The 144,179-nt window shown below is 45.2% G+C and overlaps 1 protein-coding gene across 2 annotated transcripts; it reads right to left on the minus strand.

The window, feature by feature from the left end:
- Window positions 1-34,439: 34,439 nt before the first annotated feature.
- On the minus strand, window positions 34,440-94,061 carry LOC139280160 (transmembrane 7 superfamily member 3-like). Of its 2 annotated transcripts, none has more exons than XM_070899706.1 (12): window positions 93,930-94,061; window positions 87,789-87,943; window positions 85,167-85,314; window positions 76,219-76,339; window positions 73,949-74,120; window positions 48,672-48,849; window positions 46,041-46,133; window positions 45,145-45,225; window positions 43,208-43,360; window positions 39,877-39,974; window positions 38,641-38,803; window positions 34,440-38,247 (listed from the first exon to the last, which is right to left on the minus strand). In XM_070899706.1, exons 1-12 carry the CDS (start codon window positions 94,048-94,050, stop codon window positions 38,066-38,068), a joined length of 1,665 nt encoding a protein of 554 aa, XP_070755807.1. In that variant the 5' UTR covers window positions 94,051-94,061; the 3' UTR covers window positions 34,440-38,065. The 2 variants fall into 2 exon arrangements, with proteins under 2 accessions (XP_070755807.1, XP_070755808.1); XM_070899707.1 differs by lacking the exon at window positions 93,930-94,061 and adding an exon at window positions 91,615-91,829.
- Between the last annotated feature and the right edge of the window lie 50,118 nt (window positions 94,062-144,179).

Genomic DNA, 144,179 nt, shown 5'->3' on the forward strand with positions numbered 1-144,179 from the left:
TCTATAAATATGCAGGACTTTTCCGTCGCCTGCAGAGGCAAAACAAAATTACCTGGCACAATCGATTGTTGGAGTAGTTTGCACGGGAAAGTGGCGGGCGGCGTGTTCAGCACCTTGGACAGTAACAGCGCGCAACTGAAGTGCGCTGCAACAAGCGGCTGTCGGTTAGATCGTCAATTTTCACTGGGATTTGACCGGATTTCAACAAATCCCTCACTGTCACCAGGCTCTTTCTTGGGTTGTGGGTGCTATGGAAACGACATCAGAGATTCGATCATCTCGCCACAGGTTTTCCGGCTGTATCGCTGCCTCACGGAGCTTGGAGTTTATTAAAAATTGACAAGTTTTCTTTCAATTCCCATGTGCTCTCCCCCCTGCTGACGTAAGTCTCACCCCTGGCATTCATTCCTAGCCTTGAATGGATCTGGGTCCCAGGTTCCTCTTGTACTAAAGCTGTTGATTTATTGCATAGACACGAAGACTACAGCACACGTTCCTGGCCTCTTTATCCTTATATATATAACAAAAATCAGTAGTATCACATATTTTGCAAAGGGATGACTATCCTTACACAATGCAGCACGTTATACACAGTTCCTTAATTGAAATATTCGTTTTCAGATATTCAAAATTATCCCATTGAGACCAAAATACTGATTTGAATATGACATTTAAAACAACAATTTCTAAGAACTTAAGATTTAAGCCCCCTTTTTAATTGCAAAAATATGACTTTGCATTCGAATGATTTTTTTAAGCAAAAATCGAAGACTTTAAATGCTATCATAAGATCAAACATGTTGCCGCACTAATTAACAGGGTGATATCGGTTGATTGAAGGCTAACTCTTTATGGTCCACGTCTCCGCCTGGTGGTCCACACTGACACTGCTCAGACTTAAGAAGACTGGGAAGAAATGCTATGATGGAATTAAATCGGAGCTGCCTTTTCTATCAGATTTTTAAGCAGATTTCGATATAATTCCACTTTTGACATATGAAAGAAAGGATTACATGATGCTTTTCATAAACACATTTTAACTCTAAAAACTGAAATTACAAACACAGTTATTGCATATTTGTATATTGATTCTTCTTCCGCAGATAAATAGTGTTACAACTGTTGTCATAATATTCTTTATTTTAATCCCAGAAATAGTGTGAACTCCGTACAGTAATGTGTGTAACATTCCAAGTTATATACCTGCAATACGCATAGTCATGAAGAACGTTATTTGACTTGGCTACAGTCAGTTCTATATTTCACCACATGTCTAAGTAAAAATGAAATATTTACTTCTACATCGATTCTGACAGTTTGTCAATGTTGTTTAAGCAAAACATTTTTTGAAATAATTCTTAACCTTTTCGAACACCAGGGCTGAGCATGTAAACCGAAAGTATTGATTGAATCTCTACTGCAGCAAAAGTTTGAAGAAGTTTTGAAGTCCAAAAACATTCTAATAATTACAGCCCTTTATGAATGATACATCTTTGGCAAGTCCTGTCAATAGGTAAGGTTGTTTGAAAATACACCATCCCATGTCCTTCTCCTCCTCCTTTCAAGAACTAGAGGCCATAGTCTCAGAATAAGGGGTCGGCCATTTAGGACTGAGATGAGGAGAAACATCAGAGGGTGGTGAATCTCTGGAATTCTCTACCCCAGAGGGCTGTGGAGGCTCATGGCTAGACTTTCCATTATTGTGCAGATCACCCAAAAATGGGCGTTATTTCCAGCGTTAGCGTTTATTATGGATTTTGAGATTGCCGGATTATCACCCATTTTCAAACCCGCTAGTTTCCATTTTATAATTTGTGCGTTAGCAGGAGCAATGTGAAATGGGCGTTAGTGGGTTTTTTGTTTTGTCGTAAAATGTCGGTGTCCATAGCAACACCATAGCAATTGTCTTTTCCTGCATTTCAGGAGGTCAGGGGTCATCAACAGCAGAAGAGGAGAGAGAGAGAGAGAGCAGAGAGGAAGAGAAAGCTTGTGTGGGTTTTGTGACTATTGCTGTCTAGGTGTGTTTGGTTTGTTTGGTGACTATTGTAGGATTTCTTTGAAGAATACTCATTACTGTTGCTAGTGAGTCCAGTGAGAGAGAATTTATTGAGACAGATATATAGAAATAGAATTTAAGACATATCTGTCAGAAAAATTGAAAAAAATGGAGGGCATGGAGGAGGTGAGAGGTGGAGGAGGCTGGTGAGGACAATGATTTGGGTGAGGTTGGAGAGGAAGTGGAGATGGGAGGTAAGAAAAGAGCCAGGCAGTTCTCGGATGAGGCAAATGCTGCCCTCCTACAGGAGGTCGAGTTACGTTGGGCCCAATTGACCTTGGGTGGGCGTGGGAAGCCAACCCCGAAGGTATACCAGAAGATCTGGGCCGAAATTGCTGAGGTGGTGTCGTTGGTGACACATGAGGTCCGTGAGGGCAACCAGTGCCGCAAGCACTGGAACGACCGTGTCAGTTCTGGCAGAGTAAGTATTACATGTACTTATATATTTATATAATTGGAATTGTAAGTGTAATGAGGCAATAAATTCAGATCTGATGTATTGCAGTTAGACCGGTAACGTTTTACTCAAATCCTACGTTTCCGGTGTACGTGTTTAGCTTAATAATGATAATGATAATAATAATCGTAATAATAATATTAGTAATATTAAATTATAACATAGTAATGTGCTATATGTGTTATATCAGTATCTGTGACAGTACCTAGCAATGATCTTACACAATGATCTTATGCCATATCGTACTGTTGTCACCTTTTGCAGAAGAAGCTTTCGAAGAATAGGGCTGAGCAGCGGCGATGGGTGGCGACCCACCAGTGATATGTGAGCTTACAGACATCGAGGAGCGGGCGCTAGCAGTAGGGGCATCCACAACCGGTCGGCCATTCGTGCAGCAGCAGAACCTGTTGTTATGCCACGTGAGTAAAGTATAAACCATTGTGTGATGTAAAGTCAATAGATGCCACACCCACTCATATCCGTATAATATATGATTGATGATTGATGAACGTGTTATGTAATTAATGATGAGTTCATGAAAATCATTGTAATGCAGATTTTGATTATGTTCATTAAATGTGATGTCTTTGATTATTTTTACAGCGGTAGTGCTGCTCTCGTGCATATGCTGTGTGTAGTGTTTGAATTCCCCTGTGACCCCAGCACCCTCTTCTCCTCTAATTACCTCATTTATGTTTTCTAGCTCAGCCAAGAGCGCAGTACCGAGGCAAGGTGCGGATCCGTTGGCAGCAGTGGATCGTGCTTCTGGTGTTGAGAAGCCCCGCATATTGCCCATTGAGCTGCAGGTTATCCTGTCCACTGAGGACAGTGAGTAGCTGGAGGAGGAGCCTGCAGCAGCAACAGCAAGAGCAACCACACCACTTATTGCAGTGTTACTGCGGCCATGTTTTCCTTGCCGTGGAGGTAGCGGGCCCAAGCACTTTGCCACAGGGCATCCCAAATGTCTCCATGCCGGCGCCGACCCCACAGAGGATGGTTCGGCGCAGTAGGACTGCTCCACGATTGGTAGATCTCAGCGGGGACAAGGTAAATTTGTCCAGGAGGATTATTGAGATTGGTCATCAGCTCCTCCAGGCAATGGGGGGGTCTATCCGAACAGATGGCCACACTATCCGCAAATATGAACGAGAAAATTACGCGGATAGCGGTAGCCCTGGAGGTGACAGCCAAGAACACTAGTGCCGCACCCCCATTGCCAATGACACATGCGAGCCAGGAGGAAGCTGTTGCTTCTAGCTTGGAGGATGTTTCCTCTATGGGAACGTCCTCTCCATTATCCGGTCAAACAGTGGATCTGCCGTCATCCATCCCAATGAAGCAGTGCTTGAGGAGCACTGCGGCAAAGCGGCTTGGAGTCAGGAGGGGAAGGGGAAGGGGTGAAAAAGAAACTGAGGTGCATGGTTGCAGGTATGGATGGAGTTGGAGTTCTTACACTATCTTGGACAAAACTTGTTTGTTGTTGCTGCTAGTTTTTCAATGTTGGGAGGGTTTGGGAAAGGGGGAGGGGGAGGGGTGCCTTATTGTATTTGTTGCATTTGTATTTGCATTTGTGTTATTGGAAATGTTATAAATTTGTTGTGGGGTGGGGGTACTGTTGTGTTTTTTTGAGTAACAATAAATAATTAGAAATGTTACTGTTATATATGTGGACTTGTATTTACTCTGTACAGCCATCAGAGGGAGACCCAAGGGATCCGATAATCACTTGGGAGCACAGGTATTTAAGGAGGCTTCACAGGTTGGAGAGGCACTCTGGAGACCTGCAATAAAAGACTAGGGCCACACTTTACTTTGAGCTCACAGGGTTCAGTCTGACTCTTTCTCCATACACAACAACTGGCGACGAGATACAGATAGCGAACCCAAAGATGCAGAGAACAGTGGGCATTCTGGAGAAATTCTCGGAGGGAGATGATTGGGAAACTTTTGTGGAGCGACTCGACCAATACTTCGTGGCCAACGAGCTAGATGGGGAAGAGAGTGTTGCCAAATGAAGGGAGATCCTCCTCAGCGTCTGTGGGGCACCAACATATGGCCTCATGAAGAATCTGCTCTTTCCAGTGAAACCCACGGAGAAATCATACGACGATTTGTGCACAGTGGTCCGAGAACATTTGAACCCGAAGGAAAGCGTTCTGATGGCAAGGTATCAGTTCTACACCTACAAAAGGTCTGAAGGCCAGGAAGTGGTGAGTTATGTCGCCGAGCTAAAAAGCCTTGCAGGACATTGCGAATTTGAAGGACATTTGGAGCACATGCTCAGAGACTTTTTTGTACATGGCATTGGCCACGAAACCATACTTCGCAAACTTTTGACTGTAGAGAACCCAACCTTGAGTAAGGCCATAGCAAAAGCCCAGGTGTTCATTGCCATGAGTAACAATACGAAGCAAATCTCTCAGCACACAAGTGCTGCTACAAGTACTGTGAACAAAGTGATGTTGTTTTCGAATCGTAACGTACAGGGCAGGTCACACATACTTGCAGCTGCACGTCCACAGATGACTCAGAGTCCACCATCAAGGGTGATGAATGCTGGGCCATTAACACCTTGTTGGCGCTGCGGGGTGATCATCATTTCCATTCATGCCGATTCAAAGAGTATGTTTGCAAGGACTGTGGAACAATGGGACACCTCCAACGAATGTGCAGGCAAGCTGCAAAGCCTGTTAAACCTGCAAACCACTATGTTGCAGAGGAGGACAGATCCATGGAGGATCACAATGAACCAGAGCCTCAGACCGAGGAGGCAGAGGTATATGGGGTGCACACATTCACCACGAATTGTCCCCCGATAATGCTGAATGTTGAACTAAATGGACTCCCGGTGTCAATGGAGCTGGACACAGGCAAGAGCCAGTCCATCATGGGCAAAAAGATTTTCGAAAGGTTGTGGTGCAACAAGGCCTCAAGGCCAGTCTTAACTCCAGTTCACATGAAACTAAGAATTTACACGAAAGAACTGATTCCTGTAATCGGCAGTGCTACCATAAAGATCACCTACAATGGAGCGGTGCACAAGCTACCACTTTGGGTGGTACCGGGCGATGGTTCCACACTGCTCGGCAGGAGCTGGCTGGGAAAGATACGCTGGAACTGGGACAACGTCCGACGCTATCACCCACTGATGACACTTCGTGTGCCCAGGTCTTAAACAAATTTCCTTCACTGTTCGAACCAGGCATCGGGAAATTCTAAGGAGCAAAAGTGCAGATCCACCTAATTCCGAGGGGGTGACCCATCCATAACAAGGCGAGAGCAGTACCGTAAATGATGAGAGAAAGGGTAGAGATCGAGCTAGACCAGCTGCAACGAGGGGGCATCATTTCACCGATAGAGTTCAACGAGTGGGCCAGTCCTATTGTCCCAGTCCTCAAGGGAGACAGCACCGTTAGAGTCTGTGGCGATTACAAAGTAACTATCAATCGTTTCTCCCTGCCAGACCAATACCCACTACCAAAGGCTGACGACCTCTTTGCAATGCTGGCGGGTGGAAAGACATTCATGAAGCTGGATCTGACTTCAGCCTACATGATGCAGGAACTGAAGGAATCATCGAAGGCCCTCACCTGCATCAACACGCACATAGGTCTTTTTGTTTATAACAGATGCCTATTTGCAATCGGATCAGCGGCGGCGATATTCCAGAGAAACATGGAAAATTTACTGATGTCGGTCCTGCATACCGTGGTCTTCCAGCATGATATCTTGGTCACAGTTCGGAACACAGTCGAGCACCTGCAGAACCTGGAGGAGGTTGTTAGTCTACTCAACCGCTTGGGGCTCAGGTTAAAATGCTTGAAGTGCGTTTTCCTGGCGCCTGAAGTGTAGTTCTTGGGAAGGAGGATTGCAGCGGACGGCATCAGGCCCACCAACGCGAAGACGGAGGCAATCGAGAACGCACCGAGGCCACAGAACGTGATGGAGCTGCGGTCATTCCTAGGACTCTTGAACTACTTTGGTAACTTCTTACCGGGTCTCAGCACCCTGCTAGAACCACTACATGACTTATTATGAAAAGGGGGCGAATGGTTTTGGGGCAAAAGCCAAGAAAATGCCTTTGTAAAAGCGAGAAAATTGTTACGCTCAAACAAATTGCTTGTGTTGTATAATCCATGTAAGCGTTTGGTACTAGCATGTGATGCGTCGTCATATGGCATCGGGTGTGTATTGCAACAAGCTTATGATTTTGGCAAACTGCAACCGGTTGTTTATGCATCCAGGAGTCTGTCTAAGGCTGAGAGAGCCTACAGCATGATTGAAAAAGAAGCATTAGCGTGTGTCTATGGGGTAAACAGAATGCATCAATACTGTTTGGGCTAAAATTCGATTTGGAAACTGACCATAAGCCACTTATATCCCTGTTTTCCGAGAGTAAAGGGATAAATACCAATGCATCAGCCCGCATCCAGAGATGGGCGCTCATGTTGTCCGCATAAAACTATGCCATCCGCCACAGGCCAGGCACAGAAAACTGTGCCGATGCTCTCAGTAGGCTGCCATTGCCTAGCACGGGGGTGGAAATGGAGCAGCCCACAGATCTAGCCATAGTTATGGAAGCATTTGAGAATGAGCAATCACCCGTCACTGCCCGGCAGATCAAAACCTGGACAAGCCAAGGCCCCTTATTATCGCTAGTCAAAAGCTGCATGCTTCACGGGAGCTGGTCCAGTATCCCAGTGGAAATGCAGGAAGAGATAAAGCCATCCAGCGGCGCAAAGATGAAATGTCTATACAGACAGACTGCCTTCTGTGGGGCAATCGAGTAGTGATCCCCAAGAAGGGCAGCAACACCTTCATCAATTACCTCCACAGTACCCACCCAGGCATCGTAATGATGAAAGCGATAGCCAGATCCCACGTGTGGTGGCCCAGTATTGATGCGAACTTAGAGTCCTGCGTTCACAGATGTAATACATGCTCGCAGTTAAGCAATGTACCCAGGGAGGCGCCGCTAAGTTTATGGTCTTGGCCCTCCAATCCGTGGTCTAGGGTACACGTCGACTATGTAGGCCCGTTCTTGGGTAAAATGTTCCTTGTGGTTGTCGACGTGTACTCCAAGTGGATTGAATGTGAGATAGCACGACTGCTGCCACTACTGAAAGCCCGCGGGCCATGTTTGCCACACACGGCTTACCCGATGTCCTGGTGAGTGACAACGGGCCATGTTTTACCAGTGCTGAGTTCAAAGAATTCATGACCCGTAACGGGATCAAACATGTCACATCTGCCCTGTTTAAACCAGCGTCCAATGGTCAGGCAGAGAGAGCAGTGCAAACCATCAAGCAAGGCTTGAAGAGGATAACTGAAGGCTCATTGCAGACTCGCCTATCCCGAGTCCTGCTTAGCTACCGCATGAGACCCCACTTACTCACTGGGATCCCACCTGCTGAACTGTTCATGAAAAGAGCACTTAAGACAAGGCTCTCCTTAGTTCACCCCAATCTACATGAACAGGTAAAGAGCAGGCGGCTTCAACAAAGTGCATACCATGATAGCGCAAATGAGTCACGCGAGATTGAAATCAATGATCCTGTATTTGTATTAAATTATGGACAAGGTCCCAAATGGCATCCCGGCACTGTCATGGACAAGGAGGGGAGCAGGGTGTTTCGGGTCAAACTTTCAAATGGACTCATTCATCGGAAACACTTGGACCAAATCAAACTCAGATTCACAGACTCAGATTATCCTGAGCAACCCACCTTGGACCCTACCTTTTTTGATCCCCCAACGTACACACCAGTGGCAACCGGCACCACGGTTGACCACGAAGCAGAACTCATCATCCACAGCAGTCCAGCAGGGCCCAACACACCAGGCAGCCCAGCAAGGCCAGCTGCACAGCAGCCCAGCGAGGGCCCAACAAATGATTCAACAACACCAGCTTTCACACCGAGACGATCAACCAGGGCAAGAAGGGCCCCAGATTGACTCACATTGTAAATAGTTACACTATTGACTTTGGAGGGGGCAGTGTTGTTATATATGTGGACTTGTATTTACTCTGTACAGCCACCAGAGGGCTCATCCCCTGGAGTCCCAAGGGATCCCATAATCCCTTGGGAGCACAGATATTTAAGGAGGCTTCACAGGTTGGAGAGGCACTCTGGAGACCTGCAATAAAAGACTAAGATCGCACTTTATTTTGAGCTCACAGTGTTCAGTCTGACTCTTTCTCCATACACAACAGTTACCATTATTTTTTTTAAATTTAACATAACATTGTTGTGCATTTTCTCAGATAACTGTAACATTAAACAGTGGCAATTCCTTACCATGAAAGGGGATAATTAAACATAACTTAAATCAACTTTAACTGTCACCAAGGTAATGCACACCATTCATGTATGAGCTGCAGACACAGCAGTCTTGCAGCTGTGAAAATACCAGCAATGTTACTTCCAGCAAAGTGTTCATTTATGAGTTGCTGACGTAACAGTCTTGCAGCTATGTAGCCACCACGGGCCCTTTCCTGCAGTCTAAGGGAGGGGCGGGGGCATGGCTTCATTGTCAGCCTGATTGTCTGCCCCGAGGGTCATCATCTACCTTCTCCTCTTCCTCTCCTAAGGTGAACCAGCAGTCCCTTCTGGCAATTCCTACCCCCTCCTGATAGCCAAGTTATACAGCAAGCAGCACACCACCATGAATTGAGCTACCTGCTCAGGGTGATATTGCAACTCGCCTCCTGAGTGGTCCAGGCATCTAAAGCGCTGCTTAAGCACTCCAATTGTATTTTTGATGATATTGCGTGTGGCTATGTGGCTTTTGTTGTATCGCTTCTCAGCTTCTGTCTGGATCTTACGCAGGGGGGTCATCAGCCAGGTGGCGAGTTCATATCCTTTGTCACCAAGCTTCCAGCATTGACCTTGTGGCTGACTGGTAAACATGTCAGATACAGCGCTCTCACACAGGATGTGAGCATCATGGATGTTGCCTGGAAATTTGGCATTTACTGCCATTATTATTTGTTTGTGGTCGACAAGGAGTTGCACACTCAGGGAGTGGAATCCCTTTTTGTTCTGAAAAACCTCTGCATCCTAAAAAGGTGCTTGCATGGCGATGTGTGTACAGTCTATTGCTCCCTGCACCTTGGGGAAGTTTGCTATTCTCGAGAATCCTAGAGCCCTCTCAGTCTGTGCCTCCCTTGTCATAGGGAAACTTATAAAATCCATCCTGCGTGCGTAAAGGGCTTTAGTCACCTGTCGAATGCAGCAATGTGTGACGTGCTGAGAGATAACGCAAATGTCACCAGCTGAGGCCTGAAAGGAGCCCAATGCATAGAAGGAAAGTGCCACAGTTACCTTGACCTCAACAGACAGTGCGGTCCTGATGGTGCTATTAAGCTGTAGATCTCCCCTAATGAGCTGGCATATCTCACTGATGATCTCCTTCCGGAAGCGCAGTCTCCAAGCCACGTGTTCTCGGACAAGATCAGTTAAGACCGCTTCTTCCTGTAAGTGCGTGGGTGTAAGTTCTCCTCCCACTCCTCAGTCTGCCACCTCTTTGATTGGGCACATAATGCTCATCAATATACCTTGTCCCATCTCTAGTCTGCAGCATGTGAGTAGTCATCAATACAGGCTGAGAAATTACAGACCCCATTACAATAACAATCAGTATTATACCTATTCTTCATAAACAATAAATTTACCTACTCAAACTCATAAAATAAATTCAATTTGTCCACAGTAAGATAAGATCTTTGTTCAAATTTTCAAATCACCTTAAAATAATTCCAGATTACATCAAAACTCCCCAGAACTTGAAGCAGCCTTTTATATGAAAGGTCCTCTGATTTACACAATGGCGTCCATACCACTGGGTTAAGGTCAGGTGAGTGCAGCTTTTTTTCAGCATTTTTTTTCGGTGAGTGGTATTTTCGGTGATATATGGGCGATATGCCGAAAGTAACGCTCACCGATATTATGGCGTTAGTCGTGTTTATTCTGAGCCTTTACAGCAAAAAAAAAATGGGCCGGCGGTTTTATTAATTCTCAGCATTAACTAGATGCCGAAAGTAACGCTGGGCAATAAGTGAGTGCTAAATGGGTGTTACTTTCCATTTTTTTGTGAAATGGGTGATAAATGGGCGTTATACTTCATCTCAGCATTAAAATGGATGGTAAGTGGGCGGTAGTGATGCAAAGCTGATGGAAAGTCTAGCCCTATGTCTTTGAATATATTCAAGACAGAAATCAATAGATTTTTGGATATTAGGGCAATCAAGGGATATGGGGATAGTGTGGGAAAGTGGAGTTGAGGTAAAAAAATCAGCCATGATCTCATTGAATGGCGGAGCAGGCTCGAAGGGCTGAATGGCCTACTCCTGCTCCTATTTCTTATGTTCTTACGTTTTCCCTTTATTTGAAATCAAGACTCATTATAATAGTCTCCTAACCATTCTTTCCCAGGAAACCAAAAACAGTGGAACTCCATACATTCCTTAGTCTTTCCCTCCTTCTACAATGTACAGACTATTAAAAACTAGGCTCAGCATCACCTTATCATTAACAAAGTGACCAGAGCAAAATTGGGTTCATTGGCATTTGATGTCCAAAAGGAACTTTTAAGGATCACTTCTGACTGACAGTGCTCTTAGCTGCTGCAATTTCTTGCTGGACTTTGTCAACAGAACCAGGAATCAGAAGTGGTATCAGTTGTTTCATTTTGCCAAAAATCTTTTTGCAGTCCTCAACACTGGATGAATCAACAGAAGCAACTGTACAACCCAACTTTAACAAAGGAGACTACAAAGGTATGAAGGCAGAGTTGGCGAAAGTGTACTGGGAAAATAAATTAAGGTGTGGGACAATTGATGAGCAGTGGCAGACATTTGAGGAGATATTTCATAACTCTCAACAAAAATATATTCCAATGAGAAGGAAAGACAGTAAGAGAAGGAATAACCATCTGTGGCTAACTAAGGAAATAAGGGATGGTATCAAATTAAAAACAAGGGCATACAAAGTGGCCAAGACTAGTGGGAGGCCGCAGGATTGGGAACATTTTAAAAGCCAGCAAAGAATGACTAAAGAAATAATAAAGAGAGGGAAGATAGATTATGAATGCAAACTAGCACGAAAAATTAAAAAAATAGTAAGTTTCTACAGGTACATAAAAAGAAAAGAGTGACTAAAATAAATGTTGGTCCCTCAGAGGATGAGACTGGGTAATTAATAATGGGGAACAGGGTAATGGCAGAGACTTTGAACAAATATTTTGGATCAGTCTTCATAGTAGAAGACACTAAAAACACTCCTATAGTGGATAATCAAGGGGCTATAGGGAGGGAGGAACTTAATACAATCACTATTACTAAATAAGTAGTACTCAGTAAAATAATGGGACTAAAGGCAGACAAGTCTCCTGGACCTGATGGTATGCATCTTAGCGTCTTAAAAGAAGTGGCTGCAGAGATAGAAGATGCATTCGTTGTAATCTACCAAAATTCCCTGAAGTCTGGGGAGGTCCCAGCGGATTGGAAAACTCCAAATGTAATGCCCGTATTTAAAAAAAGGAGGCAGACAGAAAGCAGGAAGCTATAGACCAGGTAGCCTAACATCTGTCGTTGGGAAAATGCTGGAGTCCATTATTAAGGAAGCAGTAGCAGGACATTTGGAAAAGCATGATTCAATCAAGCAGAGTCAACATGGTTTTATGAAAGGGAAATCATGTTTGACAAATTTACTGGAGTTCTTTGAGGATGTAACAAGCAGGGTGGATATAGAAACATAGAAACGTAGAAAATAGGAGCAGTAGTAGGCCATTCGGCCCTTCGAGTCTGCACCGCCATTCAATATGCATGGCTGATCCTCTATCTCAACACCATATTCCCGCTTTTTCCCCATACCCCTTGATGCCTTTTGTTTCTAGAAATCTAACCATCTCCCTCTTAAATATATTCAGTGACTTGGCCTCCACAGCCTTCTATGGTAGAGAATTCCACAGATTCAACACTTTCTGAGTGAAAACATTTCTCCTCATCTCAGTCCTAAATTTCCTACCCCATATCCTGAGACTGTGACCCCTTGTTCTAGACTTCCCAGCCAGGGGAAACATCCTCCCTGCATCCAGTCTATCCAACCCAGTCAGAATTGTATATGTTTCAATGAGATGTCGTCTCATTCTTCTAAACTCTAGTGAATACAGGCTTAGTCGACCCAATCTCTCCTCGTATGACAGTCCTGCCATCCCAGGAATCAGTCTGGTGAACTTTCGTTGCACTCCTTCTATGACAAGTATATCCTTTCTTAGGTAAGGAGACCAAAACTGCACACAATACTCCAGGTGTGGCCTCACCAAGGCCCTGTATAACTGTAGTAAGACATCCATGCCCCTGTACTCAAATCGTCTTGCAATGAAGGCCAACATGCCATTTGCCTTCCTAACTGCTTGCTGCACCTGCATGTTTGCTTTCAATGACTGGTGTTCAAGGACACCTCTGTACATCGACACTTCCCAAGCCATCACCATTTAAATAATATTTTGTCCTTATGTTTTTCCTACAAAAGTGGATAACTTCTCATTTATCCATGTTATACGGCATCTGCCATGTGTTTGCCCACTCACTCAACCTATCTAAATCACCTTGCAGCGTCTTTGCATCCTCCTCACAACTTACAATCCCACTTAGTTTTGTGTCATCAGCAAACTTGGAAATATTACATTTGGTTCCCTCATCTAAATCATTTATATATATATTGTGAATAGCTGGGGCCCAAGCACTGATTGGTCCCTGTGGTACCCCATTAGTCACTGCCTGCCACCCTGAAAAAGACCCATTTATTCCTACTTTCTGATTCTTGTCAGTTAACCAATTTTCAATCCATGCCAATAAGGGATGTGGTGTATTTGAATTTCCAGAAGGCATTCGATAAGGTGCCACATAAAAGGTTACTGCACAGAATAAACTTCCCGGGGTTGGGAGTAATATATTAGCATGGATAGAGAACTAACAGAAAACAGAGAGTTGGGATAAATGGGTCATTTTCCGTTTGGCAAACGATAACAAGTGGGGTGCCACAGGGATCGGTGCTGGGGCCTCAACTATTTACAATCTATATTAATGACTTAGAAGAAGGGACCGAATGTAATGTAGCCAAGTTTGCTGATGATACAAAAATGGTGGGAGAGTAAATTGTGAGGAGATCACAAGATATCTACAAAGGAATATAGATAGGCTAAGTGAGTGGGCAAAAATTTGGTAGATGGAGTATAATATGTGAAAATGTACGGTTATCCACTTTGGCAGAAAAAATAGAAAAGCAAATTATAATTTAAATGGAGAAAAATTGCAGAGTGCTGCAGTACAGAGGAACCTGGGGGTCTTTGTGCATGAAACACAAAAAGGTAGTATGCAAGTACAGCAAGTAATCAGGAAGGCAAATGGAATGGTGGCCTTTATTGCAAGGGGGGGTGGAGTATAAAAGTAGAGAAGTCCTGCTACAACTGTGCAGGGTATTGGTGAGGCCGCACCTAAAGTACTGCATACAGTTTTAGTTTCTGTATTTAAGGAAGGATATACTTGCATTGGAGGCTGTTCAGATAAGGTTCACTAGGTTGATTCCGGAGATGAGGGGCTTGACTTATGAAGATAGGTTGAGTCGGTTAGGTCGATACTCATTGGAGTTCAGAAAAATGAGAGGTGATCTTATCGAAACATATAAGATAATGAGGGGGCTCGACAAGGTGGATGCAGAGAGGATATTTCCACTCATAGGGGAAACTAAAACTAAGGGGTCTACGCTCAGAATAAGCGGCCACCCATTTAAAACTGAGATGAGGAGGAATTTCTTCTCTCAGAGGGTTGTAAATCTGTGGAAGTCTCTGCCCCAGAGAGCTGCGGAGGCTGGTTCATTCAATATACTTAAGGCGGAATTAGGCAGATTTTTAACGATAAGGTAGTAAAGGGTTATGGGGAGCGGGCAGGGAAGGGGAGCTGAGTCCATGATCAGATCAGCCATGATCTTATTGAATGGCGGTTCAGGCTCTAGGGACTGAATGGCCTACTCCTGCTCTTATGTTCTTATGTTCTTATGTTTGCTTGCCCAAGGATTTTTGAGTAAATTAGAACATAGAAGACTAGCTCCAACACATAAAGTCGTGTTATCCTCTGGATTTATAGATGACCATATAACACAGAAATCACAGTTGTGGGCAGTTGACCTTTTAGATCTTATTAAGGATTTGGTTCAAGTAGACTATAGAAGATAAAAATTAGAACATTGATACAAAATTGTTTATAATGTCTTTCAAATGCATATGGCTCTAAATTAAATGTATCAAGTTTCAATCTTTTCTAAAAAAACTATAATTTTGTTTTGGAACACCTCTGCCGATATTTATTTTTTGTTGTATTTTTCCCCTTATCTTCCCTCCACTTAGAAGGCACAATCTTGTTGGGTTCAGTTCCATGAATGCTGGCAGTCCTCAAGGCATCTTATTAAAATAGCCTAGACAGTGCGTGTCAGACTCAGTCACAAAGGGAATCACAGCCAAACCAGATCTTGTCAAAACAGATGTACTTTCAAGCAAGAGTAAGTAGAGAGCAAGCAGCAGTGGGAAGCTTGGCTGACTTCCTAACCCAATGGTGTTGAAGCCAATTTTAATGCTCTAATTACTGTACCTGCTGAGATCAATTAGCTCAGGCAAGACCAGGAGTGAAATCTGTGACCTGCTAATCTGCATGGCTTAGTACTATGCATAGTGCTGCCTTTGCACACTGGAACCTTAGATGGCTAGTAGTAACATTCTTGAGGTTGGCTCCCCAATGAATGCCAGCAAGCCCATTGGATTACAGCAGACCATAATAAACCATGATAACAATGGGGGTAAAATTAATTTTGGATTATTCATTCAGTTTTCAGGTGAAACTGATCTTATTGCACACAAGCACACGGTAATCTACATATTGATTGGGCTAACCAAACTGGTAGAAATATTGAGGAGGAGGATTTCCTGGAGTGTATAAGGGATGGTTTTCTAGACCAATATGTCGAAGAACCAACTAGAGAGCAGGCCATCCTAGACTGGGTCTTGTGTAACGAGAGAGGATTAATTAGCAATCTGGTCATGCGGGGCCCCTTGGGGAAGTGACCATAATATGGTAAAATTCTTCATTAAGATGGAGAGTGACACAATTAATTCAGAGACTAGGGTCCTGAACTTAAAGAAAGGAAACTTCAATGGTATGAGACATGAATTGGCTAGGATAGACTGGAGAATGATACTTAAAAGGTTGACGGTGCATAGGTAATGGCAGACATTTAAATATCACATGGATGAATACAACAATTGTACATCCCTGTCTGGCATAAGAATAAAAAAGGGAAGGTGGCTCAACTGTGGCTAACAAGGGAAATTAGGGAAAGTGTTAAATCCAAATAAGAGGTATATAAATTGGCCAGAAAAAGCAGCAAACCTGAGGACTGGGAGAAATTTAGAATTCAGCAGAGGAGGACTAAGGGTTTCATTAGGAGGGGGAAAATAGAGTATGAGAGTAAGCTTGCAGGGAACATAAAATCTGACTGCAAAAGCTTCTATAAAATATGTGAAGAGAAAAAGATTAGTGAAGACTAATGTAGGTCCCTTGCAGTCAGAATCAGGTGAATTCATAATGGGGAACAAGGAAATGGCAGACCAATTGAAACATAGAAACGTAGAAACATAGAAAATACGTGCAGGAATAGGCCAATCGGCCCCTCGAGCTTGCACCATCATTCAATAAGATCATGGCTGATCATCACCTCAGTACCCCTTTCCTGCTTTCTCTCCATACCCCTTGAGACCCTTAGCCATAAGGACCATATCTAACTCCCTAATTGAACAAATACTTTGGTTCTCTCTTCACTAAAGATGACACAAATAACCTCCCAAAAATACTAGGGGACTGAGGGTCTAGCGAGTAGGGGGAACTGAGGGAAATCCTTATTAGTCAAGAAATGGTGTTAGGGAAATTGAAGGAACTAAAGGCCGATAAATCCCAAGGGCTGATAGTCTGCATCCCAGAGTACTGAAGGAAGTGGCCTTAGAAATAGTAGATGCATTGGTGGTCATTTTCCAACATTCCATGGACTCTGGTTCAGTTCCTATGGATTGGAGGATAGCTTATGTAACCCAACTTTTAAAAAAAGGAGGGAGAGCAAAAACAGGGAATTATATGCTGGAATCAATTATTAAAGATGTAATAGCGGCGCATTTGGAAAGTAGTGACAGGATCGGTCCAAGTCAGCAGGGATTTATGAAAGGGAAATCTTGCTTGACAAATCTTCTGGAATTTTTTGAGGATGTAACTGGTAGAGTGGACAAGGGAGAACCAGTGGATGTGATGTATTTGGACTTTCAAAAGGCTTTTGACAAGGTCCCACACAAGAGATTAGTGTGCAAAATTAAGGCACATAGTACTGGGGGTAATGTATTGATGTGGATAGAGAACTGGTTGGCAGACAGGAAACAAAGAGTGGGAATAAACGGGTCCTTTTCTGAATGGCAGACAGTGACTAGTGGGGTGCCACAGGGTTCAGTGCTGGGACCCCGGCTATTTACAATATACAGTAATGATTTAAATGAAGGAATTGAATGTAATATCTCGAAGTTCGCAGATGACACTAAGCTGGGTGGCAGTGCGAGCTGCGAGGAGGATGCTAGGAGGCTGCAGGTGGGCTTGAACAGGTTAGGTAAATGGGCAAATGCATGGCGGATGCAGTATAATGTGGATAAGTGTGAGGTTATCCACTTTGGTGGCAAATACAGGAAGGCAGATTATTATCTGAATGGTGACAGATTAGTAAAAGGGGAGGTGCAACGAGACCTGGGTGTCATGATACATCAATCATTGAAGGTAGGCATGCAGGTACAGCAGGCAGTAAAGAAAGCAAGTGGTATGCTGGCCTTCATAGCGAGGGGATTTGAGTATAGGAGCAAGGAGGCCTTACTGCAGTTGTACCGGGCCTTAGTGAGACCACACCTTGAGTACTGTGTGCAGTTTTGTACTCCTAATCTGAGGAAGGATGTTCTTGCTATTGAGGGAGTGCAGTGAAGGTTCACCAGACTGATTCCCGGGATGGCAGAACTGACATATGAAGAAAGACTGGATCGACTAGGCTTATATTCACTAGAATTTAGAAGAATGAGAGGAGATCTATTAGAAACATATAAAATTCTGATGGGATTGGACAGGTTAGATGCAGGAAGAATGTTCCCGATGTTGGGGAAGTCCAGAAGCAGAGGTCACAGTCTAACGATAAGGGGTAAGCCATTTAGGACCGAGATGAGGAGAAACTTTTTCATTCAGAGAATTGTGAACCTATGGAATTCTCTACCATAGAAAGTTGTTAAGGCCAGTTCTTTAGATACATTCAAAAGGGAGTTAGATGTGGCCCTTATGGCTAAAGTGATCAAGGTGTATGGAGAGAAAGCAGGATTGGGGTACTGAAGTTGCATGAGCAGCCATGACATTCTGGAAATACTAGGGGACCGAGGTTCTAGCGAGAAGGAGGAATTGAAGGAAATCCTTATTAGTCAGCAAATTGTGTTCGGGAAATTGATGGGATTGAAGGCCGATAAATCCCTGGGGCCCGATAGTTTGCATCCCAGAGTAATTAAGGAAGTGGTCCTAGAAATAGTGGATGCATTGGTGATCATTTTCCAACAGTCTATTGACTCTGGATCAGTTCCTATGGACTGGAGGGTAACTAATGTAACACCACTTTTTAAAAAAAGAGGCAGAAAGAAAACAGGGAATTATAGACCATTTAGCCTGACATCAGTAGTGGGGAAAATGTTGGAATCAATTATTAAGGATGAAATAGCAGCGCATTTGGAAAGCAATGACAGGATCGGTCCAAGTCAGCATAGATTTATGAAAGGGAAATCATGCTTGACAAATCTTCTAGAATTTTTTGAGGATGTGACTAGTAGAGTGGACAAGGGAAAACCAGTGGATGTGGTGTATTTGGACTTTCAAAAGGTTTTTGACAAGGTCCCAAACAAGAGATTGGTTTGCAAAATTAAAGCACATTGTATTGGAGGTAATGTACTGAAGTGGATAGAGAACTGGTTGGCAGACAGGAAGCAGAGAGTCAGAATGGCAGGCAGTGACTAGTGGGGTGCCGCAGGTTTCAGTGTTGGGACCCCAGCTATTTACAATATACATCAATGATTTAGATGATGGAATTGAGAGTAATATCTCCAAGTTTGCAGATGACACTAAACTGGGTGGCGGTGTGAGCTGTGAGGAGAATGCTAAGAGGCTGCAGGATGACTTGGACAGGTTAGGTGAGTGGGCAAATGCATGGCAGATGTAGTATAATGTGGATAAATGTGAGGTTAACCACTTTGGTGGCAAAAACACGGAGGCAGAATATAATCTGAATGGCAGCAGATTAGGAAACTTAGGCAACGAGAACCGGGTGTCATGGTACACAGTCATTGAAGGTTGGCATGCAGGTGCAGCAGGCGGTGAAGAAGGTAAATGGCATGTTGGCCTTCATAGCTAGGGAATTTGAGTATAGGAGCAGGGAGGTCTTGCTGCAGCTGTACAGGGCTTTGGTTCGGCCTCACCTGGAATATTGTGTTCAGTTTTGGTTTCCTAATCTGAGGAAGGACGTTCTTGCTATTGAGGAAGTGCAGCGAAGGTTCACCAGATTAATTCCCGGGATGGCAGGACTGACATATGAGGAGAGACTGGATCGACTTGGCCTGTATTTACTGGAGTTTAGAAGAATGAGAGGGGATCTCATGGAAACATATAAAATTCTGATGGGACTGGACAGGTTAGATGCAGGAAGAATGTTCCCAATGTTGGAGGAGTCCAGAACCAGGGGTCACAGTCTAAGGATAAGGGGTAAGCCATTTAGGACCGAGATGAGGAAAAACTTCTTCACTCAGGGTTGTTAACCTGTGGAATTCTCTTCTGCAGAGATTTGTTGATGCCAGTTTGTTAGATATATTCAAGAGGGAGTTGGATATGGCCCTTACGGCTAAAGGGATCAAGGGGTATGGAGAGAAAGCAGGAAAGGGGTACTGAGATGAATAATCAGCCATGGTCTTATTGAATGGTGGTGCAGGCTCGAAGGGCTGAATGTTCTATTCCTGCACCTATTTTCTATGTTTCTATGTTTCAAGCATCTAAACATGACATGGAGGCAGGCTAGCAGACTTGTAGAGAAATGGGTGATGGGTTCTGCAATATTGGGGAGAAGATGTGTTATTAGAAGGTGGACAACATTGCAGAGGAGGAAGAATGATCTTGGTAATGAAAGCATGTGGTGGAAGAAGTACGGCTCAATGTTGATTGTTGCCTACCTCTTTGCATGGCACCCAGAAAAATTAATGTGGTTAAGGCCTGAAGAATGGAGGCATTGGCAAGATATGAAGATGATGGCATCTGTTTTGTTGATAATAAACTGGATGAATTTTTGGCTTATCAAGTCCTAAAGTTAGGCATGGAGAGCAAAGTACAAGAACAGCCAATGGACATGTGGAGGAGCTGAAGAATTCAAGCTGAGTGCCATTAGCAAATATCTGGAAACTTACCCATTGCTTCCAAATGATGTCACCAAGGAGCAGTATAGGAGTAAATAAAGTGATCAATGCTCGGTGGAAAAAATTGTGCAGTTGAATGAAAATAAACCATTTCAGTGTATTCTTTATGATTGGTTTGAGTGGAACCAGAAGAGGGGAGTGTCATGGAGGTAGATTGCAGAGAGAAAGGTTGGCGATGGAAGGGATGCTGGATGGTATCAAAAACAGAAAGTTCAAGGACAATGGGAGACAGTAAATCACACAAGTTGATGTACAGCATGTCAGTTGTGGCTTTGACCAAAGCCATGGATGGTGTGAAAGCAACATTAGAGTTCTCTCAAACAAGGAGTGATGGGAAAGATTGCATATAGCGCTGAAATTACATCAATATTGAAAATCTGAATATCACGACGACTAATTGTTTAAAAATTGTTCAACCTATCCTGTAATGCTGAATAAATTAGTTTACAATTACAGTAATGGACATCAAAACATAACTTTCACTAAAAGTGTTCCAGGCGCGCAAGATTCAATTTAAGCATTGCTCACAAAACTAGACATGATTGTGATTTATGCACATACAAGTATGTTTTGCTTTTTATGTGGGATTCTAGTTTTTGGCACATTTTCTGAGTACTGATTACAAATTTATGATGATTTATTGCCAGAGTTGGTACATGTACAGTTTTGGATTAGGGAGTCTAGTTTTTTGATCAGGTTGGTCAGAATATTCTAAAATGTAAACTTTGCACCAAAATGTTCTCTTTTTAAGTAATTTATTTCTCCCATTTAATTCTATGTTGCAACAGTTATTTACTGTGGGCTCAAAATTGGCCAGGAGTTGCTCCATTTTCTTTGGAGTAACTTGATTTTTCTGCAGTGTCTTAAAAATCCACATTTTACACATTCAATTTGCGCCAGTGTAAGTGAGTTCGTTAAGATTTTTTTTCAAGTTTTTTTTTCAAAAGGGGGCGTTACCAGCCACTTACGACCATTTTGGCCATTTAAGCCACTTTGGCTAGCTAATAGTTACTCCAAACTAACTTAGGCTAGTGTATGTGGCCACTTGTGGCCGCTTGTGAAAATCCTTGTGGAGAGTTAAGAAATCACCGTAGGTAGTGGGTACATTGGAGGCCAGCAGAACTTAATGACTTGACTAAAGAATGTGAATAGGATCAAAGAGCTATACAGGACATCATATGACAAACTTCGCAAAGTTAATTTACTATACAACAGAAGCATTCATGGAAGCTTAAACTACAAAAATAAAAGTAGTAAAGAGACAAAACATATTTACGTGATTTTTTCAAAATATCCAAATAAAAAATAGAAGTAAGTCCTACCCTACCTTCATCTGTAGCCCGGGAACATTACAGATTAATATAAACACTGACAGCAGCCAGTGACAATCAATCAAACCAAGTGAAGATCCAGAATGGGGATTGCTTCTGAATGAATCCTCCCAGCGACGCAGCAAGTCCAGATTCCAGTCCCAGGGATCATCACTTTGGGATCAGCCTCAGGCTTGGGCTGATGAGTTTGAGGATGATTCTCCTTTTTCAGCAATGTTTGCTGGGCTGTAACCAGATTTCTTCTCTCCTCCTCTCTTCTTCCACCTAACGGTACCGATGACCAGAGCAATCAGGGCGACGGCAGCAATCACAATTCCAACAGTCAAAATGAGATTTGTTCCCTTTGGAGATCCGGGAGTCACTCGGAACGTCCCGTCCCAGTCTTGGTTCTTCACTCCTATGTTGTCACTCTGCTCATACTGACAGGAATAGGTGGCTCCATCCTCGGACTCGATCTCAGCCCATCTTGTCAGCTGGTAGATTCCATCGTGGTTGGGCAGGATGCCATTGGATTCCGTGTCCGTGATCGGCTCGTGATTTCTCAGGAGGGTGACTTTGGTATCACGAGGGTAAAAGCCCGTGACGAGGCAGGAGAGTTAGGTCGGTTTATGGCCACTCGGCCTGGGATAGGGACGGGACACACACAGAGATGCTGGGGGCGAGGAACTATTGCGCATGCGCGCACACTCCAACGCGCATGTGCAGACATCCTGGCACTGTTTTCAGCGCGGGACACTGACTCCGCCCCCGACTCAACTGGCCACGCTGCGCGAAGACCCGAGAGAGGCCAGACAGCGGCCAAAATCGGGACGTCTTTTTTTAGGCACGTTTGGAAACGTAGAAAAGTTGTGCAAATCGGGTGAGTGCGCCAAAAATCAGCATGGGCCAATTTTGAGCCCAAAGTAACCATTGCACTTCAAAATCATGCTGTTACACAAAATGATATTTGAAAATGTGCATCATACACATATTTTGTATATCGTTAGAACAAGAGTGAGACAGGTAGGCAAGATGAAGAATGCCACACTGGAGAATGGAAAAAAAAATTGGACACCCCATGTCAGAATAAAACACTCTGACTTAAAATAGAGCACAGAACAGAGCCAGATTAAAGGGTTCTCTAATCTGCCCTATGTGCCTGAATTACAACCATAGAGAAGCACATCTATTCCACCATTTCTATTTTCAACAATTCTTATGCGTTGTAAGACATATTGCCAATTTAGTACTACATTATCATTCATATTGAGATCAATAGATTTTTGGGCACTAAGGGAATCAGACGGTGTGAGATTGGGAAATGTTGATATTCAGAGGGACCTGGGTGTCCGTGTGCACAAATCACTGAAAGTTAACATGCAGGTACAGCAAGCAATTAGGAAAGCAAATGGTATGTTAGCCTTTATTACAAAACGATTGGAATTTAAGAGGATAGAAGTCTCACTGCAGATATATAGAGCCTTGGAGAATTGTGTAGTTTTGGTCTCCTTACCTAAGGAAGGAGATACTTGCCTTAGAGTGAGTGCTTTCCTCCCTCAGCCTCTGCACTGAATGACTTCTCATCCTTGGAGATTTCAACCCCCATCTCAATTCATCATGCTTTCTCTCCTCTGATTTCAATGCCTTCTAATCCTCCCTTAATCTTTCCCTCCATATATAAACTCCCCGACCCATATTCATGGCCATCCCTTGTCCTTGCAATCTCACATGGCCTCGCTACTCCCATCGTGTCAATCACAGGTAAGGCCATCTATGATCATTTTGCTGTATCGCTCTCCACCCACTTCCCCATCCCAACCCAATTTCTTTCTGTCCACCCCTGGAAAAAATTCTCTCCAAATTCACTAGCAACGACACTTTCAAAATCGTAATTGTCCAGCCTTTGGCCCTCCATTCATAATGTTTCTGCAGCTATTAATCTACTCAACCACACCCTCATTCCACATTTGATGCCCTAGACTCTATTAAAACCATTACTTTCTCTCACCCTGGCCGTTTATTTTCCCAGTATGGCCCTCATCTCCGCTCCCTAAGTCCAAGGGACGCAGACTTGAATGGATATGGCGAACAACTGGTTTAGCCATTCACCGCCAGATCTGGCTGGACCACATAAAGCTGTCATCAACCCACGCCTAAAAAAAACCCAACTCTTGACCAATGTTCCCTCTAATTTTGGGGGGGCTGCGCAGGCCATTCAAAATACTGTACATGCAAAGTTTTTGTATTGAAAAGCTTGCTGGGTGGGAATCCCTGGAACATCACGCAGTTTACGGGGAACATTGCCCTTGACCCCTCCATCCTTGCAAACTACTATCTCAACTCCCTTTCCTCTCTGAAGTCCTTGAACATGCAGTCGCCTCCCAAATCCATGCCCCTCTTTCCCGGAAGTCCATGTTTTGAATCCCTCCAATCAGGTTTCCGCCTTGCCACCGTAAAAAAACTGCTCTTACTAAAGTCACAAATGACATCCAAAGTGATGTGACAAAGGTAAACATTCCCTCTTCATCCTTCTTGACCAGTCTGCAGCCTTTGACACAGTTGACCACTCCACCCTCCTCCAATACCTCTTCACCATCATCCAGCTGGGTGGGACTGCACTCGCCTGATTCCATTCATATCTATCCAGTTGTAGCCAGAGAATCACCTGAATTGATTTCCCTTCCTGCTCCTGCACCATTACCTCTGATGTCCCCCAAGGATCTATCATTTCCCCCCCCCCCCACTATTTCTCATCTACATGCTGCCCCTCGGTGACATCATCCAAAAAGACAGCATCAGTTACGAACATAAGAAATAGTAGGAGTAGGCCATTAGGCCCCTTGAGCCTGCTCCACTATTCAATAAGATCATGGCTGATCTTCTACCTCAACTCTACTTGCCTGCACTATCCCTATATCCTTTGATTGCCTTAATATCCAAAATGGAATCGATCTCTGTCTTAAATGTACTCAATGACTGAGCCTCTACAGCCCTCTGGGGTTGAGAATTCGAAAGATTCACCACCCTCCAAGTGAAGAAATTTCTCCTCATCTCAGTCCGAAATGGCCAACCCCTTACTCTGAGACTGTGACCCCTGGTTCTAGACTCCCCAGCCAGGGGAAACATCCTCCCTACATCTACCCTGTCAAGCCCTGTAAGAATGTTGTATGTTTCAAGGAGATCACCTCTCATTCTTCTAAACGCCAGAGAATATAGGTCTAGATTATTCAATGTTTCCACATTGTTGATGTTGAGGAGACCCAGCTCTACCTCAGACCCAGCTCTCTCAACCCCTCCACTGCCTCTAAATTGTCAGACTGCTTGTTCGACATTCAGCACTGAATGGGCAGAAATTTTCAGCTAAATATTGGGAAGATCGAAACCATTGTCTTTAGTCCCCACCACAAACTCTGTTCCGTAGCCACCAACTCCATCCCTTTCCCTGGCAACTCTCTGAGGCTGAACCAGATTGTTCACAACCTTAGTGTCATAGTTGACCCAGAGATAAGCTTCTGATCACATATCCAAACCATGACTGAAACCACCTATTTTCACCTCCATAACATTGCCTGACACCACCTGTGCCTCAGCACATCTACTGCTGAAACCCTCATCCATGCCTTTGTTTCCTCTAGGCTTGACTATTCCAATGCACTCCTTGTCAGCCACCCACGTTCTACCCTCTGTAAACTTAAGGTCATCCAAAACTCTAATGCCCGTGTCCTAACTTACACCAAGTCCCATTCACCTATCATTCCTGTGCTCGCTGACCTACACTGGCTCCCAGTTAAGCAACACCTTAATTTAAAAATTCTCAACCTTGTTTTCAAAATTCCTCCATGGCATTGCCCCTCCCTATCTCTGTAATCTCCTCCAGCCCTACAACCCTCCTAGATATCTGCTCTTTTCTGATTCTGGCCTCTTGGGTATCCCAATTTTAAGCGCTCCACCATTTATGGCCGTGCCTTCAGTTGCTTGGCCCTAAGGTCTGGAATTTCCTCCTAAATCCTTTCCTCTTTAAAGACGATCCTGCCGTAATATATTGTTATGTGGCTCAGTGTCAAATTTTAATTAATAACGGCCCTGTGAAATGCCTTGTTACATTTTATTACATTAAAGGCGCTATATAAAGTCAAGCTATTGTGGTTGAGTGGATTTTAACTTATGATGGACATGTGAAAGGGTCTTGTACCAATTTTGTACCACTCTCCCACTCCCCAAGTTGAATCTTCGATCACTAAAATATCACGGACAAGTAAAAAAATAGTCAAAAATGCTAATGTTAGCTTTTATATCTAGAGAATGAGAAAAAAGGGACTATAAATTATGATACAGCCAAACAACCCTTGGTTAGACCACACCTGGAGTACTGTGAGCAGCTCCGGGCACCACATCCCTGGAAGGATATATTGGCCTTGGAGGGAGTGCAGTGTAGGTTTCCCAAAATGATACCTGGACTCCAAGGGTTAAATTACGAGGAGAGTGTCCACAAACTAAGGTTGTATTCCTTAGAATTTACAAGGTTAAGGGGTGATCTGATCAAAATTTTAAAGATATTAAAGGGAACCGATAGGTTAGATAAAAACTATTTCCGCTAGTTGGAGCTTCTAGGACTAGGGGTATAGTCTAAAAATTAGAGTCAGGCCTTTCAGCAGTGAAGTTAGGAAATACATCTACACACAAAGGGTGGTAGAAGTTTAGAACTCTCTTATGCAAACACAATTGATGCTAGGTCAATTGTTAATTTTAAATTGGAGATTGATAGATTTTTGTTAACTAAAGGTATCAAGGGATATGGAGCAAAGGCAGGTATATGGAGTTAGGTTGCAGATCAGCCATGATCTAATTGAATGGTGGGACAGGCTGGAGGGGCTGAATTGCCTACTTCTGTTTCTATGTTGCTATCTTCTAACCACAATAATTCAATTTCACTCTCTCTGCAGCCCTCAGAAGTCAGACAGGCCATATAACACAATCTATTCTTTGGTTTCCTTAACGCCCTCATTGATTGTAGCATCAGTCTATTTTTTCTGTTGCTGTCCACATTGCAGACCCTCTGTGTTTGAAACAAGCAACTATAGATGACCCCCACCTGTGGCGCAACCCATTCCCAGAGGATAGCATTCATTCAGAATGCGTCAGCTTCATATTATGCATCTAGCAAAAATCCCCTCATTTATGACCATGGGCAACTAAGTTATTATTTTCCCCAAACAATCATGGAACGGAAGTTTCTTTATTTCTTCTATGAAAAATGAAATATATTACTGCTACACAGAACAGAAATACCGTCAAGCCATCATTTGCAGTAGTCATTGCATGAAGCAGAAGCAATAGTATTGTTCAATGGAGAGGACACAAATTGGATCTGTCTAGCACAGCAGGGTGCACATTCAGAAAATGCGAGTTAGAGTATTTAGTACATTTAAAACAAATGCAGCAGAGTTCCTTTAAATCCTTTGCTAAAATTAAAAAGTAAATAATGTACTATAACTGATGAAGGTATTGAAGTTGATGAATGAAAGACTAGTTGATATATTTTCAAAATGTCATTAATAAAGTGCAGCACAAAGTCCTCTAAGCAAGGCTGCAATATGCAGAATTGGTGGGCGGTTATTAGGCTGGATAAAATATTGATTGTATTTATGCAGCCTGATGGTAGCAGCTTTGCATGGGGATCAGTTACAAGTGGAATTTCACAAGCATCAGTGTTACTAATTTAGACAAGGGCATTGGAGGAGCAATTTTTAAGCTTGCAGATAACACAAAGATAGGTGTAAGGACTTCAGATGAAAAAATATGTTGCAGGTGGCATAGCACCAATGTCTCAAATATGTCATAATATGGACTAGTGTGGCATAATGTATATAGGCAGGGGCAATTCATAGCACATATATACCATGTGTGTATGGACACTAAAGGCTGATGAGCAGCAGCCAAAATTGGAATTATTGTGCATGAATCATTGCATGTCCATGACAGGTTTGAGAGCTTAAGAAAATATGATTGAAGTCTTTAAAGTAATGAAAGGATTAGTTTCTTTCCACATGGACAGGTTACTTGGTAGGCAGGACACAAATCGGGGACAGCAGTTCAAATTCCAAAAGCATTGTTAGTTTAGATGCTACAAAGTACTTCCGGGGTCAGAGGATCTAGTAAGGAGGAGAAACTGAGGGAAATCTTTATTAGTCGGGAAATTGTGTTGGGGAAATTGATGGGATTGAAGGCCGATAAATCCCCAGGGCCTGATGAACTGCATCCCAGAGTACTTAAGGAGGTGGCCTTGCAAATAGCGGATGCATTGACAGTCATTTTCCAACATTTCCAACATTCCATTGACTCTGAATCAGTTCCTATCGAGTGGAGGGTAGCCAATGTAACCCCACTTTTTAAAAAAGGAGGGAGAGAGAAAACAGGGAATTATAGATCGGTCAGCCTGACATCGGTAGTGGGTAAAATGATGGAATCAATTATTAAGGATGTCATAGCAGCGCATTTGGAAAGAGGTGACATGATAGGTCCAAGTCAGCATGGATTTGTGAAAGGGAAATCATGCTTGACAAATCTTCTGGAATTTTTTGAGGATGTTTCCAGTAGAGTGGACAAGGGAGAACCAGTTGATGTGGTATATTTGGACTTTCAGAAGGCTTTCGACAAGGTCCCACACAAGAGATTAATGTGCAAAGTTAAAGCACATGGGATTGGGGGTAGTGTGCTGACATGGATTGAGAACTGGTTGTCAGACAGGAAGCAAAGAGTAGGAGTAAATGGGTACTTTTCAGAATGGCAGGCAGTGACTAGTGGGGTACCACAAGGTTCTGTGCTGGGGCCCCAGCTGTTTACACTGTACATTAATGATTTAGACGTGGGAATTAAATGTAGTATCTCCAAATTTGCGGATGACACTAAGTTGGGTGGCAGTGTGAGCTGCGAGGAGGATGCTATGAGGCTGCAGAGCGACTTGGATAGGTTAGGTGAGTGGGCAAATGCATGGCAAATGAAGTATAATGTGGATAAATGTGAAGTTATCCACTTTGGTGGTAAAAACAGAGAGACAGACTATTATCTGAATGGTGACAGATTAGGAAAAGGGGAGGTGCAACGAGACCTGGGTGTCATGGTACATCAGTCATTTAAGGTTGGCATGCAGGTACAGCAGGCGGTTAAGAAAGCAAATGGCATGTTGGCCTTCATAGCGAGGGGATTTGAGTACAGGGGCAGGGAGGTGTTGCTACAGTTGTACAGGGCCTTGGTGAGGCCACACCTGGAGTTTTTGTGTACAGTTTTGGTCTCCTAACCTGAGGAAGGACACTCTTGCTATTGAGGGAGTGCAGGGAAGGTTCACCAGACTGATTCCCGGGATGGCGGGACTGACCCATCAAGAAAGACTGGATCAACTGGGCTTGTATTCACTGGAGTTCAGAAGAATGAGAGGAGACCTCATAGAAACGTTTAAAATTCTGATGGGTTTAGACAGGTTAGATGCAGGAAGAATGTTCCCAATGTTGGGGAAGTCCAGAACCAGGGGTCACAGTCTAAGGATAAGGGGTAAGCCATTTAGGACTGAGATGAGGAGAAACTTCTTCACCCAGAGAGTGGTGAACCTGTGGAATTCTCTACCACAGAAAGTTGTTGAGTCCAATTCACTAAATATATTCAAAAAGGAGTTAGATGAAGTCCTTACTACTAGGGAGATCAAGGGGTATGGCGAGAAAGCAGGAATGGGGTACTGAAGTTGCATGTTCAGCCAGGAACTCATTGAATGGCGGTGCAGGCTAGAAGGGCCGAATGGCCCACTCCTGCACCTATTTTCTATGTTTCTATGTTTTGCAGAGAATCCTCTACTTTTACATAGGATTACATAGAATATACAGCACAGAACTGACTATTCGGCCCAACCAGTCCATGCCGGTGTTTATCTCCCATCTTTCCTCATCGAACTCCATCAGCATAACCCTCTATTCCCTTCTCCCTCATATGCTTATCTAGCCTCTGTATAATGCATCTATAATATTTGCCTCAACCACTCCCTGTGAGCGCGAATTCCACATTCTCACCATTCTCTGGGCAAAGAAGTTTCTTCTGAGTTCCCTATTTGATTTCTTGGTGACTATCTTATATTGATGGTCTCTAATTATGCTCTTTCCCACAAGTGAAAACACTTTCTGTATCTAATCTATCAAAACCTTTAATCATTTTAAAGATTTCTAATTGGTCACCCCTCAGCCTTTTTTCAAGTGAAAAGAGACCCAGCCTATTTGTCCTTTCCTTATAGGTATATCGTCGCATTTCTGGTATCATCCTTATAAATATTCTCTGCTCCCTCTGCAGTGCCTCTATATCCTTTTTATAATATGGCAACCAGAACTTAACGCAGTACTCCAAGTGTGGTGGTCTAACCAAGGATCGATACAAGTTTAGCATAACTTCATTACTTTTCAATTCTCTCCCTCGAGGAAAGAGCCCTAGTGCTTGGTTTGCTTTTTTTAGGGCCTTGTTAACCAGTGTCGCTATTTAAAAAAAAAAAGAGATTTGTGTATTTGTACTCGGAGACTCCTTTGCTCCTCTACCCCACCCAGACTCTCACTCTCATCTTTTCCTACAAAAATGTAATACCTCACATTTATTTGCATTGAATTTTATTTGCAATTATATGCCCATTCTGCAAGATTATTAATATTTTCCTTTAATTTGTTGCAATCCTCCTCAGTATTTATTACCCCCCCCCAACCACCAATTTGCTATCATTTTCAAATTTAAAAATTATGTTTTTGATTCCAAAGTCTAAATCGTTAATATAAATTGTGAACATTGGTCCCAGCACTGATCCTTGTGGAACACCACTGCCCACCTTCTGCCACTGTGTGAGTAGCTACCCTTTATTCCTACTCTCGGCTTCCCGTCTTGATGCCAGCTAGCTATCCATTCTGCTGCTTGTCCCAACTCCGCATTCTCTGACCTTATTCATTTGTTTATTATGTGCTATCTTATCGATGGCCTTTTGAAAATCTAAATAAATTACATTTACTGCATTACTCTTGTCTATTTGATCTGTTCCCTCTTCAAAATATTCAATGAGGGTGGTCAAGCAAGATTTCCCTTTTGAAATCCATGTTGACTATTCATTATTATAATTTTTATTTCCAGATGTTCTTCTATTTTCTCCTTTAGTAGGAACTCCATTATTTTTCCTACCACCGATGTTAAGCTGACTGGTCTATAGTTCCCTGGACATGTTTTACCTCCCTTCTTAAATATAGGAATTACGTTAGCTATCCACCAGTCCTCTGACACTACACCTTTTTCCAATGAATTATTAAATATTTCTAGTAATGCCTCTATCATCACTTCCCTTGATTATTTTAAAGTGTGTGGATGTAATCCAGGGTTTTTTTCCCCTTGAGTTTGATTAGTTTTTTTATTGGCCCAGAAATTCCGATGTCCCGGGCCTGAATGAAGTTTCTACGGACCCGGGAAGGCATCGGAAGTGCCATTTTTCAGCGCGCAATGCGCATGCACTGAAAACCGGCTTTTCCGATCTGTCAAGCTTGACAGATCGTAGACATCTCGGGAGCGAGGACATTTATACGGGCAAGATTGTGGTATTTACCCATATCTTGCCCAGAAAATGTCCCTCAAAACTCTTGCGCCTGATAGAAGCAGGCGCATAGCCGACTTTTACAGGCATGAGTTTAAAAACCTAACATGATTAAAATAAAAATTTTTAAAACCTGTTTGTTAAAAACCTGCCCACTCAGGTAATGTTATTTTATACCCTAACCCTAACTTAAAAAAAAAAATCAGCACATTTTTTTTCTTTAAAAAACATGTATAACAACTTTAATTTCTCTTCGTGTATTGTGTGAGGTGTTTTTTTTTAAAAAAAATGTTTTATGTAGTGTTTGTGCGTTTTGGGGTTTTTCTCATTCTTAGTAATGGGAGATTCTTACAAATCTCCTATTACTATGAATGAGAAAATACTTACCTATGATTGGGTGTCCACGCCCACGTGACTCCTGCAGACGTCCCAACGTGAACGCGCTGCGATGCGCAGTCACGAGTGGCCTCCGGACCAGGATCTCCAGGAGACCTCGCAGCTTGAGGTAAGTGCGCGTTTTATTTCTATTCCACAGTGCTTTGCCCGCGGGAAGACGTCGAGAGAAATTATTTCATTACTAATCTCATGTTCCAATGTCATGTCCACCTGTTCTATCTCCAAAGACATCAAGTTAAAGGTGGGAGGGCTAACAAGAGATCGTGATAAGTCCCAATGGGCTGCTGGAGCTTTTTCCGATTGGCTACAGGGGTCAGAAATTTGCTAGAGGCGTTTGTCTAACTTGGCCTAGGACTTTTTCTCTCAGAAGTTATTGCTGAACTGACTTATTGGGAGGAAGATAAGAGGAAATAGATGGGATTTGTGGTAGATGCAGAGTGCACCATGTCCAGACAGGGTAGACATGGACCAGCTTGTTTTTTCCCCATCCTTTTCCATGTTTGAGTGACAGCATTAGACTTCATTCAAAATCTGAATTCTTCTCAGTCTTGATATAATGGGCCAGCACTTGCTGGATCAGGGCATCTCATGGTGTACTCTGTTAGACTTCTTCCTGCACCCTTCAGCTAAAGAAATATGTTTGTGTCCTAATCTGCTAGGAGTTTGAGCTGATAACGGCATGACAGGACGATCAGTGTATTTTCTTAACCCATGAGATTTAACGATTGATAAACAGAGGAATGACTGAGAAGGTGGTGAAAGAGAATCAAATCAGATACAGAAAGAGAAAGAGAGAAAGTTTGGATTAAGAGAGGGGAACAAGGGAGGCAGAAAGGAAAAGAAAAACATTTAAAATTTGACGTTTTAAAAATCTCAATAATTCATTACCTAAAGCATTGAAAATGTTCACTTTCTGGGCCCCAAGACATTGATAGGCAGTCAGTCATTAAAAGGGTAGTTGCGCTATTAATTACTAAACTTGACTTGACTTTGTGGTGAGTTTAATGGGCAATTAATGTGCAAATCCGGTAAGTTCTTAAACATAATGGGGCGTCCAATGCTGTTTGTGCCAAGTAAATGGTGGAGCAGTGTAAATCAACCAGAAAGTTCTGGAGATATGCAACTCATGGCACATCTCCAACTCCTAAACTTGCTGGACGATTTGCACATGAATAATGATGTGCGTTGTTAACACGCTGTTATTTTTTCAGCAAGTTCTGGTTCGATACAAGAACATAATAGGAACAGGAGTAGGCCATATGGCCCCTCGAGCCTGTTCCTCCATTCAATAAGATCATGGCTGATCTGATCATGGATTCAGCTCCACTTCCCTGCCCGCTCCCCATAACCCCTAATCGTTTAAGAAACTGTCTATTTCTGTCTTAAATTTATTTAATGTCTCAACTTCCACAGCTCTCTGAGGCAGCGAATTCCACAGATTCACAACCCTCAGAGGAAATTTCTCCTCATCTCAGTTCTAAATGGGCGGCCCCTTATTCTAAGAGCATGGCCTCTAGATCTAGTCTCCTCTATCAGTGGAAACATCCTCTCTGCATCCACCTTGTCAAGCCCCCTCATGATCTTATACATTTCGATAAGATCACCTTTCATTCTTCTGAATTCCAATGAGTAGAGGCATAACCTACTCAACCTTTCCTCATAAGACAACTCACTCATCCCCAGAATCAATCTAGTGAATCTTTTCTGAACTGCCTCCAAAGCAAGCATATCCTTTCGTAAATATGGAAACCAAAACTGCACGCAGTATTCCAGGTGTGGCCTCACCAATACCCTGTACAGCTGCAACAAGACTGCCCTGCTTTTATACTCTATCCTCTTTGCAATGAAGGCAAAGATACCATTGGCCTTCCTGATCACTTGCTGTACCTGCATACTATCCTTTTGTGTTTCATGCACAAGTACCCTCAGGTCCCGCTGTACTGCAGCACTTTGCAATCTTTCTCCATTTAAATAATAACTTGCTCTTTGATTTTTTCTGCCAAAGTGCATGACCTCACACTTTCCAACATTATACTCCATCTGCCAATTTTTTGTCCACTCACTTAGCCTGTCTTATGTCCTTTTGCAGCTTTTTTATGTCCTCCTCACACATTGCTTTTCCTCCCATCTTTGTATCATCAGCAAACTTGGCTACGCTACACTCTGTCCCTTCTTCCAAGTCGTTAATATAGATTATAAGTATTGGGGTCCCAGCACTGATCACTGCTGCACCCCACTCATTACTAATGGTCAACCAGAGAATGAACCATTTATCCCGACGCTCTGTTTTCTGTTAGCCAATCTTCTATCCATACTAAAATATTACCCCCAACCCCGTGAACTTTTATCTTGTGCAGTAACCTTTTGTGTGGCACCTTGTCAAATGCCTTCTGGAAGTCCAAATACACCACATCCACTGGTTCCCCTTTATCCACCCTGTTCATTGCATCCTCAAAGAATTCCAGCAAATTTGTCAAACATGACTTTCCTTTCATAAATCCATGCCGACTCTGCCTGACCAAATTTTGCTTTTCCAAATGTCCTGTTACTGCTTCTTTAATAATGGACTCCAACATTTTACCAACCACAGATATTAGGCTAACTGGTCTATAATTTCCTGCTTTTTGTCTGCCTCCTTTTTTTGAATAGGGGCGTTACATTTGCAGTTTTCCAATCTGCTGGGACCTCCCCAGAATCCAGGGAATTTGGGTAAATTACAACCAATGCATCCACAATCCCTGCCGCTACTTCTCTTAAGACCCTAGGATGCAAGCCATCCGGTCCAGGGGATTTATCTGCCTTTAGTCCCATTATCTTACTGAGTACCACGTCCTTAGTGATTGTGATTGTGTTAAGTTCCTCCCCCCCTATAGCCCCTTGACTATCCACTGTTGGGATATTGTTAGTGTCCTCTACCATATGACAGCAACACTAATTTGCTTTAACTAACTGGTCTCGTTAGTCAATTTTTGAATGGAATAATTATAGATGAAAACACTAGCATTTAGTATGAATGGAAACTTTAATTTGAAAAATTAAAAGTACATACCATTTACAGGTTAACAATATTCTTACGGTGCTTTAGAATAAGAAACTAAATACATTTCTTTACATAATCTATTGGTCATTTGGCAAGATAGATAGTATAAAAACAGACTTGCACAAACATACATGAATATGTGCACCTGTTTAACTATCATATTTGAAATTTTATGTTGGCTTCTTCAGCATGGTCAAGGCTGCTCAAAGAATGCTATATTCATAAAGATCCCTTTAAATGTACAAAAGCCATTATAAAGGTTATTAAAAAGTATAAATTGTGCAATACCATATGTATCAAGTAAAGTCCCACTTTATCCCATTTACATAGATGTCGTTCTCGGTTTACCTCCACATTGTCCATTTCTAACAATGTTATACCGGAATGGGTGTGCTTTTAATTGGCATCCGACTTCCACAAATCTGAACAAAAAAAGGAAAACAGAAAATGCAGGAAACAGACAGAACTTATAAAGAGAAGATAGCTTAACTTTTCAGATGTAGAACCTCAAAAGCATTCATCTGCCTTTTCTCACTTTCGATGCCAATTGATTCATGTATTTCCAACAATTTCTGATTTGATTTCTAGAGATCTAACTTTTGTACTGTTTTCCCCCCACCCCATTTTACAGAATTAGGCTAACTGACAACTCACAGTGCGAGAGAGAGAGAAATCTGATGGAATCATGCATATCACTCAGTAGAGAGACCATGACCATGGTAAATGCAAGTGGTGAGGCAGCACTTCTACGGTGGAGTCAAGATAAATCACTTGAGCTTAGTGATTTTAATCAATATCCTAAAGCCACATGGTGGAATCAGTCCATTACATGTATTTCTTGGCCAGGACATAATTATCACTCAATAATAGTAATGGTAAACCTTCAAAATAGCTAATGCTCAGCACGGTTAACACTAGAGCATTCTTCCAGTCTATATCCACTACTAGAAACAAAAAAACACATAATTTCCATGAACTCTCCAGAAAGATTGTTAAAAAAAGCACATGGGAGTGATTGCAAGGATAGAAATCTCAAGTGACAGTCAGAAGCTTGTAAATTGATTCACTATTACTTTCAGCATAGGGTGTTAACTGAACTTTGACTGACTTATAAATCACTGATAATGCTGGGGATACGTTATCTCGTATTATGTAGGCATTATTCAGTAATTTACAGCAATTCATTATTTTGTTTAAGTTGGGATGCAACTATTACTGCGGAGAGAGAGAGAATGAACAAATGGTCTTGCATTTCTACAGAACCTATGGCTTATAACCCTTCCTTGAAGCAACAACTGTTGTGAAAAGTCAGTAATCAGAATTGTGGAGTAATGCAAAATGATATAATAGCAGTCAAGAACATCAGATGTGATTTAAGAGCATCACAAGAAGATTGCATTTTTCTGTAGATTACATACAGGAACATGTTACAAAGAGAAACAGTGCACAGATGATGAATTACACAAGATCCACTTCTTTGAACCTTGAGAAATATTACTGCTGGAAAATGTATCAATCTGTACAATATATTACAGAAGTACCTACAAATCTGCTGAAAATCTACAGGTAATCTGTTAGGGAAGACTATTGAGGGATATGGAACAAAGATGGGTATATGGTGTGAGTTACAGATCAGCCATGATCTAATTGAATGGTGAAACAGGCTTGAGGGGCTGAATGACCTCCTTCTGTTCCTTGGTGCAGAATATTTGCAGTTTGCTATTTCAGTTCTCTACCAATTTTTGTTAATGGCACAAATTATTCACAAAGGTTCAGAAAACAGGAATTATCATCTTTAAAGTAAAGGAATTCATTTGCACAATTTCCAAGCTTCTATAAAAACTCAGCCATGCTCAAAATGGCATTTAGAGCATCCCATGCAGACGAAATAAGTGAAACAGTGCAAATTAGCGGTCTTGTCTCTGCAAGAGGTCATTGATACCAGTCCTAGATTTCAGATTCTTTTCCTCAGTGCTGACAGCAAGCCTCAGCTCAATTATTAAAACGCTAAACATATTTGTCTTGGGATATGGGGGAAAGGGAAGGGAAGAAACAATCAATTTGCCTCATCTGCTGAAGGCTATGACTTGAATTCTGTCTCCTCTCCTCTACTTCTCTCTTCCCCCTCCACAAAAGGTATTTCGCATTCACATGAACAAAAATTTCAGCTCCATATCTATCACTGTGATAAGACTCCCGAATAGCTCAAAAATAATTCCTTCTATCAAGATATATTAAAAACAAACAATGGGGAACTGGGTGACACAGCGGGTTAAACACTGACCGTGCACTTTTGGGACCGACTATATATCCAGACTAGACAGATTGATAAGGTGAAAGTGATTGGTGCCTGCCTGCTGTAAAAGTTGTATGCAAAAGTTGTATGCACGTATTGGCCCCTTCAACAACAGGTTGCTCGATAGCGAGCTCAGGGGAAAGCATGAGCAATATTCCTGGCCGTCATCCAACGGCACTGAACCAATTATACCTTCATCATCCCAATCGAGATCCAGTAACTCAGCACAAGTCAGAGATTGGACCTGCATTTAGCGACTGCCTGGATAACCATTCTAAGTCATCTGAGAATGCAGAACTAAAAGTGATAGTAAATACTGGTGTTCGTCACTTTTATCAGCGATTTAAAAAACATGATTCTTGCAGTAGGTTAGAACTTTGAACAGCCAGAAAAAGTTACACCCAATCCAGTGTAAGTATTTCACAGCAATTATTTGACATAATTACATAAAAGACCACAAAATAGTGCAAAGCTATACAATTCAGGTGTAAGCTGCAAAAATGTTGCAATCCTATTCTGTACAATTACTATTAAGTTAAATTTTAGGCTAGCAATGTAAAAAGGGGTGTGGTACACACACATTTATAATATTTTGTCAAAAGCTGTGCTAACATTAGTAAAAGAATATTGAAGAATTGGTATCCCTTTTCCTTTAAATGAAATGCTAAACAGTTTAAAACACAGCTAGGAAACATTGCATCTCATTTGATTCAATTTTATCTCCTTTATAATCCTACGTATACACAAGGAAACACAGATACGTAGTACCTCTTAATTTTTAATTCAATAAATATAACTCATGGCTTCAGAATTATGGAAATATCACAATTGTCATTTTCATATCCAGCAGAAAAAAAAAACGATGGGAATTTTTCTCGCCCACTTGTAAGGAGGGAAAAATCTCAAATTTGGCACTCAGATGTCACACAGATTGCCATTCAGGTGTCATTCAGTTTTGATCTGCTGAATGCCACACCCAGGCTCCTTGGCTGCATATTTCACATGGGCCAGATTAGGCCGGGGATTAACCCGAGTAAACAGATATGTAAAAGCCTACTGCAAAGTTAACTGTCATTTTGATACAAGTCATTTACCTGCACCATTGACAATTTTTGTAGCGTACAAGTGACACGGGACTATTCAATCCAAATGGGAGTTCTAAACTTGTTCCCTTTCATAGACTCCCCCAAAACAGATTCCATAGGATTAAAACTTGAAAGATCGAAGGGCAACAGGATTCCCCATTTTGAAGAGTAGTCAGTGCAAAACTCTGCATTGTCAATGTGGGATAAATACTATAGAAATGAAGGGTAAATGCACACATAAAAGCAAAACTCAAAAGCTTCAGATGGTCATAATCGCAGGTGGCTGCAACAGAGGTGTCCGTTCTCCACATGCTGGATTTCTCCTGCTTTTCCATTGGATGTACGGGCAAGGTGGAAAATATGATCTATTTCGCACCAAACGAAACTGCAGTGCTATACCGATAACAAACAAAAATGCCCATATAGATGTCAGAACGTAATCTGGAGAAGAATTAAAAAATTGCCATCAGTTTAACAAAAATCAGTGGGTTTTATAATATGGACAAAATGATAAGTGCCAATATCGAGTTAGTGTACTTGCTTATGCTGAACTTAATTAAAAATAACATTACCATATCCTATTCTAGTTCTGTAATCACTGCAGTTAACTGTCTTTATTAAACAGTGCAGATTACCAACAGTCCCAGAATTTAAACTACTAGAAATCACTGACACCAATTCTTCATTTATGAAAGTAAGCGGGATTTGACAGATAGAACCGTGCTTCAGTAACAGTGATCTCATTCCCAATTCCCAGTTAACGAGCTAACAAACAGAACTGCACTCATGTCCTTCAATCTCAGGAGAAAGATTTTACTGAACTGAAACACCTACCTGTACGTTGGAAAGGAGCATCGCTGTACACCTTTGCAAAATCTGGGTGTACTGCTCTCTTGATGACATTTAGAATGATGTAAGTCAGGCTGGTGTAGACATATACTCCAACTGCAGTAATTACAGCATAAGAGCCAACCAGTGCACACGTGATGATGTTCAGCTATTAAAACAAAATACACAAACACACACACTATTAGAAGCAGTACATTTAACACTTATTCTACAAAATCCAGCCTTGCTTCCCTTTAAAATTTCTGAAATCAATGATTACTTACTACATATGAAGGGCCGGGGGGGAGGAGGGGGGGTGGGGGAGAAGACTCCAACTAGATTTCAGACAAGGAAAAAATCTCATTATGTGCTGTTTGGTGATTGCACGTATTAGATCCACTGAAACTCAAACCAACCACAACATCAGTACCCAGTACCTCACAACAGTGGCAAAAAGAAAAATGCAAGAGGAATTACTTGCATTTATAAAACATCTTTGACATCCTCAAAGCACTTCGCAGGCAATGTTGAAACGTGGTCACTGTTTTGTAGGCAACGTGACTGCTATCTTTGAGCCTGTTGTGTGCAAATTAGCTATGAGATAAATGACCATTTAATGGCCCAGAAGTTTCTGGAACGGGGCATTTCGCGCCGTGCCCTGTCAGATAGATTTTTCCCCTCACCCTTCAGCTCAAAAGGTTTTTGCAGACCAAATGATCTAGCAACTTGTAGCAATTCAAGGGCAGTCTCTTTCTCGCCACAAGTTGCTGGCCGATTTACACATTAATAACGGCTAGTGCCATTAAATTTGTCATTACTTTGGCAGCAAACTTTGGGCCAATCTGTTTTTGACTGATGTTGGCCATGAGACCTGCAGAACTCCTCCGTTCTTGCTATGGGATGTTTTACATCTTCCCGAACAGGCAGACGGGGCTCACTTTAATGTCTCATCAGAATGACAGGCTTGATAGGGCACTATAAAAATATATGCCTTTCCATTTCAGTGTACATACTGGAGAAAGGGGCAGAATTATATTTAATATTGCCGATCCTCACAAAATGGCAGAAGATAGATCCATGTTAGGCTGGGTGAGGAGGAATAAGAGAAAAAAATTTTTTTTCCCTAAAATCAGTACTAGAATATATTGTCATGCTGCTTACTTTTCAAAGCAGTTTTTGCACTACTGTTGCAGAAAATTTACTCTGACCTGGGAAACACAAAATATTAAATACGGTACTTACTGTCCTTGCAAATGGAATCAGAACCGTAGGCACCACCAGCGTCACACAGGCAAACACAATCCAGAAATTGAAGTCATTGCGGAATAAAGTAAAATTTGCTGTTTCGGAAGAACATGCAAATGTAATTAGACATCAAGGACAAATTCAACATTGCACTAACATTTGGTGCAAATAAATGACACCATTTTGTCACCACTTGCCCAGCGAGAAAGCTTTTTTGGCCATATTCCCAAATGAGCTAAGTTACACAAAAAACCCCAGAAAATGCTGTAAACACAGATGGTGTCTGACCTGCAGTATAAAGAGAAATGACTGCTTTTGAATTGATGCAGGGCAACCACCCAAAATACAACGGCCCGGATTTTGGGATAGGAATAATGGAGAGGCTATCGGCGCTCACTGTTAGAGTAATTCGAACTTCCAGAGTCCGCACATGCAGTTAAAGGCAGAAATCCAGAAGCTGGCGTCCGATTATTCCTGCTCCTCCACAAGCTTCCTCACCAACAGATTCAGCATTCAAATACATGAAGTGGGTCACCAGTTACCCGCTAAACATGCCAGAAAAAAAAAAATCAGGTTTGGTGTATTCCTGTGTACGTGAATTTTTAATGCCAGGTTAAGTCTTAATTACTGCCAAACACTCTCTCTGGCACTGAAAATTTAATTTTACAAGTGTGGAGTCTCATTCCTTCAGAATTAAATTGTTGGTGATTTAAAGAAAATAAAAATTACAACTCTTTAAAAAAAAAAAATTATTTTGGTCTCTTTGATCTTTCTCTCTCTTACTCCCATCTTTCGTTCCCTCTCAACTTCACTTTCTGTACATGATTTTACATTGAATTAAATATTCTAATTGATACATCCTAGTTTAGACTGTGTCTCAGTGAGTAGTCTTCATTCTGCTGAATGCAGTTACTTGTTCGCACATGCCACAGATCTCCTTTAGAGGGCGCCACGCTGAAAGGATCTCAATACTGCAAGCTGCTGATCAAAAGTCTAAGAAATGTCTGTGGGCAGCTATAAGCATAATGAAGAGTGAGCGGATTCCCTTTGCCACTGACCGCAAAATCTGAGTCCATAACTTGTCTTTTCTTTTTGCAAATGCTGTATGACTAATGCAGATTTCCAGCACTCACTGTTTTTATTTCTCATTTCCAGCAATTGTAGTTTTAACTATTTATTGACCCATAATTTGCAGCCCCTATGGGCACGTACGAGGTCCGTACTCACCCGTAAGGGCCACGCAAGTTCCAGGTTTTCACCTGTACAATAAGGCAAGAATTCCCGACAGATCCAATGCATCCCCAGGAAGAGAGCCTCCGCAGGCGGAGAGATGGGCCATTTGCCCAACAAATGCCCGCGATATTCTTACACCTGGTAAGGCCTGCTTTTACCAGCGCAAGAGTTTTTTTTTAAATTAGACTTTTTTTTGATAATTTATACATTAAAAAACCTGTACAAGGCGGCAAATTTATTTTTAGCCCTTTAAAACATTTAAATTTATTTTTCAAAAAATTTAATTTTTGTTTTAAATATTTAATTAAGTGGCATTTTAATTGTAAATATGTAATGGTTTTTATTTATTTGAAATATAGATGTATTTTTGGGGTATTCCCATTCATGCTTATGGGGAATCACTTCTTTTGGGCCAGCCCACGTGATCCCAGGGGGAACTCACGATCCGCATGCCTCAGATATGTGGGCCTCTACCCACGGGTACCCGGAGAGCTCCAGAACTGCAAATCTCCATGCCTTCCAGACCACCAGGTACACGGGCATTTTACTTGCAGATCGGAGGCATTTCCCCGTGGAAAGACTCAGACTACAAAGTTGACTTGCACTTTGTATTCAATTTTCATCCAGTGCAGACAATCTGGCGACATAACTCCATTGTCCAGAAGGCAAATACCTCATTTAGAAGCCACAGTACTGCTACTTTCCATAGAAATAGGAAAAATCCCTGTTTCTCATGCATATGCATTAGTGACGTGATGGTACCACTTTCTCTTCAATTTAAAAAATATATAAATTTTAGTAATTGGTACATTTTATCCATTTCGCCTCCTGTATTGAGATTTACAAATTAATTAAATAGAATGAGATATTGGTAATTTGGACTAATCCAAAACAGTTACTCTGTTCCAATTGGTTTAAAGCAGTCACAATTTGCATAGTGAATCACACTCTCCATAACTAGGCAGCTAAAATGGTAAATAAACTTGTAAAATCTAAACATCTAACCACAGTATTTGTACATTATAGTCAATGGGGTGTATAAAATCCACTGTGGACTGGTGATGCGTAGAACATGAAGCTGATGGGCCACCAGAATTCACTTCCACCTTTGTAGGTCCCCATTCATAGTCAGCACCATTCTCATTTTATTCTACTTCCCTCCCCCCTCTGCCCCACCAGTCCGAGATGCGAACTGTGGAGTGCACATTAATATAAAAAGGATCCCACTGAGGACTTTCAAAACTAGCAGTACAGGAAGGTAGAACTTTTCACCAAAAAAAAGTGTTAAAGCACCTTACATGAACCAGAAGCCAGTCATGGTCATGAGGGAACTTTAAAAAAAAAATCAATCCCCAAGTAGAAACTGGCAGAACCAAGATGGCAACAAATCACTACAGGCCCACAAAAGCCCTTTGAAACCAGCCAAATCTCCTGGTCTTAAATCCTCTTAGCCAAGAGCAGGCACAGTAAAGCAGCAGAACCACAGCTAACTGGATGGGGGAGGTGGGAAGGGTGGGGGAAAAAGAAAGACACATACTTGGGCAATACACAAGTATTGAGTCAGTTGAGTGCTTTGTTCCTCTCGTGGATGAAAAGGGATACAATTATTTCTATCATACAGGTAAAATGCCTGAAATCCAGAGTTCTTAAAACCGTAATTGTCTGAAAACCGGACATTGGGCAGATGACAGGAGTCAGTGTTCGGAATCCGGAAAGCTGTTCGAAAATCAGATATTTTTATTTTTTTTTAAATGGTGCATGGAAGGCAAAGAGACGTCCGGAATCTGAAAATTGAACATTTTTTTTTAAATAAACGGCACAAATATAGGGTATGTAGACCTGCTCCTGAGCCTTTCGGAATGCCCCACGACTCCGACCCACGTGAGACCCGAGCCGACGCCCACCTGACCCACGTATTCCTCTCGGACTTCTCCGAAATCCGGAAATACCCGGAGACTTGACCCAGGGGTTTCCGGGACGTCGGATTTCATCTTCGAAATCTGGAAAAACCTGAATGGCCTCGGTTCTGAGGTTTTCGGTTTTGGGATGTTCTAACTGTACTAACAAAGTTAATTGATTTCCTCCTTTGACTTACCAAGTGGAGTAAAGAAAATCATTGCTGCCACCAAAAATCCCAGCACCAATCCCACAAACGCTACACAGGGTACAGGAATACCAAACCTCCATCTCACCAGGGTCACTACCTTACCACCGAGCAGTCCGACTGCTATGGAAATGGCAAACCGGCCTGCAAAAAAAAAATATATAGCAAATCTTAAGGATATCATATATTTTCATAAAACTGGCAAAATAGAAAGCTCTTTAGAGGTGCACAATGAGTCTTTAGGACAACATATTGGTGCATTACCAACAGATATCAAAACAGTGCATATGTTTTGTATAATGCTCTCATGTCCCCAAAATCGCTTTCAAAACAATTGGACTAGTTCTGATAAGATTCTTAATGCTGTTCTCTATGAAGTTTCCAACCTAGTCAACCAATCCACCAAAGTTAAATTCAGGTAATTAAGTTGGGACATAAAGGTCACAGCTAGCTACTACTGCATGTGCTTTAGCCATATCTGTAGTGGGAGTTATTCTAACCTGCTCATTGTGAGGAACCAACCTCTTCGGTGGGTAGGCCCAGCAAGCACTGAACTGGGGCCCCTGGAAGTGCAAGGCTAATCATGTTCCTCGTGGTTTCCCAGGCTGCTGTCCAGAATGGCTGAACACAGGGGCATGACCAGAATGCATTTTATTTAATGTATGTCGGTTTAATTTTTCCACCTCCAAAACATGGCCCCTGCCTCAGCTCATCTGCTGATGAAACACTCATCCATGCCTGTGTTACCTTTAGGCTTGACTACTCCAACACACTCCTGGTCGGCCTCCCACATTCTACCCTTCGTAAACTTGGTCATCCAAAACTCTGCTGCCCATGTCCTAACTCGCACCAAGTACCATTCAGCCATCACCCCTGTTCTCGCTGAACCTACCTTGGTTCCCAGTTAAGCAACACCTCAATTTTAAAATTCCCATCCTGATTTTCAAACCTCACCACTCCCTATCTTTGTAATCTCCTCCAGCTCCACTGCCCTCAGAGATATCGGCGCTCCTCTAACTCTGGCCTCTTGAGCATCCCCGATTTTAATCGCTCCACCATTTTCAGCCGTGCCTTCAGCTGCCAAGGCACTAAGCTGTGGAATTCCCTCACTAAACCTCTCCGCCATTCTTTCCCCCTTAAAGATGCTCCTTAAAACCTACACCTTGACCAAGCTTTTGATCACCTGCCCCAATATCTCCTTATGTGGCTCAGTGTCAAATTTTGTTTGGCAATGCTCCTGTGAAGCGCTTTGGGACATTTTACTACATTAAAAGTGCTACATAAATACAAGTTGTTGTTGTTAATTGAAAAAAAATGGCGCCGGTAGTCCTTGCGCAATGACACAGGACAAATCCCCGTGGTGGTGTTTGCTTCAAAGTCGGAGGTGCTCATATTATGCAGACTTGGATGGATATGTACATTCTGCAGTATGGTTATGGAAGCATGAAGATTTACTCATGGAAAGGGTGGGGTGGATGGACGGAGGGGGCTCATTTTCTTTCTTGTTAACTGTATTGTAAAAAGCTTTCCATTAGCAACTAAGGAGTGGCACAAATTTGTAACACAATGCAATGGAAACCCTGCCAGGAAAATATCCATTCACAAAATAAAACATGCGCATGGCACCCCATTTAAAATATATTCACCATCATCAGCTTCAGTTCACTGACATTTTTATTACACTTTTCAAAGCATATTTAGCATTTCCTTGCCCAATCAGATCAAATTTGTTGCAATTCCCCCGCAAGTGTGCAGTGCAATTTAAATTTCAGTTGAGAGAAGCATTGAGATTGTGAGTGCTCACCTTGAAGATAGCAAAGAAGAAAAATTACATAACATTGAAGAGGCACAAGTATTGTCAAGTGTTTGCTTCGACAAATTGGAAACTAAGGAATATTCTGTAATTGGGTTTCTTATTCCTCACTTACTGATGAAGTCGAGTGCAAAGAATCGTGTTACCATCACAAAGCATAGGAATCCGAAGATCAAGAATCCAAAGAAGAGAAATTCTACAGAGAGTTGAAAAAAAAAGTTAGTCTGGTTTAGAAATCCAATCTGGCAGAAGAGATATCAATTTATTATCCGTTGAAGATAACCATAATATCAAAGCATTGTAATGAGGTGGTGCAATGTGCACAATACTAAACGCAGTACGCAATATCATCAGAGCTAGGTAATATGAGTTCCTGAACATGTACTCAACTGACTCCACTTAATAGCAGGTGCATTAAAAGCAATACAAGAGAAATGCTGGAAATACACAGCAGCTGTCATTGAGCAGGCCAGCATTTTGGATGGGGACCTTTAGTTTTGCAACCTAAAGCATGGATTTTTCTTCATTTCAGCTGCTTACAGACCAATGCGCATTTCCAGTGTTTGTCTTTTATTTCGGATTCTCAGCAGCTGCAGTTTTACTTTATATCTCAACTAACAGAATCCAACAGAAAATTGATCCAGATACAAATTGCTTTCCTTTTACACTGGTGGCACTAAATTTCTGCAGAGATTCTGAGCAGACTAACTTGCTTATTAACAAAAACTGTTCTTATTCTTATGCATCTTTAAAAAATTGAGGGGGAGAGGGGTGTTTGGATATGCATAACCTATTACTACTTGCTCTGGGAATATAATTTTTTTTAGACCGAGGGAAACATTTCCTGAAACCAACTCCACAATTTACAATCTACAGGATTTTCATGTAGGGAGGGGGGAGAGGAAGGAGGGAGACTAGAGGAAGAAGGCAGCAGAAGAGAGGATCTTCATGCTATAAACAATATCCCAATATGAAAACAATATTTTAAGACAATATTATTCAACATTTTACCTGCTTCAAAGATTCTATGCCCAACCAAGCAGAGTGATAAGCCATAGACGCCAATTATTGTGCAGAGAACCTGTATGCAGATGAAAGTTCTATCTGTAAAATGGAAAAAAAAAAATTCATTTGTTTTGGATAATGAAAAGAAAAGTTTTCAGTGATGCTACTTATCAGATTTTTTTTTTTTAAAGTTACATTTTCTTCAAAAGAAAGGTGTTGCTATGGGAACCCGCATGGGTCCTAGCTCTGCCTACCTTTTCGTGGGATATGTGGAACATTCTTTGTTCCAGTCCTACTCGGGTCCCCTCCCTCACCTCTTTTTCCGGTACATTGATGACTATCGGTGCAGTTTCCTGCTCTTGCCCTGAACTAGAAAATTTCATTCACTTTGCATCCAATTTTCCACCCTTCCCTCACCTTCACATGGTCCATCTCCGACTCTTCCCTTCCTAGACTTCTCTGCGTCCATTTCTGGGGACATTCACTACAAGCCCACTGATTCCCACAGCGAATTGGATGACACTTCCTCCCACCCCGCATCCTGCAAGAACTCCATTCCATTCCCCCAGTTTCTCCGTCGCAACTGCTCTGATGACGCCACCTTCTACACTAGTGCCTCTGATGTATCTTCCGGTTTCCTCAACCGAGGATTCCCCTCCGCCGTGGTTAAAATGGCTCTCGACCATGTCCGTTCTATTTCCCACACATCTGCTCTCACCCCTTCCCCTCCCTCTCAGAACCAAAACGGTTCCCCTTGTCCTCACCTTTCACCCCACCAATCACATCTTCCCCTCCCCCATCTCCCTCCGCGACAACCTGGTCCATTCCAGTCACCCCCAGCACCCCCTCCCCTTCCCATGCAAGTGTAGGAGATGCAACACCTGCCCTTTTATCTCCTCCCTTCCCACTGTCCAGGGCCCCAAATACTCCTTCCAGGTGAAACAGCAATTTACTTGTACTTCTTTCAATTAGGTTACTATATTCGCTGCTCACGATGTGGTCTCCTCCACACTGGGGAGACCAAATGCAGATTGGGTGACCGCTTTGCGGAACATCTTCATTCAGTCCGTAAGCATGACAACGAGCTTCCGGTCGCCTGTCACTTTAATTCTCCGCTCCACTCCCACTCTCATATCTCTGTCCTCAAACTCCTGTACTGTTCCAATGAAGCTCAAGGAACAGCACCTCATCTTTCTTTTAGGCACTTTACAGCCTTCTGGACTTAAGAGTTCAACAATTTCAGACTTCAACCACTGCCCACAATTTGCTCGGATGTATTTTTTCTCTCTTTGTTCCCCATGGCAGCTGGTCATTATTCCACCATTCACACCCTATCTAAACTAATCCTTTTCTAACTTCGGCTATTACCATCTCAAGTCAGCCCATCATCCCTTTTGTCTTTCTAATCTCTCCTGTCTTCCACCCGATCACAGACCTTCCCTTTTGTTCTTTCTTCCTCTCCCCCTTTCAGTGCTCCTTAAGAATGTTCATTTTGAACATTCGCCAGCTCTGACGAAGGGTCATCGACCTGAAAAGTTAGCGCTGCTTTTCTCCACAGATGCAGCCTGACCCGCTGAGATTTCCTGCTTTTTCTGTTTTTATTTCAGATTCCAGCATCCGCAGTATTTTGCTTTTGTACCAGATTTTTGTCAGATTCTGGTGAAATCTCAACAACCTGTGTTTCGCCTTGTAGAGGTGACCACATTTCAATTACAACTTTTCCAGAAACTGATTAGGTTCAATAACCCCCAAAAAAGTCAGCTGCATCAGAAAACCATATCTGGACTTGGATGTTAAACATAAAGCTTGATGATAAATTAGAACATTACAAAATGAAGAACTTTAACATGGTCTTGGATTGTATGTGAAAGAGCTGGAATCTTAATATCAAAAGGCACAATGTGTAATTCTACTTTATATTAGAATTAAAAGAAAAAAACACCTTTGATAAATAATTCATTAATATTGCATTACAAACAAGCACTTTAGTGAAACAAACTCAGTGCCCAACTCTTCACCGTGCATCACAATTTAACATTTACTAGAATATTAAATATGCATGTTTTCCAGGTTTACTATTTCAATTGTAATCTGCTTGTAAAGTTTTTTTTTTAATTAAATGCGGAAGAAAAATTTGATCAGGAAATTTTACTTCCTGTATTTTAAAAAACACTTTCTGCGGATAGCTGCCTACAAGGTGGTCATGTATTAGTTGGGACGCCTGATCTGAGCTGGTCAATTTGTACTGAAATTCAAAATCTTGGGTGAAGAGGGGTGAGGGGGGGGGGGGTGGAATTGAAATCCATCTCTGATCTGGCCGTTTTAAAAAAATGTACTAAAGGTTATAGGTGACGCAGAGCAACAAGAGCATCTTCTGACCAAGTTGCCTTTAACATTTTCAAAAAAAAAATTATACAATTGCCTGAATCGTGCAGGTATCGAAATTAAAACTATTCTTTAATTCCTCTCATTTCCTCAGGTCACACATCTGCTGAGCTGGGTGATCAAGCAACCAACTTCTCCCCAGCTGTCCACCAATCCAGACTCTCACCTATTCTCCTTTTCATCTGCGAGTCTGGACACAACTCAAATATATTTTATAAAATTTCATATACCTGGGAGTTATATTTTCCTTACTTGATTCCTTACATGCGTATCCTTCCGAGGACAAACTGCAGGCGTATGTGGACACAGGGGCATAAGACGCAGAGGTCTTCAAATGAGGGTCCCTGACAACAACATTGTATATCACTCCAGTGCCAACGTACGAGTTTCCATAGACTATACTCTTCTCATGTGAACTTATTGACGTGATCTATGGTTGTAAGAGAACGTACATTTAGTCTTCAAGTATACCAATTAACTAAACTAAAATACAGTAAGACATTCGTGGATCTTGACCCGAATGTAAATGTTAGTTCTTTTACTCCTATTCAGGATGGTAGGATGCTGCCAACAGCAGGTAGCGGTAAGTATCACAAGAAGCAGTGCCCACCAAAGTTACATTGGGTTCAAATTTCCCCAAAGTCCGCCAGTGCCCGATTCCCACCCAAAAAACCACTAAGGCTGGGAAGATTATCGTCGGCAAAAACTTGCGGAAATTTTTTTTTTAAATCCGCCCAACGAAAAATATGGGCCGTGCACCCCCAGTCTGGGTGGAAAAGTGCAATTTTGGCTAGATTGGATGGTGCCTAAAGAAAATGGGCGATAAATTTTAAAAATCTATAAAAATTTACCCTGAAGCCGTGGGTTGGGCCTAACACAAGAAAAATAAAATTAATTTTGCAAAACACCTAGCTTAAAAAAAAATCAAAAAAACATTCCCAACACACTTAAATTAAATCCCCAACAGATTTTGAAAATAAATAGTACAAAACCAATCACTTACCTTTGTCTTGCAGACCTACATACCTACCGTCCAGCTCTATTGATCCTCGTGGGCCGTTTAAAAATGTTTTTTTTCCATAGTTACCTATGGGTCCCCGCTCAGTGGACGGTGCACGCCGGCGGTCCGCTCCTCAGCGGGACTTCGAAACCGCCGGCGTACCTCAGGTAAGAAATTACCGCTCACCTCATTACCGCCCACAATGGCCAATATCGCCCAGAAACCAGGCGGTAAGCCATAGGAAATACCAGCCCATTAAATTTACAACATGGAAACAGGCCATTCGGCTCAACTGGTCTATGCTCCTTCCACCCTTCTGTTTCTGCAGTGATAGTCCAGTACTATAACCACTGGACTACTGTATTCTACACAACATAAACACAAAGGTCTGTCTGCAGTGTTTGCATGGCTTGTAATTTTCATCCAGTCGTGATCTGGTAGAGATCAAGCCAAATCCCCACATGTTACCACAGCATTGAGGTGTCATCCTGCTGCACTCTACTGGTGTTATAAGCATTGGAATTAAGAGTCTAGGCATACAGAAGCATTGTGGTTATGTTACTGGACTAATAATTCCGAGAACCAGAGTTCAAATTGATGGTGTTTAACCACACCTGTAAGAATAAAAGTGTTTATTAATGAGATTGATTCTGTGTATGTATAAATATTGAAGGAGAGATTATACGAAAGGACAGTTTTGAAAGACAAAATGGATGCTCTCAGGCTTCCAGCATGTTGTGTGTGTATATTGTCTTCTGGCTGAACAGAGCTTAAAGATGTGTATTGGAAAGCCATTGACCTAATCAAGGAATGCACCGGTCCTCCAGACAGACACGTGTGAAGAGAGCCAATAAGGAACTGCCCTGGAACCAAGATCCAATCCTGGGGCTTTGAGAAACAATGGCTTTGAGAGCTATAAGAACTCAAGCCAAAGACTTCGCTCTCTCTTATTTCCTGAGCACACCGCAAACCGTCTGCTCAACAGCCGAAACAGCAGGCCATGTGTTCAGCCAGCCAGCCAGCCAGCGGAAAGTTTCGTGGCATTCAGCGCATTTTATTGTGCCTGCAGAGATGAGGAATTAATGAGGCAGGAGGCCAAAATGATACAAGATTTAAAAGAATTGCAAGTAAAAGAGATTCAAAGAAAAGAAAGAGATTGAATGTATTAAAAACAAAAGCCGCCCTTCAACTTGTGATGCAGTTAAAAGATGGAAAAATACAGCATTTAAGACAAGAAATTGGTCAATTAAACCACAGTATTAGGCAATTAGAAAGAGGGGCCAAACAGGCAGCTTCATTGCTACAACAACAAAACCTCTCAAATTTAAATGCCACAGCAGCCATTGTTGAAGCAAATGAAAACAAATTAGAGTTAAAAAAATATAAATGGGAAAACTTGAGGCTCCAGCAAGAGATAGAAGATGCTAATGGGGAAAAATTAAGGAAAGTAATTAAGAAGCCACATAGGGAGGCAGATCACTTCCAGTGCCAACTAGAAATAGCGAGGCTAAAAAGTAAAAGTAAGTTAGGGGAGCAGTCAGTATAATCCCCAGGAGAGTGCCGTAGGATGGGATACCTTGGAGACACAAGAGCCAATCGTAGCCGTAGTAACCACTTCTTCATGACATAATACACACGGTCATATCACCAGTAAACATACCAACACACGGCCCATATCTGGTGCTGGGGCCCATAATGATGTATAGCCACGAGTTGGGGCCCATTAATGATGGGGAAGACTCATTGGAAGTTAACAGGAGATGGACAAATTTCAGGAGGGGTCACCCAGAGTTGGAAAAGAGACTTAACACGAGTTCTCCTCTTAGCCTATTGCACTTCCCTAAAAGATAATCTGCCAGACGCAGTCCTCCAGCCTGCCTCAGCGGCCGATGCACTCATGGCTGAGATCCTAAACCATTTAGAGATCTGAAACTTGAACTTAGTGGCTCTGCTTAATCAGACCAAGCAGTGCCCAGAAGAGACCCCGAGAGCCTTCAGTAATCGCCTGTACGATATCTATCAACATACTCAGAACCAGGCACCCGCAAATGCTACAGCAGGAAAGAACCAGGAACAATTTAAATCGATGTTCCTGACCCAACTCCATTCTTTAGTTAAAACCACCCTGGACATAGCCATGAGGCCCAACAATCAGTGGACCGATAGGAGAGCAGTGCTCAAACAGCCTGGGAGATGGTAAAAGACCAGTTAAAAGTGAAGTCACCACACACTGCAAATAAATCAGGGTCAACGGTGGAGGGATCTCAAAACTACCCCTTTAAGGGACAATGCTTTAATTGTAAGGAGGTAGGCCACCTAGCAAAAGACTGCAGCAGACCCAGACCAGCACAGAACCATGATGCAACGCATAGATACCTCCCGAGGGACGAATCCAAGCCCTCTGGGACAGATCAACGATTGGACCAGTTGATAACGCTCATACAAACCCAAATTGCCACGGGGAGGATATAAAATCATTTACCGGTGCACTCATTAGAGAGACCCATTCCAGGATCGACCCTGTGACAGGGTTCGGCCCCCAGAGATTGGTCTGAAGTGGGGTTCCGACGGTAGCGGGAGACCAGTAGTCCTTGTTGTCTTAAAAAGGGGGCAGGCAGCAGATTATGCTCATCGATACTGGCTCAGCCGTTACCATCATCCACACCCCATACCCTGAATGCCTTGCAGCGGCGGGCAAAGGTTGTATGACTCTTAAAGGGTTTGACGGTGATACAGCCACCGCATATACAGGGAAGGCCACTGAACTTCAGTTAGGAGACCTCACCTGTAAGGTCCCAGCGCCGATGTTGATGACCACCCCCGACGGAAGGGGAATTGTAGGGGCTGATGTATTGGATCAGTATGGCGCGGTGATAGATTATAATCAGGACTGTGTTTGGATGGGATTGAGAGATAAAGCAGGAGTGATAGAAATTTCAGATGCTCACTCAGTTATTGCTATTAAAAAGCCCTCTGAGTATGACCCTCCGGGGAGCGAAAATGAAGCCGTGGGAAAACGAATTCAGGAACACCTAGTGGTGTTTGCCACATGCAAGCATGACTGTGGAAAAATGGCAGGTGAGGAATCGATTGAGGGATCCCCCCCCCCACTCATTCACTAAACAGTACCCCATTCCAAGGGACAGTCACCCTTATATCTGAGACACCATAAAATCCCTAGTCGAGCAGGGTGTTCTTAGGACAGGCACTTTCACGACCAATTTACCCAAATGGTCGGTTAAAAAGCCCGATAGCAGCTGGCACTAACTATTGATTACAGAAAGTTAAATTCTGTAACACCAGCCTGCTCACCGGTAGTAAGAAAAACTCCTACCATATTATCTCAAATTCCTGCTGTATTTCTCGACCCTCGACATCGCCAATGGATTCTGGAGCATTCCTGTTAAGAGGGAAGACCAGTACAAATTTGCGTTCACATTTGAAGAGCAGAGCTACACCTGGACATGCCTGCCTCACTGGTTCCACAACGTCCCCTCGATATTCCATAAAAGAATGGCTGCAATTTTAAAAGACTTTTCCCACCCTACCTGCTTGCTGCAGTACATAGACGACCTACTGCTGGCAGCCGACAGCATGGAGGAACATCTGTCCCTTTTGCATGAACTTTTGACATTGTTGGCTCAGGCGGGACTAAAGGTGAATCCCCGTAAGGCTCAATTGGTAAAAGAATGGGTCACCTTTCTAGGACTGTCCATTTCTCCAGAGGGATCATGCCCCGACTCTCAAGGTGAAGATAATACAGCGACTGCCATTAACTACTTCCAAAACAGCCCTACGATCATTCTTGGGTTAGGTGAGGTACCCAGGCTTTGCAGAGTGTGCAAAGCCCCTGTTTGATTTAGAAGAACTGCAGGGTGATGACATACACCCGGCATAGACTGACACCCACACCCAGTCCATGGCTAAAATTAAAAACTGCAGTGATACGGGCCGCATGTTTGATCCCACGCAGCCCTTCCATTTGGAGGTCGGGGCCACAGAGCAAAGCCTCACTGCAGTTCTGTGCCAAATGCGAGCTGATCGATTACAGCCCATTGCATATGCGTCTCGAATTCCTGAAGGGGGCAGAAGACATATACCGCATGCGAGCGCCACCTACTGGCCGTCTTCTGGTTAGTACATCACTTTACCTTTATTACTGGGTTAGACGACAATCCTGCACAGCGGGCATACATCTCTGAAACTACTGATGAAACCTGGAGATTCACTAGTTTCCTCGCAGCATCTCAGCAAATGGACATTGGAATTTACGGAAAGAGACAGTGATACCATCTCCAAACCCACCACATTGCTGCCACAATTTCTGATCTATGAGCCGGACCTATAAGAATGTCCTTTACCCCTGATTAACTTTGAGACCCATCCTATGCAGAAAGAGCCCATACAGGGTGCCCCAGATGTCTATATCGATGGGTACTCAATACACATTGAAGGAGCCCCTCACACCAGGTATGCTGTGGTATTGCCAGAACGAACCATCCAACGAAGATGCAACAGACAGTCTTCACAATATGCAGAAATCGCCGCACTTTTAATTGCCGTGAAGGAAACCTCAGATAGACCCGCGAATATTTGGTCCGATAGTTCCTATGCAATAAACACCATGCTCTCCTTGCCCTTATACTACAAAAATAACTATTGTACAATAGACGGTAAGGCCCTGGTCACACCTGCTCTGGTCAGATCTTAAACCGCGATCCCAGCCCTGCTTCTTGGAAAGGTAGCAGCCCATAGAAAAGGGGGTCCACATAGTGAGGGAAATTCCAGAGAAGACAGAGCAGCCAAGGACACGGAGATTGATGGGGAGATAGAGAATATAGTGATTTTGTTAGCAAGGCCTCCCCAACAGATCACCTAGATTTAAAATCCCTGCAGTAGCAATACTGGTAATATGCTGTTATAAGCACCTGGCACGAGGAAGGCAGACCCCTTCCTCAACCACCAGCCTGGGCTCCTAATACCACTGCTAGCCACTGCCCCTGACTCAGATGAGCAATTGCTGATGTTCAAAAGAAAGCCAAATGTCTGCCCGGTGGTGTGTGTTCCACCAGAGGTGGGTCAGGAACTGCTCTCCCTCTTTCACTCCCATCCACAGCAGGTCACTATTCAGCTCTGGTAACCTTCTATAAAGGTAACATCCACAGCTTGGTGGCCTTCCATGAGGGAAACAATCAACCAATATGTGGCACGATGCCTACCGTACCTGCAACACAATCCTCCCGCATGCACAAACCGAGCCTTGCTTCAAAGCGCACCCCACCTCAAAGGCCATGGACTCACCTCCAGATAGACTTCATTGGGCCACTTCCACAGGCGCAAGGCAATTTTCAGCATGCCCTAGTGGTGATGGATCAATTCACTAAATAGATTGAAGCATTCCCCTGCTGCTCCAACACTGCAATCACAGCAGCCAAAACACTATTGAGTCATGTGTTTTGTAGGTGGGGAGTACCAGTACAAGTGGATAGTGATCAAGGTTCACACTTTACCGGTAAAATTTTTACCCACCTGCAGGAAATGTTGGGGATAAAACACAAATTACATATTGCTCACCACCCCCAGTCATCCGGAGGGGTCGAAAGGGGGAACAGGACCCTCAAGTTAAAGTTTTAAAAAAATTGTGCACGGACCACTCCATTCAATGGGCGAACATGCTGCCAATGTGCTTAATGGCAATGAGGTCCACACCTCAGAACAACAGGGGTCTCCCCATATCAGGCCATGAGGGGGAGGCTCAAGAGAACACCAGGCCAGCTAACACTAACAGGAATGAGCCCATGACAACAAAAACATGTAGTTCCAAGTGGCTGGAACAAGTGGTAGATCACACCGATCAGATCAATCGATTTGTGGCCACCAAATTGGGGAAGTCAAGAAGACAAATTAAAAGATACTTTGACAAGAAAGTGCGTCCCTTTGAATACGAGGTAGGAGACTCAGTAATGATTCCAAATTATGGGAAAAAGCAGCTGTCTTTGAGCCCAGGTGGTGGGGAGCACATAAGATTATAGACCGATTGAACCCTGCAGTTTATTTGATTCAGTTACTGGGGAAGAAGGGTGTTAAGTACAAGAAGTGGTTTCACATTAATCAATCAAAAACTGCCAAAGAGTATATACTGCACTGATCTTGTTTCCCACAGACCATGTTACGGATCCTCACGATTGTCAGGACGACACTGGTCACGACCGAAGCCGAGTGAAGATAGAAACATAGAAACATAGAAAATAGGTGCAGGAGCAGACCATTCAGCCCTTCTAGCCTGCACCGCCATTCAATGAGTTCATGGCTGAACATGAAACTTCAGTACCCCCTTCCTGCTTTCTCGCCATACCCCTTGATCCCCCGAGTAGTAAGGACTTCATCTAATTCCCTTTTGAATATATTTAGTGAATTGGCCTCAACTACTTTCTGTGGTAGAGAATTCCACAGGTTCACCACTCTCTGGGTGAAGAAGTTTCTCCTCATCTCAGTCCTAAATGGCTTACCCCTTATCCTTAGACTGTGACCCCTGGTTCTGGACTTTCCCAACATTGGGAACATTCTTCCTGCATCCAACCTGTCCAAACCCGTCAGAATTTTAAACGTTTCTATGAGGTCCAGTCTCACTCTTCTGAACTCCAATGAATACAAGCCCAGTTGATCCAGTCTTTCTTGATAGGTCAGTCCCACCATCCAGGGAATCAGTCTGGTGAATCTTCGCTGCACTCCCTCAATAGCAAGAACGTCCTTCCTCAAGTTAGGAGACCAAAACTGTACACAATACTCCAGGTGTGGCCTCACCAAGGCCCTATACAACTGTAGCAACACCTCCCTGCCCCTGTACTCAAATCCCCTCGCTATGAAGGCCAACATGCCATTTGCTTTCTTAACCGCCTGCTGTACCTGCATGCCAACCTTCAATGACTGATGTACCATGACACCCAGGTCTCACTGCACCTTCCCCCTTCCTAATCTGTCACCATTCAGATAATAGTCTGTCTCTCTGTTTTTACCACCAAAGTGGATAACCTCACATTTATCCACATTATACTTCATCTGCCACGCATTTGCCCACTCACCTAACCTATCCAAGTCACTCTGCAGCCTCATAGCATCCTCCTCGCAGCTCACACTGCCACCCAACTTAGTGTCATCCGCAAATTTGGAGATACTACATTTAATCCCCTCGTCTAAATCATTAATGTACAATGTAAACAGCTGGGGCCCCAGCACAGAACCTTGCGGTACCCCACTAGTCACTGCCTGCCATTCTGAAAAGTACCCATTTACTCCTACTCTTTGCTTCCTGTCTGACAACCAGTTCTCAATCCACTACCCCCAATCCCATGTGCTTTAACTTTGCACATTAATCTCCTGTGTGGGACCTTGTCGAAAGCCTTCTGAAAGTCCAAATATACCATATCAACTGGTTCTCCTTTGTCCACTTTACTGGAAACATCCTCAAAAAATTCCAGAAGATTTGTCAAGCATGATCTCCCTTTCACAAATCCATGCTGACTTGGACCTATCATGTCACCATTTTCCAAATGCGCTGCTATGACATCCTTAATAATTGATTCCATCATTTTACCCACTACTGAGGTCAGGCTGACCGATCTATAATTCCCTGCTTTCTCTCTCCCTCCTTTTTTTAAAAAGTGGGGTTACATTGGCTACCCTCCACTCGATAGGAACTGATCCAGAGTCAATGGAATGTTGGAAAATGACTGTCAATGCATCCGCTATTTCCAAGGCCACCTCCTTAAGTACTCTGGGATGCAGTCCATCAGGCCCTGGGGATTTATCGGCCTTCAATCCCATCAATTTCCCCAACACAATTTCCCGACTAATAAAAATTTCCCTCAGTTCCTCCTCCTTACTAGACCCTCTGACCCCTTTTATATCCGGAAGGTTGTTTGTGTCCTCCTTAGTGAATACTGAACCAAAGTACTTGTTCAATTGGTCTGCCATTTCTTTGTTCCCCGTTATGACTTCCCCTGATTCTGACTGCAGGGGACCTATGTTTGTCTTTACTAACATTTTTCTCTTTACATACCTATAGAAACTTTTGCAATCCGCCTTAATGTTCCCTGCAAGCTTCTTCTCGTACTCCATTTTCCCTGCCCTAATCAAACCCTTTGTCCTCCTCTGCTGAGTTCAAAATTTCTCCCAGTCCCCAGGTTCGCTGCTATTTCTGGCCAATTTGTATGCCACTTCCTTGGCTTTAATACTATCCCTGATTTCCCTAGATAGCCACGGTTGAGCCACCTTCCCTTTTTTATTTTTACGCCAGACAGGAATGTACAATTGTTGTAATTCATCCATGCGGTCTCTCAATGTCTGCCATTGCCCATCCACAGTCAACCCCTTAAGTATCATTCGCCAATCTATCCTAGCCAATTCACGCCTCATACCTTCAAAGTTACCCTTCTTTAAGTTCTGGACCATGGTCTCTGAATTAACTGTTTCATTCTCCATCCTAATGCAGGATTCCACCATATTATGGTCACTCTTCCCCAAGGGGCCTCGCACAATGAGAAGTGGGAGCTGCAGCATGGCTCACGAACAGCATCAATCATCAATGTGCTTTGAGAAGCAATAGTGCACTGAAGATACGGGAAGGGGAGAGTCTCCACTAGAGATGTTATTGTACTATAGTAAATCCCCCAAGTGTGGCCTACACCTTTGTGTCAAAAGGCTACTCCGACTGAGACTCTGGGGGCCGGCATCCAACCGGCCAAAGGGACTCTGGGGGCCGGCGCTGACTTACATCTTAGGCGCTTAATCAACTTTTAAACTTTTTAAACAACCCGAGTTACTTTTTATACAATTTGGAAATACTTTTAAACATTTAAGAAACTTTTAAATAACCTTGGAAACTCGAAGAAACTTCGTAAAACATCCCCCAGTGGACAGCTGACCTTCCTAATGCCTGCCCCCCAATCAAGCCACGGGCCACCTACCATCAATGGCGCGACTCGGCGCCGAGCTTGCGGCCAACACCCCTCCGTAGCCAATCAGGCTCATACAGCAGTGCCTGGTCTCCAGTCGTCTTGGACCCTATTGCCACTGGACCATGACCTAGCTCCGTCAAGCCCGTGTGGTTGCTGGTGTGCAGCAGCCCCCCCATGTTAAAAGAACTCATGCACAGGCATCTTCAACTTCGTTAATATGAAGTTCGGGACCTGGAAAGTCAGGACCCTCATGGACAATTCCAACAGCAACAGGCCGGAACGCCGCACCGCCATAGTTGCCCGGGAACGCAAGACATTTTGACATCGACATCGCCGCCCTAAGCGAGACCCGGCCGGCAGGGGAAGGCCAGCTCAAGGAACAAGGTGGAGGTTACACCTTTTTCTGGAAAGGAAAACCAGAGGAAGAACGCCGCCTTCACGGAGTCAGCTTCGCCGTCAAAAATGAGCTGGTCGACTGCCTCAAAGACTCCGCCTACGGGGTTAATGAACGCCTCATGACTCTTCATCTCATCCTATCCCGGAACCAAGGCGCCACAGTCATCAGTGCGTACGCCCCAACACTCGATGCAATGGATGAGGCCAAAGAGGATTTTTATTCCAACCTCGAGACATCCCTGTCCCACGTCCCCACGGGCGACAAACTGATCCTCCTTGGTGACTTTAATGCCAGGGTCGGCAAAGACTCCCTCTGGGGAGGCGTGATTGGCAGAGAGGGGATAGAGAAAGCCAACTCCAGTGGTACCCTACTCCTGACAAAATGTCCAGAGCATAAACTCATTACCAAAACTCTGTTCCGCCAGAGGGACAAATATAAGGCATCGTGGCAACATCCTCACTCCAAACACTGGCACCTGCTCGACTCGTCCGAGCTAGGGATCACAAGGATGTGTGCATCACCCGCGCCATGACAGGAGCGGACGACTGCTGGATGGACCACCACCTAATCCGATCCATCATCGATATTAAATTAGCCCCAAAGCAGAGGCGACAGCAGAAGCAGTGCCGTAAAAAAGTCAATGCCAGGGCACGTAAGGACCCAGCTCAGAGAGCCCTATACAGCCAGCACCCCACAGCTAATCTGGCATACCTTGATGACCCAGAGATGCTGAATGCCCACAGCGCTTGGTCTGTCCTCTAGGCTTCTATAACCAGTGCCTGTGAAGAGACACTTGGTTACTCAACCAGAAAACATCAGGACTGGTTTGATGAAAATGATCAGGAGATCCAAGAACTAATAGATCGCAAGTGCAGAGCATTTCTGAGCCTCAAGCAACAACCCAACTCGGGAGCTACAAAACAACGTTGCAGACGGCTCAAGGCTGAGGTCCAACAAAAAACCCGAGACCTGAAGAACAAGTGGTGGATGGAGAAAGCACAGGAGATACAACAACTGGCCGACAGCCATGATATGCGAGGATTCTTCACTGCAGTCAAGGCCACCTACGGTCTAAACTCCTAAGGCCCCACCCCACTCCTGGCCAAGAATGGGGAAACATGCATGAAGGACACCGAGACGGTCAGGGCCCGCTGAAAGGAGCACTTCGAAGATCTCCTCAAATCGAGACTCTGCCTTTGACTCAAGTGTTCTCTACTCCATCCCGCAGCACCTGACCGCCACCATCTCAGTGAAACCTCAACGTTGCATGAGGCAGGCAAAGCCATAAAACAGCTCAAGAATAACAAGGCTACGGCAGCAGATGGAATCCCTGCTGAGGCGCTAAAGTATGGCGGAGAGGCGCTGTTGGCGCGGATACATGACCTCATCTCTCTCATCTGGAGGGAGGAGAGCATGCCGGGAGATCTCAGAGATGCAATGATTGTGACCATCTTTAAAAAAGGGGACAAGTCCAACTGCAGCAACTACAGGGGAATCTCCCTGCCATCAGCCACTGGGAAAGTTGTAGCTAGAGTTCTCCTTAATGTTCTTCTCCCTGTGGCCGAGGAGTTCCTCCCGGAATCAGTACGGATTTCATCCCCTACGGGGCACAACGGACATGATCTTTGCAGCACGACAGCAGCAGCAGTCCTTATACATGGCCTTTTTCGATCTTACAAAGGCATTTGACACGGTCAACCGTGAGCGCCTATGGAGCGTCCTCCTCCGTTTCGGATGCCCCCAAAAGTTTGTCAACATCCTTCGCTTGCACCATGACGACATACAGGCTAAGATCCTTACCAATGGATCCATTACAGACTCAATCCCACGTCCGGACCAAGGTCAAACAGGGCTGTGTCATTGCACCAACCCTCTTAATTTTCCTCGCTGCCATGCTCCACGTCACAGTCAACAAGTTCCCCGCTGGAGTGGAACTAAACTACAGAACCAGTGGGAAGCTGGTTAACCTACGCCACCTCCAGGCCAGGTCCAAGATCACCTCAACCTCTGTCGTTGAGCTACAGTACGAGGACGACACCTGCTTCTGCACACATTGAAGCTGACTCCAGGATATATTCGATGTATTCACCGAGGCATATGAAAGCATGGGCCTTACGCTCAACATCCGTAAGACAAAGGTCCTCCACCAGCCTGGCCTCACCGCACACCTCTGTCCCCCAGTCATCAAGATTCACGGCGTGGCCCTTGACAACGTGGACCATTTCCCATACCTCGGGAGCCTCTTAACAAGAGCAGACATTGATGCGGAGATTCAACACCGTCTCCAGTGCAGCCTTCGGCTGTCTGACGAAAAGAGTGTTCGAAGAACAGGCCGTCAAATCTACCACCAAGCTCATGGTCTACAGGGCTATAGTAATACCCGCCCTCCTGTATGGCTCAAAGGCATGGACCATGTACAGTGGACACCTCAAGTCGCTGGAGATATATCACCAATGATGTCTCCGCAAGATCCTACAAATCCCCTGGGAGGACAGGCGCATCAACATCGGCGTCCCCAGCATTGAAGCACTGAGCACACATGATCAGCTCCGCTGGGCAGGCCACATAATTCGCATGCCAGACATGAGACTCCCAAAGCAAGTGCTCCTTCACGGCAAACGAGCCAAAGGTGGGCAGCGGAAACATTACAAGGACACCCTCAAAGCCTCCCTGATAAAGTGCGACATCACCACTGACATCTGGGAGTCCTTGGCCGAAGACCGACCTAGGTGGAGAAAGTGCATCCGGGAGGGCGTTGAGCTCTTCTAATCTCAACACTGAGAGCGTGAAGAGGTCAAGCGCAGGCAGCGGAAGGAGCGTGCGGCAAACCAGTCCCACACACCCGTTCCCTCGGCGAATATCTGTCCCGCCTGTGACAGAGTCTGTGGCTCTCGTATTGGATTGTTCAGCCACCAAAGAACTCACTTCAGGAGTGGAAGCAAGTCTTCCTCGATTCCGAGGGACTGCCTATGATGATGATACCTTACGAGGTGGGGACCAAGTCAGGCCATTCACTTTTCTCTTTCTCTCAAAGTTTAAAACCCATTATCCAGCGGTCATCCAGCTCACAGAAACATAAACAGCAGAGCTATCAGAACCCTCTCAATGTTTATGATATGTGAGCCCCGAGGAGATAAACCAAATGAGGAGTCAATAAGGATATTTCCCCCTCAAGGTGGAGAGTTTGTAAGAATAAAAGTGTTTATTAATGATAAGATTGATTCTGTATGTATAAATGTTGAAGGTGAGATTATACCAGCCGAAACAGCAAGCCATGGGTTCAGCCAGCCAGAGGAGTGATGTTTACCTTTTTATAAATCATTATTGAAACTTTGTATCTGTTGTAACTAAGTCGATCCGTAGGATAGCCGACGACTGCTGATAAATGTGCATGTGTGTGTTTAATAAACTATTCCGAATTGTTTTAAAAGAATCAGTCTCACTGTCAATTTAATGCCAGAGATTGAGATCTTACACACCTCAGACAGCAAGACTGCCTCAGCCGACAATACAAATGCCAAGTAGTGTGCAGTCGGTCACAAGTAAAGGAGGGTAAAGATAACGCCAATCTGGAGCCCAAGGCTATCACGGCACAGACCGGTGAAGTAGTTCAGCCATCATTGTCCTGTACAGACCTCACTCAGCCACAGGAAATATATTAGCATCAGAAAGACTGATCTGGTGATGTTTCATCTTGTCATTTATCTTATTGCTGTTTGTGACAGCTTGCTGTGCACAAATTGGCTGCCATCATTCCTATATTACAATAGTGACTACACCTCCAAAGTACAAAGTGCAAAGAACTTTGGTACATTCGGACGTCGTGAAAGATGCCATTATAAGACAATTTCAAAACTTAAAACTTGAAAACAACTGCACATATGCAAACTTACACAGGGGCAACTGCTTTAAAGTGCATCTTGCTATGGAAAAACTGCTCAGCATAATAAAAACCGAGTGGCTTAAACAGTACCAGAACTGGGAACCAGTATTGGAGAGTTACTTCAATTCACTATGCAGTTCTTCAATATATAACATTAAATGGTGACAAACAGAACTCATTAATATGAAATTCATCTGGTCAGGGAGAATAAATCTACTGGTCCTGCATCCAATTTTGCAATCTATGCCCAAAGATATTTTGCCATTAAAACTTAACTTGTGATCTAACAAGGGGAAAAAATGCAATAAACAGATGTAGATTTCAGAGTTCAGCAAACCGGTTGCAAAATTACGTTGCCATACAAAGAACAAAACTGACACAATGGGGGGGGGGGGGGGGGGGGAGGGGAGAATTTTAACCTTAAAAAAAAACAGGTGGGTTAGGAGCAGGGGTTAGTTAAATTGTTAAAAAAAAGTCAGAAACCCGAACTGAACCCGCCTTCCAGAGGCAGGAAAGGAGCAGGAACGGAGGTGGACAGCCAAACTGTTGCCAGGAGGCAGAACGTCAAATTAAATACTATAATGAGACTGGAAGCCTCTTCTTTAACCTCCATTTTGTGTTTAACCGCAGCTGGTCGGGTTTTACACTTGTAAAACCAGGCAGTTACAGCAAGGCAGGAGCTGTGCATCCAGGAGGCAAGTGCCTTTTTCCTACCTCCTGGATCCAGGGTCCCTGCCTAATCCAACCCCCTCCACGAGGCCTCCGATCGCTTTCCCAGAGCCCTGCACCAATGATCCCGAGGCCGGCCCCGATCTTTCCACCACCCCTTCTCCTCTGGAGAAAGTCCCGGTGCTTCCCTTTCTCCAACACCCCGCCTCTTCCCCAACCATCCTCTGGAGGATAGCTCTGATTTCCTCGCCCCCTCCCACCGGAGATCCTCTCTTCCACCACCCCCACTGTCCACAATCCTCTCATACACTCCCTCACTTTCCCTCCCCCCCACCTCTCCCCAACAATCCCCTGGAGGCTGAGCCCGGCCCCCACTAAATCCCTCCCCTGCATGGCCTAGTGCCGCAGGCCTATCTGCCGCAGCCAGCCAGCCTCTCCGCTGCAGCCAGCCAGCCTGTCCATCTGGCTGGCTGCGGGCGGGAAAACAAGGGCCTCGCATGAAAATCAGGCCCCGCCATTAAAGTTGATAGGGCCTGTGGGAAACCTTTTCTCCCAGGTTTCCCGGCCATCTCCAACCCACCTTCCCCATTAAAATCCAATCCAAGAACTCTAAAGGACTATTTAAAGAGTGCAACTGAAGATAGAAGTGTGAGAATATCTTAGCAGGCTTAAGAGGCAAGCGAACGCATCAGTAAAATGGCATTTAAGTTTATCAAATATTTGTTGGAACTTTGCAGAGTGTTTCATGATGAATTCCAGCATGGCATCAATTCCAGTTGCATTAAAAGCACCGAGAGCCAAGATCTTAGAAAACTCATAGGAGTAAAAGAACATTGAACAGAGACTACGGTGTATAATATAGACCCGTACGGTGGCAGTGGTTGATGAAAATAAGGCAAGCTTAATGTGCTGTACAGCTATAGATACAATAAACTGCCTAATGATTGCTGTGTAGGATACCTGCCAAATAGTTTCAGATTTAGTACATTTTTTCTGTTTTCCAACAGAATGTGCTCAAAAAATCTATCCATATGATTTTATGTCCCACTTTAACAGGGCCCTCCTTGCCTATACTCAATTACAGATTTCTACCAATGAACTAGGAGTGTCAGCCATGGCTCAGTTGATAGCACTCTCTCCTCGGAGCCAGTTGGTTGTGGGTTCAAGTCCCACTCCAGAGATTTGAGCTTAAAAATCCAGGTTGACACTCCAGTACTGAGGGAGTGCTGCACTGTCGGATGTGCCGCTTTTAAGATGATATGTTAAACCGGGGCCCAATCTGCTCTCAGATGGGCGTGAAAATCCCATTGCACTATTTTGAAAAAGAACAGGGAAGTTATACCGGGGGGCCAAAATTCAGCACCGCTAGAAACCTGGCACTCCTCCTGACTTCTTTGGGCCCGATATTCAGCTCCAAAAGTCAAAAAATAGGTTCCAGTGCTAAGGAACCCTTGCAAAGTGCATTTTTTTTTAGCGGTGTGGCTGTCTTCATTGGAGCAGAATTCCCACGAAGAAATTCAGCATGCAGGCAAGTGTTTCCAACGAGCCAGCTGCTCCCTGGCCTTTTTAAAGGTCAGGGTTTGCAGCTAGGCCCAGGGGGCAGGGGAGAAAGAGAAGGATGGCTGGCATGAGAGCAGGAAGGAGGGCAAATAGGTTTACAGATGTGGAGCTCGAGACCCTGATTGCAAGGTGTGGAGGGTAGACAGCCAGTAATGTGGGGAGACCAAGCAGACAGGTGATAAATAACTGCTGGAATGAGATAGCAGAGTTGGTGTCAGGCACCTCGATATATCAGAGGACACCAGTGCATTCTGGAAGAGATTCCACCAACTGCCGACCTTGCATCCGCGACACTCTCCTTCAACATGCTCTTATTTCCCATACTCACTGTTTAGTCACTCAACCAACATTTCATTTTTCACGCTTCTATATTTTTGTGTGTGTGTTCTCACAATGGAGGCTCCCGTTTATCTCACACTTTCAGCTGCAGGTCATGGACAAACACTTGTGCACACATTCCTAATGCGTCATCACAGTCATACTCAACAACCATGCTTTCTTTTGCAGGCTAAATTGGCACACAATAGAGGTGCGCGAAGGATGACCGGTGATGGTGATGCAGACATACAGGGGCTCACACCTTTAGAGCAGAGGGCTCAGATCGGCGGCCATGCTGTATTTCCTGTGGCTGACGGTCGTGCAGCCATCGAAGTGGGTAAGTGACATCTCTCCTTCAATGCGCCAGCGCCTACCATTCCTTTCCTTCATGGAAGTCTGCTAGTTGCATCCTCCATGACTTCATCCCCCATGACTTCATCCCCCACCTCCCCCTCACGGCAGCCCTTCTCCCATTTATGCTTGCAGATGACATTCCCCCTGTGGGCAGCGGAACTGGCGACACCGATATGGGCAGCATGGGTAAGTGAGGCCTTCGTTGAATGTGCTCGTTACTTGAATGCGCCAGTGTCGACTGTGCTTTTCTGTCCAAAGAGTGCTAGTTGCAGGCTCCATGCGTCAATCCCCCACCTCCCCCTCACGGTAAACCTTCTCCCATTTATGCTTGCAGATGAAACACGGAGTGGCAGCACAGCACAAATGGACACACCACCTGCAGACCTGAAGCACAGGCCTGTGGACAAAAGCCCTCCAATCTCGACCAGCACTGATGATGACATTGAGGCCTCAAGCGATGGAGATCTTCGTCAGCACTCCCCGGCTCATCCAGACAACTGATGAGGGATGAAGAGGGATGAGGGATGAAGAGGGATGAGGGATGATGAGGGGTGAGGGATGATGAGGGGTGAGGGATGATGAGGGGTGAGGGGTGAGGGGTGACACAGTGGCACAAGCGCGTCACTGCTTCCACCCACACATGCCAACTCAAATACTGGCGGGAGCGCGTGGTCTGAAGTAGTTGAGATGGTAGGTGGGGCAGCACTGGGTGTTGCATCAGGGACTAGCGAGCTGCAGCATGGTGATAGGGCTAGGCAACCTTAGTTGCCACCTCTCCCGGGGGGTGCCGGGAGTCTGCACCGGAGTTCTGTTGACAAGGACTCAGATGATGCCATCGATGTATTGGCTTACGAGAGAAGGGTGGAGGCCATGCATTCCCAGGTGTTGGGGGCACTGGCAAAGGTGCCAGAGAGCCTGTCGGAAGTGGTGAAGAGCATGGAGTAGTCCGCCACCTGCATATTCGACAGCTCTGCGCACTCCACGTAGCCCATCATTGCCAGTGTGCAGACGATGGTGGGCTCCCAGGTTGTCCATGCGAATCCAACTGTGCTGTAACCTGCAGGTGATGTGGCAGCTGCCATTTCAGCACAGGCATGAGCGAACAATCGCATCGGTGCTGGAATGGAGAGGATTGCTGCGGCCCTGGAAGCTCAGAATGTTCTTATGCTCTCTGGGCAACAGGCCACGGAGCATCTTACTGCTGCCATCTCTGGTGGATTGGAAACTGTGGCTGCTCTTATGCAGTCTCAGCTCGATGCCACCAGACACCTCAGTGTTGCATCCGCAGCTGGGACCAACACGGGCCGCAAGGAACCTTCCAGTTTCATGCCGCTGCACCGACCTGACCTCGCTCACCTTGGTGGTGGTGTAAGGTGCCGCCCCGCGGGGAGTGATGCAGACTCCTCAGACCAGGATCTTGATGATGTGCTCTCAGGATCACAGCATTCCTGGCCCCCGACCTCCACACATGGTTCCACCCGAGCCACTACCTTCCTTTTCAGAATGGCAGGCAGTGACTAGTGGGGTACCGCAAGGTTCAGTGCTGGGACCCCAGCTATTTACAATATACATCAATGATTTGGACGAAGGAATTGAATGTAATATCTCCAAGTGTGCAGATGACACTAAGCTGGGTGGCAGCGTGAGCTGTAAGGAGGATGCTAAGAGGCTGCAGGGTGACTTGGACAGGTTAGTTGAGTGGGCAAATACATGGCAGATGCGGTATAATGTTGATAAATGTGAGGTTATCCACTTTGGTGGTAAAAACAGGAAGGCAGATTATTATCTGAATGGTGTCTGCTTAGTAAAGGGGGAGGTGCAACGAGACCCGGGTGTCATGGTTCATCAGTCATTGAAAGTTGCCATACAGGTACAGCAGGCGGTGAAGGCGGCAAATGGCATGTTGGCCTTCATAGCGAGAGGATTTGAGTATAGGAGCAGGGAGGTCTTACTGCAGTTGTACAAGGCCTTGGTAAGGCCACACCTGGAGTATTGTGTGCAGTTTTGGTCTCCTAATCTGAGGAAGGACATTCTTGCTATTGAGGGAGTGCAGCGAAGGTTCACCAGGCTGATTCCCGGGATGACAAGACTGACATATGAAGAAAGACTGGATCGATTAGGCTTATATTCAATGGATTTTAGAAGAATTAGATTCTGACTGGATTGGACAGATTAGATGCAGGAAGAATGTCCCCGATGTTGGGGGAAGTCCAGAACCAGTGGTCACAGTCTAAGGATAAGGGGTAAGCCATTTAGGACTGAGATGAGGAGAAACTTCTTCACTCAGAGAATTGTGAACCTGTGGAATTCTCCACCGCAGAGAGTTGTCGAAGCCAGTTCGTTAGATATATTCAAAAGGGAGTTAGATGTGGCCCTTAAGGCTAAAGGGATCAAGGGATATGGAGAGAAAGCAGGAATGGGGTACTGAAGTTGCATGATCAGCCATGATCATATTGAATGGTGGTGCAGGCTCGAAGGGCCAAATGGCCTGCTCCTGCACCTATTTTTTATGTTTCCCAGAAGGGTGCTGGCCAGTCTGCATCCAGCCCTTCCAGGCCCAAAGGTGTTTGAGGGAGTCCTAGAAGGACAGCTGTAGCTCCCACACAACAAACATAGCAGCTTTCCCAGACCCATGATGCAGCCACAGGGGAGACACTTAGGTGTAGTGTGAGGGGCGTTACGCACAAAAGGTGTTATAAGGACATGCACAAGGGTAAGCGATAATTATTGTTGTTAGTTGATGGGAGTCTTTTTGTTTATGTTGTGTTTTTGCACTGAATTGAGTATTTTGATAAATCTTTACTTTTGGCACGTATCTGGCCAGGTGTTTCATTTGGGAGTGGGCAATTTTGCATGAAGGCACTCATTGTGATGGCCATTTAAAGTGGGAGCTGAAGGGTCATGTGTGGCTGGGATTAACTGAAGCGAGCAGCTATGAGATGCAGCTACACCTCCCTTGCAGGATGGCGAGGAGGACGACGCCTCCTAGCTCGGTGGCGACTGGGATCCTCCTCCACATCAGGTGGCACTGCTAGTTCGACCTCCAGCAGCTGGCCCCTCAGGACGGCCAGATTGAGCAGCATGCAGCAGACCACCATGAATATGGAGACCTGCTGAGGAGAGTACTGCAAGGTGCCACCAGAGCGGTTCAGGCAACGGAACCTCTGCTTAAGGATCCCAATGCAGTGCTCGATGATGTACCTGGTGGCACAATGAGCGTCATTGTATGCATGCTCTGGCGCTGTCCTGGGGTTCTGCAGTGGAGTGAGCAACCAGGTGGACAGGGGATATCCCTTGTCCCCAAGCAGCCAACCGCAATCCTGATTCGGGTCGGTGAAGAGGGCAGGCAAACTGGTCTGGCGCAGAAGGAAGGAATCATGGCTGCTTCCTGGGTACTTCGCATCAACTGCCAGGATCCGACGCTGGTGGTCACACACAAGCTGCAGATTTAGCAAGTGGAAGCCCTTGCAGTTCACAAAGATCTTGGGGTGATGCCGTGGTGCCCTCAGCCCAACGTGTGTGCAGTCTATCGCATCCTGCACCCTCGGGAAGCCTGCAATTCGGGCAAATCCATCCTGCGCTGCACCTCCTTGTCCCTCGTCATAGGGAAAGAGATGTCCTGCAACCTTCTCCTGTAGAGTGCATCTGTGACCTGCCGAATGCACCAACGTGCGGAGAATTGCGGGATGTTGCCAATGTCTGCAGTGGCAGACTAGAAAGACCATGTGGCATAAAATTTCAAGGCGATGGTCACCTTGGTATCTACGATCAGGGCAGTCCTCAGCGTTGAGGGGCTGGAGATCTTCGTGCAGGACAGTATAGAGCTCCCCGAGTACGTCTTTCCTAAATCTTAAGCCTTCGCAGGCATTGCTCATCACTGAGCTGGAGGAAGGAGAACCGAGGCCTATAGACCCTTTGAGGGTAGGGCCTCCTTCCCCCACCTCTGCGTTGGCCACCTCCCCTGGCAGCTGGATGATGTCCATCTCCCTCCTGGCCACCCTCTCTAGCTACACGTCTGGGTACATCTGCAGACCCATCTCTCATGGTTGCTGCCTCCCTTGCCCGCTGATGGCGACGCCTTCTCCTGCGTGCTGCTCTGCGTCTGCCAGGTGTTGCCCTGCCAACACTGATCCCATTCTTTTTCAGGCTGCACCCTGCTAAGCAGGCCTCTGCAGCACAGAATGAGGCCTACAGGCCTCCACTAAAGACTAAGAGCCGAAAGTCCTCAGAACTCACAATATCTCTGAACATCACTCAACAGGTTCAATGCAGGGGAAAAAACATAAGCAAAGCTTTCCTCCAAAAATCGCCCCAATCGCGGGAATAGTCCGTTAACCTCGTCCAGTGGTGTCGCGTTCCACGGCCAAGTGAACCGACAAAAACCTGGTGGGCTCACTGCTGAAAAAAAATCTCAAGTGCTGAAAATGGGTGGCATAGCCACGTAGCAGTGGTGCGCAGTCTGATGACATCACCACAGCCCCTTTATCGCTGTTTCACCCCGCCGATTTCAGCAGAAGTGTGCACCGTTGGAACCCCCTCTGAGCTGAATACGCTTTTTGGGGGGGGGGGGGGGCGGGGGGGTGGGGGGAGACAATGCACCGGAACACGGCGGCCGATCGATTTTTCAGATCGCTCGCTGAAAACCCGCGTTAACAGTCCCTCCAGGGACGCTGTATTTCGTCCCACTGGTGTCCTGGCCAATATTTATCCTTCAATCAACATCACTAAAAAAAAAAGATTCTCTGATTATTATCACATGGCTGTTTGCAGGAGTTTGCTATGCACAAGTTAGTTGCCCCATTTCCTACATTGCAACAGTGACTACACTCCAAAAAGTACTTCATTTGCTGTAAAGTGCTTCAGGATGTCCTGAGGTCGTGAAATGCGCAAGTCTTTCTTTTTCTTTAACTATTTAGTCAGCCACTCGGTGATGTAAATCAAGAACTTGCAAAAACTAATGGGCTGGCAATTATGCTCGGAAGCTTCCTGTAGACAAATGCCTCCGATCCGCGAGAAAAGTACGCGCCTACCTGGTGCCTCCGGACACTCGCGGTCCTGGGCCTGCAGGTGCACGTATCCCGGGGGCGCATGCGGTTCACAAACATCCCTGGGAACACGCGAGTCGGCCAACCAATCACAAAGGGAATTCCCATTATGCTTATGCGGATTCCATTTACATATGGAATCTCCATAAGCATAATAGGAATCCCCTAAAAAACATTTTCACTGAACTTAAATAGGTTAAAAATTAATTAAAATACAATTTAATTAAAAATTTAAAACATTTTTTTTTGAAAAATAAATTTAAACATTTTTAAAAGGGGCTAAAAATGACCTAAACTAATTTAAAAAGGTGTCCTGAACGTTATTTTAACATTTATTTAAACCCTTTCGCTGGTAAAAGACGGCCTTACACCTGCTTTTACCAGGTATGGGAGTTCCGTGGGCATTCGCTGCGAAATAATTGGGCACATAGCCCAAATCTGCACAGCAAATGTCCATTTCCTGCGCATTCGTACGATTGGTCAAGCTGAAACTTGACAGATCGCAAGTTCTGGGTTTTCGTGTATGCAAATCGGAAACATGGAACGTGCAGGGCACTTACGACTTCTTGCGTGTCCCCAGAAAAAAAACAGGCCACAATTTTATTTTTAATAAAGCACTCTTGTGGAATGCAGTTGTCAATATTGCCTTCTGCTTGTAATGTGTGGTTCAGATATCGGACTACGAACACGTTGTATTGCACAGCCGTAAATAGTGAAGTTTGATTTTGAAAACATTCTTGAATTATCAAACTTACCCTTTCATACATTGGCCTGAAACGAGTCAATCTTGGTCAAAATGCCCAATATTTTAAATCTCAGATGACAGCCAAAAGCACTGAACTGAAGTTTGCTATTCTCTTGCTGCTAATCTAACTTGCGACTTTCTGACACCAATTTGTGCATGCATCTCTGCACAGCATCTTCAAATTGAAAACAAGTAAATTAAAGTACAATCTTTTCAGATCAAAGTATCCTGGGGGCGAGGGGAGAGAAAGGGCCAGGAAAGCCTCTTCCGAGAAAGGAAATGAAGCAACATTTTAAGTGTATTTAAAGAACTACAATAGATAACTTCCCCATACTTTTCAATGAGTCATCAATCCCCATTACCTTAATTTATAACTATCCTTCTATTAAAAGTCAACAACAAAATCAGCCAAGCCTTTTCCCTTTCTAGTATTACAATGAGTTGATAACTTTTTTTAAAAAGACTATCAAACTACGCTAAAATACTTACACATTTAGAAAAGACCAAGTTTCCAAGATGAGAACAAAAACTTAAAATATATCATCAACATCCAATTTGGTGCAGGTTCTCAGCACATCAAATTTGGACTTTTAACATGAAACAGATTTTTTTTTTAAACTTTCCTAAAATGAATGCAGCAGATTGGAAACATTGCAGCATACAGGTGTCCCTGATCAGTGCTCTAAAGAAATATCCAGAACTGTTCTTTTTAAAATGTTTTATAACCAAATAGAATTGTTCCAAATGAGTCCCAACCTCCACATTCCAACGCAATATCCTTTATCATTCCTTCTAATCATATTCTGGTACAACTGATCATTTATATCAAATATGTAGAAATACACATCACCTAAACTTTTGTTGGTTCAAAGCCAATTAGAAGTGTGATTTGACAGCAGGAACACATTTTGCCTTTATATATTCAAATCATTTTAGCTTAAGGTAACAAATTAAATGTACTTTTCTAGTCATATTTACTGTACATAGTCAATCAGCACAAAACCTAGCTTTTAGTAACCTGGACAATATTTTCGTAAACTCATTTATCAAAGACATGGAAAGTATGCTGGATGAAGTTGGCTGGCAGAAGAACGAGAGGTGATCTTATCGAAACGTATAAGATTATGAGGAGGCTTGACAAGGTGGATGGAAAGAGGATGTTTCCACTGATGGGGGAGACTAGAACTAGAGGGCATAATCTTAGAATAAAGGGCCGCCCATTTAAAACTGAGATGAGGAGGAATTTCTTCTCAGAGGGTTGTAAATCTGTGGAATTCACTGCCTCAGAGTTGTGGAAGCTGGGGCATTGAATAAATTTAAGACAAAGATAGACAGTTTCTTAACCGATAAGGGAATAAGGAGTTATGGAGAGCAGGCAGGGAAGTGGACCCGAGTCCATGATCGGATCAGCCACGATCGTATTAAATGACGGAGCAGGCTCGAGGGGCCATATGTCCTACTCCTACTCCTACTTCTTATGTTCTTATGTAAGTTGTACAACTTTTATGATCATTTATCGAACACTTAAAAAGTGTCAATGTATAACACAAATATTCTTAAACAACTCCAATATGTTAAGCAATTATGGGTTGAAAGTTTTACTAAGACAATGGCACATCATTAGAATGACAGTTGTGTAGTCATTGAAACCAATTCCTTTGTGAAACTTTACATAGTGATTGCTTAGAACAATATTGAACTAGACCCGATAATCAGAGTCTAAAAAGGTGGTGGTTCATATCATTTGTTTTTCTTAAAAAAAGTTCCAATTAAGTATTTCTTCAGAAGAGCCTTTTACATGGTTTTTATATTATAGAAGGGGACAAGAACACATCATGTAGGTTTGGAATGCTCCAGTAAAGGTTTAGTGAACCAGGTTTAGGTGACATTTCACTGTAACCTTGCTGTAACAGCACTAACAAGGCTATTGTTTAAAATCACACTGCACTCGTACTGCAACAGAAGATATTAACTAAATAGTACTTGGCTATTGCACTGGAGGTTCAATTCCAGGAGACAAGTATAACAATCTTGGACCTTTAGTGGATGGTCCACTTAGAAATGTAATCATTATCGAAGAATGTTGAATTGCTGGAGATTAATATACAATCACTAAGTCCGACCACTAAAATGTATGTGTTTTTTTTAAAAAAAGGAAAAAAATCTACTGTGAGCATAAGTAAATTCTGGATTTTACTCACTTCTAGCAAATGCATGGTACAGTTTTACCTTACTGCATCTGTCATAGTCTAGCGAACACCTTTAAATTATTAAAAGCAAATACTTTGCATTTATATAGCACCTTTCACATTCTCAAAATGCCCCAAAGTACTTTGCAGTCAATTTGCACTTCAAAAAGTAACTGTCACTTATTTTATCGGCAAACATAGCAGCCAATTTGCACACAAGATTCCACAAAACAGCATATGGCACAAGTGACTGCATTTTAAAACGGATGAACTGCTGAGGGAAAATACAAAGTTGGATACTTTTGAGGTCACAAGTGACAAACTTTATAATGTCATGAGTGGATTTCAGCCAGTCAATAGTGGCAAACCCAAGGTTTAGATCATCCTGTGCCAATGATATACATTCAATTACCTTCATTCCATTCTTTTCGATGTTTTGTACAGATGACATTTTGCTCATTCCTTTTGTTAGGCTTTCTATGGTGAGGTCATTCTCCGGTAGAAAATACTGGTAAATATCATAGGTCAGCCTCCACCTGGTGTGAGCATCTGTCTTAACATCACAAGCAGGTGACAGCATTTGTCTATAAAATGCAAGCAAAAAATATGTATATGTACTTCTCTGAACATTAAGTTTGCAGTTTGTTTGACTACATACTTTCAGTACAAATATGCAGTAGGAAAAATTGCATTGAATAATTAAGCTTTAGGCTTAAAAAAGACCAACACTTAGAAGCATCATATTTTTTGACTTTTCCCCATCCCCTTTGGAATTTGCAAGCCAGAAAACACTAGAATTCCTAGATTGCAAACTAATATAACCACTGGCTTTACCATACAGCATTTCCACACGTGAACAACCAATAAGTGCATCAAAACCACAACCTGCACCACCTAGATAGACAAGGGCAGCAGGCGCATGGGAACACCTTCAAGTTCCCCACCAAGTCACACACTATCCTGACTTGGAGATATTTCATCGTTCCTTCATCGTCATTGGGTCAAAATCTTGGAACTCCCTCCCCAACAGCACTGTGGGAATACCTTCACCACACTGACTGCAGCAGTTCAAGAAGGCAGTTCACCACCACCTTCTCAAGGGTAATTAGGGATGGATAATGAATGCTGACCTCGTCAGCGATGCCCATATCCCAAGAATATTTAAAGAAGCACATTTACACAGCTCGAAAGCACAATACCAGAGTTGCATGAGTTCATAGCTAGCACTGAAAGGCAACAATTTTTCTCATTCCCATTTGCAAAATAAAAAAATATCCAGTCACCTTAAAAACAACAAAAGGGTACTCGGAGAGCACCAGTTCCAACTGTCACAGGACGGGAGGGTGGAGAGCACCAGTTCCAACTGTCACAGGACGGGAGGGTGGAGAGCACCAGTTCCAACGGTCACAGGACGGGAGGGTGGAGAGCACCAGTTCCAACTGTCACAGGACGGGAGAGTGGAGAGCACCAGTTCCAACTGTCACAGGATGGGAGAATGGAGAGCACCAGCTCCAATTGTCACAGGACGGGAGAGTGGAGAGCACCAGTTCCAATTGTCACAGGACAGGAGAGTGGAGAGCACCAGTTCCCACTGTCACAGGAGAGAGAGTGGAGAGCACCAGTTCCCATTGTCACAGGATGGGAGAGTGGAGAGCACCAGTTCAAACTGTCACAGGAGCATCCAGTCGTGCCCCGGTAACTGCCCCCAAAGGAAATGGAGTGGGAGAAATTGCACTCCGCTTCCATTGAGGGGTGGCAAGGCCAATTCTGTGGCAGGAGCAGGACTTCCACGCTGGGGGCTAAAATTCCCTGCCCCAGAAGGTTACCACCCCCAAGATGGGAGCCTATGTGGGGAGGCAGAGGGAGGTTGAGGGGAGACGGGGGCAGGGGATGGAGGGGAGAGTGGTGGCGGTGGGGGGGGTGGAGAAACCCAGGGCGGGGGACAGGAGGGGCCACATTGCAACAGAGGTCTGGGGGGGGTGAAGTGTGTTGCAGGGTGGGCCTGGGGGCTCTGTGCCTCGGTGCAGGGAGTGTTCAGAGTGGGGTGGACGGGTTGACTGCACAGATGGCGGTTGGTGGATGTGGTGTGGTTGGCGTCGCGGGGGTGTGGCTCCGTGGTGGCCGGGGCTGGGGGCTCGACATCCGGGGGTGTTCGGCATTTGGGAAGGATTCTGACGGGACGGGGTGGGTTGGGTGCGGGGGGAGTGTTCCCGGTGTTGGGTGTTTCCGGAGCCGGGGGTGGGGGGGGGGCACGCTCTTGGGATGGGGGGTGGGCTGTTTGGGGATATGTAGAGACTTCTTCACTCGGGGAGTTGTTGGCCTGTGGGGTTCCCTGCCGCCGAGAGTTGTTGATGCCAGTTCAGTGGATGTGTTCGGGAGGGAGTTGGATGTGGTCCTTGCGGCTGGGGTGGGGGGGGGGGGGGGGGGTCGGTGGGTGTGGAGGGGTCGTGGGGGTGGGGGGGGGGGGGGGGAGGTGCTGGGGTGGGTGATCAGCCATGATCTTGTTGAATGGTGGTGCAGGCTCGAGGGGCCGAATGGCCGACTCCTGCACCTAGTTTCTATGTTTCTATGTACTGGAAGAAATTACACTGAAAGAAAGTCACAGAAAAATAGGATCACTTCCAGTAGACACTTCAAATTCATATCATTGTTAGTTACTGACTGTCCATGTTGCTGGCTTACCTCGCTGTACCCAAGTTAGCCGGAGCAAACAGAACAGCAGTTTCATAAATATTGTACATCAAGTGCAGGTTTGGGTCATTTTCTAAGACAAACTCTGTGTTGCAGGCACCGGGAACAGGATCTGAAAAGGGGATGGAGGGGGGAGGGGTGAAGAAGAATCAGTGCTATTATTCTATAAAGATCTATCCATTGAACATTTTTTTTTCTTCAAAAGTCACATTCCTCAAATACTGGGGGTGAAACTGAACTGTGGCCGGGGTCCAAAACAGGCAATAGCACAAAATAGTCAATAGCACATCGCCCACCTGTTATACACACCATCTGATTTTCCTTTCCGTTGGCTTCATTCGAGGGTGCGTAATGAGCTGCCGATCTGCTATTGCCTGTTTTGTGCTCCGAAGTTGAATTTCATCCCAGTTTTTTTAAACTTTTGGAACAGCTACTTTACGAGTAAACCAATATCCTATTTTACCTTACTGTACAGTGCAAGGACTTCCTTAAGTATTTCCATTTGATTACATGGGATTACATAGGACATACGCCACAGAAACAGGCAATTCTGCCCAACCAGTCCATGCCGGTGATTATGCTCCACTTGAGCCTCCTCCAGTCTTTCCTCATCTAAATCTATCCACATAACCCTCTATTTCCTTCCCCCTCATATGTTTGTCCAGCCTCCCCTTAAATGCATCTATACTATTTGCTTTTCAACCGCTACCTATGGTAGCGAGTTCCACATTCTCACCACTCTTTGGGTAAAGAATTGTCTTCTGAATTCCCTACTGGATTTCTTGGTGACTATCTTATATTGATGGCCTCTAGTTATGCTCTTCCCCACAAGTGGAAATATTGTCTCTGTATCCACTCTATCAAAACCTCTCATAATTTTAAAGACCTCTATTAGGTCACCCCTCAGCCTTCTTTTTTCAAGAAAAAAAAAAAAGAGACCCAGCCTATTCATCCTTTCCTGATATGTACACCCTCACATTTCTGGTATCATCCCTTTAAATCTTCTCTGCACCCTCTCCAGTGCCTCTGGATCTTTTTTTAAAATAATATGACAACTAGAATTGTACGTAGTTGAATTTAGAAAGGCATTTCAAATTACCATCAGACTTCAATGACAGCAGGTTCATAAGTAACTCACATTCACAGAATGGTCACGACAAAAAAAAAAAACCTTATATTTATATTGCACATTGAATGTAGCAAAACATCCCAATGCCCTAATGATGAGGCTGTGACTGAAATTACAGTCATAAAGACAGGTTTAAGGAGGCTTTTGAAGGTGGGTTGGATGTTGCATGGTGGAGATTTAAAAGAGTGTGAACAAGTTAACTGAAAGCTTGGCTACTAACAGTGGAGTGGAAAAAGTGCAGAACACTCAACAGACTAAAGGTACAGAATGAGATGTAGTGTTGGAGAAAGATGGAGAGGTAGGGTCGAGTGAGACCATGAAGGGATTTGAAGAGAAGGGCGAGAATTTCCAAGATTCCTACATTGTATAGTGAGCGCTCTGGAAGCTGATTCTAAACAAGTCACCATGCTTTATCACTCAGGAAGAAACTGTTGTACCGGTGCAGAGTTAATATTAGACTTAGTAAATAGTGGTCGTCACACAGAACTAATTATAGAACCAGGATTAATACAAGTGTTTTATAATACACCCTGTAAGGAGCCATCCATTAGTTATCACGCAACGATATTACAGGTGGGTGACAGGAAAGAGAAGAGAGCAATCAAAAATTTACATTCAAGGTAATTTAATTGTAAAAATGTACACTTGAGGGTAGGAGGTAAATAAAAAAAACATAAATTCTTCATAGTCATACATTAGGTGGGACAAAATTTGTTCTCCGTGGTGGATGAACGTCACCAGCCATTCATTACACCTGCACTTGCCCATAGACTTTTTGTGGGCATTGGCACTCAAAGTTGCTGTCAGTCAACAATCCAAAAAGCAGTGCCCTCTACAGAGCATCTGGGACCTGTGTGAACTGTGTATCTTCTTAACCAATCAGATTGAAGAATCGTTAATGAGCAGCAGAGTCTAAACCAGGAAGTATCATTTAGAATAGTGAATTCAATGTCAAATCAGATACAGAAAGCAAAAGAGAGGAAAGATTATATTGAGAGAGAATAAAGAGGAATTTAAAAAAAATTTCTTTTTAAATCTCCAAGTATAATTAAAATCTGAAGGAATGAGACTCCATACTTATAAAACTAAACTTTCAGAGCCAGAATGTTTGTTTGGCAGTAATTAAGACTTATCACACATTTAAAAGGGTACTTACACTGTAATGGACACATCCTAACTTTTGTGGGCAAGTTTAGTCCGCATCTATTAAGTAAGCACTCACTGCTCATTGTGGGTGACATTTTTGCTTCTTTCCTTTGGATAAGTAAGAAGTTGGAAGAAGAGCATCAACAGCAACTTGCATTTATATTGCACCTTTAATATAGTAAAATGTCCCAAGGCGCTTCACAGAGGAGTTAGCAATCAAAATTGGACACCGAGCCACATAAGGAGGCAGACAGAAAGCAGGGAAGTATAGACCAGTTAGCTTAACATCTGTCGCTGGGAAAATGCTGGAGTCCATTATTAAGGAAGCAGTAGCAGGACATTTGGAAAAGCATGATTCAACATGGTTTTATGAAGGGGATGTCATGTTTGACAAATTTGCTGGAGTTCTTTAAGGATGTAATGAGCAGGGTGGATAAGGGGGGACCAGTGGATGTGGTGTATTTGGACTTCCAGAAGGCTTGCACAAGATAAAAGTTCACAGGGTTGGGAGTAATATATTAACATGGAGAGAGGATTGGCTAACTAACAGAAAACAGAGAGTCGAGATTAAGACGTCATTTTCCGGTTGGTAAACAGTAACTAGTGGGAGGCCGCAGAGATCAGTGCTGGGGCCTCAACTATTTACAATCTATATTAATGACTTGGATGAAGGAACTGAGTGTAATGTAGCCAAATTTTCTGATGATACAAAGATGGGTGGGAGAGCAAATTGTAAGGAGGTCACAATAAATCTGCAAAGGGATACAGACAGGCGAGGTGAGTGGGCAATGATTTGGCAGATAGAAACATAGAAACATAGAAAATAGGTGCAGGAGTGGGCCATTCGGCCCTTCTAGCCTGCACCATCATTCAATGAGTTCATGGCTGAACATGCAACTTCAGTACCCCATTCCTGCTTTCTCACTTTACCCCTTGATTCCCCTAGTAGTAAGGACTTCATCTAACTCCTTTTTGAATATATTTAGTGAATTGGCCTCAACAACTTTCTGTGGTAGAGAAATTCCTCCTCATCTCAGTCCTAAATGGCTCCCCCCTTATCCTTAGACTGTGTCCCCTGGTTTTGGACTTCCCCAACATTGGGAACATTCTTCCTGCATCTAACCTGTCTAACCCCGTCAGAATTTTAAACGTTTCTATGAGGTCCCCTCTCATTCTTCTGAACGCCAGTGAATACAAGCCCAGTTGATCCAGTCTTTCTTGATAGGTCAGTCCCGCCATCCCAGGAATCAGTCTGGTGAACCTTCGCTGCACTCCCTCAATAGCAAGAATGTCCTTCCTCAGGTTAGGAGACCAAAACTGTACACAATACTCCAGGTGTGGCCTCACCAAGGCCCTGTACAATTGTAGCAACACCTCCCTGCCCTTGTACTCAAATCCCCTCGCTATGAAGGCAAACATGCCATTTGCTTTCTTAACCGCCTGCTGTACCTGCATGCCAACCTTCAATGACTGATGTACCATGACACCCAGGTCTCTTTGCACCTCCCCTTTTCCTAATCTGTCACCATTCAGATAATAGTCTGTCTCTCTGTTTTTACCACCAAAGTGGATAACCTCACATTTATCCACATTATACTTCATCTGCCATGCATTTGCCCACTCACCTAACCTATCCAAGTCGCTCTGCAGCCTCATAGCATCCTCCTCACAGCTCACACTGCCACCCAACTTAGTGTCATCCGCAAATTTGGAGATACTACATTTAATCCCCTCGTCTAAATCATTAATGTACAGTGTAAACAGCTGGGGCCCCAGCACAGAACCTTGCAGTACCCCACTAGTCACTGCCTACCATTCTGAAAAGTCCCCATTTACTCCTACTCTTTGCTTCCTGTCTGACAACCAGTTCTCAATCCATGTCAGCACACTACCCCCAATCCCATGTGCTTTAACTTTGCACATTAATCTCTTGTGTGGGACCTTGTCGAAAGCCTTCTGAAAGTCCAAATATACCACATCAACTGGTTCTCCCTTGTCCACTCTACTGGAAACATCCTCAAAAAATTCCAGAAGATTTGTCAAGCATGATTTCCCTTTCACAAATCCATGCTGACTTGGACCTATCATATTACCTCTTTCCAAATGCACTGCTATGACATCCTTAATAATTGATTCCATCATTTTACCCACTACTGATGTCAGGCTGACCTGTCTATAATTCCCTGTTTTCTCTCTCCCTCCTTTTTTAAAAAGTGGGGTTACATTGGCTACCCTCCACTCCATAGGAACTGATCCAGAGTCAATGGAATGTTGGAAAATGACTGTCAATGCATCCACTATTTCCAAGGCCACCTCCTTAAGTACTCTGGGATGCAGTCCATCAGGCCCTGGGGATTTATCGGCCTTCAATCCCATCAATTTCCCCAACACAATTTCCCGACTAATAAGGATTTCCCTCAGTTCCTCCTCCTTACTAGACCCTCCGACCCCTTTTATATCCGGAAGGTTGTTTGTGTCCTCCTCAGTGAATACCGAACCAAAGTACTTGTTCAATTGGTCCGCCATTTCTTTGTTCCCCGTTATGACTTCCCCTGATTCTGACTGCAGGGGACCTACGTTTGTCTTTACTAACCTTTTTCTCTTTACATATCTATAGAAACTTTTGCAATCCGTCTTAATGTTCCCTGCAAGCTTCTTCTCGTACTCCATTTTCCCTGCCCTAATCAAACCCTTTGTCCTCCTCTGCTGAGTTCTAAATTTCTCCCAGTCCCCGGATTCGCTGCTATTTCTGGCCAATTTGTATGCCACTTCCTTGGCTTTAATGCTATCCCTGATTTCCCTTGATAGCCACGGTTGAGCCACCTTCCCTTTTTTATTTTTACGACAGACAGGAATGTACAATTGTTGTAGTTCATCCATGCGGTCTCTAAATGTCTGCCATTGCCTATCCACAGTCAACCCCTTCAGTATCATTTGCCAATCTATCCTAGCCAATTCACGCCTCATACCTTCAAAGTTACCCTTCTTTAAGTTCTGGACCATGGTCTCTGAATTAACTGTTTCATTCTCCATCCTAATGCAGAATTCCACCATATTATGGTCACTCTTCCCCAAGGGGCCTCGCACAACGAGATTGCTAATTAATCCTCTCTCATTACACAACACCCAGTCTAAGATGGCCTCCCCCCTAGTTGGTTCCTCGACATATTGGTCTAAAAAACCATCCCTTATGCACTCCAGGAAATCCTCCTCTACCGTATTGCTTCCAGTTTGGTTAACCCAATCTATGTGCATATTAAAGTCACCCATTATAACTGCTGCACCTTTATTGCACGCACCCCTAATTTCATGTTTGATGCCCTCCCCAACATCACTACTACTGTTTGGAGGTCTGTACACAACTCCCACTAACGTTTTTTGTCCTTTGGTATTCTGCAGCTCTACCCATATAGATTCCACATCATCCAAGCTAATGTCCTTCCGAACTATTGCCTTAATTTGCTCCTTAACCAGCAATGCTACCCCACCTCCTTTTCCTTTTATTCTATCTTTCCTGAATGTTGAATACCCCTGGATGTTGAGTTCCCAGCCCTGATCATCCTGGAGCCACGTCTCCGTAATCCCAATCACATCATATTTGTTAACATCTATTTGCACAATTAATTCATCCACTTTATTGCAGATACTCCTTGCATTAAGACACAAAGCCTTCAGGCTTGTTCTTTTAACACCCTTTGTCCTTTTAAAATTTTGCTGTACAGTGGCCCTTTTTGTTCTTTGTCTTGGGTTTCTCTGCCCTCCACTTTTCCTCATCTCCTTTCTGTCTTTTGCTTTTGCCTCCTTTTTGTTTCCCTCTGTCTCCCTGCATTGGTTCCCATCCCCCTGCCATATCAGTTTAAATCCTCCCCAACAGCACTAGCAAACACTCCCCCTAGGACATTGGTTCCGGTCCTGCCCAGGTGCAGACCGTCCGGTTTGTACTGGTCCCACCTCCCCCAGAACTGGTTCCAATGCCCCAGGAATTTGAATCCCTCCCTGTTGCACCACTGCTCAAGCCACGTATTCATCTGCGCTATCCTGCGATTCCTACTCTGACTATCATGTGGCACTGGTAGCAATCCCGAGATGCCCTATAGTGTGGGAAAATGAGAGGTTATCCACTTCGGCAGAAAAAAATAGAAAAACAAATAATAATTTAAATGCAGAAAAAATGCAAAGTGCAGCAGTACAGCGGGACCTGGGGGTCCTTGTACATGAAACACAAAACGTTAGTATGCAGGTACAGCAAGTGATCAGGAAGGCAAATGGAATAGTAGCCTTTATTGCAAAGGAGCTGGAGTATAAAAGCAGACAAGTCCTGCTACAACTGTACAGCGCATTGGTGAGGCCACACCTGGAGTAATGTGTATAGTTTTGATCTCCATATTTAAGGAAGGATATACTTGCAATGGAGGCTGTTCAGAGAAGGTTCACTAGGTTGATTCTGGAGATGAGGGGGTTGACTTATGAAGATAGGTTGAGCCTATACACATTGGAGTTCAGAAGATCTTATCAAAACATATAAGGTAATGAGGGGGCTCGACAAGGTGGATGCAGAGAGGATATTTCCACTCATAGAGGAAACTAAAACTAGGGGGCATAGTCTCAGGATAAGGGGCCGCCCATTTAAAACTGAGATGAGGAGGAATTTCTTCTCTCAGAGGGTTGTAAGTCTGTGGAATTCTCTGTCCCAGAGAGCTGTGGAGACTGGGTCATTGAATATATTTATGGCGGAGATAGACAGATTTTTAGGCAATAAGGGAATAAGGAGTTATGGGGAGCGGACAGGGGAGCTGAGTCCATGATCAGATCAGCCATGATCTTATTGAATGGCAGAGCAGGCTCGAGGTGCAAAATGGCATACTCCTGCTACTATTTCTTATGTTCTTTTAAGGAGCTCTTATGACAAGTGGTCAAAAATGTGGTCAAAAGAGGTAGGTTTTAAGAATCTTAAAGAGAGAGAGGTAGAGAGGCAGAGAGGATTAGGGATAGAATTTCAGAGCTTAGGGCCCAGAGAACGGAGGGCATGGTTGCTAGTAGTGGGGGGAGCAAAACTGGGGATGCGCAAAAGGCCAGAAGTGGAGGAGTGCAGAGACATGGAGGTTGTAGGTCCGAAGGAGGTTGGAGGGATTTGAACACAGATGAAAATTTTTAATTCGAAGCATTGCTGAACCGTAAGCGAAAGTAGATCAGCAAGCACAGGGGTGAACAATCACCCTACATCAATTGTGAGATCCCATGGAGGCCGCTCACCACCGCTGCTGCTGGAAGAGATACCATGCACAGCCGCACAACAAATTTAAAGGGCCTGTGCAGGGAAAAAAACATTGGAGGGAACATTGGGGCTGAGCATGACTTGGTGCGAGTTAGGGTACGGGCAGCAGAGTTTTGGATGAGCTAAATTTTAGGGAGAGTGAAACAAAAGCATGAATGAGGGTTTTAGCAGCAGATGAGAGGCAGGGGTAGGTGATATTATGGAGGTGGAAGTAGGCAGTATTGGTGATGGAGAGGATATGGGATCGGAAGCTCAGCTTAGGATCATACAGGATGCCAACATTGCAAACAGTTTGGTCCAGCCTCAACAGCCAACAGCTTGGTCTTTGAGAAGACAGCAGGTATGGATGGAGACCTGCTCGTAGACAGCCTCACTCAGCCCACAGGGTCTGTAAGCCAAGAGTCAATATTCTAAATATATCTGAAGAGCAGTGCATGAGGAAGCTGCATTTCTCCAGGCAGGCTGATTTAAAAAGCCTGCGACAGCAGGGTGTGCTGGACCAGAAGATCAGATGAGCCAAATTTGGCTTTAGGCCTCATTTAAATGCCACCGGGCATCAAAGAGCCGCCCTGCTGATGCTCGCTAGTTGGGGAGGGTAGAAAAACGTCTGGTTCCGACACTGAGCCAGCCGGCAGGTCAGATCGTGAGGGTGGTGACCAGAAAGAAGGCAATCACTGGGAGGGGCTCGAACAGACCAACAGATGGCCAGAGATTTTGAGTGGGTCCAGGAGAAGTAATTCTGGTTCTCCTGAGCCCACAAAAATAAAAACTCTAAATTTTCTGGGCCTTTTTAAAAAAAAAATGCCCACCAGTGGTCCGATGGCTAGTTTGGCCACATAACATCTGACACACGAGGTGGAGCGTGTATGGCACATACTTTGCACATGAATTTTGCAATAAGCATCCTAAAACCAGTGTAGGGCTCAGACTCACATATTTAAGCAGCTGTAGAGGCCTATTACAGGTATGGCATCATCCAGATCTTGGTGTCAATTGCGTGGCTGATGTGCCCCAACCCTCACCCTTCCAATTTTCAACTGCTGCCCATCCATCTTTCAGGCTCAAACCAGAAGGCCACGAGTTGAATTTCTTCCCCCTATATTTCATATTCCGTGGTTTGCCCAGTTTTGAATTTGTGAGTTTGCAGATTTGGAAAAGGCTGTTCTTAACACAGTTCCATATTGGTGGATAAGCTCTAAACTCGACACCAAGCTCTATTAGTATGAGCAACTTGAGATATACAAATTGATGAAAATGTGAATTCAACTTTATATGTAGCCGAAAAGCTCATGGTGTACACATATGACGCACTCAAAGACAGCAAGCTTGGGCAGTCTTGTACTACAGTTTTCGATAATGATGGCAAGAAAGCTGTACCGGCTTATATACCTAGAGCTGTGTAGGGTACAGCAAACAGAATCGCTGACACCCACTCCTCTCTAGCTTGGATGTAGAATGTCGCCTGGACAGCAGCTGGCTTCAACATCAGCACTACACCAGCACAAGTGCTTGTATACGACGAGTCTGCAGAAAAGGACTGAGACACACACAGGGAAATAAGTCAACTGCCTTAAAATGCATCACTGACACATTGAGATTGCAAGTCTGCCTAAAATGTCAAAAGGTTACATTTGCTATCTTCCAATTATATGCAATCCGGACTTGGGAATAAATTGCCATTCCTTCATTGTCACTGGGTCAAAATCCTGGAACTCCCTACTCAAGAGCACATTGGGTGTATCTTCACCACAAGACATTATGCGGCCTAATCTTTAACAGGATTTACTTGCCAGAGTTCTGACAAAAGGCCATCGACCTGAAACATTTACTCTGTTTCTCTCTGCACAGATGCTGCCTGACCTGCTGAGTATTTCCAGCATTTTCTGTTTTTATTTCAGATTTCCAGCATCCACAGTATTTAGCTTTGAACCACCACTATTTGTTGCTTAAATTATTATTCAATGCGGATGCTCAGTGCAACTCAAACTGGCCCTCAGCCATCGAATCTGGATCTCAATCAAAGCAACCAAAAAACCTGAGGGTACAAATGATAATACATTAGTTGGCAGATTTGGTTTGAATTTCACAGTAGCAGAGAACTCTTCTGCTTCTTGTAGGCCTGAAATCAATCTGATCAAACTGCCTTGCATTCCAACTGGATCAAATTCCCACTCAATCTGAAGGAAAGAAAATTGCAGGGCTACTGGGAAAGGGTGAGGGAGAGGGAGTAGCTGAATTGCTCTTGGAGAGTAGGCATGGACTCAACAGGATGAATGGCCTCCTTCTGTGCTGTAACCATTCTATCTTTGTTTCTTTGTGAAGCCAGCAAAGTGCCTCCTCATCTTCAATTCACAATTTCAATGACCATGGCTCTTTGCACCTCTAAATATTGCATCACTTTTTAAATTAACATTACTTTTATTCATTATGAGCACAACATTTCAGACTACGGACTTTCCAAACTGCATTGCAAGATACCTCTGAGTGTTTTGCTTCACCAGATGTCCACCTTGTATTAATAAGTCACAATGCCATGGAGTCCAGTTGGAATAAAATAATTATAGCTGTACTGATTAGTGCTTTTTTTAAAAAAAGCACTAATGGTCAAATCAGTATTGAAGACGAGAAGAAAAATCAAAACCACTTAATAGTGTAGATGAACAAAGGGACCTTGGAGTGCTTGTCCACAGATCCCTGAAAGTAGGTCAGGTGGATAAGGTGGTTAAGACGGCATACGGAATGCTTGCCTTTATTGGCTGAGGCATAGAATATAAGAGCAGGGAGGTTATACTTAAATTGTATAATACTTTGGTTAGGCCACAGCTGGAGTACTGCGTGCAGTTCTGGTCGTCGTATTATAGGAAGAATGTGATTGCACTAGAGAGGGTGCAGAGGAGATTTACTAGGATGCTGCCTGGAATGGAGAATCTTAGTTATGAGGACAGATTGGATATGCTGGGTTTGTTCTCATTGGAACAGAGGTGGTTGAGGGGAAACATCATTGAGGTGTACAAAATATTGAGGGGCCTGGACATAGTGGATAGTAAGGGCCTATTTCCATTGGTGGAGGGGTCTATTACGAGGGGGCATAGTTTAAGGTGGTTGGTGGAAGGTTTAGAGGGGATTTGAGGGGGGGGGGAGGGGGCTTCTTTGCGCAGAGGGTTGTGGGGATCTGGAACTCGCTGCCTGGAAGAGTGGTGGATGCAGAAACCTTCACCACTTTTAAGAGATGGTTGGATGGGCACTTAAAGTGCAGTAACCTGCAGAGTTACGGATCTAGAGCTGGTAATTGGGATTAGACTGGATGACCTTTTATTGGCCGGCGCAGATATAATGGTAAGTACTGCAGGGAATAGAATACGGCCAGGGTGATCTTCTGGACTAGATTCGATCGCTTGGGTGGGTCGGAGAGGAATTTTCCCAGATGTTTTCTCCCTAAATTGGCCTGGGATTTTAATCTGGTTTTTGCCTCTCCCAGGAAATCATATGGCTCTGGTTAGGGTGGAGTGCAGAATGTTTCAGTATAAGGGATGTCGTAGTTGTGTGAGGCGGACTGGTTGGGCTGGGTGCTCTTTGCCTTTCCGTCATTTTTCATAGGTTTAAATATAACTTTTAGGGCTGCTGACCAAGGGCCATGCGGCTCTTTGTCGGCCAGCGCGGACAGGATGGGGTGAAATAGCCTCCTTCTGGGCTGTAAATTTCTATGTTTCTAAGTCCATCGAAATAGATTTCAAAAAACAATCATGGACAGCAATCCTTTCAACTGCTGGGTGTCTTCCACATACTTTGTAAATGTTATATTGTAGAATAAGAACAGTATTACACAAACTTTGATTTCATTCATGTTCTTAAAAGGTGAAACCAAAATCTATAAACAGTGGATAATTCATATCCTTCATGCCATCGCTACTTGGTGATTATTTACACACATTAGAAATCAAAATGAAAGTACAGATGAGGGAGGCCATTTTAGCCTGTCTATCTCAGCCTTTCATAGACACACTTACTTACCTTGGAGAGCGAGACGGTCACATTCTGCTTGAGAGAGAATACTTGGGTAACCACAGAGGCAGTCTGGTGACTTATATTTACAACCACAACTCGTTTACGTTCATTCGGTTCCAAAAAGACAGAAACAGGCTCCAAGAGAGGAATTTTAATGTAATCTAGTGAGAGAGAATTAGAAGCAAAAAAAATTGCATCAAATGGCACTACTTTAATTGCAACATTTTCTCAAGACATACTTTAGCGATAAGCAAGATTAACTTTCTTTATACAACACATGCAGAGTCACTCGAGTTGGATTATGCCTTTGACACTTCGCCAGCAACAGGTACAAGCTTATACTTTGTGTACTTAAACGGGGAGGTGCTAAAGGTAATTTGTGATGCATTACTACTGCTCGCTTTCCACTGCGTCTTAATGGATCCTCTAAATACTATCATGCACTCTTTTCTTAAAAAAAAACCTCTTAGCACAATGTAAAATTCACTGGAACGTGTTCAAGCTGCAATTGTTTAATCTTTTTCAGAAGATAATGCTCCAACCAGGAGGTTGATTTTCTCTTTGCCGAGATGTAGGGAGGATGTTTCATTTGGCTGGAGAGTCTAGAACCAGGGGTTTCAGTCTAAGAATAAGCAGTCGACCATTTAGGACTAAGATGAGGAGAAATTTCTTCACAGTGAATCTTTGGAATTCTCTACCCCAGAGGGCTGTGGAGGCTCTGTCATTGAGTATATTCAAGACAGAGATCGATAGATTTTTGGATATTAAGGGAATCAAGGGATATGGGGCAGTGCAGGAAAGTGGAGTTGAGGTCGAAGATCAGCAGAGCACACTCGAAGGGCCGAATGGCATATTCCTGCTCCTATTTCTTATGTCCTTATGTCATGAAGGTTAACTCAGCATAAAAATGTACCATAACAAGGAAGAACTGGTCAAGAAAATTTAATTTATGTAAGAAGTAAATATATCTATATTTCAAAATAAATACATAGATGGTGGGGAGGGGGAAGAAACAACCAGTAGTTTACAAAAACTACTGATCAACAGATTAGAACCACAGAAACTTGCAGCATAAAGTGGACTGCCAACTCAATTTTCATTCAACTAGGTTTTATGACTAGTAGCAAACATTGTTCTGATCTTTTATGGGTAGGGCTAATGGGCCCAAATTTCCCCACGAGTTGCACTGTGTTTTTTGGTGTAACTTGATTTTTCTGGTGCATCTTTTTAGTTGCAAATATGGCCATTTAATTTGTGCCAGTGTAAGTGAGTTAGTTAGGTCTTTTGTTAGGTCAGTTTTTTTCCCCAAAAAGGTGTTCCCAGCCACTTACACCATTTATGCCAATTTGGCCAGAAAAAAGTTGTACTAAACTTAGGGCAGCGCATGTGTCCACTTTTGTCTGCACAGAAAGACCTTACTTACAGTTAAGGAATCGACGCAAGTAACAACATTTCAAGCACCACCAAGTGCCAAACAAAGCATAAGCAGTAATAACCATTCAATAAAAAATAAAAAATAAAAGAACTGAAGTACATAATTCAATTAACAAAGAAAGAATTGAAGTAAATCCTACCTTCAACTAAACTTGGCAGCGGCTGGCTGTACAGGAGTTCCTTCGGCCTGGGATTGGGGAAGGAGAACGCGGCTGCCGCCCCTTTTCGGGCGGGAATTTTTTCCCTTTTTGCCCATTTTCGGGTTTTTGGTCGGGTTTTAAAAATGCCAGCCTGAAACATGGTAGAGGCACGAGGCTTCGGCTCCCTTGCACGAGGGACCGCAGACGACTCCATTTAACCCCGAAAGGAGTTCGGAGATCGGCCGACACGCCAGAGTTCAGCCCTGGGGTCGCAAGTCGTAGGCAGAAAGGTATTTTGTCGGCACCGGCCGGCATCTCCAGCACAACAACACGCACACCGCTGTCCTCAAGACCAACCCGGGCGGGCTAGTACAGGCAAACGGACGAGGGTGGGTGCACGAGTGCGCTGGAGCCCGGGCTCGGCTCACACCGTTCTGGAGACCCGTTTGAGTGAGGCAGAGTGAGATAGAGTGAGACAGAGGCGACATCGGAGCGAGAGAGAGAGAAAGGCCAGAAGCAGTGGCTGGGCAGCGCGGCGTTCGGAAGATAAAAGCAGGCAGCAGCGACGGCGGCGAGACGTACAGGGACTGACTTGGGAGCACGCTCAGTGGTCGGCAAGTGTGCTAGAGCCAGGCGGGCCACGTGTGGAAGGACACCCAGGTCCAGCACAACCATACGGCACTGCGGAGACTCTTTGGCAAACCGCCACCCAACCAAACGAACGCAGCACCAGCCCAGCATGGCAAGCAACATCACTCCATGACAAGCTATCCTCGGTCCAAACCACTAGACTGCAGCCAAAGATGACCAACCTCTCTCCCCCGATCAAAACTCAGTCACACCAACCTGTTTCTTGCAGCCCTCAGCGGCTGGCCGGTGCGGCAGGCCATTCGGCCTGGGATAGGGGCGGGACTCGTTCTGCAGACATCATCACAATCATGGGAAGGAGCTACTGCGCATGTGCGACCGCTCTACTGCGCATGCGCGCAGCTGCCGGCACGGTTTTCGGCGCAGGGCTGTAGCTCCGCCCTCCACTCCATAAGGAGCGCCCTGCCAGGACCCGGGACACACAGCAGAGCGGCCAGAATCGTGAGTAAGTTTTTCGGCATAGTTTCCAGCGCACAAAGTCGGTGCATCTCAGGAGAGTGCGCCGAAAAAAGGGCTGGGGAAATTTGGGCCCAATGATTGATACTTCTGTACATGGTGTGGCAAATGACTATAGTCTTCGAAAATTAAATTCAAGATACTTAAACAGGATACATTTAAGCCTTGAAGGAAAAGCAGGGAATTCCATAAGTGCTAGCGATATGAGGGAGATATTTTGTGTAGGATTGCCACTACAAGATCACTGATAACTATGCAAGGAATAATAGTGTATTACAGGTTTTAACACAAAAAAACAAAATAGTTTAAAAAAATATACCATCATGCACATTACGAACGACAGGAAATTTCTTGAAAGACTTTCTACAAATCCAGTTTACGATGAGCTTAGTGATGAGCTGATGGTTAAAGTTTAGGTCACCAGATATCCCCAGGAATTAAATGATTACACAAAACAAATCAATCAGACAGTAGCTGCAAAGAAACAAAGATGGAAGCCCCAAGGTCTACACATCAAACGCAGACAAGCACTAATTTAAAAAAAATCAACCGCTCCCAATTTGCAAGAAAAACTTACGGTAATTGCTCAACAGCAAGTCTGAACAAGAACAAAACAGGTCAGAGACAAAGGCCCAGAAATTCCGGCCTCCCGGGTCCATACGGAGTGTACACGGACCCGGGAAGGCATTGCAAAAAACAGTTTTCAGTGCACAATGCGCATGTGTGAGAACTGGTTTTTCCGATCCATCAAGCTGGAGCTGAACAGATCCTCCACATCTCCACATGCAGGACATTCGCATGGGCAAGATTGCTGTATTTACCCATATCTTGCCCAGCGGATGTCCTGAAAACTCTTGCACCTGATAAAAGCAGGCACATAGCCTACTTTTACAGACATAAGAGTTTTAAAATACACAAAAAAAAAATTTTAAAAATACATTTTATTGTTAAAAACCCTCCCCACTATGGTAAGTTTATTTTAAACCATAATTTTAAAAAAACTGTGAAAAGGAAAATATATATTTTTAATAATACATAAATAACTAATTTAAATTAATAAAAATATATGTGGTGTATTTCTTTTTTGTGTGTGTGTTTTGGGTGTTTCTCAACTTACGGAGTTCCCATTAATTACGAATGAGTATATACTTTACCTGGATGGCTGCCCAGAGCCATGTGACTGCAGCTCCAGTCCTGCGGATGTCCTGACGCGCAGTGAGCGAAAGCCTCAGGACCAGGATCTCTCGTGAACGCAGCAGGAACAGGTAGGTTCGCATCTTTTTAAAAAAATGTTTTACCCAATCGCCCGCGGGAAGCAGCCAACCGGGATTTCTAGAGCAAAATTTACTATAAGAGAAGCTCTGTTGAGCAAGTACTTTTATTTTTGAGCAAGTTTTCAATATACAAGATCGATCAGATTCATACATCACTTCAACGTGTGAACCAAGTTAACTTGACCGGAGAGTTAACCTTTAACTGTATTAAGTTTATAGGAGTGGTCGCAAAAGATGGGTTAACTAGCTGAAGCTGTTTTCACAATACCGATGGGCTTATTGGTAGCACTTGCACCATAGTCAAAAGGCCATGGGTTCAAGCTCCACTCCCAAGATTTGAGCACATAATCTCCACCAACACTTCCTTACAGCGCTGAGGGAGTGCTGCACTGTCTGTTTAAAGTCTTATCTGAAAGACGGCACCTCAGAGGCCTTTCTGTCCTCTCGGGTGGATGCAAGAGATCCCATGGCGCTATGCGAAGAAGGGCGGTTAAGTTTTTCCAGTATCTGAGCCAACATTTATCCCTCAAATCACCATCACTTTAACTAATTGGGGGCAAGTTTCTGCATTGGGCGGAATCAGGAAATTGAGCGCAAAGTATGTTGGTTAGGTTACAGTTCAAATTTCTGCTAAAATTGATTTGCGTAATTACAAATCTTCTATAAACCAGCACAAATACAGCGTAGAACATTTTTTCTTTGCATTATAAAATATTCCTGGATATATTTCAGTAGTAACCTGGTGCAGTTTTAATACAGCTGAAAACGGGTTTCACAAAAAATAAGCATTTTTAATGTGTCCAGTCCGCCACCTGTAAACTGATTTTAAACCTCTGAAAAAGACTCAAAAAATACTATACTGAACCATTTAGTAGATTCATTGGTTTACACTAGTCAGTTTCTTAGTAAATTAAATATTTTCTTAATATGTAAAAACTTTTAAAGGTGCCTACTGGTGCCAGTGCACCTGAGAAAACTAGCTCAATTTGAAGAAACCTCCTCAAATGGCCGCAATTGGCGGAAACTTGCCATCCTCATTTGTTTGATCTGTGGCATGGCGAGACTTGTGGGCAGGCCCTACTACAGGCAAATTGATGAACCAGCGTTAAACATTGGAGAAACTCGCTTTACATTTGACGTAATTTTCATTTAAAATGCCTCAATCTTTTGCACTGGTTCAGCCGATTTCACCCAGGCTACACTGTTGACACAGGCCCAAATTAACAGAAACTCTATTACCAGAGTATGTAGCACACTGCTGTTAATGGGAACTTGCTGAATGCCCTACTTTGCAACAGTGACTACAATTCAACAATATTGCATTGGCTACGAAGCAGATTGGGAAATCCTGGTATTGTGAAAGACACTACATAAATGCAAGTTCTTTCTTTCTAAATCACTAAAGACTTGTATTTATATAGCACCTTTCACGACCACCAGACATCTCAAAGCGCTTTACAGCCAATGAAGTACTTTTGGAGTGTAGTCACTGTTGTAATAGTGTAGAGGAAACACATCAAGAACACCCTCAAAGCCTCCTTGATAAAGTGCAATATCCCCACCGACATCTGGGAGTCCCTGGCATAAGACCGCCCTAAGTGGAGGAAGAGCATCTGGGAGGGCGCTGAGCACCTCGAGTCTCGTCGCCGAGAACATGCAGAAATCCAGCACAGACAGCAGAAGGAGCGTGCGGCAAACCTGTCCCATCAACCCTTTCCTTCAACCACTGCCTGCCCCACCTGCGACAGAGACTGTAGTTCCCGTATTGGACTGTAGTCACCTGAGAACTCACTTTTAGAGCGGAAGCAAGTCTTCCTCGATTTCGAGGGATTGCCTGTGATGAGTGTGTAGTCACTATTTGTAAACAGTGAAAATGAAAGGGACGACGACATACAGTTCCAGGAAGAAAGTGAAAGTCAACAGTCAACAAAAGCTGCAAGAGACACAAAAGTTCAAAATCCAACTAGTTTAAAAAAAAGTTTGTAGCCTGCCAGCGGCAGAAGCTCAGTGAGGACAGAGATAAAGCAGGTTGACAGTTTAAGGGACAGTTTAAGGGACATCCATTAACTTTCGGTTTGATTTAAAACGCACAGCAAATTTTAAGGTGGGAGGAAAAAATATCGGCTTGAGCCAAAGCGGAAGAGCTGCCCAGAAGCGGCGTGCAATCCGCCCGGTGCCGCCTTCAACAAGCTGACCTGCAACTGCAGTCTGACCCAGGCTCCGCACATCCACTGCCAGCGCCCCGTCACTGCGGCTCTGGGCACCCAGCGCTCCGCTCACAGCGAGCAGCAACACAACAGCACGGTCCATCCACATCGTCCACTCTCGCTGGCCTTCGCCTGTCACTCAAACTATCTCCAATCGCTCCCATTGGACCACGCCTGCATCCATGCCGACGTCACATCCTGAAATTTGCATGTCAGGATCTACTGTCACGTGATATGGCTTTTGTAGTGTGCATGTAAACACCCTAGCATTCTTCTTATTAATATTCTTGCATCATTCTTATTAATATTCCTATTATTGTTAACACCAATTATTTCACCCACTTTTTGCTACAAAAAGTAATCTGTTTTGATCCACCTTTGTAACTTGCATTATTATGCACACCTTTCTTGTTTCACTCATTAGAATTGAAGTCTTTGGTCCACCGCCTGGTGCAGCAGGCGGTGAAGAAGGCAAATGGCATGTTGGCCTTCATAGCTAGGGGATTTGAGTATAGGAGCAGGGAGTACTGCAATTGAGGCCTCACCTGGAATATTGTGCTCAGTTTTGGTCTCCTAATCTGAGGAAGGATGTTGTTGCTATTGAGGGAGTGCAGCGAAGGTTCACTAGACTGATTCCAGGGATGGCTGGACTGACATATGAGGAGAGACTGGATCAACTGGGCCTTTATACACTGGAGTTTAGAAGGATGAGAGGGGATCTCATAGAAACGTATAAGATTCTGACGGGACGGGATAGGTTAGGTGTGGGAAGAATGTTCCCGATGTTGGGGAAGTCCAGAACCAGGGGACACAGTCTTAGAATAAGGGATAGGCCATTTAGGACTGAGATGAGGAGAAACTTCTTCACTCAGAGAGTTGTTAACCTGTGGAATTCCCTACCGCAGAGTCGTTGATGCCAGTTCATTAGATATATTCAAGAGGGAGTTAGATATAGCCCTTATGGCTAAAGGAATCAAGGGGTATGGAGAGAAAGCAGGAAAGGGGTACTGAGGTGAATGATCAGCCATGATCATATTGAATGGCGGTGCAGGCTCGAAGGGCCAAATGGCCTACTCCTGCACCTATTTTCTATGTTTCTATGTTTCTATCTCTCTGTTAACACCGCTTATTGGTTCATGCTAACCCTCTAATGTATTGGATCAATTAGGTAATGGTCTGGAAGTTGCGGTCGGTGGCGTACCTCTGGAGTACGCCTCCGACCCGCAAAACAATTATAAAACTACCTCCTAATGGCCCACGGATCCCAGGGATGCAGCCGGTTTGGAAGCGTACCTAGGATCACATGGGCCCGGTCCTCCAATGATAAAGCAGAATTCCATTTCAATCATTTACGAAGGTAATTCCTTCATGAAATGCAATGGAATCCAGAATTATACAATTTACAGAACTGGAATTTTATTCATAAGTACCTTCATTGCACCAACCTCAATAAAAATGTAATTTTTTGGACAATCATTTTAAACATCATTAAAAATGTAATCTGGGCAATATTTGCATAAACTCATTTAATGCAGTGTATGTGCATAATTCAAGATATGTAATTTTTTAATTTAAGCCTTCGATATCCCCTTACACTGATGCAAACAGGCCCTATACCTGCTTGCACCAACCATAAGACTTACATGGGCAGTCGCTGGGCAAATAGCCCAACTCTGCGGCAGCGATTGCTTTTTTGGAGCCCCTGCAGATGGCCTATCAACGTAAGCATTGACAGGCCACAAATTCCGGATTTCATAAATACGCAAACGCATGCGGCGATTCGGAGCTTGCAGGGCATTTCAACGGGATTATGGTGGCGTACTCAGAGAGTATGGCACCATGGACACTGCAATTTCAGGGCTATTAAGGGAACAAATTAGAATTGGCCCTCTGCTCAGCTCTCCCCCAGCCCTAACTTACATACAAGACAACCAAGAAAGAAAAAGAAAGCTAATCAGTACTGACTGTAAGCTTATGCCATGTCACAACAAATAATGGCACGAAAAGTGCAACGGGACATGGGTTCTTAACCTAAGCTGCAAGAAAAGGAAATTACATGCATTTATATAGTACTTTTCACAACCTCAGAATGTCCGAAAGCGCTTTACACCCAATGATATGGGAGAACATTTGGTCCACGTGATCTCCTGGACTGGTTTTGATCGCCTGAGGAGGTCGGAGAGGAATATTCTCGAATTTTTTTTCCTTATTCAAGACTGCATTCCTGTATTGGACCAGGCCACTAGGCCATTTCCCTGGACTCAAAAATCTGCTGCTAAAACAAAAAATTATCTTTCTCACTGTGGCTGTTTCTCTGCTGAGCTGGGTGACTCATTCGACTGGTTTATCAGCCTTGTTGGTTACTGCTACTGGTGTTGTCTCTATGCTGTATTGGGTGACTGGTTCTACCGGTTTTTCTGCTTTGTTGGTGGCTGGCTTGTGTGGTTTTACATTTTCTCCACTGCTTCTGTCCAACTTCACGGGAACTGAAACTGAAACCAACTCTTATTACCACGGCAACATCCTTCAATTTTCTACCCTTCATATAGCTTCTGGACTTCTCTCGCCTGCTACTCCTGTCTCCGAACTTGGACAACAGTTCTCTGATGCTCCAAACCGATTCAATCCTACCGATGTCAACATTTGCCCTCCACGGGACCTCCAACTTTAACTCTGGACTCCTTACTATTGTCACCAAGCTATTCCCTGTCACTACCAGGAAATATGCATCTCTATAATTGCTATATAACTAGGCCTATGTAACTTGAGTTTTTCCCTGTGTCCATTTGCGTGCGCATTTTGGCTGCCACTTCGGACCCAAGCCATTGACTTGTATTTCCATTTCTTTCTCCCGCTTTTTCTTTTCTCTATATTCCTCCCTGACCAGTCTCTCATGTTGTCATCCTGCCTTTCATCTCTCCTCTCTTGGATACTCTGTCCTCCCAAATCCCTACCCCAACCCTTCATTACTTTTTGACCTTCCTACTCTCCTGCCGCCGTCCAAGGCTCAACTCCCTCTTAGATAAGCCTACAGCTTCCCTCTGTGCCGCTCTTGGCATCCTCCAAAGGGCCCACAGTGGCATTCATTGCTGCCTCCTCACGAGTAATAACCCCAAATGTCCCATCCTACTTTCTCCCCAACCTTGTCGCCCAGCTTTCCCGCGGGGGGTCTAAACCTGCCAATCTCCTCCTTGTCCAACTCATCCCTCCAAGCACTGACCCTGTGGATGCTAGCAGTCGATCAGCCATCATCAATCCTCTCTGCATCTCCTTGCAGAATGTCTGTTCACTTGCGAACAAAGTCCTTGTCATCCATGAGCTTGTCGTGGATGATTACATCGACATCATGGCCCTGACGGAAACTTGGCTGAGGGGTGATGCCACCTTAACTTTAAACAAAGCCTCCCCGCCTGGCTATACCTTCCACCACTTGCTACGTTCAGACTGCCGTGATGGTGGTGTGCTCTCATCATCAAATCATACCTTGGTCTGTCCCCCTACTCCTTTGGCACTTTCTCCTCCTTTGAACATCTCACCCTATTCCGCCCTTCTCACCTCTCATTTCAAATTCTCGTTCTCTACTGCCCACCCAAGTACTATAAAAATGTTATCACCGAGATATCTTCACTGCTTTCCTCCCTCAGCCTCTGCACCGAGCAAATTCTCATCCTTGGTGATTTCAACCTCCATCTCAATTCATCGTGCTCCCTCTCATCTGTGTTCACTACCTTCCTATCTTCCCTTAACCTCTCCCTCCATGTGAACTCCCCAACTAATATTCACGGCCACTCCCTTGACCTTGCCATCTCTTGCGGCCTCGCTATTCCTACTGTGTCAATTGCAGATAAGGCCATCTCTGACCATTTCCTTGCATTGCTCTCCACCCATATCCCCCATCCTCCACCCGACCCTACTTCCTTCTGCATCCACCTCTGGAAAAAACTCTCTCCGAACTCTCTTACAACTGCACTTATCAACTTCAAACCATCCAGCCTTTGGCCCTCCATTCAACATGACATTTCTGCAGCCACTGATCTGCTCAACTACACCCTCACCAACACCTTTAATGCCCTAGTCCCTATTAAAACCATAACTCTCTCTCACCCTGGCCGTTCCCCCTGGTACGGCCCTCATCTTCGCTCCCCCAAGTCCAAGGGATGCAAACTTGAGCAGATGTGGCGGACAACTGGTTGAGCCATTCACAGGCAGGTCTGGCTTGGCCACATAAAGCACTCACTATCAGGTCGTACTTTTGTCTGCCAAAACTGCTTACTATTCCATAATCATTCTAGAATGTAAATATAACCCCGGCTACTATTCTCTACTGCTAACCATCTTCTTAAACCCCTCTCCACTGTCTTCGCCACACCCACATCCAGCAGCAAGTGCGAGGAGCTCATGGCCTTCTTTGTCTCAAAGATGGAGACCAGTCGATCAGCTACCTCTGCCACTTCCCTTCCTTTCCTTTCCTTAGCCCACCAGGCCGAACTTCCTCTGAGGTTCTGTTATGAATTTAACATCTTGTAACCTGTATTACACTACCACCAGAGGGCCTACTGTTGGAGTCCCAAGGGATCCCAGCATCCCTTGGGAGCACGGTATATAAGCAGGCCAACCATGAGGTACCTGCACTCTGGAGTCTGATTAAAGGAGCTAAGGTCACACTTGCTCATTGCACACAGTACTCAGTTTCATTCTTTATTATGAATGTACCAATTGGCGACGAGGTAACAAACAACCATGCAAAAATGCAAAGAACAGTTGGTATCCTGGAGAAGTTCTCAGACGGGGACGATTGGGAGGCCTTTGTGGAGAGACTCGACCAATACTTTGTGGCCAACGAGCTGGAAGGGGACAAGAACGCTGCCAAACAAAGGGCGATCCTCCTAGTTGTCTGTGGGGCAACAACCTATGGCCTCATGAAGAATCTCCTAACTCCGGCAAAACCAACAGAGAAATCCTAAGAAGAATTGTGTATGCTGGTCCAGGAGCACCTAAATCCTAAGGAAAGCGTTTTGATGGCAAGATATCGGTTCTACACGTGTCAATGATCGGAGGGCCAGGAAGTGGCGTGCTATGTCGCCGAACTAAGGCGCCTCGCAGGACATTGTGAGTTTGAGGGATTCCTAGAACAAATGCTTAGAGACTTTTTTGAATTGTGCATTGGCCATGAGACAATCCTTCGCAAACTATTGACTGTAGAAACTCCAAATCTAAGTAAAGCCATAACGATAGCCCAGGCATTTATGTCCACCAGCAACAACACCAAACAGATTTCACAGAGTAAAGAAGTTTCGTCCAGTACTGTGCATAAAGTAACATTGGTTTCGAGCAGAAATATACATGGCATGGGCTTTTTTGCCCCACAGCCTGTTGAAGGCCTTTTTACTCATTATGGACTGACTTGTACCCGTGTCCAGTTCCATAGGTATACGCCGGCTGCTGCTGCCCGACCTCATATGACTCAGAGTCCGCCATCAATTGTTAATGCGAGGCAGTTAACACCTTGTTGGTGCTGTAGAGGAGATCAATGCCGCTTCAAGCACTATGCGTGCAACGGTTGCAGGACAATGGGACACCTCCAGCGAATGTGCAGGTGAGCTGCAAATCCTGCAAACCACCACGTTGCAGAGGAAAATCGATCCACCGTGGATCAGGCTGAATTGGAGACCATACCGAGGAGGCAGAAGTGTACGGGATACACACATTCATTGTGAAATATCCACCAATAATGTTGAAAGTTGAATTGAATGGAATCTCCGTATCTATGGAACTGGACACAGGTGCAAGTTAGTCCATAATGAGTAAAAAGGCCTTTGACAGGTTGTGGGGCAAAAAGACATACAGGCCCAAGCTCAGTCCCATTCACACCAAACTAAGGACTTACACCAAGGAACTAATCCCTGTAATTGGCAGTGCAAAAGTCAAAATCTCCTATGATGGAGCAGTACACGAACTCCCGCTGTGGATTGTGCAAGGGGATGGCCCCACATTGTTTGGCAGAAGCTGGCTGGGAAAAATCCGCTGGAACTGGGATGACATCCGAGCGCTTTCATCATTTGACGACGCTTCATGTGCCCAGGTTCTGAGCAGATTTCCATCGTTGTTCGAGCCAGGCATTGGAAGCTTCTCGGGGACGAAAGTACAGATCCATTTGGTTCCCGATAGGCGACCCATCCACTACAAGGCACGGGCGGTACCGTACATGATGCGTGAGAAAGTGAAAATTGAGCTGGACAGGCAGCAGTGAGAAGACATCATCGCGCCGGTGGAATTCAACGAGTGGGCTAGTCCGATTGTCCCGGTATGTTAGAATTCGTGGGGACCATAAAGTAACGATTAACCGTTTTTCGCTATAGAACCAGTACCCGCTACCCAAGGCAGACAACCTATTTGCGACCCTGGCTGGAGGGAAGGCATTCACCAAGCTGGACCTGACCTCGGCCTACATGACGCAGGAGCTGGAAGAGTCTTCGAAAGGCCTCACCTGCATCAACACGCATAAAGGTCTGTTCATCTATAACCGGTGCCCGTTCGGGATTTGGTCAGCCGTGGCAATCTTCCAGCAGAACATGGAGAGCCTGCTAAAGTCGGTTCCTCGCACCATGATTTTCCAGGACGACATACTGGTCATAGGTCGGGACACCATTAAGCACTTGAAGAATCTGGAAGAGGTTCTTAATCGGTTGGATCGCGTGGGGCTCAGGTTGAAAAGCTCGAAGTGTGTTTTCCTGGTGCAGGAGGTCGAGTTCTTGGGAAGAAGAATCGCGGCAGACAGCATCCAACCCACCGACGCCAAGACGGGTGGCCATCAAGAACGCGCCAAGACCACAGAATGTGACGGAGCTGCGGTCGTTCCTGGGACTCCTTAACTATTTCGGTAATTTCCTACCTGGGTTAAGCACCCTGCTAGAACCCATACATGCGCTACTGCGCAAGGGAGATGATTGGGTATGGGAGAATTCACAAGAGGCTGCCGTTAAGAAAGCCAGAAATCTGTTGTGTTCAAATAAACTGCTTGTCCTGTATAATCCTTGTAAAAGATTAGTGCTAGCTTGCGATGCGTCTTCATATGGGGTCGGGTGTGTGTTACAATAGGCTAACGAATCGGGGATCTTGCAACCGGTCGCTTATGCATCCAAGAGTTTGTCCAAGGCCGAAAGGGCCTACAGCATGGTTGAAAAAGAGGCTATGGCATGCGTTTACAGGGTAAAAAAAATGCACAAGTACTTATTTGGCCTCAAGTTTGAGCTTGAAACTGACCACAAGCCGCTCATATCGCTGTTCTCTGAGAGCAAAGGGATTAACGCCAATGCCTTTGCCCGCATCCAAAGATGGGCGCTCACGGTGTCGGCATACAACTATGTAATCCGCCACAGACTGGGCACAGAGAACTGTGCAGATGCTCTCAGTTGGCTGCCATTGCCCACCACCAGGGTGGAAATGGTACAGCCAGCGGACTTGCTCATGGTCATGGAGGCATTCGAGAACCAAAAGTCCCCCGTTACGATCCGCCAGATCAGGACCTGGACCAGCCAGGATCCTTTACTGTCCTTGGTAAAAAATGGTGTCCTCCATGGGAGCTGGTCCAGTGTCCCAGCGGAGATGCAGGAGGCAATTAAGCCGTTCCACAGGCGCAAAGACAAAATGTCCCTGCAGGCGGACTGTCTGTTGTGGGGCAATCGCGAGGTCCTGCCCAAGAAAGGCAGAGATACGTTCATATGTGAACTGCACAGCACCCACCCGGCATTGTAATGATGAAAGCCATAGCCAGATCCCATGTGTGGTGGCCTGGCATCGACTCAGATTTAGAGTCATGCGTGCGCCAGTGCAACACTTGCTCTCAGCTGAGCAATGCACCCAGAGAGGCACCGCCAAATTTGTGGTCGTGGCCCTCCAAACCATGGTCGAGGATCCACGTGGACTATGTGGACCCATTTCTAGGCAAAATGTTTTTGGTTGTCGTGGACGCTTACTCAAAATGGATTGAATGTGCAATAATGTCTGTAAGCCCGTCCACGAAAGCCTATGAGCCATGTTTGCCACGCACGGCTTGCCTGATGTCCTAGTCAGCGACAATGAGCCGTGCTTCACCAGTGCTGAATTCAAGGAATTCATCACCCGCAATGGGATCAAACACGTCACATCTGCCCCGTTCAAGCCTGCATCCAACGACCAGGCAGAACAGGCAGTGCAGACCATCAAGCAAAGCTTGAAACGTGTGTCGGAAGGCTCCCTGCAGACCCAGCTGTCCTGAGTGCTACTCAGTTACCGCACCAGACCCCACTCACTCACTGGGGTTCCCCCAGCACAGCTGCTCATGAAAAGGGCACTAAAAACAAGGCTCTCTCTTGTCCACCCTGATCTCCATGATCACGTGGAAGGCAAGCGGCATCAACAAAGTGTGTACCAGACCGCGCAAATTTGTCACGCGATATTGAAATCAATGATCCTGTGTTTGTGCTCAATTATGGACATGGTCCCAAATGGCTCACTGGCACGGTCACAGCCAAAGAGGGGAGTAGGGAATTTCAGGTCAAATTGGCCAATGGACAAATGTACAGAAAACATTTGGACCAAATCAAATTGCAGTTCACCAACAGCTACGAACAACCCGAAGAAGACACCACCAACTTTGACCCTCCAACATACACACAAGTGGCAACTGACATCATGGTTGACCACGAAGCCGAACTCACCATCCCCAGCAGCCCGGCAAGGCCAGCTGCTCAACAGCCCAGTGAAGAACTAACCAACTCACCCACACCCGCATTTGTATCGAGACGATCGACAAGGGAGCGAAAAGCCCCAGGTCGTCTCACCTTGTAAATAAGTGTACTGTTCACTTCACGGGGGAGTATTGTTATGTATTTAACCCCTTGTAACCTGTATTACACTACCACCAGAGGGCCTACCTGTTGGAGTCCCGAGGTACCTGCACTCTGGAGTTTGATTAAAGGAGCTGAGTTCACATTTGCTCATTGTACACAGTACTCAGTTTCATCCTTTATTATGAGTGTACTAGTTCCCCCTTGCCCTAGCCCTGAACTTGCATCTTTTGAATACTCCCTATTTGAATATAGGGAATATGATTAAGAAGTTTGCAGATGACACTAAAATTGGCTGTGTGGTTGATAATGAAGAGGAAAGTCAAGGACTACAGGAGGATATCAATCTACTGGTCAGGTGGGCAGAACAGTGGCAAATGGAAATTAATTCGGAGAAGTGTGAGGTAATGCACTTTGGGAGGGCTAATAGGGAAAGGGTATACACATTAAGCGGTAGGCCACTTAAAAGTGTAGATGAACAAATGGACCTTGGAGTGCTTGTCCACAAATCCTTGAAAGTAGCAGGCCAGGTGTATAAGGTGGTTAAGAAGGCATACAGAATGTTTGCCTTTATTGGCCAAATCATAGAATACAAGAGCAGGGAGGTTATGCTTAAATTGTCTAATACTCTGGTTAGGCCACAGCTGGAGTACTGTGTGCCGTTCTGGTCGCTGTATTATAGGAAGGAGGTGATTGCACTAGAGAAAATGCAGAGGAGATTTACTAGGATGCTACCTGGAATGGAGAATCTTAGCTATGAGGACAGATTGGATAGGCTGGGTTTGTTCTCATTGGAACAGAGGAGGCTGAGAGGAGACCTCATTGAGGGGTACAAACTTTTGAGAGGCCTGGATATAGTGGATAGCAGGGACCTATTTCCCTTGGTGGAGGGGTCAATTACGAGGGCGCATAGTTTTAAGGTGGTTGTTGAAAGGTTCAGAGGGGATTTGAGGGGAGGCTTCTTCACGCAGAGGGTTGTGGGGGTCTGGAACTCACTGCCTGGAAGGGTGGTGGATGCAGAAACCCTCACCACATTAAAAAGGTGCTTGGATGGGCACTTGAAGTGCAGCAACCTGCAGGGTTACGGACCTAAAGCTGGTAAGTGGGATTAGACTGGATAACCTCTTGTTGGCTGGTGCAGATACGATGGTAAGTACTGCAGGGAATTGAATACGGCCAGGGTGATCTCCTGGATGGGTCGGAGAGGAATTTTCCCAGATTTTTTTTCCCCAATTGACCTGGGTTTTTATCTGGTTTTTGCCTCTCACATAGATCCAGTTGGGGTGGAGTGTAGAATGTTTCGGTGCAAGGGATGTGGCAGTTGTGTGGCGAGGACTGGTTGGGCCAGATGCTCTTTACCTTTCCGCCATTGTTCATAGGTTTATATGTAACCTTCAGGGCTGAGCGAGGACTGTGTGGCTCTTCGTCGGCCGGTGCGGGCACAATGGGCCGAAATGGTCTCCTTTTGCGATGTGGATTTCTATGTTTCTATTTTTCTCCAGTTTCCCTCTGATCTCCCCACTTGACCTCTCCATGCTCATCTTGTCCATGAGACCCACTTCCTGCTCCCTTGACCCTATTCCCACTAAACTGCTGACCACCAAACTTCCTTTTCTGGCTCCCATGTTAGCTGACTTTGTTAACGGTTCCCTCGCCTCAGGTACTGTCCCATCTTCTTCAAATCTGCCGTCGTTACACCTCTCCTCAAAAAGCAACCATTGACCCCACTGTGCTTGCCAGCTACCGCCCCATCTCCAACCTCCCTTTCCTCTCCAAAATCTTTGAACATGTTGTCTCCTCCCAAATCTGTGCCCATCTTTCCCAGAACTCCATGTTTGAATCCCTTCAATCTGGTTTCCGCCTCTGTCACAGTACCGAAACGGCTCTCATCAAAGTCACAAATGACATCCTTTGAGAGTGTGACCAAGGTAAACTATCCCTCCTCTTCCTCCTTGACCTGTCTGCAGCCTTTGACATGGTTGACCACTCTATCTTCCTCCAACGCCTCTCCACCATCGTCCAGCTGGATGGGACTGCACTCGCCTGGCTCCATTCCTATCTCTCTAACGTAGCCAGAAAATCATCCACAACAGCTTCTCTTCCCACTCCCGCATCGTTACCTCTGCTGTCCCACAAGGATCTATCCTTGGTCCTCTCGTATTTCTCATCTATATGCTGTCCCTTGGTGACATCATCCAAAAACGCGGCGTCAGTTTCCACATGCACGCTGACGACACCCAGCTCTACCTCACTACTACTTTTCTCAACCCCTCCACGATCTCTAAATTGTCAGACTCTTGTCCGACATCCAGTACTAGATGAGCAGAAATTTTCTCCAATTAAATATTGGGAAGACCGAAGTCATTGTCTTTGATCCCCGCCAGAAACTGCATTCCCTAAGCACTGACGCCATCCCTCTCCCTAGCATCAATCTGAGGGTGAACCAGACTGTTCGCAACCTAGGTGTCATATTTGACCCTGAAATGAGCTTCCTGCCACATATCCGTGGGCATAACTAAAACCGCCTATTTCCACCTCTGTAACATTGCCCGCCTCCGCCTCTGCTCATCTGCTGCTGAAACCCTCTAGACTTGATTACTCCAACGCACTCCTGACCGGCCTCCCGCATTCTACACTACGTAAACTTGAGATCATCCAAAACTCTGCAGCCCATGTCCTAACTCACATCTAGTCCCATTCACCCATCACCTCTGTGCTCGCTGACCTACATTGGCTCCTGGTTAAGCAATGCCTCGATTTCAAAATTCTCATCCTTGTTTACAAATCCCTCCATGGCCTCACCCCTCCCTACCTCTATAATCTCCTTCCGCCTCACAACCACCCCCCCCCCCCCCCCCCGAGATATATGCGCTCCTCAAATTCTGCCCTCTTGAGCATTCCTGATTATAACTGCTCAACCATCCGTGGCCGTGCCTTTAGATGCCTGGGCCCTAAGCTGTGGAACTCCCTCCCAAAACCTCTCCACCTCTCTACCTCTCTTTCTTCCTTTAAGACGCTCCTTTAAACTTACCTCTTTGAGCAAGCTTTTGATCCTCTGCCGTAATTTCTTCTTATGTAACTCAGTGTCAAATTTATTTATTTATTTTTTTGTCTTACAACACTGCTGTGAAGCACCTTGGAACATTTTACTAAGTACAAGTTGTTGTTATTGGCCCTGTGTTTTTCTCTGTTTTTTTGCCTCTCCCAGAAAATGACATGGCTGTGTGGGGAGGGGATGGGGAAGTGTCTAGTCATGATACCACTATGAGTGCCACAGGCTTGATGGACCAGCTGGTCTTTTCCTGTCCATCAATTTCATATGTTCGTTACGTGGGGAAACTCGGCAGCCAACTTGTGCACAGCAAGTCCCACAAATAGTAATGAGGCACATTCCCGATGATCTGTTTATTATAATGTTGGTTGAGCAATAAATATTGTCCAGAACATCGGGGAAATTGCCCTGCTCTTTTTCAAATAATGCCATGGGATCTTTCACATCCACCAAAAATTGGTGATTGTCGGAGAGGGCGGACAAGGCTGAAAGAATGCACCTCCGACAGTGCAGCATTCCTTCAGTATAGCATTGAAGCTAGTCTGGATTATGTGCTCATGTATTTGATGAGGGGCTTGAACCCATGACCTTCTGACTCCGAGATGAGAGGGGTACCACTGAGCTAAGGCGATTGATAACAACAATAATATCTTGCATTTATATCGCATCTTTAATGTAGTCAGCGCTTCACAGAAATGTAACAAGGCAAAAATTGGCATTGAACCTAAGAAGGAGGGGTGACTAAAAGGTAGATCAAATAATCATGTTTTAAGGAGGATCTTAAAATGAGGAGAGGGAGGTGGAGAGGTTTAGGAAGGAATTTTCAGAGCTTAGAGCCTAGACGGCTTAAAGCATGGCTGCCAATGGTGGGGCTATAGGAGTGGGGGATGCACAAGTGGGGAGCATAGAGGATCACAGAGATCTCAGAGGGTTGTAGGGCTGACAAAGATTACAGATATAGGGAGGGGCAAGGCCATCAAATATTTAAGCACAAGAAAGAGAACTTTAAATTGGAAGTGTCTGATATCCAGTTTGACAATATGGCCAAAGACATGGACCATGTCTTTCAGTAAAAAACTAAATTTACCCAGAGAAGGAGATTTCCCTCTGCTGAGGATGCTGAATCCCATCACAGGCGGGGCCACCTAATGTCACTTCTGATGGTTATGCAACACAACCTAGGTTGGCAAATTTGGTGGAGAGCTCACAATGGCTACGATGGTTGGGGGCGGGGGGGGGTGCGAAGTTAGTCCTACTGGATGCTATGCGCTTCCCTGATCTCAAGGACTCTCATCCACACATTATGGTGACCATTTATGACATTGATTCAAAAAGGGCTCAACAAGTTAGTGATAGGTACAAACTCTAAGTATACATGAAAAAAGCTTTGTAGAATTCATGCCCTATTGGAAAGTTAGGGAGATGAAAACAGGAAAAGGGAAAAATGCAAAGTTGATGCTGGAGGCCAACAGGCTGGTTAGGAAGAATGAATTAATGATTTATTGGAGTAAGATTAAAGGTCATTTGAAGGTTCTAGGTTTAGGCAAAGAAAAAATGATGAGGCATTTAATCTAGCTAAATTAGCATTCTTAACAGGAACCAAGTTCAACCAAGAACCAAGAAGAGCTGAAGTCAGATAAGGCGAGAGACGTGGAGGTAACAACCCAGCAGAGGGAAAGCAAAAACAAATCTCAGTGAGCTGTTGAGATAGCTGAGGTGCACCTGATGGGAATTTAGTGATGATGCAAAAAATGACAAGACTGTCAGCAAAATGTACTTCTATCTTCCAGATCTTGAGGCATATCCTGTTATTTCTGAGGATCTTAAAACCTTGAGAGAATTACAAATAATGTACCAGAATAAAGTCAGATTCCAGATACACAACCAGCTCCTGTATGCCCCAAGAGAAGGAGGACCCAGTAAGTGGGCAGTTCCCTCATGCCATAGAAGAATAACATTAAATAATTCCTATGGAGTATGCTGTGGAGCACATTGAGGGGCTGGAGCCAATAATTAAACATTAAAACAAACTAACTATTAACCCTGGGCATTTCAAGATATGGAGACCCACGTTCAAAAATGTCTAGTATACTGTAGATTTTAATCAGCTACCACTTGCCACAGGAGAGAAGCTTACCTCAGCCTTACCTCTCCGTCTCTCTTCTCCTTTAAGACATTCCTTAAAACCTACTTCTTTGACCAAGCTTTTGCTCACCAGTCCTAATTTCTCCTTATGTGGCTCGGTGTCAAATTTTATCTGATAATGGTCCTTAGGGTGTTTTACTATGTTAACGGTATCATATAAATGTAAGCTGTTGTCAGATATACAAGTAGACTGGCTGAAACCGGTGACTAAATCTAAGAGGGAGAACAAGTATATTCTCACAGTCAAGTGCCTTTTTTGCCATTATCTGAGGATATTGTGGAGGTTACCATCCATTCTGCTGATCAATCAGGTGTTTAGCAGATGGCGAGTTCCTCTGTGTATAGATTTCGACAGGGGTTTCCAGTTCACATCAGAAGTGATTGGATTTCAGATGCTCAAAGAGTAAAATACAAGCTTTATATTGCCTGCCATCCTCAATCCCCAGGACAGGTGGGAAGTGCTAATTGCACAGGAATCAGTCTCCTTAGGAAATATATATACTAGTGGAAAGGATTGGGATGTTAAATTGCTTCTGGTATTCATGGCTCTCACACCTACTCCCTGTAAATCCAATGGCGTGACTCCATTCAAGATCTAGAATAACAAGTGACCTTATCTTTACATCTCTTATAGGAGTCAGTGGAAACTAGAATCAATACTTCTGCCACCTGATTCCTAACACCTGGAACAATAACAGCAACACATAGAGGGAGTTTATGCATTTGTGCAAAAAACTACAAAGTGCAGTTGGATCAAAAAGCATGCCAAGCGGAATATCAAGGCAGTGATGAGGTGTTTTACTTTAAATAGAGCTTGTCAAACAAAGCAGCCATGATGTTCCTACTAACCTGGGAAGGACAATAATTAGTTAGTTATATTTATCCACTCCAGGGTACAACGGACATGATTTTTACGGCACGACAGCTGCAAAAAAAATGCAGGAACAGCACCAACCCTTGTACATGGCCTTCTTTGACCTTATAAAGGCCTTTGACACTGTCAACCGCGAGGAACTATGGAGCGTCCTCCTCCGTTTCGACTGCCCCCAAAAGTTTGTCATCATCCTCTGCCTGCTCCAAGACGATATGCAAGCTGTGATCCTGACCAACGATCCATCACAGACCCAATGAACATCCAGATTGGGATTAAGCAGGGCTGCGTCATCACTCCAACCCTCTTCTTGATCTTCCTCATTGCAATGCTGTAAGATTTCTGAATCTCTCTGGGCTTACATTTGACAGTGAGACAATTCTTTCCAAACAGTTAGAAGAGTTTATTAAAAACATACACACATGCACATTAGCAGCAGTAATCAGTTATCTTAAAAAAACACACACATGCACATTACCAACAGTTGTCAATTATGTCGTAACAGAGCTACAATGAGGTTATAATAACGAGTGATATACATTACATCCCTTTTGCTGGCTGGTTTGGACACACGGCTTGCTGTTTTAGCTGGTCTTCAGGGATGCCTCGTGCTGTGTGTCCAAGAGAGAGAAGAGAGGAGAGAAAAGTTCCTGGCTTGCGTTTTTTATATTCCTCAAGGCCATTGTCCTCAGAAAGTCTCCCGATTGGATCTTGGCTCCAGGGCAGCTCCTTATTGGCTTTCCTCACACATGTGGCTGTCTGGTCTGGCTCAGCCATCTCTGATTAGTTTAAATGGCTTTTCAATACACAAAACCCATGTGGCAGCTCTGGGGGCTTTTGTTTTGTTTCTTACAAAACTTAGCCCATGCTGGCAATCTGTGGGCTTCCATTTTATCTCAACACAAACAGACCTTTCCGTTAATCTACACTTTTAACATTTATACATATACATAATCAATTTAATCATTAATAAACACTTTTTTTCTTACAAACTCCCCACCTTGAGGGAGAAATATCCTTATTGACCCCTCATATGGCTTATCTCCTCAGGGATCACATATTATAGACATTGAGAGGGAGAGAACGAAAGGTGGATGGCCTGACTTGGTCCCCACCTCGTAAGGTGCAGGGGATTTAATAACAGTCCGATAACATCTCCAGCAGAGACTCTCCCCTTCCCATATCTTCAGTGCACTGTTGCTTCTCAAAGCACATTGATGATTGATAATGTTCGTGAGTCAAGCTGCAGCTCCCACTTCTCCATCTTCCCTCGGCTTCGGCCGTGACCAGTGTCATCCTGACAATCGTAAGGATCCGTAACATGGTCTGTGGGAAACAAGTGCAGTATTTACTCTTTGGCAGTTTTTAACTGATTAATGTGAAACCACTTCTTGTACTTAACACCCTTCTTCCCCGGTAACTGAATCAAATAAACCGTAGGGTTCAATCGGTCTATAACCTTATGTGGTCCCCACCACCCGGGATCAAAGGCAGCTTCTTTTTCCAAATAATTTGGAATCATTACTGAGTCTCCTACCTCGTATTCAAAGGGACGTACTTTCCTGTCAAAGTACTTTTTAAGTTGTCTTTTTGACTTCCCTAATTTGATGGCCACAAATTGATTGATTTGATCGGTGTGATCTACCACTTGTTCCAGCCACTTGGAACTACATGTTTTCATTGTTAGGGGACTCATCCCTGTTAGTGTTAGCTGGCCTGGTGTTCTCATGAACCTCCCCCTCATGGCCTGATATGGGGAGACCCCTGTTGTTCTATGAGGTGTGGATCTCATTGCCATTAAGCACATTGGCAGTATGTTAGCCCATTGAGTGAGGTGGGAGTGAAAGAGGGAGAGCAGTTCCTGACCCACCTCAGGAACACACACCACCGGGCAGGCGTTTGGCTTTCTTTTGAACATCAGCAACTGCTCATCTGAGTCAGGGGCAGTGGCTAGTATGGTATTGGGAGCCCAGGCTGTTGGTTGAGGAAGGGGTCTGCCTTCTTCATGCCAGGCGCTTACAACAGCATATGACCAGTATTGCTGCTGCAGGGATTTTAAGTCGAGGTGATCTGTTGGGGAGGCCTTGCTAACAGCATTGCAGGGCTCAACAGCATCTATCTCCCCATCAATCCCAGCATCCTTGGCTGCTCTGTCTGCTTTGGAATTTCCCTCACTATGTGGACCCCCTTTTCTATGGGCTGCTACCTTTCCTATGAAGCAGGGCTGGGATCGCGGTTTAAGGTATGACCAGAGCAGGCGTAACCAGGGCCCAGGGACCAGGGGCTTACAGTCTTTCGTACAACAGTCATTTTTTTGGTCTAGAGGCAAAGAGAGCATGGTGTTTATAGCATAGGCACCATCGGACCAAATATTCACAGGTCTATTTGAGGTTTCCTTTACAGCAGTTAGAAGTGCGGCAATTTCTGCATATTGTGAAGACTGTCTGTTGCATCTTCGCTGGGTGGTTCTTTCTGCCAATACCACAGCATACCTGGTATGAAGGGATCCTTCAATGTGATATGAGGACCCATCGATATAGACATCTGGGGCACCCTGTATGGGCTCGTTCTGCACAGGATGGGTCTCAAAGTTAATCAGGGGTAACGGACATTCATGCGGGTCCCCCTCATAAATCAGAAATTGTGGCAGCAAGGTGGTGGGTTTCCATAAATTCCAATGTCCATTTGCTGAGGCGCTGCGAGGAAACTAGCGAATCTCAAGGTTTCATCAGTAGTTTCAGAGGTGTATGCTCGCTGTGCAGGATTGTAGCCTGTAACCCAGTAATAAAGGTAAAGTGATGTACCGACCAGAAGACGGCCAGTAGGTGGCACTCGCATGCGGTATACATCTTTTCTGCCCCCTGCAGGATTTGAGACGCATATGCAATGGGCTGTAGTCGATCAGCTCACATTTGGCACAGAACTGCAGTGAGGCTTTGCTCTGTGGCCCCGACCTCCAAATAGAAGGGCTGCGTGGGGTCAGGAGGGATCAGACATGTGGCCTGTATCACTGCAGTTTTTAATTTAGCCACAGACTGGGTATGGGTATCAGTCCATGCCGGGCGTATGTCATCACCCTGCAGTTTTATTAAATCATACAGGGGCTTTGCACACTCTGCAAAGCCTGGGATAAAGTTCCTTTGGTACCCCATCAAACCCAAGAATGATCGTAGGGCTGTTTTGGAAGTGGGTAATGGCAGTCACTGTATTATCTCCACCTTGTGAGAGTCGGGGCATGATCCCTCTGGTGAAATGGACACTCCTAGAAAGGTGACCCGTTCTTTTACTAATTGAGCCTGACGGGGATTCACCTTTAGTCCTGCCTGAGCCAACAATGTCAAAAGTTCGTGCAAAAGGGACAGATGCTCCTCCATGCTGTCGGTTGCCAGCAGTAGGTCATCTACGTACTGCAGCAAGCAGGTAGGGTGGGAAAAGTCTTTTAAAATTGCAGCCATTCTTTTGTGGAATATCGTGGGGGCATTGTGAAACCCCTGGGGCAAGCATGTCCAGATGTAGCTCTGATCCTCAAATGTGAACACAAATTTGTACTGGTCTTCCCTCTTAACAGGGATATTCCAGAATCCATTGGCGATGTCGAGGGTCGAGAAGTACTTGGAACCAGCAGGAATTTGAGATAATATGGTGGGAGTTTTTCTTATTACTGATGAGCAGGCTGGTGTTACAGAATTTAACTTTCTGTAATCAATAGTCAGTCGCCAGCTGCTGTCAAGCTTTCTAACCGGCCATGCGGGTGAATTGGTCATGAAAGTGCCTGTCCTAAGAACACCCTGCTCGACTAGGGATTTTATGGTGTCTCGGATGTAAGGGTGACTCTCCCTTGGCATGGGGTACTGTTTAGTGAATGAGTGGAGGGGGGGTCCTTCAATAGATTCCTCATCTGCCATTTTTCCACAGTCATGCTTGCATGTGGCAAACACCGCTAGGTGTTCCTGAATTAGTTTTGCCACTGCTTCATTTTCGCTCCCTGGAGCATCATACTCAGAGGGCTTTTTAATAGCAAAAATCGAGTGAGCATCTGAAATTTCTATCACTCCTGCCTTATCTCCCAATCCCATCCAAACACAGTCCTGATTATAATCTATCACCGCACCATACTGATCCAACACATCAGTCCCTAAAATTCCCCTTCCGTCGGGGGTGGTCATCAGCATCGGCGCTGGGACCTTACAGGTGAGGCCTTCCAACTGAAGTTCAGTGGCGTTCCCTGTAAAAGCGGTGGTTGTATCACCGTTAAACCCTTTAACGGTCATATAACCCTTGCCCGCCACTACATGGCGTTCAGGGTATGGGGTGTGGATGATGGTAATGGCTGAGCCAGTATCGATAAGCATAATCTGCTGCCTGCCCACTTTTAAGTTAGCGAGGACTACTGGTCTCCCGCTACCATCACGTCGGAACCCCACTTCCGACCAATCTTTAGGAGCTGAACCCTGTCACAGGGACGATCCTGGAATGGGTCTCTCTAATGAGTGTGCATTGGCGATTACGTGCACCGGTAAATAATTTTGCATCCTCCCCGTGGCAATTTGGATTTGTATAAGGGTTATCAATTTACGCAATCTTTGGTCTATCCCAGAGGGCTTGGATTCATCCCTTGGGAGGTATCTATGCATTGCATCATGGTTCGCTGCTGGTCTCGGTCGGCTGCAGTCTTTTGCTAGGTGGCCTACCTTCTTACAATTAAAGCACTGTCCCTTAAAGGGGTAGTTTCTATTGTGTTCCTAACACAGATGAGACTGCACACAGGGAGGTTAAAGTAACAGTGACCTCAGTCTTTATTAGGACACTCCAGAGTGAGGAACAGGCCTTAGGGGCCGATTTATATACAGTGCTCCCAAGGAATGCTGGGATCCCTTGGAACTTCAGGGGATGAGCTCCCTGGTGGCGGAACATTGGAGTGCACGCTTTACAGATACACTGCCCCCCCAAAAGTCAAGATGAAAACTATTTACAAGGTGAGGCGGTCGGGAGCCTTTCTTTCCCTGATGGACTGCCTCGGAACAAATGTCTGTTCTGGTGTGTTGGCTGTGCCCTCGCTGGGCTGGCGTGTTGTTGGCCCTGCAGGGCTGCTGGGTGAGCCTGGCCTTGCTGGGCTGTTGGGCGTGATGGGTTCGATTTCCTGGTCCGGCGTGGTGTCGTTGATCCTTTGGGTGTGTGTTGTGGGCTCAAAAAAGGTGGTGTCTGCTGTGGGTTGTTCAGGGCAGTCTGTGAACCGCAGCCTCGTTTGGTCCAGGTGCATTCTGCAAATTTGTCCATTGTCTAGTTTGACTACAAACATCCGACTCCCTTCTTTAGCTATCACCGTGCCCGCGATCCACTTGGGACCATGTCCATAGTTTAACACATACACAGGGTCATTCAGATCAATTTCACGTGACACAGTGGCGTGACCATCGTTTACATTTTGTTGCTGCCGCCTGCTCGCTACCTGAGCACGTAGGTTGGGGTGAACCAGCAAGAGTCTGGTTTTAAGTGTCCTTTTCATGAGTAGATCAGCCGGGAGCACCCCTGTGAGTGAGTGGGGTCTCGTGCGGTAGTTGAGCAGTACTCGGGACAGGCGGGTTTAGAGTGAGCCTTCTGTGACTCGTTTAAGGCTCTGTTTGATGGTTTGTACTGCCCGCTCTGCCTGCCCATTGGAGGTTGGTTTAAACGGGGCCAAGGTGACATGTTTGATCCCATTGCGGGTCATGAATTCTTTAAATTTGGCACTGGTGAAACATGGCCCGTTGTCACTGACCAGTATGTCAGGCAGGCCGTGGGTGGCAAACATGGCCCTCAGGCTTTCAATGGTGGCGTGGGGGTGCTTCCTGACATTATTTCACATTCAATCCATTTTGAAAAAGCATCCACCACCACCAGGAACATTTTACCGAGAAACGGGCCCGCATAGTCGACATGGATCCTCGACCATGGTCTGGAGGGCCAGGACCACAAACTTAGTGGTGCCTCTCTGGGCACGTTGCTCAACTGAACACACACGCTGCATTGCTGTACACAGGACTCTAAGTCAGAGTCGATACCGGGCCACCACACTTGGGATCTGGCTATCGCTTTCATCATTACTATACCCGGGTGTGTGCTGTGGAGATCCGAGATGAACGTCTCCCTGCCCTTTTTGGGTCGCACTAAGCGGTTACCCCACAACAGGCAGTCTGTCTGAATGGACAGCTTGTCCTTTCGCCGCTGGAACGGCTTGATTAGCTCTTGCATTTCAACGGGGATGCTGGCTCAGCTCCCATGCAGTACACAGTTTTTTACTAGCGACAGCAGAGGATCTTGGCTGGTCCAAGTCCTAATCTGGCAGGCCGTGACAGGTGATTTATCATTTTCAAACGCTTCCATGACCATCAACAAGTCTGCGGGCTGCGCCACCATCAACAAATTTGCAGGCTGCGCCATTTCCACCCCCGTGGTGGGCAATGGTAGCCGACTGAGAGCATCCGCACAGTTCTCGGTGCCTGGCCTGTGGTAGATGGTATAGTTATACGCTTATAGCGCGAGTGCCCACCTTTGTATGCAGGTTGAGGCATTAGTATTTATCCCCTTGTTTTCAGCGAACAGGGATATGAGGGGCTTGTGATCGGTTTCCAGCTCAAATTTGAGGCCAAACAGGTACTGATGCATTTTCTTTACCCCGAACACATACGCTAATGCCTCTTTCTCAATCATGCTGTAGGCCCTCTCGGCCTTAGACAAGCTCCTGGAGGCATCGGCAACAGGTTGCAACTTCCCCGCAACGTTAGCTTGTTGTAATATACCCGACTCCATATGAAGACGTATCACATGCTAGCACAAGTCTTTTACACGGGTTATATAATACAAGCAGCTTGTTGGAGCATAAAATGTTTCTGGCTTTCTCAAAAGCAATTACTTGGTTTTTTCCCCATACCCAGTTCTCACCTTTACACAATAACACATGTAGGGGCTCTATGAGGGTGTTTAATGCCGGTAGGAAGTTACCAAAATAGTTGAGGAGTCCCAGGAATGACCGCAGCTCCGTGACGTTCTGTGGCCTGGGCGCGTTCCTGATAGCCTCTGTCTTGGCATCTGTGGGCCGAATGCCGTCCGCCACGATCTTTCTCCCCAAAAACTCCACTTCTGTTGCCATGAAGATGCATTTCGACCTCGTCAGCCGCAGCCCTATGCCTTCCAGTTGCTTGAGGACCTCCTCCAGGTTTTGTAGGTGCTCGACGGTGTCCCAATCCGTGACCAATATGTCGTCCTGAAAAACCATCGTGCGTGGTACCGACTTGAGTAGGCTCTCCACGTTTCTCTGGAAGATCGCTGCAGCTGACCGAATTCCAAATGGGCATCTGTTGTAGATGAACAGTCTCTTGTGTGTGTTGATGCAGGTGAGGCCCTTCGAAGACTCTTCCAGTTCCTGCGTCATGTAGGCCGAAGTCAGAGTCGAGCTTGGTGAACGTCTTGCCTCCTGCCAGCGCCGCAAATAGGTCATCTGCCTTAGGTAGCGTGTATCGGTCCTGTAGCGAGAAACGATTAATAGTTACTTTATAATCGCCGCAAATCCTGACCGTGCCATCACTTTTGAGTACTGGAACAATCGGGCTGGCCCACTTGCTGAATTCCACTGGGGAAATGATGCCCTCGCATTGCAGCCTGTCCAGCTTGATTTCCACTCTCTCCCTCACCATGTGAGGTGCCGCTCACGACTTGTGGTGAATAGGTCGTACCTCTAGGACCATGTGGATCCGCACCTTCGCCCGGAAAAGTTTCCAATGCCTGGCTCAAAAAGGGAAGGAAATTTGTTTAGAACCTGGGTACATGAGGCCTCATCGACATGTGATAGCGCTCGGATGTCATCCCAGTTCCAGCGGATTTTGCCCAGCCAGCTCCTTTCAAGCAGTGTGGGGCCATCGCCCGGGACAATCCAGAGTGGCAGTTCGTGCACCGTGCCCTCGTAGGTGACCTTGACCATGGCGCTGCCCAGGACAGTGACGAGCTCTTTGGTGTACGTTCTCAGTTTCATGTGGATGGGGCTCAGGGCTGGTCTGAGTGCCTTGTTGCACCACAGTCTCTCAAACATCTTTTTACTCATGATGGATTGGCTAGCACCAGTGTCCAGTTCCATGGTTATGGGTAAGCCATTCAATTTTACATTTAACATTATAGGTGGACATTTCGTCGAAAATGTGTGCACCTCATGTACTTCAGCATCTGCCTCCTCTCACTGAGGCTCGAAATTGCTTTGATCCACCATGGACTGATCTTCCTCTGCCACATGCTGGTTAGCAGGTTTTGCAGAACTTGCAGCTCGTCTGCAAGCTCGTTGGAGGTGCCTCATTGTTCCACAGCTCTTGCAAACATACCCTTTGAAGTGGCATGAATCGGCTGAATGGAAGCCTCCGCAATGCCAACAAGGTGTGAGTTGCCTTGCATTCATCCTTTGTTGCGGACTCTGAGTCATCTGGGTCACCTGAGGCCTGCTGGCAGTTGCAGACTTGTGGTTTCTGCCCTGTACATTTCTGCTCGCAAACACAGTTCCAGTTAATTTATGAACATTGCTAGCACTTGTGTGCTGAGGGATTTGTTTGGTGTTATCACTGGTGGACATAAACGCCTGTGCTATCGCAATGGCCTTACTGAGGGTCGGTGTCTCTACAGTCAAAAGTTTTCGTAGGATGGTCTCGTGGCCAATGCCCAGTACAAAAAAGTCTCTGAGCATCTGCTCCAGGTAGCCATCAAACTCACATTGTCCTGCAAGTCGCCTTAGCTCGGCGATGTAGCTCACCACTTCCTGGCCTTCAGATCGCTGGCACGTGTAGAACCGATACCTCGCCATCAGCACGCTCTCCCTCGGGTTAAGGTGCTCCCGAACCAGTGTACACAGCTCCTCATATGACTTATCTGTGGGTTTCACCGGAGCCAGAAGATTCTTCATGAGGCTGTAGGTCGGTGCCCCGCAGACCATGAGGAGGACCGCTCTCCTTTTTGCAGCGCTTCCTTCTCCATCCAGCTCATTGGCTACAAAGTACTGGTCTAGCCATTCGACATAGGCTTCCCAATCCTCACCCTTCGAGAACTTCTCCAGGATGCCCACAGTTTGCTGCATCTTTGCATTGGATTCGTATACTCGTCGCCAGTTATTGTGTTCCTAACACAGATGAGACTGCACACAGGGAGGTTAAAGTAACAGTGACCTCAGTCTTTTTTAGGGCACTCCAGAGTGAGGAACAGGCCTTAGGGGCCGGCTTATATACAGTGCTCCCAAGAGATGCTGGGATCCCTTGGGACTTCAGGGGATGCACTCCCTGGTGGTGGAACATGGGAGTGCATGCTTTACAGATGCACAACAGTTTCGAGATCGCTCCACCATTGACACTGGTTTAATTGAAGGGGGTGGTGACTTCCCTTTTAACTGGTCTTTTACCATCTCCCAAGCTATTTGAGTGCTGGTCTCTCTATCTATCCACTGATTGGCGGGCCTCATGGCTATTCCCAGGGTGGTTTTAACTAAAGGATAGAGTTGGTCAGGAACATCGATTTAAATTGTTTCTGATTCTTTCCTACTGTAGCATTTGCGGGTGCCTGGTTCTGCGTACGTTGATAGATATATAGGTGATTACTGAAGGCTCTAGGGTCTCTTCTGGGCGCTGCTTGGTCTGATTAAGCAGAGCAACTAAGTTCAAGTTTCGGATCCCTAAATAGTTTAGGATCTCGGTCATGAGTGCATCGGCTGCTGAGGCAGGCTGGAGGACTGCGTCTGGCAGATTATCTTTTAGGGAAGTAGAACAGGCCAAGAAGGCAGACTCGTGTTAAGTCCCCCTCTTCCAACTCAGGGTGACCCCTCCTGAAATTTGCCCATCTCCTATTAACTTCCAGTGGGTCGTCCTCATCATTAATGGGCCCCAACTCGTGGCTACACGCCATGGCGTCAGCACCAGATATGGGCTGAGTGTCAGTATGGTTACTGATGATGTGGCCTTACGCATTGCGTCGTGAAGATGTGGTTACAACGGCTACAAATGACTCTTGTGTCTCCAAGGTATCCCATTCTACACCACCCTCCTGGGGATTATACTGACTTCCTTCCTCTTCCCAATCTGTCTCCCCCGTACCAACCTCTGTCATTGAACTACAGTACGTGGACGACGCTTGCGTCTGCGCACCTTCAGAGACTGAACTCCAAGTCATAGTCAACTCTTCACTGAGGCATACAAAAGCATGGGCCTTACACTAAACATCCATAAGACAAAGGTCCTCCACCAACCTGACCCCAACATACACAGTGCCCCTCAGTCATCAAGATCCACGGCGTGGCCCTGGACAACATGGACCACTTTCCATATCTCGGGAGCCTATTATCAACAAGGGCAGACATTGACGACGAGGTTTAACACCGCTTCCAGTATGCCAGCACAGCTTTCGGCCGCCTGAGAAAAAATGTGTTTGAAGATAAGGCCCTCAAATCTGCCACCAAGCTCATAGTCTACAGGGCTGTAGTGATACCCACTCTCCTGTATGGCTCAGAGACATGGACCATATACAGTAGACATCTCAAATCACTGGAGAAATACCACTAACGATGTCTGCGCAAGATCCTGCAAATCCACAGGGAGGACAGATGCCCCGTTAGCATCCTCGATCAGGCCAACATCCCCAGCATTGAAGCACTGACCACACTTGACCAGGTCCCTTGGGTGGGCCCCATTGTTCACATGCCTGACACAAGACTCCCAAAGCAAGCGCTTTACTCGGAACTCTTACACGGCAAGCGAGCCCAAAGTTGGCAGAGGAAATGTTTCAAGGACACCCTCAAAGCCCCCTTGATAAAATGCAACATCCCCACCGACACTTGGGAGTCCATGGCCAAAAACTGCCCTAAGTGAAGGAAGTGCATCCATGAGGGCGCTGAGCACCTCGAGTCTCGTCGCCAAGAGCATGCAGAAAACAAGCACAGGCAGCGGAAGGAGTGTGCGGCAAACCAGTCCCATCCATCCTTTCCTTAAACGACTGTCTGTCCCACCCGGGAAGGACTGTAATTTCCGTATTGGACTGTTCAGTCACCTGAGGACTCCATTTTGGAATGGAAGCAAGTCTTCCTCGATTTCGAGGGACTGCCTATGATGATGTTGACTAACCTGGGAAGGACCGTTATTAGTTAGCTATAAGTTGTCACCAGTGGTTTATTAAATATTAAATTACCTATGACAGAGAAAAATAAATAACACAACTGGGATCCATATTAATCAGCTGAAATTCTGCTACCAGCCCAAGGAGAGTCAGGTATTACAACAAATGGCAGGTTCCAAAAGAATGAACTAAAAAGTCAATTGACAAGCTGGAAGCAAAGTTAAAGGACAACCAATCAAACAAGATTTGAATCCAGTTTGTCCATTTCTATGATAACTTAATTACTAATTGTTATTTCCATTTGGTGTAAATGGAGTCAGTTGCCAGGCTGAATGTTAGGAAAGTGCTTATGCTAATTAAACCATGAAGGCTTATACAAACAAAACATGCCTTACCAGGAATAGAAAACAAGCCTTCAAGACCACAGCCTCAGCAACGGCTCATTATGGGAGATTAAAATATGTCCTGCCTTATCTGGACCAGCCTGATCTACCCCTTTGTTAGCAAAGACTTGAGATCATAGAGACTAACAGATCTAGGTACCAGTGCTTCATTGATTTGGAAGTCATCAGGGGTATCAACAGGGCTGTCTGAGGTGTTTGACACAAGGAGGTCTGAACTCATCAAGCACATGTGTCACTCAGATTGGTCAGTAGAATTGAGCAGGTTTCTTTGGACTTTAAGGATATATAAGTTGATATTTTTGACATTAAAGTCCTTAGTCTTCAGTCCTCAGTTTTTAGCTCTTAGTTTAATTTTAGTTTTTTTAATAGTTCTTGTACTGGAAGGTGTATTAATGCTTTGCCCAGTATTTGTAGATGGGTGTCTTTGTAAAATTGGAAAGCTGTAAGATACTAGTCTGTGAATGTTAGGAAAGTGCTAATGCTAATTAAACCCCGATGTCTTATACAAGCAAAACATGCCTTACTAGGAATAGAAAGCAAGTCTTCAAGACCACAGCCTCAGAGATGGCTCATTATGGGAGATTATATTACATGTTCTGCCTTATCTGGACCTGCCTTATCTACCCCTTTGTTAGGAAAGACCTGAGGTCCTAGAGACTGAGAGTGACCTAACAGGTCTAGGTGAGATACAAAGATCAACAAAGGTGAAATTTAAGCCATCAAGTTTGGATACAGCCATCAGTGCAGAAGGTGAATTTACCCAGGAGCAAAGGAACTGGGAGGAATGGATAGCACTCTATAGACAACAGTTTATCACTCTGGTATCTCAGAAGGCTAACACCATTCCACCAGGCACAGCAACCAATTCATTCACGCCAGTTCATAGAAATGAAGTTGTATAACTTCTGGAAACATTGCGAACTATAAGCATATACTTTAATCTATTCAACAGACTGTTTCTCTATCTACAAATGTATAATCAGCGAGCATTTAATGCTGGAATTACTGTGACATAACTGAACTGCCTTTGTAAACTGTTATTTATTTCAACAATTAATGCTATCTGAACAGGTTCCCACTGGTTCTGTAGTTTAGTTCCACTCCAGCGGGGAGCTTGTTATTGTGAGGTGGAGCACTGCAGCAAGGAAGATTGAGAAGAGGGTTGGCGTGATGACACAGCCCTGCTTGACCCCGGTCCACTCGTGGATTGGGTCTGTAATGGATCCAGTGGTCAGGATCACGGCTTGCATGTCATCGTGGAGCAGGCGGAGGGTGGTGATGAACTTTTGGGGGCAGCCGAAACGGAGGAGGACGCTCCATAGTCCCTCGCGGTTGACAGTGTCAAAGGCCTTTGTAAGGTCAAAGAAGACCATGTACAAGGGTTGGTGCTGTTCCCTGTATTTTTCTTGCAGCTGTCGCGCTGTAAAAATCATGTCCGTTGTACCTCGTAGAGGACAAAATCCGCACTGCAACTCCGGGAGGAGCTCCTCAGCCACAGGGAGAAGACGGTTGAGGAGGATTCTTGCGATGACTTTCCCAGGGCTGCAGACTATAGGTCTACAGGGCTGTAGTGATACCTGCCCTCCTGCATGGCTCAGAGACGTGGACCATATAAAGTAGACACCTCAAATTGCTGGAGAAATACCACCAACGATGTCTCCGCAAGATCTTGCAAATCCCCTGGGAGGACAGATGCACCAATGTTAGCGTCCTCGACCAGGCCAACATCCCCAGCATCGAAGCACTGACCACACTCGTTGTTTGCCTGCCTGACACAAGACTCCCAAAGCAAGCGCACTCCTTGGAACTCCTACATGGCAAGCGAGCCCCAAGGTGGGCAGAGGAAACGTTTCAAGGACACCCTCAAAGCCTCCTTGATAAAGTGCAATATTCCCACTGACACCTGGGAGTCCCTGGCCAAAGACTGCCCTAAGTGGAGGAAGTGCATCCGGCAGGGCGCTGAACAACTCAAGTCTCGTCGCCGAGAACATGCAGAAACCAGGCGCAGGCAGCGGAAGGAGCGTGCGGCAAACCAGTCCCACCCACCCTTTCCTTCAACGACTGTCTGTCCCACCTGTGACAGAGACTGTAATTCCCGTATTGGACTGTACAATCACCTAAGAACTCATTTTTAGAAAGGAAGCAAGTCTTCCTCGATTTCAAGGGACTGCTCATGATGATGATAATGCTATCTACTAATTATTTGCATTCTCAATGTTTAAGTTTAAATGCTGATAACTAAGGTGAATAAACGATTGTTAGTTCATGACTTTGTTGTCTGACTTCTTCTTTCATAATTGGCAAGAAAGGGTTAATTCATTCACCCAGTTGCTTGTGCAGTTCCTGATGGGACGTTGGGAGGTGTAAACTGGAACTGGCCGATTTTAGACAGCTTGATGAGTCAAATTTAGGCATCATTAAATCTTGGGCATAGGCTTGCTGATAAACCCCAGACAGTCCTTGATGAGGAGATAAGGTGAAGGGGTTAAAGATTTGTCTACTGCCTTGATGAATATTCTTGTCAGAATATCAATCCCATCATTCTTACCCATCTTGTTGAAGAGACAAACTCTGGAACTCCCTGCCTAAACCTCTACCTCTCTTTCCTCCTTCAATACGCTCCTTAAAACCTACCTCTTTGACCAAGCTTTTGGTCACCTGCCCTAATTTCTCCTTATATGACTCGGTGTCAAATTTTTTGTTTTATAATACACCTGTGAAGCGCCTTAGGACATTAAAGGCACTATATAAATACAAGTTGTAGATGTTGTTGTAAAACCTATATCTTTACTGTCTTAATGTCTTTTTATGCTGATTGGTGTCAAATTTTGTCTCGTAATGCTCCTGTGAAGCTACTTGGGACGTTTTACTACTTTAAAAGGTGCCATATGTTGTTGTTTTTGTTGTTGGAGTGACACTCTTTTTCCATCCAGTACATGATGGCACTATTCCCTGCCCTCTGCACCCCCCACCACCCCCTTCCAACCTAGATCAAGTTGGTCCTCTTCTCCATTCCCACCACCCCTGTTCACGTTAGCACTCTTATACCCCTTCAACAGCGATTTGAGGTGTTTACTGTATATGGTCCATGTCTCGAGAATCCCCTGGGAGGACAGATGCACTAACGTTAGTGTTCTCGATCAGGCCAACATCCCCAGCATCGAAGCACTGACCACACTCGGCCAGCTCCGTTGGGCGTGCCACATTGTTCGCATGCCCGACACAAGGCTCCCAAAGCAAGTGCTCTACTCGGAACTCTTACATTGCAAGCGAGCCCCAGGTGGGCAGAGGAAACGTTTCAAGGACACCCTCAAAGCCTCCTTGATAAAGTGCAACATCCCCACTGACACCTGGGAGTCCCTGGCTAAAGACCACCCTAAGAGCATCCGGGAGGGTGCTGAGCATCTCGAGTCTCGTCGCCGAGAGCATGCAGAAGACAAGCGCAGGCAGCGGAAGAAGCGTGCGGCAAACCAGACTCTCCACCTACCCTCTCCTTCAACCACTGTCTGTCCCACCTGTGACAGAGACTGTAATTCCCGTATTGGACTGTTCAGTCACTTGAGAACTCACTTTTGGAGTGGAAGCAAGTCTTCCTTGATTTTGAGGGACTGCCTATGATGATGACCTCCTTCAACACCCTCTGTTTAAGCTAGCAATCTTTCCAGCCCAGTTTCTCACTGGTCCAACATTAACCCTTTCATTCCTTTTTCATTCCTTCCTGCAGGAAGTGCGGCTGCAATGACCGCCTGGAAAATCTGGGCGGTCCAACCATCCTGTCAGCGGAGGAGTAGGTAATGGACTCCTAGGTTAGTGTGATTGCTTTATCTTTTAATTTGCTGATGTGATTTGTGTTGTGGTGACGTGAACAATGTTTTGGGACTGTTTTTGTGGGTTTTTTAACGTTTTTCCTTTATCTTCCCCCCTCCCCCACCCTACCGCCAGACATCTCTCGCAGCGCTCCCTCTGCAAAGATGAAAATATAACTTTTTAGAGAGGGTGTCTTTCTGCCGGGTGGGACATATACAGTTATAATTGCAATTCCATTGAATGAATGAAAATATTATTTACACTAACTATTTGACCAATGTCCTGCCACTTCTTTTTGCACTGGCCTCCAGACCTCGGGGTGGTCACCATTGCACAGTAACCTTCTGCAAGTTGGTTCCAGCGTTTCTTCATTTCTTTTGGTGAAACTTTTATGTGACCTCTGCTGGTGCCCAGCTCATACCATCTGTCCTCAATTACAGTAACTAGTGCCTCCACTTCATCCTGTGAGAAATTCTTGGTCCTTCAGCCGCGTTGCATCTTGTATTGCAGCTCCGATTTTTCCAACGAGAATTACAGTTCTCACACACAACTGGCTCTTTAAAAATGGCCAAATGCAGACCGGGAGCTGTACTGGGCATGCGCGTGCATAACAGTCACGTCAAAAACATCTATTTTTTTTCACGAATGCGCAGAGGGGGAAAATCGTTTTTTCGGCGCAGAGATTAGGCTCAAGCCCCCAGAAGCTAAAGGACAGGCTGCACGGCGCCAATTTCAAAAAATAGAACAGGGAAACTTGCTAGTTATTTTTCTGATATAATCAGGGCCCCCAAAAAACGGGTGTAGCACTTGCAGTACGCCAAAAAACGGCATTGTGGAAAATTGAGCCCTTTCTTTCTATTAAAGAAAATAGGAATGCAGCCTGCAAAAGGGCCACCGGGGGGCAGTGGCGAGATGAAGTTCGATTGCAAGGTAAAATGAATTGGGTTATTTATACAAAGCTGAGGCATTGCTTTGAATACTGTGGGAACCTGGTCCAACATTAACCCTTTCATTCCTTTTTCATTCCTTCCTGCAGGAAGTGTGCCTGCAATGACTGTCTGGGAAATCTGGGCGGTCCAACCATGCTGCCGGCAGAGTGGTAGAAAATGGACTCCTGAGGTAAGTGTGATTGTTTTATCTTTTAATTTTTGCGTTTTTGTTGTGGTGACGTGAGCAATGTTTTGGGAATGTTTCTGTGGGTGTTTTTTTAAGGTTTTTCACATCCCCCCCCCCCCCACAGATGTCTCTCGGAGCACTCCCAGGCCGGCTCTTTAGCTCGGGAGTTTCCCATCCTTGCGCCTCGAGGTGTACAACGCCTCCCTTGGTGCTGCGCCCCCTGACGCAGGGCCCAGATGCTCAAACTTATCTACTAAAGCGCAAACTATTCCTGGCCGGTAACTTTCCCGCTCCGCTGCCATTATCGCCCCAAAAACATCAAAGCCAAAAATCCAGCCCGATAGCATTACTGTCCTGATATCTCTTTATGCTGCTTGGTTTCAAATTTTGCCTGATAATGCTCCTGTGAAGCAACTTGGGACATTAAAGGAATCAAGAGATATGGGGATAGTGCAGAAAAGTGGAGTTGAGGTAGAAGATCAGCCATGATCTTATTGAATAGCGGAGCAGGCTCGAGGGGCTGTATGGCCTACTCCTGCTCCTAATTCTTATGTTGTTATGTTTATGTTTCACCACTTTATAGGTGCCATATAAATATAAGTTGTTGTTAAGCTGACACTCTTTTTTTCCATCCAGTTCATGATGGCACTAATTCCCGCCCCCCCCCCCCCGCCCACCAGACCCTCCCCTCCAATAAGCAGAAAGCTTTCTCCAAGCAAAACCTTTATAATTTTCAATGCCTCCATTAAATTTCTCCACTGCTCACTAGAAGTAGGTCCACTATCAGAAATCTCAAACTATAGTTTCCCATCCTGCTAAATGTATGTGTTTTCTGTAATAGGGAAACTGCGCACATTGCTCACTACAGCCTAAGTATTGCTGTGTGAACAATTTGCATTACCTCTTGCTCTTAAAGCCCAAAAGTGCTGCAGTACAGCGGGACCTGGATGTACTTGTGCATGAAACACAAAAGGATAGTATGCAGGTACAGCAAGTGATCAGGAAGGCCAATGGTATCTTGGGCTTTATTGCAAAGGGGATGGAGTATACAAGCAGGGAAGTCTTGCTACAGCTATACAAGGTATTGGTGAGGCCACACCTGGAATATTACGTGCAGTTTTGGTTTTCATATTTGGAGGCAATTCAGAGAAGGTTCACTAGTTTGATTCCGGGGATGAGGAAAGGTTGAGTAGGTTGGGCCACGACTCATTGGAATTCAGAAGATTGAGAGGTGATCTTATCGAAATGTATAAGATTATGAGGGGAATGCAGAGAGGATGTTTCCACTGATGGGGGAGACTAGAATTAGAGGGCATGATCTTAGAATAAGGGGCTGCCCATTTAAAACAGATGAGGAGAAATTTCTTCTCTCAGAGGGTTGTAAACCTGTGGAATTCACTGCCTCAGAGAGCTGTGGAAGCTGGAACATTGAATGAATTTAAGGCAGAAATAGACAGTTTCTTAAACGATAAAAGATTATGGGGAGCGGATGGGGACGTGGAGCTGAGTCCATGATCAGATCAGCCATAATCTTATTGAATGGCGGAGTAGGCTCAAGGGGACGCATGGCCTACTCCTGCTCCTATTTCTTATGTTCTTATGTTCGAATCTAGATCAAGTTGGTCCTCTTCTCCACCCCGCCACTCCCGTTCAAGTTGGCATTCTTATACCCCTTCAACACCCTCTGTTTAAGCTAGCAATCTTTCCGGCCCTGTTTCTCACTGTAGTTCTTCTCCCCCTCACTCCCTCAGTTACTGCAGGCATTCTCCTTCAGCCCCCAGCTTAAAGTGCCACTCCTAGCTGCTCCCCTGTTCCTCCCCTCCACAATGTCAACTTCAATTTCAATGGTGAGTAAAATCAGGCACGGAGTAAAACAAGCGTGCACCCCATCTTGTCAGTTTTTCGTCGAGCGGTTAGATTAAACTTACCCCCCCCCCCCCCCCCCCCCACCCCCCCATGTCCTTACAGTTCTTACGATTTTGTTTTCCTACAATTCACAATATTAAAAACAGTTGCCTGGGGCCTCTGCTATACAGCATCCCAGGTAGTCTCAATATAATTTGCAAACAAAAACCTGTATGATACTAAAAAATTAAATTCAGTCCCCTTAGTGACACTGCACACCCTGGAGCTGTATTTCCATGATTGCTGGGCAGACATTTATTGAACAAAATATGAATGCAGCCAGCAAAAGGGCCACCAGGGGCAGTGGCTAGATGAAGTTCGATCGCAAGGCAAAATGAATCAGGTTGTTTTTATAAAGCTGAGGCATTCCTTTGAAAATTGTGGGAACCTGGTCAAACATTAACCCTTTCATTCCTTTTTTGCACTAACTTATGGAAAGTGCAAAGCTGGAAACGCATAATTCAATTCAGGCCGAAAGCATTTCAAAAATTGGTTTATGAATTAAGTTTATCCTTCATGAAATGCTGCCAGCAGCATTGCCATAGTCAACATATCATTGAAACTATCAACACTTGTTTTTTGTCGTCAGAAATAGAACACGATACTTTTAAAAGGAACTAGAAGTCATAAATGAGTCGTGCATGCATTACTTGAATTCTAATCTACAGAGTAACATCCATCCCCTGGCTACTTTCACTTGACCTACTGACTACTGACACAAGGTCAGCATACATGAAGGGCTGGTTGCAGGTTGCCCACATTCTTGGCCACACGAGGTGACTGCCCTAGCAACACAATTGTGGAAAATATTTAAAATGTTACATGCTGTAGGCCTCTGCGAGTGAATACTGGAATCTCTAAATCCTGGGTTGACATCCAGCATGGTACGCATGTCCAGACAGAGTAACCATTGCTCAGTGTTAGTATCCTCACATCCGAGTTACAAAGGTAGGGCTCACTCCAGACAACCATGGCGAAAGAAGACTGGAGCACCGGCTCGGAATACTGGGTTGATGTCCAGCAGGAGTGCTGTAAGAGGTTTTGCACTTGGTGGTTTTGAATGACCCCTGTTACAACAGTTCTAGACACTGGAATTATAGTAATGAACAGAATATTCAGTTATAGACAGATCATTCGGTCTCAACCGTCACAATGCTTTTATTCAAGTTAAAGCACATTCCTGCTTCCAGTAAAAAAAAACACCCTGATGGCGTAAAACAAACAAAGTACAACACACAATACTGACCCGTCTGAACAGGCCCCTATCGCGAAGTACCCACAACTAAAACACCCCTGCTTGGATCAATAGTGCACCACTGAATCTGTCCAACAGACTGTGCGTGCGCCTATGATCCGTGCAGAACCTCCCCACTAAACCCCTAATGCTTGGTTGGGACACATGACACCCCTTCATACTATACGGTGGTCTAAACGAGGTGTGGGTGGGGATAATGCTCACCTTTGGCTTATTCGCTGCTTCTCCCGATGAGGCGTAATCTTCTGGTTTCGTACCAATCTGCGGTTTCCAAGACCTAGTCTCAAGGTTAGCTTCCCAGTTGAAATAGCGAGGCTCTCTCTGCTGGTAGATGATGGTTTCTTCCCTCCGTCCCAGATGGAGTGCTTGTGCTTGAATGCGTTGAACGAAGCAAGCAAGCGTAGAAGAGAGAGAGAGAGAGATATGGCAGCAAACTGCCTTTCTCTTATAGCCGAAAAATGCTTGCTGAATCCTCACTCCAAAATCCTGTCCTTTGCCTGAGGCAGTCCAACTAAAGAGCTTGAAATCACATCTCTGGCCTGTGCCTTTGTTACCGGGCACTTCCTAGTGATAAAGGCTTCAACAAGTCTGGGTGGCAAATAGCTTCCTTTGTCCTGAGGTTCCCACGCTCTGGGGGTTCTCTTATTCCAGGATGATGGCTTGAGCACTGACCAGTTTGCTTGATCTCTCACTGATGGGTTCCCATTACATGACAAAATGGTCCTCCATTAGCCATCTACCTGTGGTGAGGTTCCTGCTTTCAGCCATTGACCCATCCCAGACTATCCCCGTCCACCTGATGTGTATTCCTGTGGAACATGTCATGCCTGTCCCAGTCATGCTGTCAGCTCTTCTGCAATAAATGAAATATGGAAAAGCAATGTCCAAAACTTAACGTCCAAAATCCTGAAGTTTGTGTTGATGTTTACGCCGATGATTACAGTGCTCATGTCCAATGGGTGCGGGTGACCCCCACCCCCATTGTAAAGTATAGGTAGGGCTCTTTAGCCTTGGTTGCAGCCCACCTGGGAGAAGAACCATAGAACCGTAGAACTTTACAGCACAGCAGGCCGCCATTTGGCCCATCATGTCCGTGCCGGCCGACAATGAGCTATCCAGCCCAATCCCACTTTCCAGCTCTTGGTCCATAGCCCTGTAGGTTACGGCACTTCAAGTGCACATCCAAGCACTTTTTAAATGCAATGAGGGTTTCTGCCTCTGTCACCCTTTCAGGCAGTGAGTTCCAGACCCCCACTACCCCCTCAGATCCCCTCTAAACCTCCTACTAAGGTACTCCAAAGCTAAAAAAAACCATGAGGAAGGCAATGGGAAGCCACCTCATCTACTCTTCCCTAGTAAGTGGCTGATAAATCTCATGTGCGAGACTCGAGCCCGAGGGCAGAACACAATGGACAGACATGCAGGGTTAAGCGTTGCACTCAAGCAACTAACAACTACTTAGCCATGCATTAGTAGAACAGTGCCATCTGGTGTTAAACTGGACAGTGTTTATCTGTATGTGCATATTGTGAGAGTTCGCTATAGTGCTTGAGGCAGCAAAGGCTTTTGTAAATAAAGTGTTCGAAATACAGAATTTGACTTTTATTTATTCCAAAGTGTTCACTCTGCAACAGAATGTTTTTCAAATTTTCACCAGTTGTTGGCAATTTTCCCCCTGCAGTGATTGGGAATATTGTACTGCGATTTAATAATAGATCTACTTTGTAACTCATATCTGTACTTGTAACCAATGTTCCCGCTAAATCTTTTTGTGTGCGCGGCCCCTTTAACGGGCTGAGCGGCCCATTCAAATTTTCGAACATGCGCGGTTTCTCCATTTAAGAGCTGCTGAGGAGTCTGCGCGGCCCTTCCAGACCACTGCACGGCCGCTTAACAGAAACATTGCTTGTAACCTCTGCATTTCTAGTTCTTTCAATGTAACCAGTTAACTGCGATAAGTTTCAAATAAAATACTATGCCATTTATCAAAAAACGACTATTATAGTTATCTCCAATATAATGTTCCAGTATCACCATCATCTTCTTAGGTGGTTCCTTAAAGACTTGGGAACATCAGTGTCAGCAGTGGCTCAGTTGGTAGCACACTTGCCTCTGAGTCAGAAGATTGTGGGTTCAAGTCAAGCACATAAATCTAGGCTGACACTCCATTGCAGTGCTGAGGGAGCACTGCAATGTCGGAGGTGCCGTCTTTTGGATGAAGCATTAAACTTACTCTCTCAGGTGGGAGTAAAAGATCCCATGGCACTATTTTGAACCGCAGCGGAGTTATCCCCGGTGTCCCGGATAATATTTATCCCTCAATCAACATAACAAAAACAGATTATCTAGCCATTATCACATTGCTGTGTGTGGGAGTTTGCTGTGTGCAAATTGGCTGCCGCATTTCCCACGTTACAACAGTGACTACACTCCAAAAGTACTTGATTGGCTGTAAATCGCTTTGAGATGTCCTAAGGTCATGAAAAGCGCTATAGAAATGTTAGTCTTTCCTTTTTATGGAGCTGTTGGTAATTCAAACTGATCAGGTATCTTGTGGAGTGTTGATGGCCATTTTGAAACACAGATGATACCCATGGGAGAAAACACCAATGATGAGGCTAAGCATATAGTACAATGTCAAAATCATTGTTTCTGTAGTTTCTCAGCTTGACATTTCACTCAGGTGATATAGAGGTTGGACGTTCCGAATGGGTTATCATCATCACATATTGATTAGCTGCTGGGACCTGTACTCTCATCCAAACTATTCAAACTCCTGAGGAGTGAAATTGGTCTTCACCATTAGCAGCAAAGTTGCTCATAGCGAATCGACAGCCTGTTTCACGCTGCGCTCTATTTTCTTTTCCATTAAAGTCAGTGGAAAAGAAAATCTAGCATAGTGCAAAATGGGCTGTCGGTTTGTAATGAGCTTTTTCGCACTGCTAGTGAAGTCTCATTTCATACCTCTGCTGACAAGGTAAGTATTTTACAGTGTAAAATATTCTCCACTTTATCAAGAATGGATTAACTTTTCTTGATTGCTCTGTAAGTTGGAGATTGATATGTGGTCCAGTGGGTGTATTATTCAGTTTGCATTTTGTTTCTGGTGAGCAATACACTCTGTTAATATCCTGAATGGATGTGAAGAACAATTATTTTTCAAGAGATATATTTTTTATTGCTCTGCTTTTTCGTGCGACAATGTTTGTGCTTTTTGGATTCTGACAGAATTGTCCTAAAATCTGTCAATAACACATTTCCTATGTTCCAGAATCTGCCATTTGTGAAGGTGCTCTGGCCTCTAACCCTACTGGAATCCTCATGATTTTAAACATTTGGGTTACATCTCTCTTTTATGCATCTCTTTTTACCGCTGGGTAACAAATGTTGGGCTGGATTTCTGGTTGATTTGCGCCCCATTTAGCGCCTCGACGGGGCGTAAAAATGATTTTTGGGTGTGAAACGAGACGCATAAGATTTTGAGACTGGCCGAAATTTCCGCCAATGGTTTTGCGGCGGTGCTAAAACTTACCGTCCCGCCGCTGTTTTCACCGTTTGGATGGCATAAATCGTCATGCATCGTTACGCTAGCACCCCGGCTGAACTTTCAAGCATTTCGCCTGATTCAGCATCAGCCCGGGAACCTGCCAAGAAAAACCAACGGAACCAGGCACTAACAGCGCCATGTTAAAAACGGAGGAGAAAGTCACAATTGTGAGTGATTAAAAGCATTGGGAGAAGAACACTGCATACTGCATACTTTTGGTTGTGATGTTTGTGTGAGTTTCTAGTTTGTTTTAAAGGATATTTAAGGACATTTTAAAAGATGGGGGCCATGCTAGCTCGGGAGCCTGTAATCCTGGCTGCTATATTTAATATGTCCTTACTATACAGTATAAATGCACACGAGGCCTATACTTGAGAGAAGATCACTCTGTGACCTGTTACCTTTATTACCAAGACCTCAAGAGCAGACGGTGGGTGGAGCTTCCCCTTTTATACCGGAAAGTCCAGGTTAGTAGTGTCTCCCACAAGTTCGCCTCCTGTGGTCAGTGTTCTCAAGGTATACAACTTTAGGTCAGTTTATACATGGGTTACAATGACAGTTGAATACATGACATCACCTCCCACCCCAAAGTCTTATTGGGATCACAGGTTAAGTCCCTCTGGTGGTTTACGCTCCCTTGTAGAGCACCTGAGTTGGGGCTCCGGTTGTTGGCCGCTGGCCTGAGTGTCTAATGTTTGCGGTGCCTCAGGCCTGTCCGGACTGCCCACAGTGACTGGGCTCTCCTCCACTTGGTTCCGGTGTTCGGTCACCTGTGGTGGAGTAAACTCTACATTGTGTTCTTCCTCTGCTTCTTCTTTGGGGTTGCTGAACCTCCTTTTAGTTTGATCCACATGTTTGCGGCAGATTTGTCCATTGGTAAGTTTAACTACCAAAACCCTATTCCCCTCTTTGGCAATCACAGTGCCTGCAAGCCATTTGGGCCCTGCAGCATAATTAAGGACAAAACCAGGGTCATTGACATCAATACATTGCACCCTCGCATTCCTGTCATGGTAGTCACATTGTGACTGACGCCTGTTCTCAATAATTTCTTTCATAGTAGGGTGTATAAGGGATAAGCTGGTTTTGAGTGTCCTTTTCATTAGCAGCTCTACGGGTGAGTGAGTGTGGGCGGGATCTATTGGCCGACAGGAGGCGTGATAAGTGGCTTTGTAGGGAACCCCTTGGATTCTGAGCATCCCCTGTTTGATTATCTGCACTGCTCATTACGCCTGGCCATTTGAGGCCGGCTTGAACGGTGCCGTTCTGACATGGTTGATTCTGTTGCCTGCCATTATGTCCTGGAATTCAGTGCTTGTGAAGCACGGGCCATTGTCGTTGACCAAGATGTCCGGTAGATCATGGGCAGCAAACATTGCCCGCAGACTTTCTACCGTGGCAGAGGATGTGCTTGAATTTGAAATGGCACACTCAATCCATTTGGAGTAGGCGTCTACTACAACCAAAAACATTTTTCCCATGAAAGGACCTGTGTAGTCCACATGGATGTGTGACCATGGCTTGGCAGGCCAGGACCAGAGGCTAAGGGGGGCTTCCCTGCGTGCATTGCCCAGCTGAGCACATGTGTTGCACCTGCGAACACAAAGTTCCAGGTCTGCATCTATCCCTGGCCACCAAACGTGGGACCTGGAAATTGCTTTAATCATGACAATGCCTGGATGCTCATTGTGAAGTTCTCTGATAAACACCTCTCTGCCCTTCTGGGGCATGACTACTCGGTTTCCCCACAGTAGGCAATCGGCCTGAATCGAGAGTTCATCCCTGCGCCTGTGAAACGGTTATTACTCATCAGGGTATGCCTCGTACATGGCTGCCCAGTCCCCATTCAGGACACATTTCTTGACTAAAGACAGTCTTTATTTGTCCAGCCTTTAATCTGACGGGTTGTCACAGGTGAGCCTTCGCTTTCGACAGCTTCAATAACCATGACCATCTCAGCATCATGTTTAGCTGCCCCCTCAGTGGTGGCTAGTGGTAGCCTGCTGAGTGCATCGGCACAGTTTTCAGTGCCTGGTCTGTGCCGAATTGTGTAGTCATAGGCGGCAAATGTAAGTGCCCACCTCTGTATGCGGGCCGATGCATTCGCATTTATGGCCTTGTTGTCGGCCAAAAGGGACGTTAGGGGTTTGTGATCTGACTCCAGCTCAAATTTCCTGCCAAACAGGTACTGGTGCATTTTTTTTACTGCATATACACATGCTAGCGCTTCCTTTTCTACCATCCCATAGCCCCTTTCTGCCCGAGACAGACTTCGGGAGATATAAGCTATAGGCTGTAACTGACCATTGGCATTCACATGCTGCAACACACAGCTGACCCCATAGGACGACGCATCACATCTTAAAACTAGTTTCTTATACGGGTCATATAACGTTAACAGTTTGTTGGAGCATAACAAATTGCGTGCTCTATCAAAAGCCCTTTCCTGGCTGTCCCCCCAGACCCAATCGCGACCTTTGCATAGGAGCACGTGTAGCGGCTCTAACAGTGTGCTCAATTTGGGAAGAAAGTTGCCAAAATAGTTCAGGAGCCCCAGGAACGAACGCAGCTCCGTCGTGTTACGGGGTCTGGGTGCTCTCTGGATTGCTTCCGTTTTGGACGCAGTAGGTCTGATCCCGTCTGCTGCTACCCTCATCCCCAGGAACCCTACCTCTGGAGCTAAGAAGACACACTTCGCCTTTTTCAGTCGCAGCCCTACCCGGTCCAGTCTGCGTAGTACCTCCTCCAGGTTGTGGAGGTATTCTTCAGTATCGTGATCCATGATGAGGATGTTGTCTTGAAAAACCACCGTCCTTGGAATCGACTTGAGGAGGTTTTCCATATTTCGCTGAAAGATCGCGGTGGCCGAACGAATCCCGAACGGACATCTGTTATACTCAAACAACCCCTTGTGTGTCATGATGGTGGTCAGCTTCTTCGACTCACTCACCAGCTCCTGGGTCATGTAAGCTGAGGTCAGGTCCAATTTTGAAAAAAGTTTGCCACCGGATAGCGTCGCAAAGAGATCCTCCGCTCTCAGTAGTGAGTACTGGTCTTAGAGTGACACCCAATTGATGGTGGCCTTGTAATCACCACATATCCTGACCGATCCATCCGCCTTGAGCACCAGCACGATCGGGCTCGCCCAGTCACTGAATTCGACTGGCGAGATGATGCCTTCCCTCAGCAGGCGGTCCAATTCGCCTTCTATCTTTTCCCGTATCACGTACGGCACCGCTCTGGCCTTGTGGTGTACTGGCCTGGCGTCCGGGTTTATGTGAATCACTACTTTGGTTCCCATGAAAGTGCCGATGCTGGGTTGAAATAATGAGTCAAATTTGGCCAGGACCTGTGAGCATGATACTCGCTCCACAGAAGAAATTGCATTGACATCGCCCCATTTCCAGTTCATGACAGCAAGCTAACTCCTCCCCAGTAGTGCGGGACCGTCCCCTGGGACAATCCAGAGTGGCAACCTGTTCTCCGAATCTTTGTGGGTCACGACTACCGTGGCGCTGCCTAGCACCAGAATGATCTGCTTTTATATGTCCGTAGCAGTGCATCAATCGGCAATAATTTTGGCCTCCTGGCCTTGGACACCCACAACCTTTCGAACTGTTTGATACTCATCAGGGACTGGCTGGCCCACGTGTCCAGCTCCATTAGTACTGGGATGCCATTGAGGAGCACTTTTATCATTATCGGTGGCGTCCTGGTATATGAACTGTATATGTGCTCCACATGAACTGACTGAACTTCAGCTTCCAGCGATTTCACCCAATATTCAAAGAGTAGGAGTAAATGGGTACTTTTCAGAATGGCAAGCAATGACTAGTGGGGTACCGCAAGGTTCTGTGCTGGGGCCCCAGCTGTTTACATTGTACATTAATGATTTAGACGAGGGGATTAAATGTAGTATCTCCAAATTTGCGGGTGACACTAAGTTGGGTGGCAGTGTGAGCTGCGAGGAGGATGCTATGAGGCTGCAGAGTGATGTGGATAGGTTAGGTGAATGGGCAAATGCATGGCAGATGAAGTATAATGTGGATAAATGTGAGGTTATCCACTTTGGTGGTAAAAACAGAGAGACAGACTATTATCTGTGTAAAGTCCTGTCCCCTCAGTACAGATTCACACGAGGCATGTAGTGAAGTCAAGGTCACTCTGGACCTGCACCTTTATTTCACAGATCTGGAATGCTGCACTTGCCTGAGACCTGTGCTTATATACCTGTCTCTTGCAAGCGCACCCCTGGTGATAAGGTATGCTGGTGGTTACAGGTCATATCTTATTACAGTCATGTATAGCATGTTAGGATACAGTTATATATAATAATGCAAGATACATGACATCACCCTCCCCCAAGGTCTTATTTTCTTTATAGGTTCAGTCTCTCAGGTGGTCTACGCTCTCGCGTGGAGCGTCTGAGTTGTGGTTCAGTTCTTTGCCTTGGTGTCTGTTTTTCTTTGGGTGTGGTTGCTGGTATCTTGCCTGGGCTGTCTGTTTCGATTGGTGTGATTGTTGGTGACTCGCCTGGGCTGTCTGTTGGGATTGCCCTTTCCTCAGGTTGTTCCCTCTGTCAGTCCACCAGGTGTGGTGCGAGTTCCACATTGTAGTCTGCTTCTGGTTCCGCAGTGTTGTTGGTAAATCTGCTTTTGACTTGGTCGACATTCCTCCAGCAGGTTTTGCCATTGTCCATTTGTACGACCAGTAGCCTGTTTCCTTCCTTGCCCGTTACTGTCCCTGCAAGCCATTTGGGACCCTTGCCATAGTTTAGGACAAACACTTTGTCCCCTATCTCATTCCATCTCCCCCTCGAATTTCTGTCATGGTACTCAGTCAGCTTACGGTGCTTTGCCTCAACGATTTTGTGCATGTCTGGGAGGATTAATGAGAACCTTGTTTTTAAAGTCCTTTTCATCAACAGTTGCGCGGGGGGAATCCCAGTCAGTGAGTGTGGACGAGATCTGTATGCCAACAGCAGTTGCGACAGGTGACCCTGCAGCGTGAGACCTTGGATTTTAAGCATGCCTTGTTTAATGATTTGCACTGCTCTCTCCGCCTGGCCGTTGGAGGCCGGCTTGAACGGTGCCGTCTTGACGTGATTTATGCCGTGGTCAATTATAAAGTCTTCGAATTCTGCGCTGGTGAAGCACGGACCATTGTCACTGACCAATATGTCAGGGATTCCATGCATTGCAAACATGATTGCGAGGCTCTCCACAGTGGTGGAGGTTGTGCTCGAGTTTAAAATGGTGCATTCAATCCACTTTGAAACTGCATCTACAACTACGAGGAACATTTTGCCCATGAATGGGCCCGCATAGTCTACGTGCACCCGCGACCACGGTTTGGTAGGCCAGGGGCTCAGTGGAGCCTCCCCGGGGGCATTGCTGAGTTGGGCACAAATGGTGCACCGTCGGACGCAGAGCTCCAAGCCCGCGTCAATACCAGGCCACCAGACGTGGGATCTGGCTATGGCCTTCATGAGAACGATCCCCAGGTGCTCGTGGTGGAGCTCCCGGACAAATGCCTCTCTGCCTCGCAGAGGCATGACTACTCGGCTGCCCCACATCAGGCAGTCTGCTTGTAGTGAAAGCTCATGCATGCATCTGTGAAAGGGATTTAATTCCTCAGGGCAGGCATCGCGAGCCTCTGCCCTGTCACCGGTTAGGACACATCTTTTTACGAAGGATAACGTGGGGTCGCTGGCCGTCCAGGCTCTGATTTGGTGAGCCGTCATGGGCGAACCTGTGGACTCAAAGGTATTGATTGCCATGACTATCTCACATTCCTGTTCATCAGACCCTTCCGTGGTCGCCAGGGGTAGCCTGCTGAGCGCGTCGGCACAGTTGTCTGTGCCTGGTCTGTGCCTTATTGTGTAGTCGTAGGACACCAACATGAGTGCCCACCGTTGAATTCGCGCCGAGGCGTTGCCGTTTATTGCCTTGCTCTTGGATAGGAGGGACATGAGGGGCTTGTGGTCGGTTTCTAACGCGAACTTGGCCCCGAAAAGGTATTGGTGCATCTTTTTGACACCGTACACGCACGCGAGCGCCTCCTTTTCTACCATTCCGTACCCGTGCTCCGCCCGCGAAAGTGACCTGGAGGCATAAGCTATGGGTTGTAATTTGCCCGCACTATTGACATGTTGTAAAACTCACCCGACCCCATACGCTAACACATCGCATGTGAGAACTAGCTTTTTACCTGGGTTAAAGAAAATCAAAACACTGTTGGAACACAGAAGGTTGCGTGCCTTATCGAAGGCGCGTTCCTGGGCAACCCCCCAAAACCAATCGCACCCCTTCCTGAGTAGCATGTGGGGAGGTTTCAGCAGCGTGCTTAAGTTTTGCATAAAGTTCCCAAAGTAATTGAGTAGCCTGAGAAAGGCGCGCAGTTCTGAGACATTCCGGGGCCTGGGTGCCAGGCGAGTTGCTTCTGTTTTGGACTCTGTTGGGCGGATTCCATCAGTGGCAATCCTTCTGCCCAAAAACCAACCTCGGATGTGAGAAACAGGCACTTGGATTTCTTGACTTGTAGGCCTACCCGATCCAACCGCTTTAGTACTTCCTCCAAATTACGGAGATGGGAGTCAGTCTCCCTGCCCGTGATAAGTATGTCGTCTTGAAATACAACCGTCCCCGGGATGGACTTGAGCAGACTCTCCATGTTGCGCTGGAATATGGCAGCTGCCGGCCTGATGCCGAATGGGCATCGATTGTACATGAAAAGGCCTTGATATGTGTTGATGGTGGTGAGTAGCTTGGATTCCTCGGTCAATTCTTGCGTCATATACGCAGATGTGAGGTCTAATTTTGAGAAAGGTTTACCTCCAGCCAATGTGACAAATAAGTCCTCCGCTCTGGGCAGTGGGTACTGGTCATGTAGGGAGACTCTGTTTATGGTAGATTTGTAGTCCCCACAGATTCTTACGGATCCATCAGGCTTCATAACTGGGATGATGGGACTTGCCCAGCCGTTAAATTCTACAGGTGATATAATGCCTTCCTGCAGAAGCCTGTCTAGTTCGTGTTCAATCTTTTCCCTCATCACTCTGGTTTTGTGATGGACCGGTCTAGCATCCTGTGTGATGTAGATTTTGACTTTGGCCCCTTTGAAAGTGCCCACACCTGGCTGAAAGAGATGTTCAAATCGCTTTATAACTGTTGAGCAGGAGGTCCATTCCTCTAATGACATGGCATGGACATCATCCCATTTCCAGTTTAGTTTTGCCAGCCAGCTTCTCCCCAGCATTGCAGGGGGTCTCCGGGGACAATCCACAGGGGAAGTCGGTTCACTGTTCCTTTGTGTGTGATAGAGAGCATGGCGCTGTCGAGGATTGGTCCGATTTCTTTGGTATAGGTCCTTAGTGTGGTGTCGACCCTTGTGAGTTTTGGTCTGTCTCTTTTATGCGGCCACAGTTGTTCAAATTGTTGAGCGCCCATGAGAGATTGACTCGCTCCCGTATCCAGCTCCATATTGACAGATATCCCGTTGAGTAGGACCCTCATCATTATAGGAGGCGTCCTGTTGTAGGAGCAGCGGCCATTGATCGTGTTGACCCGCTGTACATCGGTGTCCCGGGTACTGTCCCCACCGTCTTCTGGTCCGCTTTCCGCCCCATCCGATTCGTATACCAGCCGCGCTGCCGTTTATTGGCACATGCGGGCCAAATGCCCTGTATATTCACAATTTCTGCAAACAGCCTGCTGAAATCGACATCCATTTGACGAGTGCCCACCCCACACCTCCAGCACAGACCTGTTCCATTGTTCAAAGAGTTCCCAAAGAATGAGCTGCGTCTGGCTGATCTCTCTTGAGCTTCTCTCAGTTTGTCGTTGATTGCTCGCATTGTGGGTTGATGAGGTGTGAACAGCTATTCCTGTGGCCCTTGATGGCTTCTGCCTGTTGTCGAGAACCTGTTCTCCCGGTTTTGTCTGTGTGTGGGGGTAGCAGCTTGTTTAGTGCTATGAACTTCTTGTTCGAATATTTCGTTAGTTGTCGTACCTGCATTGTAAATCGACCTCGTTTCTTCTTCCCCTGCCAAGAATGTCTGTGAAACCAGTGCTGCTGCCTCTAAGGTCAGGTTCTTGGTCTCTATGAGCTTTCGGAATATGCCTGCATGGCCTATTCCTTCAATGAAAAAGTCTCTCAGCATTTCTCTCCTCAGTTCATCGGAGAACTCACATAAACTAGCCAACCTCCAAAGTTCCGCCACGAATTCGGGTATGCTCTGGCCCACACAGCGTCTGTAGTTGTCGAACCTGTGTCTGGCCATGTGTAGGCTGCTCGCTGGCTTCAGGTGGTCTCTTAGCAGTGTGCTCAATTCTTCAAACGACTTGCTTGCTGGTTTCTCAGGTGCCAACAGATCCTTCATTAAAGCGTATGTTTTCGAGCCACAGCTGGTCAAGAGATGGGCTCTTCTCTTGTCTGCCTTATCGTCGCCTAACCAGTCTTTGGTTACAAAGCTTTGCTGGAGGCTTTTTATAAAGGCTCCAGCAAAGCTTTGTTTCCCACATTGTACTTTTCATCTGATCCGTTGTTCGCCATTCTGTGGATTCTGTAATCTTGTAACCCGTCGCCACTGTAAAGTCCTGTCCCCTCAGTACAGATTCACACGAGGCATGTAGTGAAGTCAAGGTCACTCTGGACCTGCACCTTTATTTCACAGCTCTGGAATGCTGCACTTGCCTGAGACCTGTCCTTATATACCTGTCTCTTGCAAGTGCACCCCTGGTGGTAAGGTATGCTGGTAGTTACAGGTCATATCTTATTACAGTCATGTATAGCATGTTAGGATACAGTTATATATAATAATATAAGATACATGACAGAGAAATAGTCAGGTTTAGTTAGGGAATTTCAGAGCTTAGGGCCCTGGCAGCTGAAGGCATGACCACTAATGGTGAAATTATTAACATTGGGTATGTTCAAGAGGTCAGAATCGGAGGAGTGCAGATATCTTGGAGGGTTGTAGGGCTGGAGGCGGTTACAGAGATAGGGAGGGGTGAGGCTATGGAGATATTTGAAAACAAGGATGAGAATTTTAAAAATGAGCCCTTGCTTAACTGGGAGCAAATGTAAGTCAGCGAGCACAGGGGTGTTGGGGAACGGGACTTGGTGCAAGTTAGGACACGGGCAGCAGAGTTTCAGATGACCTTAAGTTTACAGAGGGTGGAAGATGGGAGACCAGCCAGGAGAGCATTGGAATAGTCAAGTCTAGAGGTAACAAACGTATGGATGAGGGCTTTAGCAACAGATGAGCTGAGGCAGGGGTGAAGCCGGGCAATGTTACGGAGGTTGAAATAGGCTGTCTTAGTGATGGCGCGGATATGTGGACGGAAGCTCATCTCGGGGTCGGCTATGACACCAAGGTTGCAAACAATACGATTCAGCCTCAGACAGTTGCCAGGAGAGGGATGGAGTTGGTGGCTTGGGAACGGAGTTTGTGGCAGGGATAGCATGTATAGCATGTTAGGATACAGTTATATATAATAATGTAAGATACATGACAATCTGAATGGTGACAGATTAGGAAAAGGGGAGGTGCAACGAGACCTGGGTGTCATGGTACATCAGTCATTGAAGGTTGGCATGCAGGTACAGCAGGCGGTTAAGAAAGCAAATGGCATGTTGGCCTTCATAGCTAGGGGATTTGAGTACAGAGGCAGGGATGTGTTACTACAGTTGTACAGGGCCTAGGTGAGGCCACACCTGGAATATTGTGTACAGTTTTGGTCTCCTAACCTGAGGAAGGACATTCTTGCTATTGAGGGAATGTAGTGAAGGTTCACCAGACTGATTCCCAGTATGGTGGAACTGACATATCAAGAAAGACTGGATCAACTGGGCTTGTATTCACTGGAGTTCAGAAGAATGAGAGGGGATCTCATAGAAACGTTTAAAATTCTGATGGGTTTAGGCAGGTTAGATGCAGGAAAAATGTTTCCAATGTTGGGGAAGTCCAGAACCATGGGTCACAGTCTAAGGATAAGGGGTAAGCCATTTAGGACTGAGATGAGGAGAAACTTCTTCACCCAGAGAGTGGTGAACCTGTGGAATTCTCTACCACAGAAAGTTGTTGAGGCCAATTCACTAAATATATTCAAAAAGGAGTTATATGTAGTCCTTACTACTAGGGGGATCAAGGGGTATGATGAGAAAGCAGGAATGGGGTACTGAAGTTACATGTTCAGCGATGAACTTATTGAATGGCGGTGCAGGCTCAAAGGGCCGAATGGCCTACTCCTGCACCTATTTTCTATGTTTCTATGTTTCATTTGGCCTCGTCGGGCTTACATCAAGCCCGTCCTCCTCGTACATCAGGCTTCCTGCACATACGCCCCACGTGACTGCTGACATTGCAGTTTCTGCAGGTATATTGCTGATCCCTGCAAGCTCTGGCTGGGTGTTTGCCTCCACACCTCCAGCATGAGCTAGAGGCCCCATTGTCGGAAACAAAAGGTCCATTACCAGTTGATCATCTCTGTCTCTGTAACTGTCCTTAAGCGCACCATTAACAGGTGTTGTTGGTCCCATTACTGGCCGCATTGTTCATTGCGATGGCATGAATCACTGTTCAGCTAGCCATTGTCTCTGTTGAATTCCCCCTTTGGATTCGACTGCATGCTGGGGCATGTCCGATTGCCCTTGTCAGCCTAGAGAACTGTATGCCGCGTTAACAATGTTGACTCCCTGGTCGTTTGCCGCATTTGAGCCAAGATTGTTACCATAAATCATTCTGGTCTCTTTCTCCCCTGAGATAATTGTCTGGGCTATCATAGCTGCCACTTCCAAGGTCAAGTCTTTGGTCTCAATCAGTTTCCTGAAAACCCCAGCGTGTCCGATGCCCTCAATAAAAAAGTCTCACAGCATCTCCGCTCTGCATGCGTCTGGGAACTTACATAGGCTCGCCAGTCACCGAAGATCTGCCACGAAGTCTGGAACGCATTGCCCTTCTCGTCGCCGGTGTGTGTAAAACCGATGTCTCGCCATGTGCATGCTGCTCGCCGGTTTAAGGTGTTCCCCGATCAACTTACTGAGCTCTTCAAACGTCTTGTCCACCGGCTTCTCTGGCGCTAGAAGGTCCTTTATCATGGAGTGCGTTCTGGATCCACAAACCATCAGGAGATGAGCTGTGCGTTTGTCGGCCGAATTCTATCCCAACCATTCCTTAGTGAGAAAATTTTGCTGTAGTCTCTCAATAAAGTCGTCCCAATCATCACCAACACAGTACCTCTCTTCTGTGCTGCAAGCTGCTAGTGGCCATGCTCGCGTGGTTTAAATCCCAGTTTCTTGTCGCCAATAATATGTCCTCACTATACAGTATAAATGTACACGAGGCCCATACTTGAGAGAAGATCACTCTGTGACCGGTTACCTTTATTACCAAGACATCAAGTGATGAAGGTGGATGGAGCTTCCCCTTTTATACCTGAAAGTCTAGGTTAGGAGTGTCTCCCACAAGTTCGCCCCCTGTGGTCAGTGTTCTCAAGGTGTACAACTTCGGTCAGCTTATACATGGGTTACAATGACAGTTGAATACATGACAATATTCACACGGCTTCGAGTTGGAAGGAGGCTTATTGATGATCATTTTCAACGTAATCAAAGAGGTCACAAACATATGGGGAGGAGGCCTTATTCCCCACAAGTTTACAGGGAACATCACTCATACCTGCAGCTCTCTGAGGCACAGTGTGTTAGAAGGCTGCGCTTCCAAAAAGAGATGGTCACAGAGATATGCCAGCTCATACAGGCAGACGTACAGCCTACCAGCGGCAACAGGATTGCACTGCCCGTCGAGGTAAAGGTGACTGTGTCACTTGCCTTCTATGCCTCCAACTCCTTTCAGGCATCAGCTGGGGACATATGCTCCATCTTACAGCCCGCTACTCATTGCTGCATTCGCCAGGTGACTACTGCACTGTACGCACTCAGGATGGGCTTTTTAAACTTTCCAATGACCAAGGAGACCTAAAATGAAAGGGCTTCCCCAATGTTCAGGGTGCCCATGACTTGACTGTATGTACATCACCCTGCGAGCACCTTTTAGAGAATCCAGAGGTTTTCCGAAACTGAAAGGGATTCCACTCCATGAACTAACAGACCATCTGTGACCATACTCAGTGCATCATGGCAGTCAATGCCCAATATCCAAGGAGCATCCATGATGCTATCACCTTGTGTGAGA

Source organism: Pristiophorus japonicus, chromosome 14, assembly GCF_044704955.1.
Source record: "Pristiophorus japonicus isolate sPriJap1 chromosome 14, sPriJap1.hap1, whole genome shotgun sequence".
NCBI lineage: Eukaryota > Metazoa > Chordata > Chondrichthyes > Pristiophoridae > Pristiophorus > Pristiophorus japonicus.

Bases quoted from the DNA above. Each gene is read 5' to 3' on its own strand.
- LOC139280160 (XM_070899706.1), bottom strand. From the start codon at position 94,050: ATGTGGATGGACCGTGCTGTTGTGTTGCTGCTCGCTGTGAGCGGAGCG. The intron at 48,850-73,948 runs GTAATTGAATGT...TTACAACCATAG, and splicing joins TCGAAAAGAATGGAATGAAG to ATCACGTCAATAAGTTCACA. The intron at 38,248-38,640 runs GTAGGTGTTTCA...ATTCTTCTCCAG, and splicing joins TGCTCCTTTCCAACGTACAG to ATTACGTTCTGACATCTATA.